Below are 144,179 nucleotides of genomic sequence, written 5' to 3'. Positions count from 1 at the left end.
GTTGTCACATAAAGTGGTTTTCTTTCATTTCACATATCTATCTATCTATCTATATACATATATATATATGAAATTTGTTCTGCAAATGTGAAATGACATGATGTTTGATAATTTTTCAAAAAAAATTTCAGTACACAAAAAAATGTACAATCTGGTAACTTCCTATTTATGCAATATATAGCAAACATCTTAACATGTCTTTAACTCTTCTTTCAGAGCATGATGTTTCATAAGTCTGTAGTATTCTACTTTGTAAGTGTAACACCTCTCTAAGATTCTTGAATTGCCTATGGTCAAACAATTTTCTGATGTGAATTTCAATTCATAAGTAGGCCCCTTATTTTAAAGTCATACACATTCTTCCACACCAATATATCAAACCTTGTAAGCCACAGGACTAAGGCTCTTAATATAACTTGCAGATTCTTGGATTTCCACCTCAGTCTTACTGAATATAAATATCAGGGTCTGGGGTCCAGAAATCTTCATTTTAAATAAGCCCCTATGGAAAATTCCTATGAGAATTAAAGTTTGAGAATCACCAGACTTTTATCACTTTAATGTACACATTCCTCTTTAGGGTGTCATTATCTGAAATGATGGAGGTGGTAACTCTGCTTGCTTTCTTGTTCCTTAGTGACACCTAGATTGTACTGTCTCTGTCTAATGGGAGGGTGTGGAGAGAGATACCAAGCTGGATCATCCACTCATGAGTACCCTTGGGCAAGCCACTCTCAGACTGAAAAGCCTTAATTTTCTCATTGCAAAACCATGATAATTAAAATAATTGTTTCAAAAGGTTGCTAGAAAGACTGCCCAAGATAATGTCTATGAAAATCTCTGCAAACCAAAGTCCACTCTAAAATATTATTATATCCACAGTCAGCTCTTTTCCCTCTCAATCACAAGGTCCATTACTTCTAGGCTAATGATGTCCAGTATGTTAGTCACTAGCCAAACATATGATATTTGAACACTTAAAATGTAACTAGTCTGGATTTTATGGCAAATATGCTATATGTTAAAATATATAACAGATTTTGAAAACTTGGTACAAAAATCAGAGAGTAAAACATCTCATTAATAAATTTTGTAATATTGATTACACATTGAAATAATAATTTGGGCTAAATAAAATATATTAATAAAATTATTTTCACCTTTTTAAAAGAGGCTGACTGGAAATTTTTAAATTGCATATGTGATATGCATTATATTTCTGCTGGATAGTGCTATTCTAAAAATCTTTCTGATAAAAGACTTGCATCAACATTTACAAGTTAAAAAGATGAATATATTCAGTTTCTGGGGAAATTGATCCAAGCATGAGACAATGTTGTAATTATATGGGAAGTTTATCTAAATTTATGACACCCATGACTATTGGACATCCATAGAATTATGGACAACACTCTTCCTAAGAACAAGTAGGAGATGCCAGAGGACATCAGGCTCCATTAAGCCATTTGTCAGGTGTCTGTCAAAAGCTCATGTGTGAGACAATGTGAGATTCAGAAGTGAAATGATTGGGTTATGAGAACCTTAACCCAATCAGCAAATTAATCCCCTGATGGGATTAATTGAGTGCTAACTGAAGGCAGGTAAAGTGTGGCTGGAGGAGGGGGTCATTGGGGGTGTGCTTTAGAGGTATGTATTTCGTATCTGGCGAACAGAGTCTAGAGAAATATTTATGGCAGAAATGGATTCCCATTGGTGAAATTAAAGATATTCAAGTATGGACTGGTGAAAACAATCAGACATTTTCCCCACTTGCAAGAGCAAGGTGAGGAATTCAGAAGCCTGCTGCCTATACTCTAGGTTCTGGCTTGAGGTTTGAGGGCTATTTATCCAGGTGCCAGTCTTTGCTGAAATGTTGTGTTTGCCACAAGAAGATTATGTATGGGTACAGCAACTAAAAACAAAATATTCTGAGACAGGTCCACATGCTTCCTCAGAGAGCTGGAACTTCTTTGAGTCCTCAGAATAGGTTGAATCAACTATGCTTGCTTTGCTAATAAATGTCCGTCTAAGGGGTAGAGATGTACCGTAGTGGTAGAAAGAATGCTTAGCATGTGCTAAGGTCATGGGTTCAATCACCAGCACCATAAAAACAAAAACTCTAATAGATCTCTCTGTGTGTCTGAATTTGGTTGAAGATTCACTTTCATTATAAACTGGTAATGAGATATGGGAAAGTAGCCAACCCTAGTCACTTAAAAAAATTGGGGGAGCTAACTTTACTTACCAAAAGGAACCCAGCAGTTGTGTGTGATCAAGCTGGTGGAAGTCAGTTATAATGTCAGGAAGACAGATTATTTCACATCCACACATTTTTGGAAAATTAGTGTGGTTATTGTACCAGAAATTCATTGTTCATTGTTACTACTTAAAAATTCCTTCTCAAGCATTCATTGAAAAATGCACAGCATTTGGACTTTCTTTGATTTCTAGTTAAAATTCATTATAGCCTACTAAGGATATAATGAAAAAGTTAGCTAGATGATTCTTTTCCCCTCAATTTTTGAAAAATATTTACTGATTAATCCAGACAGATCATTTCATGTGGAAGGAAATCTAGTGATTTGACATAGTCACTCTTAACATTTAATTCTACATTAAGTCTTTTATCAGGCTGCCTCTTCAGGTACGTGATACTGGTCTAGGGATTCTCAACCTTAAGTGGGTAGCATTCAAGTAAGTTTGTGAACTTAGATGGCAAAAAAAAAATATATGTTTTTATGCTTTCTAGCTTCTAACTGAAATCGAGCATTTCCTATCCTTTCATTATGAATGCAGGCAGCACATCCCAGTGATATTGCAGTATCTGTGACTTTATCTCCCATAGAAATCAGATATTCTCATTCTGCGTCACAATTGCTGCAGTTATTCCCCAAAGACTACCGTGGTCATCTCTAATGCAACACTAAGGAAGTGTTACCATCTTTTTTTTTTAATATTTTCAGTTGTAGATGGACACAATACCTTTACCATTATTTATTTGTATGTGGTGCTGAGGATCAAAACCAGTGCTTCACACATGCTAGGCAAGTGCTCTACCAATGAGCTACAACCCCAGTCCTGCCATCCAATCTTAATACATGAATTAAAAAAAAAATACATGTTACTATATAACCAGATTTTTAGAATATTTGATTATGATATTTCAGCAGAATTGGTTTCCTTTTTAATTCCATGTGTTTCATATCATGAATTAGAAAATATTCTGAGACAGGTCTACATGCTTCTTCAGACTGTCAGCAGGGTTCATGGCTCAGAAAAGATTTCAAATCCCTCCTTGGCCAGTCTGAGAGATGCTCCATTGAGATTTATTTCAGGAGCACAGAGGATTGGAAATACCTCTTGGGCCTTGCCAGCCAGACTTTGGTGATTATTCTAAATTCAAAGGAGCTAGAGGGAGGAAGTTGGCAAAGTGCAGGATGATGGAAAACCACACTTGCTCAAGAAGTCAGACCAGAAGAGGAGGCATCTGCCACTGTCCTTTTCTGTCACTTCCTTTGATGTTCCACTGAGCCTCCCATCTGGGCCTGGTGACTTACTAATATTTCATTGTTATGGTGATACCCTTTGCTATTAAAATAATAATCTCCAAATTCCTTGCTTTTGGTGTTAGTCTCAGTATTTTCCATGGCATCCAAAGAAAAGCAGATTTATTGCAAATATATTGCATAGTTTTCAGTGAAGCTCAACCTTGGCCCATTGTACAGAAATTCATGATAAATTGCTCTTGGTTTACCGGCTGTAAAACCCAACTGGGGCTGTTCTAAGTTCAAGATAAACACAGTCTGTTTAATTTAAAAATAATATTAAAAGTAAAAAAGAAAGAGAAAGAAAGGGAGGGAGGGAGGGAGGGAGGGAGGAAGGAAGGAAGGAAGGAAGGAAGGAAGGAAGGAAGGAAGGAAGGAAGGAAGAAAAAGATAAAAATCCATTAACTTTGTTAAAGGCATTTTAAAGGTGTTTGCTGACTGCTACCTCTGGTTAATTTTTTTTTTCTTTTTAAATTGTGGTAAGAATGTTTAACATGAGCTAGTATCTTCTTAACAAATTTTTATTTTTTGATGCTGGGGATTGAACCTAAGTACTGCAAATGTTAGGCAAGGGAATGCTTTACCACTGAGCTAGACCCCCAGCCCTTAACAAAATTTTAAGTATATGGTACAGTATTGTTAACTACAGGCACAATGTTGCATAACAGATTTCTAGAATTGATTCATATTGTCAAACTAAAACTTTACACTTTTTGAACAGCAATCCCTCCCTTCATTTTCCCTTTCCCCTCAGCTCGTGGTGACCACCACTCTACACTGCTTCTTTTCATTTGACTGTCCTAGATACTCATATAAGTGGAATTATACATAATTGTCCTTTTGTGACTGGCTTGACTCACTTGGTATAAGGTTCTCCAGTTTTATTTGTAAATAACAGGATTTCCTTCTTTTTTTGGGGGGGTGGGGTGGGGTGTGGATTGAACTCAGGAATGCTTTGCTACTGAGCTACATCCCCAGCTCTTTTTATTTTTATTTTTTTAAAATTATTTATTCTAATTAGTTATACATTTTTTTTTGAGTCAAGGTCAATTGAGGCTGGCCTCAAACTTTATAATCTTCCTGCCTCAGCTCCCAAGTCACTGAGATTAGGGGTGTGCAACACCACACCTGGCAGGATTTTTTTTTTTAAAAGACTGATTATTGCATTGTATGAATAATCCACACTTTTCCCATTGGTTCTTCGAGGGACATTTAAGTTGTTTCCCCATATTGCCCATTGTAATAGTGCAGTGATGAAATGAGAGTCCAAATATTTTTTCAGCATCCTGATTTTAATTCTTTAGGATAAATACCCAGAGTGGGGTTGCTGGATCACATAGTATTTCCATTTTTAATCTTTTGAGCTACCTCCATACTGTTTTCCCATAGTCACTACTTCATTTTATATTCCCATCAACAGTGTAGAAGCGTTTTAATTTCTCAACATACTTGTCAATACTTACTTTTTTTTTGTTTTCCCACAGTCACTACTTCATTTTATATTCCCATCAACAGTGTAGAAGCGTTTTAATTTCTCAACATAGTTGTCAATACTTACTTTTTTTTTTTTAATATCCGTACTAACAGATGTGAGGTGATCTTATTGTGGTTTTGATTTGAATTTCTCTGATGACTTGTGGTGCAGAGCATCTTTTCATATATCTTTTGGCCATTTGTATTTCATCTTTGGAGAAATGTCTATTCAAAATATTTGCTCACTTAAAAATTGGATTTTTTATATTGAGTTATATATTTTTCTTAAATATTTTAGGTATATCAGACATATAGTTTGCAAAAATTTTCTCCTTTTCTCTGTTAACTCTTCATTCTGTTTATTATCTCCTTTGCTGCCAGAAATTTCATTTTGATATAGATTCTCTTGGTTATTTTTGCTCTTATTGCCTGTGCTTTTGGTATTATATTCAAGAAATCGATGTCAAGATCAATGTCATGAAGATTTCTCCCCTATGTTTTCTTCCAGACGTTTTATAGTTTTGGGTATTACATTTAAGTATTGAATCCATTTTGAGTTGAATTTTTGTGTATGGTATAAGGGTCCAATTTCATTGTCCTGCAAGTTTTCCCAGAACCATTTCTTAAAAAGATGAATCTTTTTCCATTGTGCATTCTTGGTACCCTTCCCAAAGTGCAACTGATCATACATGGGTACATGTGTTGATAGACTTTGTATTCTGTTCTATTGGTCTATGTCTCTCATTATGGAAGCACCATATGGTCATATGCTTTTCATTATAGTAGCTTTGATATATTTTGAAATTGGGTACTGTGACGCCTCAAGATTTATTCTTTCCTAAGATTGTTTTACCTATTTAGAATCCTTTGTGATAACAAACAAATCTTAGGATTGCTTTTTTTTCAAAATTTTTTGAAAAATGTTATTGGGATTTTGATAGGGATTGCTTTGAATCTGTAGATTGTTTGGGTAACATGAACATTTTAAAGGTACAGACACTTTAACAGTATTAAATCTACTAAGTCTGGAACATGAGATGTCTTTCCATCCATTTGTGTCTTATTTAATTTCCTTCATTAATGTTTCACAGTTTCCAATGAACAAGTCTTTCACCTCCTTAGTTTATTCCTAAGTATTTTATTCTTTAATGCTATTGTAAATGGAATTGTTTTCTTAATTTCTCATTATTAGTGAATAGAAACCCAACTGGATTTTGTATGTCAATTTTGTATTTTGCAACTTTACAGAATTTATTTGTTCTAACTGATTTTTTAGGTGGGTGTGGAGAGTCTGGAGGTTTGGACATCATGTCATGTGCAAACAGAGATAATTTTATTTCTTCTCTTCCAATGTGGATGCCTTTTATTCCTTCTTGTCTGATTGCTCTGGCTAGAACTTCCAGTACTATATGGGATAGAAGTGTCAAGAGTGAGCGTCTTGTCTTGTTTCTGAACTTGACAGCAAAGATTGCAGTTTTCACCATTGAGTATGATGTTCACTGTGTGTTTTTCATATATGACATTTATTATGTTGAATTAATTGACTTTCTTCCCAGTTGGTGACATTTTTTGTAGTGAAAGGATATAAATTTTGTCAAATGCTTTTTCTTCGTCTGTGGAAATGATATATGATTTTTACTCTTTATTCTCTTATTATGGCATATCACATTGATTTTTTTTTGTGTAGTGCTAGTGATTAATTATTTTTATGTGCTAAAACACCCTTGTATCCCTGAGATAAATCCTACCTGATCACAGTGAATGATCCTTTTAATGTGCTGATGAGTTCAGTTTGCTTGTATTTTGTTGATAATTTTTGCATATGTATTTATTGAAGATATTGGCCTCTAGTTTTCTTTGTTCCTTTTTTTTTTTTTTTTTGCAGTGTTGTTGTCTGACTTTGTAGCAGGGTAGAGGAAGACATGAATTTCATGAAGTCTTCCTCTTCAATTTTTTTGGAAAAGTTTGAGTATTGTTCTTAGTTCTCCTTTAAATGTTTGATAGAATTCACCAGTGAGGCCATCTGGTCCTGAACTTTCTTTTTTTTTAAATATCTTTATTATATTTACTTATTTTATGTGCTGAGGATCGAACCCAGTACCTCACGTGTGTGAGGCAAGTGCTCTGCCACTGAGCCACAACCCCAGCCCCCTGAACTTTCTTTTTTAGGGGATTTTGGTTACTGATTTGACCTCCTTACTAGTTGCAGGTCTATTTGGATATTTTATTTCTTTCTCATTTTATCTCAGTAGATTGTATGTTTTTAGGAGTTTCTGTTTTTGCTTTTAAGTTATCCAATTTGTTGCATAAAATGTCTACAATTAGTCACTTATTAATCTTTTAAATTTCACTGGTATCAGTTGTAACACCTCTTTTTCCATTATTGATTTTATTTGAGTCTTTTTTAGTCTAGCTAAAGATTTGTTAATTTTGTTTCAAAAAGCCAACTCTTAGCCCTGTTGATTTTTTTCTATTGTTTCTGTATTTTTCTATTTCCTTTATTTCTGCTCTAATCTTTATTTCCTTCTAATTTTGCATTTAGTTTGTTCTCTTTCTACAGTTCTTCTTTTTTAATGTAGGCATTTATCACTATAAACTTTCTTTTTAATATTGCTGTTGGTATAACCCATAAGTTTTGTTTTGCTTTTTGGAGGGACTGGTTCTTTCTTTCTTTCTTTTTTTAAGCATATAAAGCAGGTTTATTTTAAAAGGCTTCTCCAAGGAGGGAGAAGGGGGCCATAGCTGGTATCCCAAGGAGTGAGGGCGTTTTGGCTTTTTATTTGTCCTAGGCTTCCTTTGTTCTCAGCTCTCTTCCCCTAATCTCTCTCCTTCCTGGGTACTGACTAGAACCAGGAGATGCTCGGTGGGATGGCAAAAAAAGTGAGAAGCAGATGGATGGGGGAGGGGCTGGATGGAGCAGCCCAGGACACTTTAATTAACACCTTTTACAACTCCCTGTAGGGAGGAACAATTCCTGGGACAGGTTACCTTAGCAACTGGTTGGAGCAGGGACTGGTTCTCCACCAGACACTTGTCAATATCAGTATCAAAACAGTTGCCCTATTGAAAAATAGTTGCACTCTTTCTCCCATCTGGCCCCAAAGAGACCTCAACAAAGGAGAGTACATTTTAAGCCAATAAGCTGTAGGATGTATACCTAACAGACGTCACCTAGAATTTCTCTGTTTGGGATTGGATTGGGAAAGAAACTTTGAAAGATCTGCACACTGCCAGTCCAGACTGGAGGACTCTCAAAGCCAGATGAGGTACTCCAACCTCAAAGATGCAAAGTTTCAATAATATGAAATTTTAAAAGTTTTGTACATAAGCTGTTCAAGATTCTCCAGCACTGACTGATACAAAGCAAAATGAGATGGCTCAGAAAAGGGTGATGAGTTTCATTTAGCTAAATCAGTGGCAAAAACATAATTTTCTTTCTTTCTTTTTTTTTCTTCAAGGAGGCAAGAGAGCAATTAAGACATCATCTCAAGATTAAGGGGTCCCGGGGGGGTTGGGTAGAGTGCTCACCTAGCATTGGGTTTGATGCTCGGTATCACATAAAAATAAAATAAAGGTATTATGTCCCACTACAACTAAAAACCAAAATTAAAAAAAAAAAAAAACAAAGATTAAGTGGCCTGTGATCCATTCTGTGAACACTTGGGAAGCAGATAGAGATGGGAGAAAAATTTGGCCTCAGGGCTAAGGATATGGCTCAATGGTAGGCCATTTGCTGAACTTGCTGGAGGCCCTGGGTTCAATGCCCAGTACCATAAAAACAAAAAGTTTCAGAAGTCTCACCATGTTAATTTGGTCATTTCTGATGGAAAAAAAAAAAAGGATAAAGTTGTCTAAAAATACCTTAAAGTTAAAAACAAAACAAAACCTGAATAGCAAGGTTTTTGTTTTTTCGGTAACTCCTCTTGGAATTACCTTCCTGGTTTGGCTGGTACTTTGCACAGAGCTGTGAGGTTTGCCATAGTAGAGTCTTTTCCTGCGCCTTTGGCTCTCATTAAGCCAGGCCCATTTCTCTTTTCCTCCTCTACTTAGAGGGCAAAGGATTAGGCTGGAAGTTAGAAGGGAATTAGATTTCTGCTTCAGAACTGTGAAATTATTTGGAGTGTTTTACAAATGGTTACTGTAACAACAACAACAAAAAAAAAGTAATTACAAACCTGTACATCACAACATGCTTTTAGACACTTTGCCTTGTGCTCACATTCCCTTAAATGCTGTTCCCAAAGGTGCTCAGCCTCTAGCTCAGCTGGAATCTCTGGCAAGAAGCACAGACAAGGGAGTGGGGTAGAGAGGTTTTGAAAGGAGAAAGCAGCCTTCCAGTTAAAGATCAGCCCTCTGTTTCAAGTTCAGCTTCTTGCTGGCTGGCCTCATGGGGAGTCAGGGCAGAGGGAGGAGCAGCAGCTGCGCTGGACTGGGGAGCTCTACATCTCTTTCAGGTCAAGTAGACTCTGGTCCAGCATCCTTTGGGTACAGAGGTGCTCCTCTTTGGTGCATTTCAGCTTATAGAAGTCATGTGATGCTGCAGTCTGGCTGGGCACAAATCTCGAGCCACTTGAAGATTCAAGCAGGAACGAACTTTATTTTTAGAACCCACGCCGCAGGTTGCCCATGCGAACTCTCCAGGAACTCCACCAGAGTTCAAAAATAGCGGACACTGGAGGCAGCAGGAACTGCTCCTTCTGGCAAAATGCCAGGCACCATCTTGACCTGGCCATGGCTCTCAATATCTTCTCCCCTTTTGTTTAATTAAATAACAAGTATGTGGCTTAGGGACCCTGCCTGTCTTAGGTTGTCCAATACTACATATGGTCCTTACCAGTCATCGGATGAGCTGACCTCAAGGTGTCAGCCTCCTGTCTTAAGTTGGTACCATTGCAATTGGATCTTACCCATCACTGACTACCGGCCCAGCATTTAGCCACACTTGTGGATAGTGGTTTTTACACAAACACCATGAACAACCTGCTACAAGCAGAAAGGGGAGGATACAACACGCCACGACACCAAGCCAATTGACGACCCCTTTTGGAAAAACTGTACCACCGATGACATCATCAGCAAAGGTACCCTGGCACTACTACAATTCACTGCACCAACAGATAGTTCACAATGCATACAAGTGACACATAGTCCAGGCAAGTTCTGCAAGCAGTTCAAAGCAGAGGAATCCATTAATATGTCCTTTTCCTCCCAAAGTAAATTGACTCCTTGATTGAGCATCACTTGTTGAGTTACATTATTCATTGATGCATCAGTTTATACAGTTTGTTGTGATAGCTATCGCAGAAGCTGTAGTTTGGTTTTATCTTTGTCTTCACCGGCACTGGGATAGGAATTCTGGCAGTGATGGCTAAAAAAAAATTATGTAACATTCCAGAAGGCATTAAAAAAAAGCAATTTTCTAAACAATTTAGTATCCTGAATAGAATTAGATATAATGAAAAGGAAAGGTGAAAGTAAACAAACAGATCTGTTAACCTCCTTTTTTGTTCACATATTAAAACAATCCTCAACAGCTGTTTACCCAATTTAAGTGAAACCATTTAAATCATGTGAATAATAAAAAAAAATTTTTGGATCCATTTTTTCATGAGCACTCCTCATATATGATATATGGACATACGCACATAGAGACATAGAACACAAAACACAAGTGTGCACATATAACAAAATACATGCAACACATAACATAATAGTAAAGGCCTTGTAGCTTTTTACAGGTGAAATCTCCATTCCAATGCTCAAGAACTCCATAGTCAAAAAATAAAACTGATCAGAAAAACATTAACTTAGGTCTCTATGAGCTCAAAAAACAAAATAAAACTTCATGATGTGGGAAAGGGCAATAGTAAAATAGATATTGAAAAAAGCATCCTGGTTACCACCCGGGTTTGACTCTTCTTTTGATATCCCATCCTTTTTTCTGTAACTTGCATATGGGTTTGAAGGTATTCCCACAAGCAAGCCTCAAGGTTTCTTACATTTGAAATAGGCCTTAATGGTGTTCATTATTCATTAGCCCCCAGGTGTAGGAGAACCACTGTCCCAGATGTAAGGATAGCGAAACTGGAATTCTGGATATCAGCTGTTACGGATTTGAGCCAAATCATCTTCTTTTTGGTCTGTAGAAATCGCTTTAGTTAGTCTCTCTGGAATCCAAATCGGCTGCTGTTCTCCCTGTGGAAACACACAAACAGACCCCCGACTCCAGACAATCACTGGGTCAGGAATTTTCCATTGTCCTGTTAGAATATCCTTCCAAAGTACCTTGGGCTTTTGTATATTTTTTGGACACATGTGCCTTTCCACAGCACTAAGCCCTGATGAATCCAAATTTTAAAAGTTTAGAGTAAAAAGGGTTATTTTAAGTTTATCTTTGGGGGATATATACCCCTTCCCAATTCCCTCTTTTTGCTTTAATAAGTACATTTTAATAGTTTGATGTGCTGTTTCAACTATGCCTTGTCCCTGTGGATTGTATGGGATTCCTGTTATATGAGTAATGCCAAATGATGAGCAAAATTGTTTAAAAGAGGTAGAAGTATAACCAGGACCATTATCTGTTTTTAACTGTTTTGGAACGCCCACAGTGGCAAAATTTTGTAAGCAATGAGCTATAACATCTTTAGTTTTTTCTCCGGCATGAAGGGAGCCCATCAAAAATCCAGAAGAAGTATCAACTGTAACATGCAAATATTTCAATTTTCCAAATTCTGGCAAGTGTGTGAAGTCCATCTGCCAAATATGGTTAGGTATCAGTCCTCTAGGATTGACTCCAAGATTAACTTGTCGTAAAAAGGTCACACAATTTTGACATTGTTTTATTATTTGTCTAGCTTGTTCCTTAGTTATTTTAAAATGCTTTTTTAAAGTATTTGTTGATATGGAAGGATTTATGAAAATTTGTAGCTTCTTCTAGCGTAGAAAAAAATATGTATGTCATGTGTAGTTTTATCTGCTAAATCATTGCCCAAACTAAGGGCTCCAGGCAATCCTGTATGTGCCCTGATATGTCCTATAAAGAATGAATCTTTTCTGTCCCAGATTAGAGTTTGTATAGTGGAAAACAAAGAGAAAACAGTAGAGGAAGGGGAAATCCTGCCAGCATCTTCAAGGGATACTGTAGCATTAACTATATACTGACTATTGGAAAATAAATTAAATACAGAATCTTTAAACATCACAAAAGCTTGTAATACTGCATTAAGCTCTATCTTTTGAGCTGATTGTTTGGGAACTAAAAATGTAAAAGTTTGATCAGGGGTAACTACTGCTGCTGTACCATTATTTGACCCATCAGTGAATATATTTGGAGCATTCATGATAGGTGTTTTTCTTGTCATTTTTGGAAAAATTACAGGATGCGAGGACCAAAAAGACAACAAAGGATTAGATGGTAAGTGGTTATCAAATGAAACATTAGATTTGCACATGATTATTGCCCAAGTATTTAACTCATTAGCTAACTCATCAATTTGATCCATAGTATATGGAGTAATAATTTTATTGGGAGAAATTCCAAACACTCCCTTTGCTGCTTTTATTCCTTTGAGTATTAATTGTCCTATACCCTCAGGATACCTAGTAAGAATAGTGTTAGGAGAATAAGATAAATGTATCCATAATAATGGATCTTCTTGCCAAAATACTCCTGTAGGAATATTTTTTGTTGGTAGTACAATAAATAATAAAGGCAAACTTATATCAATTCTATCCAAATGTATATTTTCCATATATGTTTCAATGAGTTTTAATGTCTTTCTTGCTTCAGGCATTAACATGTGGGGTGAATTTGGATCTGATGGACCTTTTAGGATATCAAATAAAGGTCCCAACTCTCCTGTTGGTATGCTTAGATAAGGCCTTATCCAATTTATGTCTCCTAACAACTTTTGAAAGCCGTAAGTGATTTAAATTTATCTACTCATATTTGAATTTTTGGTGGATGGACCATGGTCGAGGATAATAGAACTCCTAAATAATTAATTGGAAAATTTAATTGTACTTTATCTATTGCTATCTCTAGATTATAATTTTTTAATAAATTTGTAAGTGTGGCATGACATTCTAGCAATGTGTTTTTATCTTTGTGTGCCAATAATACATCGTCCATATAGTGAAATATTTGTAGTTCAGGATTTTTATTTCTAAGGGTTGGATTGCTTTGTTAACATAAATTTGACACATAGTTGGAGCTGTTAGCCATCCCTTGAGGGAGTACTTTCCATTCATATCTCTGATCAGAACCTTCATGATTCAGCGCAGATATAGTAAATACAAAATGTGGACTATCCTCAGGAATTGGAATTGAAAAAAAACAATCTTTAATATCTATAACTAAAACATGCCAGGTTTTTGGCAAAGCAGACAATTGGGGAATCCCCGATTGAGCAGGTCTCATAATAACCATCTCATTATTAATGGCTCTTAAATCTTACAATAATCTCCATTTACCAGATTTCTTTTTGATGACAAAAATGGGAGTATTATGGGGAGTTATGGAAGGTTGTATATGTCCCTCTGCTAATTGTTGTTTGACCAGGTCATGGGCTGCTTGTATCTTTTCTTTAGTCAGGGGCCACTGAGGAACCCATACTGGCCTTTCTGATTTCCAAGTAATTTTTATTGTCTCAGTGACCCCTCCTGAAAACCCAATACATGTCTATCTGTTTTTTGATCTATTTGTATTGGTGCCACTATACCTTGTCCTTGTTCTCCTAATCCTTTTTCTTTCTTAAAACCTTGTCTAGCCATAATAGTGGGCACATTTGAATTGATGTTATTTGTTAATGTTAATCCTAATTGATCTAGAACATCTCGTCCCCATAAATTTATAGGAAGATGATCCAATACATATGGCTGTATAGTTCCTTCACATCCTTCAGGATCCTTCCAATCGAATACCATGGCACTTCTATGGGGATTAGTTGCCACTCCTAGGCCTTGAAGAGTTTGAGTGGCTTGTTGTAACAGCCAATGTTTTGGCCATTCTTGATGAGAGATAATGCTAAGGTCTGCACCTGTATCCAGTAGCCCATTAAATTCATGTCCTTGAATATTTAGTTTTAGCATGGGGCGAGAATCTAAATTTAAAGAAAGCATAGCCCAATCTACACCTGTGGAGCCTAATCCCCTGGAACCTCTTTCTATAATATGACTGGAAAATTTATCATGTAGGCTTGGTATTATTAATAACTGTGCTATTCTATCTCCTGGTGAAATTACTGATATACCCCTTGGAGAACTGGCTATAATTTTTATTTCACCTTCATAATCAGGATCAATTACCCCAGGATTTATCATAAGTCCTTTTAGAGTAGAAGAACTGCATCCCAATAATAAGCCTACTGTTCCTTGGGGAAGAGGTCCTTTTACCCCTGTGGGAATGATTTGAACTCCCATCTCTGGAGTTAGTACTGCTCTGGCGGATGCGCAGATGTCCAAGCCTGTGCTCCCTCTGGTTTGTCTAGTGAGGGATCTAATGGATAATGTGTCCTGGGCACTACCCTGATGGTGTTGCTGGGTTCCTCTAGTGCCCCGTATATTTGTGGTCGTGGGCCCCAGAGCATGGGGCCCCCCTGTCCGTTTTTTGGCAATGGAGCCCGATGCCTTTCTCCACAATATCATGGATAAACACCTGGTCCTTATCCATTTTTTGATAACGGAGTACCCTCTATAGTGGTTTGAGAATGGCATTCATTAGCCCAATGTCTCCCTCTATGGCATCGTGGGCAAATACCCCTTTGATACCTAGTTTTGTTAAACCCTCCTCCTATGGGGCAACTCTTTTTAAAATGTCCTGTTTGTTCACAATTGTAGCATGTTTTTGGCCTGGCACCTAAAGCCTGTTGTACTGCAGCTGCCAAGACTTGCCCCTGTTCATTAATGTCTCTACATAATTTAATATATGTGTTTAAATCTCCATGTTTCCATGGTCTAATGGCCTCCCTGCACCATCTATTTGCTTGTTCGTAGGCTAGTTGCTTTATTAATGGCATCGTTTGTTTTATATCCCCAAAGATTCTGGTAGCTGTTTGTATAAGCCTGTCTACAAATTCAGCATAAGGTTCATTAGCTCCTTGTATTACCTTAGATAATTGACCTTGTAAATCTCCAGCCCTAACCGCATCTGCAGCAATTTGTGAGTATATGGCAGGATCATATCCAATTTGTGGCTGCTGACCCTCATAAGGTCCCTTTCCTAACAACATATCTAGATTTCTCTGAGGATAACCAGCCGCTGCATTTTGCCTAGCCGTCTCCATGCAAAATTCCTCATTGGCAACCTTCCATAACAAATATTGCCCTCCATTTAGCACATCTTTGCACATACTAGCCCAATCTGCTGGCGTCATATTCAAGTTGGTAATGGATTCGACCATGCTTACAGTGAAGGGTGCTTGAGGACCATAGGTTGTTACAGCCTCTTTCAGCTGCTTCACTGTTTTGAAATCTAAAGCATGGTGAATTCACTGCCCTCCTGCCGCCTCAAATACAGGGCATGGTAATCTTTGAGGTCCTGTCTCAGGATCCCATCTATCAACCATAAGGGTTGAGGGCCACTCAGCATATGTTGTCTCCATAGGCGGAGCTGTTGGTTGGACACCCACGCCCCCCGGTGATAGAAAGGGGTTAGTAGCAACCTCCCGTTGTAATTTCTCCCCTGATAGCCCTTCCTACTCTAAACTTTTTTCCTTTGTCTAACTCGAGAGACTTCCTCTTTTACTTGATGTAAGATGTCCTCTCCCTGACTAATCAAACAAGATTGTACCAATGTCCATAATGGTAATGTGCCAACTGGCAGAATTCCTGGGTTTCCTTTTCTATCTTTTTAAAATCATCACCATGATGGCTCCATTGTGATATATTTAACAACCCCTCTTTAATGAACCATGGGCTAAACCTTTGCATCGTCTTAACGTATGCCCTAACTGTTCTTGATTTTACTGAGATGCCTCCTTCCTCTAGCAATTTACTTAACGCCCTTTCAGTTTGGTTCTTATTAATTTTTAATTCCATATTTCTGTGACAAAAGATACCCCTCACTAAGATAATGCAAAAGAAAACCGAGACAAAATGGAACAAAAATTTCATTATATCAGCCTTTCTATCCTCCTGAAATGTCCAACCGTCCTCTCTCCCTATCTGTTCCCCAGACAGCTGAGGCTGTTCTTCTCTCCCTATCTGTTCTCCCTATCTGTTCCTCAGATGTGAGCGGTTTTTCTTCCATCCCACCCATCTCCAGGGACAGGCTTTTTAAAACAAAAGCGAAACAAAACGAAAGAAGAATCTTTATTTTTTTTTTTAAGAGAGAGAGAGAGAAAGAGAGAGAGAGAGAGAGAGAATTTTTTTTAATATTTATTTTTAGTTTTTGGTGGACACAACATCTTTGTTTGTATGTGGTGCTGAGGATCGAACCCGGGCCGCACGCATGCCAGGCGAGCACGCTACCGCTTGAGCCACATCCCCAGCCCTCAATTATTGCATTCTTGAGCTCTGAGATTTTTTGTTTATTGTGTTTTATTAGTATCTGTGATTAAATTCTCACTTTGTCCATACACTGTTTCCACGACCTCATTCAAACTGCTTTATGATGACTATTTTGAATTTTATGTCAGGTAAATGATATAATTCCATTTCATTAGGACTGGCTTCTGGAATTTTATCTTGTTCTTTTGTTTGGGACATATTCTCTGTTTCTTCATTTTACTTGACTTTTTCTGTTGCTCTGTGTATCCCAGCCACTTCTCCCAGTCTTTGGAAAGTAGCCCAATACAGGAGAAGACCCTCATCAATCAGAGCAGTCAAATATTCTGAGGGCCTCTCAAACTTTTTTGCTAAATCCAAACTACAAACTACCTCCTCCTCCTCCTCCTCCTTCTTCTTCTTTTTGATGGGGGGTGGTGTGCTGGGAATTGAACCCAGGGCCTTATGCACGTGGGGCAAACACCCTACCAACTGAGCTATATCCTCAGCCCCACCATCTTCTTCATGTAGAGTATCCTGGGTCCCATTAATGTTTTTAGACAGGTGAAACAGAAAAGCCAGTGCCTCAGCCTACACAAATGTTAGGAAGTTGAACATGCAGTTCAATTCCTTCCTTTCCCTGGGAGAATCCTTGAGCTGGGCTTTCCTTCAGATTCCATGAGACTGTGCTGAGACTAGGGCTTATAACAAGAGAGTATGTTGAATTTTCCCACCAAATTGGTTGGCTGATTTGGGCCTTGCCTTGGGTGTAGAAGCCTCTAGTGATTTCTGGATTTCCAAAGAAGGCAATCTGTCTATTTATTACTCTTGAATTGCTGTGTCCATTGGGGTGGGGAGTGTTCAGTCTGCCTATTCCATTATCTTGCTGATATCACCTGATTAATTTTAATGTAGTGTTTTTAAAAAATAGAGTTAGATTTGGACTTGAAACCTGGTTTTACCACTCCCCCCGCCCCCCAGACCCACTGGAACCTTCTGGGCTCCTGGGAGGAGGCCCTAGCACTGGCATTTTTAAAAATTCAAAATCAGAGGTAATAGCCACTGGTAATAAAGAAGTAATAGCCATTTTCTATTAACTATTAGATATGAAAGATCCCTCTCAAGTGGCTTTCCATTCATTAACTTTTTTTTTTTTGGAGGGGTGGGTATTGGGGATTGAATTCAGGGTTACTCAGCCACTGAGCCACATCCCCAGCCCTATTTTGTATTTTATTTAGAGACAGGGTCTCACTGAGTTGCTTAGAGCCTGTTTTTGCTGAGGCTGGCTTTGAACCAATGGGATCACAGGAGTGTGCCACCGCGTGTGGCTCATTAACCATTTCTGCCACCTCATTTCCCTGAATGAACCAAAGGAGAAGATGAGGAGAATTGTGTCATAGGTGTGTTAGCTTTTCATCTATCTAATAAAATATCTGATATAATTAACTTATAAAGAGAAAAGGTATATTGTGGATCACAGTGCTGGAGTTTCCTGTCCAGAGCTGGGTGAACCCATTTCTTTGGGCCGCTGGTGGGCGTGCTGGCTGGCAGTGATGGGGAGCATATGACAGAGCAAAACCTCTCACCTCATGAGTCAGGAAGAAGAAAGAGGAAGAAGTGGGATCCCACAGTCCCCTTCAGGGGCATCCTCCCAATGACCTAAGGACCTCCCACTAGACCCCACCTCCCAAAGGTTCAGTTACCCTTCAAGGATGCTACCTGGAGGACTAAGCCTTCAGCTTATGAACCTTTGGGGGACATTCAACCTCAACCTATAGCACCAGGCTTCAGGACACAGAGACAGCTGCAGGTGTTTCCAGGATCCCCCAGCTCCTGCAGCCTAAACTCCCAGGGCCCACCTCCATCCCATTTCCCTTCTTATGCCCTTTTCCAATTTTTCAAAATGAGAATTTATTGTTTTTTTCCCTGATCACAAAGGTGAAATTTGCTGATGAAAGTTATAAAGATAAGCCAAAAAATGCAGTTACCATTTTTAAAACATTCCTTTTGTATTTAAGAACTCAAGCCCTCTGAGCTCTTTCTGTTGTCTGACTGCCATCTGCCTATATGTCTAGACTGGATGGTTCTAGTTCAGACCACCCTGTGTAACCTTTAGCCTTATGTTCACCGATATTTATAGAGGTGGGAAGTTTTGTTTTGGTTTGGTTTGGGCCAAATTCATTTCTCACACTGCACCTTGCTTTGGTCTTATTCATATTTCATTTTGGTAGGAACCAAATTTACTTCAGCAACATGAATGAAGGGCCTCTATACATACAAGGTGAATGGCACTGTTGACTCGAATACCTTCAGCTGTTGTCAGGAAAGAATCCAATTGGCTAAGATGCTTTTTATAATGTGCTTCCTTACAAAAGGAAAAGTAAAAATTGGCAATGATCATGAATACTAGAGGAATTTTAAAACACTGTCCATGAGCTGGGGACGTAGCTCAGTGCTAGAGAGCTTGCCTAGCACATGTGAGTCACTGGGTTCAATCCTCCGCACCACATAAAAATCAATAAGTAAAACAAAGGAATTGTGTTCATCTACAACTAAAAAAATTAAAACAAACAAACAAACTGTCCAGATACCCCTACTCAGGAGTGATCTGACTTCCCTTCTTGTGATATGGGCTGTGCTTGGGCTCCAAAATTTCAAGTCCCCACATTCTCCATAAGTAAAAGTTATTTGAACCAATAAAATTTAGCCTTAAAATATTTGACCAGTCTAGATATTTGATATTTGCTTAAATGACCCCAAAGGGATCCTCACTTCAAACTCTTTTGATATTGAGCATCTTCTTCCTTACACCTATGTCAGCCAAACTATGAAAATTGGAGTTCTCATGGCAAATGGAGCAAGTTACTCTGGGTGCTAAGGGCACTAAGGGGTGCTTTTCCTAATAAAACATTTTTTCCCTCTGTTGTCCCCACCCCTCTCCCACTCTTGACCTCGAAGAGGATGAAAGATGCTTGGAGACGGTCCCTGCTCAGTCTCAGTTTCCTCCTCTTCAGAAGGAACATTGTCAGAGGGCCGACATGCCTATTAAAAGGAAATGTTCCTAAAGTCTTTAACACGACAATGGGAACAAAGCAGACAGAATAATAGGTAATTGTTATCATCATTATTTATTCCTCCTCCCCCTCCTGCTCATCATCAGCACCATCATCCTCACCTCACCCCTGCCGACTACTTCTTCATAGGTGTGGTGGTTTGCTAATGCCCATTTTAGATTTATTTCTCCCTAGAGAAAGAGAGATAAGTGTGAGACCTTTCATCCCTATAATTTTACTGTGTTCTCTGGTATCACCAAGTAACATCAACTACTAATATGATCTCCTTTAATCAACCCAGACATGTCATTAGTGAAAACCTAAATGAGCTTGTGAAGGACAGGCACCATGGGCTGAAGCTGAATAAGCTCCTTCGTCTTTAAACTGGGGTCTTTAGATGTCTCTTAAGAGAGCCACCAGAAGACTTGTTTAAAATGAACTGTCTTTAAGGAGGAACGTAGAACCTGCAACATCTTCTCATTTCCAAAGGAAAAAAGGTTAAAAGGATTTGGGAGCCAACACAAAGATGCATGCACTCATCAAAAGAGGCAATAGGAGGGGAGAAATGACACTGGATTGAAGCACACCATGATATGTTTAAATCCATGTTCTTAAGTGATACCAAATCAAACAAACAAAAAAAATTATGGGTTACTTTTATAAAATTTATATAGAGAATAGTTATTATTTTGAAAACTAGTAAAATAAAGGGAATTAATAGATTATTTTCCCTCTCTTATTAGAATGGAACCTCAAGGTGACCTGATAGTTGTCACCAGGAGGGTTCTTTGTGTAAGAATTCTAGCTGATAAGTGAAGATGGAGTGCTAGAGTATAACCACCTTCCACCTATAACAAGGTAAAGAGTTAGGTATGGAGCATCAACATTTTCTAACATATCCCAAGGAGTGTGTTAATCAGCTTTCTGTCAATCTAACAAATAACTGAGATAATCAATTTAGAGAGGAAAAAGGGCTTGTTTTAGTGCACAGTTTTAGAGGTTCCAGTCCACAATCAGTTGGCCCTGATGTTTTTAGATCTGCGGAGAGTCAGAACATCATAGTGGAGATTGCATGATGGCCCCAAAACACTTACCTTATGGCTGGGAAGTGGACAGGAGAGGGGAAGAAATGGGATGCCATAATCCCCTTGGAGGGCATGCCACCAATGACCAACACACTTCCCACTAGACCCCACCTCTGAAAGGCTCCACCACCTCTCAAGAACCAAGCTGGGGTCCAAGCCTTTACCACATGTGCCGTTGGGGAACATTCCAGATTCAGGCTATTGCAAGGAGAATGCCAGGTGCCTCCCAATGGAAGTACACCTCTTCCATCTGGCCAACGAATCTAGGGGCTGGGGATGTAGCTCAGTGACAGAGGACATGCTCAGCATGCATGAGGCCCTGGGTTTGATCCCCAGAACCACACACAGACACACAAATGAAATCTGAATCTGATAAACAGGTCAGCCCAACCACCAATATACAGAATATAAAGGAGATATGGAAAATGTTAAACAGCACTTTAGGAATGCAAGCCACAAAATCTAGACTGGAAAGCTCTAGAGGACATACAGTCTGGCTTCTTAGTAAATTGTAAGGAGAGAAAAAAGGAAAGCAGAAGGCAAAACTATAGCTTACAAGGGACTGAGGCATATTTATGAATTGTAATGTAGGGACTTCATTATGACCCTTACAGCCTGTGTGCAAAAACAATTCAAAGAGCCTTCAAAACAATATTTTTAAAAAGGCAATTTTGAACCATGATGTTATTTGGTGATATTAATGAATTACCATTAATTTCTTTAGGTGTGATAATCATGATGAGTTACCCTTTTCACTTAATTGACATAATTCACATATAATGGAATTTTTAAATGTATAGTTTGGGGTATATTCAAAAGTGTGCAACAATCACCAAAGTATTTTAAACACCTTAAAACACCCCCTATGCCCATCAATTATCATTGCCCAAACTCTCATTCCCTTCATCCTCTGACAACCGCCAATCTATTTTAAGTCTCTATGGATTGCCTATTCTGGAAATTTCATAGGAATAGAATCATATAATATGTGGTCTTTAGTGTCTCAATTCTTTTACTTCGCATCTTTCAAGGTTCATCCACACTATAGCTTATATCAGTACTTCACTCCTTGTTTCTAGCTGAATAATATTCCATTAAATGGATATACCACATTTGGTTTATCCACTCATCACTTGATGGGCATTTGAGTTGTTTCTATTTTTTAGCTAATATGAATATTTGTATACAAATTTTGGTATAAACATCTTCACTTTTCTTGGGTTTAATTGCTGGGAGTATAATTGCTGGGTCAGGGTGACTTTATGTTTTACTTTTTGAGGAACTGTTTAATTATTTCCACAATGACTGTACAATTTTACATTCTCGACAACAACATATGAGGGTTCCAGTTTCTCCACACCTAAGTCAACAATTGTTGTTATGCTTTTTGTTTTATTTATATATTTTTATAGTCATCTCAGTGAGTGGAAGGGGCATCTTATTTTGGTTTTAATTTGCATTTCTCTAAGGACCATGATGCTGAAACTTTTCTCATGTGCTTGTTGGCTATCAATATATACATGTTTTTGGAGACACATTTATTCAAATCCTGTAATTGTTGAGTTGTAAGATTTCTCATGTATTCTGGATATTAGCCGTTATTAGATATATAATTTACATGTATTCCATTGTGTGAATTGTCTTTTCACTTTCTTGATACTGTCCTTTGAGGTATAAAAGTTTTAAATTTTATGAAGACCAATATTTTTATTGTCCCTTGTGCTTTTTTCAACATATCAAAAAAACATTACCTAGTCTAAAGTGGCAAAGATTTGTCCCTTTTTTTCTCCTAAAAGTTTTACATTTTTAGCTCTTACATTTAGGTCTTTGATCTATTTTGAGTTAATTTTCAAATATGGTATGAGATAGGAATCTAAACGTCATTCTTTTTCTTATGACTATATAGTTGTGCCAGTACCATTTGTTCAAAGGACTAGTTTTTCTCCATCAAATGATCTGGGCACCCTCATAGAAAATCAATTGACTATAGATGTATGAGTTTATTTATTGACTCTTAATTAATTATATTTATTATATTCTTGTGCCTATATCTTACGCCAGTAATTTTGATAACTGTAGTTTTATAGTAGGTTTTGAAATTGAGAATTCAATTTTTTTCCTTCAAGATTGTTTTAACTATTCTATCCATATAAATTTTATGGTCAGTTCATTCATCTCTTAAAAAAAAAGATATTTGGAATTTCAATTCAATTGTATTGAATCTGTAAGTCAACTTTAAGTTTATTTTCATTGTAACACTATTAAATTGTCCAATTCATGAACACAGATATATTCCCAGTAATTTAGGTCTACTTTAGTTTTTTTTGTAGTTTTCAGTGTACAAGTCTTGTACTGTTTGCTTAAATTTATTCCTAAGTATTTTTTCCATTTAAATATTATTATAAGTAGATTTTTATTAATTTGAAAGATCAGGTCTAATATTTTTGTATGTGTCAGTTTGTGTGTGTATGTTTTAGATGCAAGATCATGTCACTGCAAATAAATATAATTTTACTTCTTCCATTCTCATCTGAATGACTTCTATTGTTTCTTTAAGTGTCCTTATTTCTCAGAGAGAAATGCTGAAATATTTACAGAAAAAAAAATGATGTCTAGGATTTGGGGTGAGGGAGTCAGGAAAGAGGCGTAGGTGACACAAGATATGCCATGAGTTAATTGTTAAGGCTGGAGATGAGTATGTGGGGGCTCATTATACCCATCTATTTTTATGAACGTTTACATTTTTTTCATTAAAGGATGGAACTGGAGGAACATAACTTTTAGCAAAATAAGTCACATTCAAAAACATATCGTGGTTTCTCTATGTGGAAGCAAGAGCGGGGAAACGGGGTTGGGGAATAAGGAGTCAATGAAACAGAAAGGAGACCATTAGAGAAGAGAGAGGGGAGGGACTGGGGAAGGGTGGAGGAGGTATTGAGGAGAGAAATTGATCCAATAATTTTTGGGGGGTTTTGTTTTGGGTGTTTTGTTTGGTACTGGAGATTTTAACCCAGGGGTGCTTTACCACTGGACTACATCTCCAGTACTTTTTATTTTTTATTTTGAGAAAGGGTCTCACTAAGTTGCTTAGGGTCTTGCTAAATACCTCGGGCTGTCCTTCAATTTGTGATCCTCCTATCTCAGCCTCTTGAGCCGCTGGAATTATAGGCATGTGCCACCGTACCCAGTGATCAAATTATGTTTTGGGTTTTTTTTTTTTTTTTTGGTACCAAGGATTGAGCTCAGAAGCACTCGACCACTGAGCCACTTCCCCAGCCCTATTTTGCATTTTTATGGTCTCATTGAGTTGTTTTGAGCCACGATTTTGCAGAGGCTGGCTTTGAACATTCGACCTTGCTGCTCCGGAGCCTTGGGATTACAGGTATGTGCCACTGAGCCTGGCCCAAATTACGCTTTTATGAATGTATGAATTAGTCATAATGAAATTCATCATTCTGTATGATTAATATGAACCAATTAAGAAAAGAAGAAGTAAAAAAAAATCATTAAAAATAAAATGAGGGGCTGGGATTGTGGCTCAGTGGTGGAGCGCTCGCCTAGCACAGGCGGGACCCAGTTCCATCCTCAGCACCACATAAAAATAAAGGCATTGTGTTGTGTCCATCTACACTAAAAAAAAAAAAAAAAAAAACTTAAAAAATAAAATGAACATGTCTGAAGCCATCACAGATTTTGGACTCAGAATCTCTGGGACAAATGATTAAGGTGTCTTTTTTTTGACTGTGAGTTAATTGTTTGCCATGAGTTAATTGTTAAGGCTGGAGATTATTCCTGCAGATATTAATGTTGGAGGACTTCTTTCCCCACCTGTGGATTAAAAAAGAACAGAGCTTTCCTGAGCTTCTCTGATCCCAGCCGGGATCCATTCCAGGTTTTTTCTTGGTGCTTTGGCAAACCCAGGCCTGTATTCAGGATGCAGTGATGAAGGATGCCCCTTCACCTTCACAAAAACCTGTGATTTAGCAGGGTGTTATTGTATATTTTGGTTGCTTGGAAATGTTAAATTTCTTGAATTTACCACTCAAATAGTAAAAAAAAAAAGGCAGTGAAGCCAAGCAAAAATGGTTGAATCCAAGTTGAAGGGTTCGTTGTCTTCAAATTAAATATCAGTTAACTATGCAGAGACACACTAACCAATTATTTTGTTTCTGCCAAATAGCAGTTCAACAGAAGCAGGTAGTAGTTTTTATTTTTTTTCTTTTCTTTTTTTTATAAAGAGAGAGGGAGAGAGATACAGATAGAGAGAGAATTTTAATATTTATTTTTTAGTTTTCGGCGGACACAACATCTTTGTTTGTATGTGGTGCTGAGGATCGAACCCGGGCCACACGCATGCCAGGCGAGCGCGCCACCACTTGAGCCACATCCCCAGCCCCAAGTAGTTTTTAGAATATAAGAAAAAAAAATGTCTTTTGTTTTTTGTTTTTACTTTCTAGATTTTGGGGTTGAAATTGTAGGTCTGTGAGCGTAATCCGGGGATGCCATTTTAAAATCACGTTTCCGGCAGTGAACCTGTGTTTAAACCAAGCGGGATCCACCACCCCGCATCCTCCACCCCACCCCCAGTGCTGCCCCTGGCGGGAAGCCCGTGTTCCTGGTTTGTGTTTTCTCGGCAGCAGCCCCCATTTGAACCTCAGGTTCCAACTGAGCCCTGAATTTCTGTGTGATACCCTCTGAGCACTTAAGCCTTTGTTGGTGTGCTACTTTGAGCTTCTTGTTGTTAGGTTGCTCTATAAAAAGCATCTGTCATTATTTCTCTTTTATGTGGGGCTCCCCCATCAATCCATTCTGTTCATTCTCTTCACAATCCCTCAACACAGAAGAATTCAATAGATGCTATTGGCTGGCATCCAGTCCTATCCAATCTTATTAAATAGTACACTTACAGAAACAAAGTATTATACTATTATGGGATTCTGGGTACTGCAAAGAAGATAGTAACTTCGCTTCCAACAGGCGAATAGAACTTCCACCCAAATGGCTGTTTTGGGCAATCCATGCATTGCCCAAATTTATGTTTAGCACTTATCAGTGGAGCGATGAACACAAATTTAAGTATGAAATTCATTTTCAACTGAGCAGACAAATGCTTGTTTTTTAGACAAATAAAAGCCTGCACATCCGTCTTTTTTCAGTTTTGCCTTTCTGTAGAACTCGCATACTACATGACTTCATTGCAAATTAACGTCCAGTGCTGCCAGGGAATTTTCAGGGCTGAGCCCCCCATACTGGCATTTGTCCTCACTCAGCCCACTTGGCATTCGGCATAATGCCTGTAAGATAGGAGAAGTGTTTCCTGGAAGTGAAAGAACAAATTTCTCTGAGCATTCCTCCTGCTGTGAGGAATCACTTCTCTCAAGGAAGGAACTGAAATCATGTGACTATCCTGCTTCACCCCCACTCTCACTTTCTGACATTCTGAGAGTTTTTCATTGACACTTTCTGTTTGGGTGTCACCTCACATGGCATGCTGAGGGGAGCCACCTGCCTGAAGGACTCTCACCTCTCCTTTCCAACTGAGTGAGGGGTGTGTGTGTGTGTGTGTGTTTTCTTAACAAAGCATAGGACTTAGATCAGTTCACCTAATTATATGATGACTGTAAAACAAAGCTACTGGAGGAAAAAGTGAAGTAGTGACATAATACTACAGGCTCTCAATAAGTTCAGTGTCATCTTCTGTGTATTTACAGTCTAACTTATAAATCCAGTGTTTCTTCTCTTTGCATAATAGCATTAAAGAAAGACTAGAATTATCCTTGAACCAGAACCCCGAATTTCAGAGATCCTCCATAACACATTGCTTTACTCTTGCCAAACAAAATACTTGTCAGGACTTAAAATGGCTTAGAATTAATTCCACAGCTGGCAGTTATGATGTTTGACTTGTGGTGTTCCTTCCTAAGGTTAGGGAAATTCCATTCAAAGTCCCCAAATTCTTTTAGCCTTTTTTTTTTTTGTGGTATGTACAACATGTAGAATTTAATGTAGCTTATTAAAAAAAAGAACTATTCAATAGCTACAGGATGTTTGTTACAACTGTGCCTTACTTAAAAATCATCAAAACCATCTTTTTTAGTTGTTCTGTTCATGATTCCTAAGAATGCACAGCTATGATCCACAATTGGCAGCATGTGGTGCCATTACCCTCTGTAGAAATTCATTTCCCTCTTCAAATTTGACTTTAATGATTTGATTCATGAGACTGAAAATTCAGGAAAAGACTATTAACTTTATTCTCCCTTCTAGAATGTTCTTTCTACTGTGTTGATATTTGCTAAGCTCCAGCTCTTCTGAATTCTTCCTTGGATAAAAGGTTTATTTACTCAACAATCACATACTCTATGCCAGGGCTTTACATACATTATCTGACTTGATCCTCATGACACTGTGAGACAGGAATTCCTGTTCTACAAATGAGAAAAGCAAAATACTAACAGGTTTTAAGAAACTTGGTCAAACCAGGCATTGTGGCACACACCTGTAAACCCAGTGGATCGGGAGCCTGGATAGGAGGATTAAAAGTTCAAAGCCAGCCTTATGAAAAGCAAGGTGCTAAGCAATTCAGTGAGACCCTGTCTCTAAATAAAACACAAAATAGGGCTGGGATGTGGCTCAGTGGTTGAGTGCCCCTGAGTTCAATTCCCACCACCATCCCCCCACAAAAAGAAAAAGAAACTTAGTCAAGATCTCACAACTGACCAGATATGTCAGCTCCAATGCTGGGGGTCCTTTTCAGACATGCAGCTGCCTCCCGACTGCAGGGCATATGCTTGTGACCAAAGATCAGGAAAGACTTCTTGGAGGAGGTGGCAGGATGGGGCAGGATGGGGATGTATCTTAAGAGCAGATAAATGGAAGCTTTCAGAGAAATGAGTGGCAAAACTATTACGGATCAACACCACAAAGAAATTAAATAGAAACGCTACGCATACACAGCAATCTTGGGCACCTGGAGTTAGATTGGTCCTTTAGTAAGTAATTCATTTTAATTGTTCTATCACATTTATTGAGCACCTCCTACTTGCCAGGTCTTGCTCTGGGTGCTAAGGATGAACCAAGATAAATAATCTCTGCCACAGAGCAGTCGATAGTAGTGAGATAAGCCCTCTCCTTCCTTCCCGCCTTCATTTATTATTTCATATGTATCCCCATTCTCCAGGAACCCTAGAAGAAAAAAACCTGGAGAAAAGCCTCAGAGCAGATTCTAGCCAAGCAGAAGATCCCCCAGAGTAGCAGAGGTGGGTATTGGCATCAGCTCCCACCCAGAAGTCCATCTGTCTCACACCTGATACAAGATGGGTAGCTTCCTAGTTTCCGAAGTACCATGGGTGTCTCCATTTGTCGGTTCCCTTTGTTCAGATTCTGGTTGGCTTGGTCCTTGGGCCCGAGGACTTCCTCACATTCCTAGACAGAGAACACTTCTTGTGCATGGCTTACTACTGTGCTCATCTCATGCAGAACATGTCTGTTCTCATTTTTGTCTCCCTTCCTAGACAGAGAACACCTCCAAGTAGAGGTTGGCTTACTCTTCTCTCCATGCAGCTTCACTTAGGCCAGGGTGCAGGAGGGCGGAATCAGGGTTGAGGACAGGGCGAGAGGTACATCTGAGAACAAAAGAACTCAGAGAAGACAGTGAAAGAAAACTCCAGGCAACATCCTGAAGGTCTTCAGAAAGGAAGCTGGGGTGGACCTGGTGTTGGTTAGCACTGACAGGTGGACAAATGTCTTAATCTATTTTGGGCTGCTACAACAGAATACCTGAGACTTGGTATTTATAAATAAAAACAATTATTTCTTATAGTTCTGGAGACTAGGAAGTCCAAGGTCAAGGTGCTGGCATCTGGTAAGGACCTTTTTCCTGTGTAATAACATGGTAGAGACTATTGTACAGTGAGAGAGCAGGAGCGTACAAACTCAAGTCTCTCTCTCTCTTATAAACACTAATCCTGTGGTAGGAGCCCTCTTCAAACAAAGATAAGACTGCACAGCATGCTAGTTTGTGTGCAGGCAAGCATGACTTTGTCAAACAACATGATACAGGCCAGTATCTGTGCGCACATGCTTGACTCTTTCAGACAACTTGGTGCCCTTCAGTAACCATGTATGATGCGTTTCCCAGACAAAAGAAAAACCACATGGCACGTTCAGCGAGAATACCTTACTCCATCAACACTCTGGGCATATGCGTGAACCTGCTGGGAACCCCACCAGTGTGCCTATGCAGCTCTGCCATAACACACTTATGATATTATAGCATAGAATACCCATGCAAAATATATTTTTCTATATATGCGAGACAAAGGGGCTAATATGTAATGGGGGTTGGGGGAGAAGGGGACTAGCAGGGGCTACATAAGGCGAAGCCCTGGGGCTCAGCCTTTGGATAAGAATCTTCCTGGTCTGTGCTGGCACAAAATAAACACTGCTTCCCGTGGAAAGCCCCAGTGCCCTGTCTCTCTGTGCACAAATCCTGCAACGGATTGTTGGGGGCCAGACCCTCATGATCTAATCTAATCATAATCACCTCCAAATACCATCAGCAGATAAATTTTGGAGTTAAGGATTCAGCACATAAACTTTTGGAGAATACATCTAAACCATAGCAATGGGTGACTCTGGGGTTAACTGATGTGAAACTCCATCTTTTACCCTTGAAGTCCAACTGGCCTCAGGTATCAGCCTCATTAGTCATATTGGAATGGTGACCCACTAATTGGGGTTCCCAGATGTGTCAGATAAGAGTTTATTGGAGGGCTGGGGTTGTGGCTCAGCGGTGGAGCGCTCGCCTCACATGTGTGAGACCCTAGGTTCCATCCTCAGCACCACATAAAAATAAATAAACAAAATAAAGATATTGTAAAAAACAAAAAAAGAGTTTATTGGAGGAAGATTGACAGACAAAGGCACCTACCTGCTGACACAGAGTCTGTGATTATATGTGTTTTGTTCACCTTTGGTGAGTTTTTCTTTTTCATGTTTTTTATTGGTGCATAATGGTTGACATAATTGTGGGGTTTGTTTTTATGTATTTATACATGCAAACAATGTAATAGTATAATTTGGCCAATATCATTCCCCAGAATTTCCCCTTTTTCGCCCCGCTTCTCTCCCCAGGTCCCTCTCCTCTACGGATCTCCCTTTGATTTTCATGAGATCCTCTCCCATCCTCCAGACACACAGCCTTTCTTTTCCTTTTTCCTCTCTTGCTTCCACATATGAGTGAAAGCATACAACCTTTGACTTTCTGAGTTTGGCTTATTTTACTTAACATAATGGTCTCTAGTTTCATCCTTTTTCCTGAAAATGACATTATTTAATTTTTCTTTATGGCTGAAAAAAAAAACTCCATTGTGTATATATAGCACATTTTCTTTTTTTTTTAAAGAGAGAGAGAGAATTTTAATATTTATTTTTTTAGTTTTTGGCGGACACAACCTCTTTGTATGTGGTGCTGAGGATCAGAACCCGGGCCGCACGCATGCCAGGCGAGTCCGCTACCGCTTGAGCCACATCCCCAACCCAGCACATTTTCTTTATATGTTCATCTGTTGATAGATACTTTGGCTGGTTCCATAGTTTGGCTATTGTATAGCATAGTATTTTCATTAAAAAATGAATTTGCTGGGCTGGGAATGTAGTTCAGTGATACTTAGTGGACAAGATTTAGCCCTTGGGTCACAGTTGGTTGATCTGTGTTCTTCAAAAATTCCTGTGCTGTAGTTTCAACCCTCAGTACCTCAAAAAATGACCTCATTTAAAGATAGGGTCTTTGCAGAGGTAATTATGTTGAAATGAGGTCATTAGGGTGGCCCCTAATCCAATATGACTGGTGTCCTAATAAAATACAGAAATTTGGATACAGACACATGCAGAGGGAGATGATATAAAGAAACCTAGGAAGAGAATGGTCACCGGCACAGCAAGAATCACCAAGATTATTACAGAAGGACATAGGAAAGAGGCCTGGAACAAATACTTCCAAACTTCAGTAGGAACCAACCCTCTCCATACCTCACTGTTGGACCAGCCTGGACAATTGTGAGGAAGTTAATTTCTGTTGTTTCAGCCACTCAGTTTGTGGTACAGATGTTAATCAAGTTGTGATGGGTCATATCCCCATATTTTGTAAGTTGAAAATATCATAAATCAAAAAATGCATTTAATAACCTAAACTACTGATAGTCTCACCTTAGCAATACAGTGTCTCATGGAGTGTTAGTTGTTTTTCCTCATGACCATGGAGCTGAGAGGAAGCTGCTGTCCCTGCTACAGCCCAATGATGTAAAAATATCATATAACATAACACTAGCCCAAGAAATATCAAAATTGGGATTATGGATGCAAATGAATGCATATTGCCTGTTGTAAAATTGAACCACTGTAAACCATCTGCCCCTTGTCAGGTAGCCCTTGCTGAATGATGCCACTGTGCTCTGATGAAGCTCTATCACCTCTTACCTCATGCGGCATCACAGCATGAGCTTTTTCCACTTCTTCTTCTGCCCCTTTCCAACCAGCCCCGCCATCCACTCCCCACACAATAACCAGAGTGGTCTTTGAAGCACCAGGTCACCCCTGTCCCAGTTTAAACTTTTCCGGTGACTTCCATTGCATTTAGGAGATGAAGTCTCACATCCTTAATCTTTCCTTCCTCTCCCCTTCTCTCCTCTCTCACATTCCTCAGCCGCAATAGCCTCTTCCTGCAGTACCACCTACAGTACTCAGGCCTATATTCTAACTATTGCCTAGGGGTGTCTTCCTTCATAAAAATGAAAATGGTATTTAAAACTATGAATACAGGCAAATGTAATGCAGACTGGGTTTGGATTTCTTATATACAGGAGTCCCTCCTTTTCCTTGGGTAACATATTCCAAAATGGAAATGAGGTTTCCAGATATGCCTTATTTCACCAGCGTAGTGTGATGGATGCCTGAAATTATGGGTAGTACAGAAGTCCATATATACTGTTTTCCCTATACATACACACCTATGATAAAATTCAATGTATAAATTAGGCACAGCAAAAGGTTAACAACAATAACTAATGATAAAAAAGAAACATTATACAGTATTCTGTAATAAAATTTATATGAATATGGTCTCTCACAAAATATCTTACTGTGTTGTACTCACCCTTCCTATGATAAATTGAGATGTCTCAATAGTTATATGATGAGATGAAGAGAGGTGAATGATGTAGGCATTGTGACATAGCTTTAGGCGATGGCATGACAGTTACTTGGACACAAACACCACGATACCATGCTAGTTGACCTGATAAGGAAGTTGGCTACTAAGAAATCGACAGGCCAGTAGCATATACAGTGTGGATATACTGGAAAAAGGAATGATTCATGGTCCCAGGCAGAAGAAAGTAGGTCAGCAAAAGATTTCATCATGATACTCAATTGAAAACTTATGACTTGTTTATTTCTAGAATTTTCCATTTTAATACATGGATCATGGTTCACTATGGATAACTGAATCCATAGGTAAGCCATATATATTCTTTGTTGTTACATTCACTTTTTTGTTCTGACTTTAAAATAAATTAAAAGTAAAATATTTTCATGGATCCCTAAAAGCATTTTGTGCTCTGGGGACTGGGCCTAATGGGAAAGCCAACCTTGGCAGTTCCTCTGCCCAATGGTGAGTCTGACAGGAGAAATCTGTCTTATCAGGAACAAGGTCCTCTGTGACCAAACCTGAGAAAATGAGGGGGATGTGGGTCATGAATATGTTCTGCAGCTGCTCCAGGTAAACACAGAACCCGGGTGGAAACAGTGCTGCTGGCTCCACAAGAGTAGATAAGTCCCCACACCTCAATCAACGAGATTGAGACCTTTAATCTCCTGTCAGTGCCACCAAGAGGGAACTGGTTTGGTGAAAAACTCTTGGGGCCATTGGGAATGAGTATACTTGTGCAAATGTTGACAAGGTGCTTGTGCAAATTGGCACAGGCTTCCACCCACACTCCCTACCTCTCTAGAAATTCTGCAATCACTCCTTTCTGAAGTGCTGCTCCCTCCTGCTGGGCCCTACCACTCTTGGATGTGGCCCTGACATTCCCTTGAGAGGGCCAGCCCTCACAGTCTCTCGATAACCACTAGGTAGGTCAGTCTCTTTGTTGAGGAAATAGACTATGTGACACTTAATGCCGTTTCTCACCACATATTGTTTTTTATGATTATTTGATTAAGTCCATCTCCTCTCTAAACTGTAAGTTCTATGTCTGCATCTGCCCACCATGATGTCTCAATGCTTAGCACTGTGCCTGTGTTGGGAGCCACCCTGAACAGGAGCTATGTACACACCTTTAAGTTCTGAGTAAAGAGATACTGGACTGATATTGCTCCAATTGCAATACAGCAGCTTAAGGAATAGGCATTACCCCATGGGGTTGAATTACACCCACCTGTTTGTTGTAATCCTACCCTTTTGCTCTTTTTTGGATAGAATGTTCCATGAATCAACTCCCCCCATTAATAAAACCCAGGTTTGAGGCGTGCTCCTCCTCTTTGCCCCCTTTGTGGGAGCTGTGGCTGAGGAGAGGTCACTGAACCGAAAGAAAAAGGTACTTTCTGTGTTTGTGTCTTTATTTAGTCAGCCCAAATTCACCTGGAGTGATCCTGATTGATATAGTCACCTGTGGGCAGTGCCTAGAATTCAGTACACAGTGAATGAATGAATGAATGAATGAATGAATGAATGAATGAAATACTTATAATTCCTGAAATTCCACCTAAACAGATTCATTCCTTTGGATCTCAAAGGCTTTATATCTCCTGGGGTTTTCTTTAAGATTCAGGGCTGAGGATGTAGCTCAGTGGTAGAGCACTTGCCTAGTGAAGCCCTGGGTTCCATCTCCAGCACTGGAAAAAAAAAAGAAAGAAAGAAAGAAAGAAAAGAAAAAATCAAACTGCAGAAGGAAATTGAGAAATTAACTTCCAAAACCAGTTCTACAGTAATATGGTAGGTGCTGCAACCCAACAGGATCCCCAGTGTTCTTTGGATTTTGTCGCTGCTGGGAATTCATTCTATTCTAACCCTGGACTCTCTGAGCTTCTGCTCCAAGTGTATATCCTGACTTCGCCCTGTGTTCCTGCTACTTCTTCCCTTCCTAGCCAGAATTTTATCTAAAAATTTTCAAGATTTCTGTAACTAATATGCATTCAACATTTGAATAGTTGCACCCTCATTACAGAGAACTTCAACTCACGTCTGTTTTGAAAAATAAAGGGTACATTTTTTTGCTGAAATGCAAAGTAGGAAGAGGTAACATGGAAGCTTAGAAACCAGCCAGAGCTTGGTATTAGGTCTGATCTGTCCATATAAAATGAATCTATAGTTTAACCTCGAGTTGTGATTTTTTAATGTGATTTCAATTTTTAAAAATATTTTCCTTTTGGGGCTGGGGTTGTGGCTCAGCAGTAGAGCTCTCGCCTAGTACATGCGGGGAGCTGGGTTCAATCCTCAGCACCACATCAAAATAAAATAAAGGTACTGTGTCCAACTACAACTAAAACAAAATGTTTTTTAAAAATATATTTTCCTTTTGTCTTCTTGGAGTTCTGGGATCTGTGAGATTCATACATCCATCTTATTAATTTTTTACTTGTAAAAAAAAAATTTTTTTACTTGTTATTTTTAGTTATCATGACAGTAACTATATTTTGACATACATATATGGAGTAAAATTTCCCATTCTTGTGGGTGTACATGATGTGGAGTTTCATATATGAACAGAGGAAAGTTATGTCTGATTCATTCTACTGTGTTTCTTATTTCCATCCCCTCTCCCTTCCCTTCATTCCCCTTTGTCTAATTCAGTGAATTTCTATTCTTCCCACCCCCTCCCCAGCCCCTGCTTATTGTGAGTTAGCATCCAAATATAAGAGAGTACATTTAGCCTTTGGTTTTGGGGGGATTGGCTTATTTCACTTAGCATGATAGTCTCCAGTTCCACGGTTTATTGACAAATGCCATAATTTTAATTCTTCTTTATGGCTGAATAATATTCCATTGTATATATGTACCACATTTTCTTTATCATTCATCTGTTGAAGGGCAGCTAGGTTGGTTCCATAGCTTAGCTACAATGAAGTAAGCTACTATAAACATTGATGTGAGTGTATCACTATAGTAACATGCTTCCATTTCCAAAGAAGAAATTATAATTGTTGTTTGAAGCTTGCTTTATATTTTCACATTTTTTGAACAATGTAGCTTCAAATCTGCAGATTTTAAATAGCATATAACTATACTGTCCATTTTATTATCATCATGGCATCTTTTCAGTATAGATGGATATGAACATGCTCCGGGATCTAGAGGAAGTCTTTTTTATAAACCTAGTTTTCTCTAAATTTAAATGCAACTTACATTCACCTTATATTCACCATTATATGCTTCACTTGCTCATATTCTGACCTGGAAAAAAAACATTAAAATGCAGATTTAGGCCTTCATAAGTAAATCAAATCCTATTTGGTGATGATTTAATTTGTATTATCATCAGTATTAATAAAAATAATACTTTGTTGTCAGTAGCCATTTACAGGTAAAAGTATCTCTTTATCCATTCTTATTAATTGTTATTTTCTTAAAGTTCTAAGGCCCTGTTCTTTGGAAAGTTATGAAATGTAGTTAATTAAAATCAATTATGTGTCAAAAATAATATTTCCTGCTAACAGTAAGTATCAAAATCCTTGATGGGTTTAGTGCTACAGATTATAGACAGTAAATATATGACCTCTAATTTCAGAATTAAGGTAATAATAGCTAACTTCAAGGAAAAGAGGAAAGAAAGGGTGCACTTACTACTGTTATTTTGTTTCTGCCTTAAAGATTTATGGAATTTCCATTTGTTCCACTGATTATGTAAAAGAGAATTCCGGGGGTGGCGGGGTGGGGGGGTGTTGAGTGGCTACAATGTACAAGGCAAAGTTAGATATTGTGGCAGCTACCATGTCCACCTAAATCCTAACCCTAACCTAAAGGAACTAATTAGAACAAGGATACCCAAACCATGACATAAGACCATTTCTCAGGGGGAGGAAAGTCCCCAGGGCCTCAGAGTTCAGATAAAAGCAAACTGTTAATTTCTGGCTGAGACCTTCATGAACAGCTTCTTGGAAACACTGAAGAACAGGTGGTGAAGGATGTTGCTGAAAAACATGCCACAAACTGCTGGTTGTGGTGGCTCATGCCTGCAGTTCCAGCAGCTTGGGAGGCTGAAGCAGGAGGATTGCAAGTTCAAAGCCAGCCTCAGCAACTTAGAGGGAGACCCTGTCTCAAAAATAAAAAAAATTAAAAGGTCTGGGGATGTGGCTCAGTGGTTAAGTACCCTTGACTTCAATCCCAGGTATTAATTTTTTTTTTTAAAGGCCACAAACTAAATGGCTTAAAGCAACATAAATTTATGATCTTATAGCCCAGGAGGCCAGAAGTCCAACCTGGATCTCACAGGTTCAAACCAAGGTAGCAGCACAGCTGTAGTCCTTTCTGGAGGTTTGAGGGGACAGTTTCCTGCTCTTTCAGGTTGTGGCAAGATTCAGGTTTGTTGTTTTTTTTTTTTTTTTTTGTGTGTGTGTGTGTGGTTGTAGGACTGATATCCTGTTTTCTTGCTGGTTGTAAACTGACAGCTGTTCCAGTTTTGGGAGGCCATGGCATTCCTTGGCTTGTGGCCCCTTCCTCCATCTTCAAAGTTAGTAATGAGCAAGTCCTTCTCATGCTGTTACATCTCTCTGCCTTACCTTTCTGCCTTCTGCTTTCAAGGAATCATTTGATTACTATGTGAATAATCCAAGATGGTCTCCTCATCAGGGTCTGTACCCTTAACCACATCAGCAAGGGCTCTTTTGCCACTTCAGGTAACACATTCACAGATTCCATGCATTAAGGTATAGACATCTTTAGGGGGCTCTTATTCTGCCTACTATAAATGGGAAGGATTTCAAGCAGGAAAAAAATCGAGGAGAGGACACCCGGCCTCGAAGGGCGTGACCTGGGTGTGGAGATAGATCCTATGCCAGAAACAGCTGTTTTTCTGGACTGGGTGCCTCAAGCATATCCCTGCACCTGGACACAAAGTGCACACACAGGAAAGAGGGCAGAGGATGCCAAAAAAATAGTTTTCATTGTATCATGGTGAACATCAGTAGGCAGTGAGGAGCTCCTGAGGGTTTCTGAGCAGGATGTGCATTAGGAAAACTATTTTGGCTTAGAATGTGTGGGATAAAGGAAAAACTAAAACGAGGGAAGCCCACTTAGGCCACTGCATTAATCTAAAAATGAAAGGGATACAAGTTCAGTGGTGAAGTGCTTATCTAGCATGCGCAAGGTCTTGGGTTCGATCCCTGGCACCACAAAAACCTTTTTTAATTAAAAAATTAAGAGAGAGGGTATGGTAATGTTGTGGTCTCCTAATCAACTCCAGTTTTTCACCTGTGCTGTAGGTAGTCTCTGCAGATCTACAGGATGCTAAGTGATTGATTTTATGAAACTGTTTTATGGCAGCAACAGAATAGTATTGATATTAATATATATGATTCTCCCATTAAAAAGAAAAATCATCCCTTGATCCCTCATTCTTCTTGTTATCACTTTCCTGACCTTTGCACCTTAAATTACTAATAAGAGTTTGTGTGTGTGTGTGCTGTTTTGTGTGCATGTGTGTGGTACTAGGTCCTGATTCCAAGGCCTCAGGTGTGCTAGGCAAGCCCTGTACACTGAGCATCATCCCCAGTCCTTTTTTTTTTTTTTAATGTGGTGCTGGGGATTGAACCCAGGGCTTTGTGCATGTAAGGCAAGCACTCTACCAACTGAGATATATGCCCGGCCCATTCCCAGTAGTCCTTTTCAGTTTTGGTTTGAGACGGGTCTTGCTAAGTTGCTGAGGCTGACCTGGAACTTGTAATCCTCCTGCCTCAGCCTCCTGAGTTGCTGGGATACAGGCGTGCATCACCACACCAGGCTCCCAGTGGAATTTTGTTTACTCTTTGCTCCTTAACTCATGATAGCTCTCTCCCATCCATTCAGCTTCTACTCTTGTCAATCTACCATCAGAGAACTTATTCCATCTTTAAATTCAGTGGATATTATATATATATTTAGTTGTCAATGGACCTTTATTTTATTTATTTATATTCCATCTTCACAATTTCATAAAGATGTGTTCTTACTGTGGTGCTGAGAATTGAACCCAGGGCCTCACCCATGCTAGTCAAGCACTCTACCACTGAGCCACAACCCCAGCCCATGTTTTTTGCTTCCTCCCTCCTTCAAACATCCTTCCCTTTGTTTCTGTGAAGCCATAGCTTTCTCCAGCTGCCTGACAGCTCATCTGTTTCCTGTGCAGGTTCACTTTCCCTCTACATTGCCATTAAATGTTGCATTTCCTCAAAATTTAGGTTCTCTCTCCATCTCCCTCTCTACTGTTCACAGAGGCAAAGTCAGCCACAGCTTTAGCTCAGTGACCACCTATGGGATATACAGAAGACTCAGTGCTTATTACTGCCTTTATTGCATTTCCCTTCACTCCAGACCATTTTAAAGATAACTCCAAAAACACTATCACCCACCACTCCTACAAATTAGAAACCCAGAAATGATTACCTGCTTCCTTGACCACCGAGCCAATCCCACCCCTGGGATCTGGAAGTTTCACCACTGTTGCTTCTCCAGTTCATCCCCTTCCCTCCATGTGTACAGTCACTCTCAACTATTGCAGTTTTCTGGTCAGTTTTTCTCCTTCTTCTTGGTTTCCACCCATTCTCTGGCACAGCAGCCAGAGTGATTTTGTGAAATGCATAAGATCATGTCACTTTTCTGTTTAAGACTCTTTTATGACTTCTTTATTGCTCTGCATATGAAGACTGAAATCCCTAAAGTAACCCATGAGGCCCTGAGTATTGTGGTCCCTGAATATCTCCCCACCTTTGCCTCTTGGCTATCACCCCTCCTTCTGCTTATCACAGTGGTCCCTTGAGTGTTTGAAATGCTATATCATGTTCCTTCCCTGAAAGGACCTTTCCCCATGGACTACAGTGGTCCCTCCTTATCCATGGGTGATACATCATAAGAGCCTTTAGCTGATGCTGTTCAATGCTAACCACAGATAGTACTGTACTCTATAATTTAATGCCTTTTCTGCCTCAGCTAAGTACTTATCATGCACTGTGGCCATAACTTTTGCGTTTTTAGATGCAATGGCAAAATTTACACTAGTTTGTTTTCCATCTTCACAATTTCATAAAGATGTGTTCTTACTGCAGATCTTAGCAAACTCAGCATACAAGTTTTTTCTTTCTTTTGTAAGTGAAGAACTTTCACCTTTTCATTTAAAGGGAGCATTGAACAGCTTCCCTTTGTCATATATGAATTGCCAGTATCACTATTCTTGTGCTTTCAGGCCAATATTGAGTAAAATAAGGGCTATATGAATACAAGCACTGTGATACCACAATAGTCTATCTGATAACCCAGTGGTTACTAAATGGCTAATGATTGGGTAATATATATCATGCAGATACACTAGACATCCAGGTGGGAATGTCTAGACAAAGGTGAATCACATTTGGGTAGGACAGAGTGAGATTCCATTATACTTCTCAGAAAGGTGCACAGTTGAAAACTTATGAATTGTTTATCTCTGGAGTTTTCCATTTAATAGTTTCAGACCTCAGTTGACCTCAGGTAACTGAAACTGCTGAAAGCAAAATCTCAGTAGGAGAGGACAATTGTACTTTCTCTGTTCTTTATGTTGCTCTTTTTTTCTCATATTTCACAGCTGAAGTGTTCCCTGATTTCTTAGACCAGGTTATAGCCCTGTTATTGTAAGTTCTCACAGGAAAATGTGTCTTTCCTCTGTAGTATTAATCACAATCCCAAATTTCCATTCATTTGTAGCACTATCTGATTATTATTTACCTTTCCCAGTAGACTTGTAAGCCCTATGATAATGTCTATGTTTATTATTTTATCGTTGGTGCCTGATAAACCTGTGTTGAACAAATGAGGTCCCAGTAGAGAGGTCAACAAACCTGGCATATTATAAGTGCTCAATAAATATTTATCGAGTGAATATGTGTGTTCCATTTTAGACCATTTTGAGTTTAAAAAGTTGTCAAGACTTCCAGGTGGAAATGTCTAGCAAGTGGTTGAAAGTGTGGAAATAAAAATATGGGACTTAGTAATACAGATTATAACTCTTATTGTCCATGAAGATACAGAAAAATCTTGTTGATGCAAAATATCATGGAAAAGTGGTCGGTTGATCAAAGCAAATTTAAGATCTTGTATGTCTTTGGAGTCACCTTTCCATGCAGGTGTGTCCTGGACTCTGAACATTTATGAACACTGGTCACTATTGCTGTCCACTGTAGTGCAGTCCTTGAGTCTCATCTCTCTACTTGTTTATTTGAGCTCCAGTTAATATTCTTTCTCCTCCGAGAGTGTCTCCCAAGTATTTATTTCAACTCTTCCTTTCCTAAAGTGTTAGGGGTGTTATTGGTTTTGGTTTTTTTTTTTTTTTTGTGGAGATGGGCATCGAACCCAGGGCCTCACACTTACTAGGCAAGTGCTCCACCACTGAGTTATACCCTACCCCTGTTTTGTTTGTTTTCTTAAGACAGGGTCTTTCTATGTTGCTCAGGCTGACCTTGAACTCCTGGGCTCAAGTGCTCCTTCTGCCTCAGCCACTCAAGTATCAGGGACTACAGGTGCACACCACTGCACCAGGTTTTTCATTTGCCAATACATAATCACAGAGCTATTCCACTTCTCTGTTTACTTTATGTCCCTGTTTCTCTAACATCCTCCCTACTCTCTTGCAAGTCCATTCTCTACATGCCTCAAATACCAGGCTTTCTCCTGACTTCATTTCTATCATTCCCCTCTTCTAACTATCTTTACCTGATGTATTGGTTCTTCCTCCCACCTGTCTTTCTGAAGGGTATTAGCTCTAGGCCATTTTTCAAGTTCCAACTCTAAACCTAGAAACTCTTCTTAGCCTAGGGTTATCCATTATGAAATACCAGCTGCAATGACTGCTGCCTGGTTTGTACAGATTTCCATTTGCTCTCTGAAATTTGGCAATCTCTTTGTTACTGGTTTGCTTCTGCTTTTGCATGTGAAATCCCCTTATCATAATCTCATCAAAATGTTCATTTTGTTATAGAAATTGATTTTGTTGAGATAAGAGATTGGGCCTTAGACTTTTTTTCCCCCCCTAAAGCAAGTTGTACCAATATCGACTTCAAAAGGTTAGATTAAAAAAATGAACAAGCCAGGAGTGGTGGTGCACACCTGTAGTCCTGGCTACTCAGGAGTTCTCAGCAGAAGGATCACTTCAGCCCACAGGTACAGGGCCAGCCTGGGCAACAGAGTGAGACCCCAGCTCAACAGCAACAATAATGAACATCTGAATGGAAGGTTTTGGAGCATATAGAAGTAGAACTCCACCTTTTGGAGGGATTTTTATTTCAGTTATAGACACAACAGCATTCTGCTCATATTTATTTGCATATGAAATAGAAGTTGCTGCCAACTATAAATGTGATGAGGAATACGTGAATAGCTGGTGTTGCTGTCATAGCTCACTCAGCATAAGGAGTAAGTTAACAAGGGATGTGGTAAGGAGGAAAATCTGTTGCAGCAATTCACTTACTAATATAAAGTGTCAACATAAGAATTCTCTAAATGCAGAATGTGATTTGTATCTTCACAGTGTTGCTTTGAGCTCTTCTGGGAATGGATCTTCTCAAATTATTGAGCAATACTAACTTATGCAACCACATACTTTATTACTCATCTGAGAAGCAGAGTGGCTATTTAGAAAATGAAGTTACCTTGGCATTCTCAGAGATGGCCAGATGGGCAGGTCTACAGGGACTGGTCAGGGGGCTGCCCCAGACTGTCTCTGAACCCTGGCCTCCCTCTTAACTATACACTGGATACTTCTCTGGAGTTCATGAATTTCATACTGGAAAATACATGCAAGAATTAATATTTAATATTGGACATTCCCTACCCCCAATTATCCAAATTGTTTTCATTATTTAAAAAATAACACTTAAAAAGTGGTTAAGGGCTGAAGATGTTGATCAGTGGTAGAATGCTTGCCTGGTGTGTACAAGGTCCTTGATTCAATCCCAGCACTAAAAACAAAGAAAATAAAGAAAAAAAAAAAGGTCAGGATGGTTAAAATTGGTTATGTGTATTCTACCACAGTTTAGAAAATTAAATTAAATTAAAACTTAAAAACAAAATTAGTGAAACTTTTTTTTAAATACTTTTTTTAAGAGAGAGAGAGAGAGAGAGAGAGAGAGAGAGAGAGAATTTTAATATTTATTTTTTAGTTTTCGGCGGACACAACATCTTTGTTTGTATGTGGTGCTGAGGATCGAATGAGGATCGAACCCGGGCGGCACACATGCCAGGCTAGCACACTACCGCTTGAGCCACATCCCCAGCCCAGTGACACGTTTTTAAAAACACAAGATGTAAAACATTTCTGGTCATTCATTTACTATTTATCTGTAATTCTATTAAAAATAATAATACTTACTTTTCTGTAAATCTGACTTCCAATTATGTAAATCTTAGGGGAAATGTCCAGGAACTGAGGTGGAGTGAAAGTCTTAATAGTTGAATAGCCATTAAAAAGTCCTAGTTCTTGGGCTGGGGTTGTGGCTCAGTGGTAGAGTGCTTGCTTAGCATGTGCAAGGCACTGGGTTCGATTCTCAGCACCACATATAAATAAAGGAACAAAATAAAGATCCATCAACATTAAAAAAAAAGTTATATTTCTTTGAATAGGGAAAGCTTTTAGGGATAAGGAATTCTGTTAGCTCTTACTTTACATACAAATTTGATAAGCTCAATAATGTTTCTTAGCTAAAAGCAGTTTAGCTAAAAATGAGTAAAGTATAATGTATCACTAAAAGCTGGACTTTTGGTAGCAGAGAAAATAAGTAGCTGATTACCTAATAGAGGCAAAAGGTGGGAAAATTTCCCTTCTATATTTATTCTCAACACTCAACACACTTAAAAAAACCATATATATATATATATATATATATATATATATATATATATATATATATATATATATTACACTTTTACACACTTTAATCATAACATCTTGAGTTTACCTGGAGAAAGCCTAATATATATATATATATATATATATATAGTTGCAGATGGACAATAGTACCTTTTATTTATTTTTTATGTGGTGCTGAAGATCAAACCCAATGTCTCACATGTGCTAGGCAAGTGCTTTTTCACTGAGCCACAACCCTAGCCCCTCAACACACTTTTGGTTGTTAAGATATATGGAGGATTTTTCCCCATACACCAAGCAATTCTCTAGCAGACATGAACTGGGAATCCTATAAAAATTCAGTTCAGTTCTGACACTACCTAACTCAAGTTAGAACAGATCCCGCACCTTGAATGCTCAGTCCTACAAAAGTGCCCCCACTTTGCATGCCAACCTCAAGAAGTTAGTTGTCACTTATACTCCTGACCACCTGACCACAAATTGGGGTTCTCACTACCCCTCCTCAGGTTTGATGAATTTGCTAAGTCACCTTAGAGAACTAAGGGAAACACTATATTTATCAATTTATTGCATCAATAAAGGACATTATAAAGGACCCAGATGAAAAGCTAGGTGTGGACCTGAATGCATTACTTTCCCAGCACGTAGATGTGTTTTAGTCCACAAGCTCCCCAAATTCTGTAGCTCAGGAATTTTTATGGAGCCTTCATCATGTTGGCATGATTGATTATTATCTCAGTTTCCAGCCCCTCTATTCCTCTCAGTGGATGTTTGGAGGCAGGAGGGCTGAAATTTCCAGCCTCTAATCATGGATTAATCTTTCTCTGACCAGCCCCCATCCAGGAACCCACCAAATTACCTCATTAGAAAAAAAGATACTTCTATTACCTAGGAAATTCAAAGGGATTTAGGAGCTCTGAGTCAGGAACTAGAGACAAAAAACAAGTATTGTTTATGTATGTGTGTGCGTGTGCATGCGTGTGATACTTGGGATTGAACTCAGGATGCTCTACCACTGAGCTATACCCTCAGCCTTTTTATTAAAAAAAAAAAAATTAAGACAGAATCTCGGGCTTGGGATCAAGCGGTAGCACGCTCGCCTGGCATGCGTGCGGCCCGGGTTCCATCCTCAGCACCACATACAAACAAAGACGTTGTGTCCGCCGAAAACTAAAAAAAAAATAAATATTAAAAAAAAAAAAAGACAGAATCTCACTAAGTTGTTGAGGCTGGTCTCCAATTTGGGATCCTTCTGAGTCACTGAGATTATAGGCATGTGCTACTGCACTCGGACTAAGACTAAAGATTAAACAAAATATTTTTTCAAGTCTCCAAAGGCATTAGGAGTTCTCTCTGGGAGCAAGTGTGTGTACATTCTTTCAAAAAACAGACAATAATGGCAGGATATGAAGAGTTATTACTTAATTAGTGGAAAATTTTTCTTGAAATGGATAGGGTGATGGTCATACAACATTGTGAATGTACTTAATACTACTGAACTGTGTGTTTAAAATGGTTAAATGGTAAATTTTGCAATACACATATTTTATCATAATAAAAAAGTTTAATAAAAGGGTTCAAGTTTATCATTGAAACAGAGTTCTTGACTAGTAACTCTCAGCTGAAGTTCTGGAAGTTTGAAAAACCAAAATCTTCAAATAACAATAGATTAGGAGATCACCCTGGCTGACCCACAGAAATGGGTAACATATTTTAAAAAAAATTTTTTTAGTTTTCAATGGAACTTTATTTTATTTATTTATATGTGGTGCTGAGAATCAAAACCCAGTGCTTCACACATGCTAGGCAAGTGCTCTACCACTGAGACACAACCCCAGCCCCAGAAATGGGTAATATTTTAAACTTTTACACACTTTAATCATAACATCTTGAGTTTACCTGGAGAAAGCCTAATAATTCAGTGGTTCTAAGCTCTGCAGTTAGATCTATCAAGATTCAAATCCCAGTACTTTGATCTTGGGTAATTTACTTGGGTTCTCTATGCTTTGGGGTGCTATTACATAAAAAGGGATTGATAATATGGTCATTTTGTGGATTAAATGAGAGAATGCACAACCTTAGAGCAATACCAGGTATAGAGAAGCATACATGCAGTATATACATATGATTAACATATATATATACAGGTATATATGTTAATCAATTTTTACACTGTGGTTTTACTACTATAGTAAGCTTTGTGCTCAATTGGCATTTTGTTATCTTAGCTGCATACATTATGTGCCTGATGATTTAATTTGTTAAAATTTTTGTCATTAACTATCCTACTATAGATATATATCAGAAAGTATAAGATAAAAATTACCTAGAATCACCATATCCATAGACTACCACTTTTAATATTGGGCTGTATACTATGTTTTGAACTTTAAAAACTATGAGTAAACAAATTATGAAATGAGAACTATACAAATTCTATCAGAATGCAAACTCCATTAGGGATAAATCTAACAATCTGCATACCATGATAACCCTAGGGCCTGGTTTAGTACATGGCTCATAGTAAATACTTAAAAGACAAGCAATAACAACTAAAAAGACAGTAGGAATGAATGACTTTTGTCAATAAATATGTATCCACAAAATCACTAATCATAACATTCTCCCATATGAGTATGTCATAGTTTTCTCCAACCAAGCCCAATCTTGGAAACTTGTTTGTTTTCAATTTGCCCTATTTACTCTTTTTAAAAAATTTATCTCTTCTATGAATTTTTAAAAAAGTTTTTTAGTTATCAATGAATCTTTATTTTATTTGTTTATATGTGGTGCTGAGAATCGAACCCACTGCCTCAAGGCAAGCACTCTACCACTGAGCTACAACCCCAGCCCCTCTATTCTTAAAGATGAAAACATTTTTAAATGTTTTTGAAATAGGCACAAAGAATAAGTAGCATACATTATGGAACTCTATCACCCAGAATCAACAACTTTTAAAATTTTGACAGTTTGATTCTGTTTTTCAAAAAAAAAAAAAAACAAGCATTGTAGATATAGTAGAAGTCCTAATTTTTTTCTCTTGTCCAATTTCCTCCTTCCTTCTATACAGGCAACAGCTGTCATGTTTGGTGTGTACTTAGTAGTCTGTGTCTATACTTATATACAAAGTATGTGATTGGTACAGGTTCTGTGGATTTTGCTTATTTATAAATATGGTATAATATATATATATATAGTTCTACAACTTGCTTTTTTGGGGGAGGGACCGGGGATTGAACTCAGGGGCACTCGACCACTGAGCCACATCTCCAGCCCTATTTTGTATTTTATTTAGAGACAGGGTCTCACTGAATTGCTTAGGGCCTAAGTTGCTGAGGCTGGTTTTGAACTCACTATCCTCCTGCCTCAGCCTCCCAAACCACTGGGATTACAAGCATTGCCCAGCAACTTTCTTTTCCTTAAAAAAAAAAAAAAAAGACTCACATTGGTTTTAATTTCTGTCTACAATCATTTATCCTCTGGCAAATATAGTTAGTCCCTTTTATTTCATAATATTCTTCCTTTGACTAAAGTCCCCCCCCCCCCCCCCCCCCACGCTGCAAGTAAGTTTATGCCTTTGAAGACAGCACAGGGAAGGACCTAAAAACACACATGTAAATCTTCTGGCAGTCAGGCATGTAAGGTGAGTGTAAGAGTGAAAAGATACACAGGTTAATGCAAGTGGGGCCCAGATTTTATAGAATATTGGAGACTTATTCTGCTCCCAATACTGTCCAAAATATCTGGATAACAAACAGGATAAGATTGAAAAACGAAACTGCATTCAAAGCTGCTTAACAATGTTTAATTATTGCAAAAAACAAAACACAACAAAACAAAACAACACACACACACACAAAACAACAACAACAACAACAAAAAAAAACACCAAAAAACAAAAAACAGAAATCAGGAGAGACATCTGAGAAGGTTCCTTGGAAGAGCTAAGAATTTAAAGGATGAAGGAGGGGAAGCAAGTGGAACAGGGACTGAAGGCTGGTGAGGTGATTAAAATAGTCCTGAGATGGCAAGGGGTGCAGCTCAGTGCTTAAAAAGTCTATGATTACACATGTGCAGCCCTGGATTCAATCCCAGCATCAAAAAGCAAAAAAAAAAAAAAAAAAAAAAAAAAAAAAGCTGAGACTAAATGATCTTCAGTATTGTTTCTTCTGAAATTAAAACTTAAAATGTCACAAGTTAATTAATTAAAGAGGAAATTAGATTGAGGAAAAACTGCATTAGTCCTCACTGTCAATGTCACAGGCTATAGGTGGTAGGAAGTATGATGTTAAAAGGAGAGCTAAAAGTAGATTTAAAAATTTGGCATCCCTTCTATTATTTCTACTCTGCATCTTTGCACAATGCCTGCTTATGTCCTTGAGCCAAATCCTCAAATACAAATATAATGGAGTGGCTGAAATACAAAAACCACCGTCTCACTTGTTGATACATACATTACTGTTTTGTTCTTTACAAGCAAAACATGTTTCATAAAATGTATATGGGGGAGATAGTTGATTAAATCATACCTGGTTAACTTTTATATATGTTAGATAGCTTTTTTTATTACTTGAGTCATGTTCCCAATAGCTGTCCCTACTTTCAGTGACTGGCACCTCGTTGGCAACTTGCAGCTTCCTCGGGCCCGCTAACTTACTTTTTCACCAAGAATGGTATGAGATGTTTAGGAAAACGTGGCTTTAACGACAGTTACCAACTTTGAATACAAGTAGTGGAGGGGTCAATACAAGTACAGTGGAAGGAGAATGACAAGAGCGCATCAGGGTCCGCGGGGCCCGCCCGGCTCCCGCAGGCCAGCTGAGAGGCCGCGGGCAGGTGGCGTCGGTGGCTGAGGCCCGCAGCGGCTGCTGGGCCGGGCTGGACGGGGCGGAGCGGCCGGCTGCTGAGGAGCAAGGGCCGCAGGCGCCCCGCCCGGGCTGGTATGCGGCCGAGAGTGACGCGGGAGGCGGGGTCACGTGACGCCCGTGGAATGCCAACAATGTAGCGAATGTCCCACTTGGGTCTGCGCGTTGGAACCGCGGCGTGAGTGCCCCGGGAAGATGGAGCAGCCGCCGCCCGCGCCACCGCCGCCGCCTGGGGCTCCCCCGTCCCTGCGGAGCCAACAGCAGCTCCAGCCACCGGCGCCTGGTCTCCCGGCGCTCGAGGCCCAGGAGCCGCGGGCCAGGACGCCCCCGAGGGTGTAGACCGCGCCCCAAGAGGTGAGGGGGCCGGGACCGGGAGGCGTGGGGCAGCGGGCGGCGGCCGGGCGGACGAAACTTTCCGGGGACCGGCAGGCTCTAGGCGCCCACCCTCGTGCCGCTGCAGACCACGGCTCAGGGAAGGACGTCCCTGCTCGGCGGGGCGGCTGGGTGCAGGAGCAGGGAGCGGGCGGCCAAGGAAGTTTGTCCAGACGGGAGCTGCGCCCTGCCCCCACGGCCCCGGCTCGGCCCGGCCCAGGGGCCGCCTCCGCCCTGCCGCGGGTTGTCGCGGGCAGTGGGGATCCTGCCGGGCTAGTTCCTAGGAGCCGGAGAAGTTGGGACAGAACGCCGGGCCTGCGGAGAGCGCGTCGGGCGGGGGCCGGCGGGGTTGCACCGCTTTGTTGTGCAGCGGCTGGGCTCCAGGCTCCTGGCTGGGCAGGGGCGGCCGCGGGCCGGGGGCGGCGTCTGTGACGCTTTGGACTACCCGAGAGGCAGGCAGCGCAGGGCACGTCTCCACCTCCACCGTCCGGTGGGATGGCGGCTCGGCTTTTACCCAAATGCCCGGTCCGGCGCCCATGGCAGCACCAAGACCGCGCGTCTTGCTGCGCCTCGGTCCCACAGAGCTGAGGCGGTCCCCTCTGGCCGTGCCGCCGTATCGGGGGCCAACCAGTTCCGCACCCGTCCACCGCGGGCGCGCGCCTTCTCCCCTGGGTGCTCTCTCCCCGCCCAGTCCACTCCCCACTCGCCCACGGGCACGCTGTCGTCGGGATCCCTGCAAGCTGCGCCCGCTCCTGCCCTCTTCAGCTTCTCTGTGCCTCCATCGGGTGCCCTACTGGCCGCGCCGTCCACCTCGCGGGCCCATACGTCCCGCCGAGGCTGCGCCGCTGTTACCCGGACAAGGTGTGCTTCCGCTCCCCGGACCCGCACAGACCACGGGGCGAGCCGGAGGGGAGCCAGGCCCTGCCCGGCGTCCGCTCGCGCGACCCTAGCGAGTTTCCCGGGTCTTGGCGGGACTCTGCCAGAGCTTCAGGAGCGCTTGCTTTCGTGGCTGTGAGAGCGGGGCCGTTGCATAACACTCCTTTCCTGCGTCCTAGTTCAGCTGACTTTTCTGGGACTTGTCTTTCACTTCTGATGCAACCTCACCTGCAGATAGTTTCTTTTGCCGGCCTCCGGACATGCGGGTCTTGACAGAATCCGCCTCTTGCCGGTCGCTTTTCCTGCAGCCTACCTAACTCAGGCACCCAGGAGGATCTTCTTGGAGATGAAGTCCGCCTGCCTAGAGCAAATCTTTCGTTTGTGGAGCCCAAGGCTCCACTGCCAGGGATGGTAGTAGCACTCCAAAAAGGCCAGGGTCCTGGGTGACCTGGGCTGCGGGCAGCGTGTTCTGAGGTCCTCGGATGAAAGTACAAGCATCACTGTGATTTCTAGATTTTTTATTGGTGAGAAGTTTTCACATTTTCATCTTTCTCTATCATGGACTTTAGTGTCCTTAAGATAATAATGTAGGCTTTAAAATTCTAGCCTTACTATTAGCTTGAGAGTATTACATTGGCAGGTAAAAAATTCAAATTCATAGCCCAACAGCTCTCTTCACAAACAATTCAGCAAATATGTACATTTTTAAAGGAAAGTTTGCCCGTATTTATTTAAAAAAAAAAAACTTAAATTTACTGAAATTTAGGTGGAAGACGGCAAAAAAATGTGTGTGATCCTACACAGGTGTTCTGCTTAAAATTTTACCCTAGCAGATTAGGGGCCTTTTGGTAATCATGGAAAAAGCAACGAGTGGCTGTTTATTATTAGGAAATTTGTATGAAAAGATCTTGTTCCATATTTTAGTTTAATACCAGCTTAAATTTGAATGATGCCCACAATTTTTGAGTGCTAAATCAAGAGACAGCTGCTTTTTGTTTTTTTCTTTAGCAACTGTTGTAATAAGGTAGTAACAAAAATATTCCAACATAAGAATGCAGAGACTGTTCAGAAAGTCTGTTTAACTGTAATAAACAAGGCATTCTGTTATTCAGCCTCTCAAAAATTTTGTCTCATTAAGTAAGTGTAGAAAACACTGCCGAATGAATCTACCAGCATTCCTTTGAGCTTAATAAATTTCAAAATATCAAGCAATTTAAAATGGTATCTGAACAGAGGCCATCATGCAAAAAATATTAAGACAAATTACTAGAATCATTTGTAGAACTGGAAGTGATTTTTCTAGCTTCTCGATCTAGTTTGAAATAGTTTGATAAATGTAAATTGGAACTGTACATATTTTTTTCCTTAGCAAATCATCTAGTTGTTGGGAGGGATTTTCCTTTGGTGGGAGGGGAATGCTTTTACAATATGATGCCTTGTTATTTTAAATGCTATGTTGTAAATAGCCAGCCCTGGGCTCCTAAAACCCATAGGAGGATGGAATGGGGGCTGAAGCTGATCAATTCATTCTAAACACATAGGAAGGATTTGGAGTGGGGGGTGGTGTTCTGCTTTGTATTGAAAAAACCAGATCAATACAACTTTTGAAAAGCTGCTTTTGTATTCATTTCATGGTTTTAATAACCTGAAACTTGTAAGCAATATTCCTTACTGGCCTTTTAAAAATAGGGAACTTGAAGAAATGCAAAAAATAATCAATGCATTTTTGTCTTGACTGAAAATTTGTTCTAAAAGGGGTAAAAAATCCTGACCCACAGAAAGAAAGAATTGGGCCTGAGACCCTGTCTTCTAAATAAAATATTATAAAGGATTGGGGATGTGGCTGAGTGGTTAAGCACCCCTTGGTTCAATCCCCAGTACAAAAAAAAAAAAAAGCCTATTGCCTAGTAATTTCTCTGGACAGACTACGCCTTCAAATTGCACAAGTCCTGGGCATTGATCCCATTGTATGCTAGGTCGATGCCCCCCTCTATGAAGGGCTCCTGGAGTTTGAAGGCAGCCCCCCCTTTTTCCTGTACTTTTAAGGCCAATGTTATTTGATTTATTGTTTCAATTAGAAACTAATAATGTTTTAAATAAAAATAATTGATAGTGATGCTAAAATTAGGGTAGAAGTTTGGCATTGCTTAATGTTTGCCCTTCACTGCAAAGACTTTATGTTGGTTATGGTCTAGACCGTGTCAACTTAATTGTGACAAGTGGTTTCTTTTAAGTTAAATAGTTTTTGTTGTTGTGCCAGTATTTGACATTAATAGGATTTTTTCTTCTGGTGGATGAATGGAAAATCTTGTATTTCAAAGCGTTGATTTGTGTTTGTTGTTCACACTGATTGTTACGATATTGTGGCAGATCCTATAGGACCTAAATCAGGATGGTAAGGTCTTAAAAGAGTTGAGTGTAAGTTGGATTTTGAATGGAGCAGGTCTCAGTTTGGAATAGCAAGCTTTGTTGCCCCCAGGCGTTATCTTGAGTGGGAATGCTAAGGGCCAGCACTTTCCATTACTAATTAACTCCATCTTACCTCCTAAGTCTCACTCCTGTTTTTTTCATTAAATATCCCTAGACAGCACTTGCCCCCACCCCAACAATTGTCTGCCTGTTCATTTTTCTTTTGTATGTTTGAGCCTTTTTACAGGAAGTTCCAGACTCCAAGAATAGCTTCACACTTCCTCCATCAAATCATAGCCCTTCAGCCTTTCCAATTTTGGTGCAACATCCTTTCTCTAGAAGGCTTTCTCCAAATAATCTCAACACCTTCCTGAACAGGGCTCCTCCAGAGAAGGAACAGTGCTCTTCCATAACCATGTGTGAAGGGGTTCTTGGGCAGTCACAGTATTTATATCTATGTCCATGGCAGCAATTTTCAAACTAGGGAGTTGGAGCATTTCTGAAACTTGGAGGGGTGGAGCAGAGAGGGCAGGGCTTTCTCAAAGATAGAGAACCTGCTGGGATGGCCTTGACTCTAAGGAGACCCATCCTGTTCACTTACTTGCTTGCTGTTAAGAATGCTGCAAAGAACTAATAATAAATTTATCTTCAACCTGGTCACTCACTTGAGATATCTTGAGTACAAAGGTCTCCAGCTCCATTTATTTAAAATGCCATTGATTCTTGCATAATTTGTATCATACAAATACCATTTACAAAGGTGTCTAACAGAGAATATGGTGATCCCCCTCCCCCCCAAGACTGTAAGCTTATTTAGAGGCAATTCCCTGTTTTCCCTCTGAAAGCTCATAATGTCCTCCAACACTGCTAACCTCCCCCTTCCCCCAGGCTTTGTGATGACACTATTTATGGGAGAGTGGGAATTCTAGAGGGTTCTCCTAAATCCCCAGAGGAATGCAGTCACTGCTTTCCTCAAAGACCCTCATTATTCGGGGGTAGCCCTTAGCCCGTGGCTTCCTGGCCTGGACCAAGCTAGAGTGGGACATCCGCATGGTGGTTTATGATTCTGACATTTAGCATCTGGCTTGAGGCCTGGCCCATCTGCCTGATTTAGTTTCAGCTTTGCTAGTTAATTATAGTAGGGATATGATTTAAATAATAACTTGAATTTTAGGTCCAAGAAATACTTTTAAAAAAAAATGCTGATGTGTCTCATTAGCATGGGTCCCCCAGGACATGGGTTAGATTGGTTCCCTGGTTGGTGCTTGATGTGTGTTTGGCTCATGAGGATTTGAAGCACTAAGAGAATTAGAATAAAAATTCTTGAACATCTGATAGCATTTTTCAGGTTTGGATTGAGGATTGGAAATGGGTTTGGTAGGACCAAATTAAAGGGATGCTTAAAATATTGCTCTCACATTGGTTACATAAGCCACCTATGCTCAGCTAGTCAGCTCCAGATTTGACAATGAGGTGTTTTTGTTTTATAAGTTTTTACAGCTTTAAAATTCCAAAGTCTTTTAGTTTCTTTTAAATCATTTTTAAATCAATTGATGATGCTAAAGAAATTTCAAAAATTAGACTTACTTTGGTTAATATCCCCATTTTTGAAAGTCCACATTCCTGAGAGTCATATTTATAAAATTCTTGATGAAAGAAAATTTCCAGTAGGTCAAATCTTAGTAAAATGGTAAAGGAGTATGTTACAGGCCTCATCTCCAGCCAGCAGTCTTAATTTGACTGATGAGTATTTTCATGAAAAGTTCTTTTAGAAGTTCATAATTTGGCTAGGAAATCAGATGCCTTCAAGCTAAAGTTTAAAACACAAGTTCTCAAGCTGAGAAAGTACTTTCACCATTTATGAAACTGAAAGGAAGCTTTATCCTTTCTAGATTATTTTGGTAAGAACAGTTTATCATAGCCTTTTCAAATACTCTCTTAAGAAAACAGGAACAAATCCTGGGGTGTTCCTAGAACTGGTCTTGGGGTTCCCAGAAGGCCGTGGTAGGAGTTGGAAAGAAAATCAGAACAGGGAATGGTGTCCTCCTCCTCCCAGCACAGTGAAGAAAACCAGGTGGTAGGTTTATGGGGTGTCATTGACTAATCCTCTCAACCTTTCTGTATGTTTGAAATTTTTCATAAGAATGTTGGGGGAAGGGAGGAAAGAAAGAAAAACCACGAGTCCTGACCCCACTGCTGTATAAGGGCATAGCACCTGGTATTTCTTAGCTCATGCATAAATACAGACACCAACACAGGGCTCTCCTGCCTTGGGTTTTATGATCAGAATGTTTGCAGGCACGTGGGTACTCCAGGAGCATGGCTCTGGTAGAGGGTAACAGTAGAGTTGGGGTGCAATGTATATAGCACCCCAGAGTTTAGATGTCACTTTGGGTAGGGACTTTGCCAGTCTTTTTATTTGTGAAGCTGTGTAGAAAGGGAACCATTACTCAAACATGAGTTAGCTAAACATGAATAGTTAGGTAACTTCTTTTTTCCATTTTTACTTAAATGGAGCTGTACATTCTTTAATCATTTATTAATCATTCATAGGTATGCAATTTAGTCTAGTGGCATTAAACATTCATGTCATTGCTGTAGATATTACCTCTGTCTATCCCTAAAACTTTTTCATCAACCCGTTAATCCTTATTCCCCTCTCTCCTGGTAACTGCTATTCTCCTGTCTCTGAATCAGCTTACTCTTGGTAATGCACATTAAGTAGTCTCATACAATACTTGTCATTGTGGCTGTTTCTCCACTTAGCACCAGGCCCTTGAAGTCCATCCATGTTGTAACGGATGAAAGAGCTTCTTTTTGATGGCTAGATAATATGCCAGGGTCATGTGACTTTTTATAACAGTTCTGTATGTCCTTTTCTCCTGCTCATTTCATTTAGACCAGATAAACCTCAGAGAAAGAGCTCCTCTATTGAAGCATGGCACTGTGTTTCACACTCTCCTGTAGCACCTCCTTGGACTGCAGGGTGGCAGGCTGCAGCCCCAGTATGGTCATGTGTCTGCCATTCAGCAGATGCATCGCAGGCCTGTGCCTCTACGCCAGGCAGCAGATGGGATAACCAAACAGAATGCTCCTGCTCTCTCCATCTTACAGCTCAAGTCAGTCAAGAGGAATTGTGACCATCAGCCTTATTTGCAGTGACTGTGCTGTTTTAGAAAGGACTGAGTGAACAGCAGATCTCTTAGGACAGGTGTTCAAGAGTGTTCTACGGCAAGAGTTTTAAGCTGAGAATCTAGGAGTAGGAGTGAATCAGGCTAATAATGGTGGTGGGGTTATTTATGCCTAGCAGAGAGAAGGGTCCTGCTGAGTTCCTGGTCCTTTGAACTGGCACAGCACAGTTACAGAATCACACCAGACCTGGTGATGTGCTACTGTCAGTTCCTTAGGTTCAGATACTGCTCAGACCTGAGCAACTTGGCACCTGATTGCACATATATGTTTTAGTCAGCCTAACAACTGGAGCCCAATCCTCTTCTCTGTGCTTTTCTCTCTTTAAAGTACAAAGGTATCAACTTTAACTTTCTCAGCACTATTCTCAAATACTGATTTAAAGAGGAGTCACTTGGGGTGAGCATGAAATTCCTGTTTCTGCATTCAGTTTGGTACCTTTTCCATTAAGCCCATCTTAATTTTGCCCTGGCCTTATCTCCTGACCTTCTCTCTAGCCTTTTTGCCTAACCCAATCTGAATTTTTAATTTAATTAGCATGTTAACTTTGCATTACTGTAACCAAATATTTGAGGATAATTGGCTTAAAGGAGAACAGTTTTATTTCAGCTCACTGTTTTGGAGGTCTTACTTGATGATTGGTTAGCTCCATTGCTTTTGGGCTTATGGCAAGGTAGCATATCATGGCAAGAGTGCTTTGCAGAAGGAGCTGTTCATCTTATGGTATCCAGGAAGCAAAGAGAAAGAGGAAGAGTCTGAGATCCTACTGTCCCCTTCAATGATACACCCCCAGTGACCTAAGACCTCCCACTGGAACCCACCTCTTCAATGATCCTCCATCTCCCAGTAGCACCAAGCTCAGTACCAAACCTTTAACACACGGCCTTCATAGGACATTCTAGATCCAAACTGTAGCAATTAGTAATGCTTATAATTGGCCATCTATCATGCATTACAGATCAAGAGTGAGTTCATAGGCAGCACCATGGGTGATCCTCAGGTCAGACAAAGCGAGGTTTTAGACCAAGCAGGAAGCTAAAACTTAGGAGAACAGGCGGCACATCTAGGCCATCTAGAGCCCAGTGCATGAGCTGGGGACCGGCCCAGGCCTCCCACCTTTAACTGCTGCTATTTGGTACTAAACACCCATCCTCTTAACAAGCCTCCCCAACCCTGTCCTCATCTTTGGAGATGGCCCCTTCTCCACAGCAGAAACTACTCTCCTGGTGTTCCCCACTGTCCACATGGCTCAGAGAAGGGCACCACCATTGACTGTTTTCCAAACCTGAAACCCCTTCTCCACCTTTCAAATCAGTCCTGTCCGTGATCATCACCAACTCCGATGGGTTCTGCCCCTTGCTCTTAAATGCAATCACTACTCTCTATCTTCCAGTCAGTCTGTTACAGGTATCTATAATTTCTTTAGGCAAACTGGTTGTCACACATATTTTACTGTATTTTAGTAACTGATTTTCTTATCTGCCTCCCCATCTTCAAACACCTTGAAATCAGAGGTTGGTCATTCTTTTCCCCATGCCCAGGACCTTCTAAGAGGGCCATCTTGTATGAGTACAGTTTGTGCATTGCTCAAGGGCCCTATTTGCATCTATTTGTCGGAATATTCGGTTTATGTGGAGAGCTTCCCGGGCAAGAGTTGTTTGTGTTGTACAGTAATAGAGTAACATGCAGGTTTATGTGAGAAAGGGGTGCCTTCTTCTCATCTCACAAATGTGCCAAACCAGCCACCATGCGCTCTGCCAGTAACTATACAGAAAATTTTTGACACGGTGGGGAAGCAAAGTCTTGGAAGAGACAGTCAATTCTCAATACCTCACAGCTCAGGGCCTCACACCATGGCAGCCTTAAAGGTGTCAGGCACCATGTGTAACAACCCCAGAATGGAAACAGCCTCCATGTCCATCAGGAGCAGAATGTACCAATAGGTGATGGTAGATTCCTACCTGGAATAGTACTCAGCGATGAAGTTTGACAGCTGCTGCTATACTTTATGGATACGAGTAAGCAAACAAAATGTATGAAATGAAATTTAATTCAGTGGATATAAAGTACAAAACTAGTCAAAGGAATCCTTGGTGTTAGAAGTCACTAAGGTGTTTTCCCTTAAGGTGTGGGTCTGGGAGGGGCTGTGAGCTTTTGCAGTTACAACAATGAATGATAAACCTCTTGCTGCAGTTGCTGTTTTATTTCATAAGAGTGTGCTCTCTTAGTGGATCTATGTCCTTATGATTTATGTATTTTAAAACATATGTGTTAAACTTAAGTAAAATATTGTCCCCACTTTTACCTCTCCCTGCCCAAACCTCTCTGCTCCTCTCAGCTTTCAACAGCTTCCCTTTTTTAGAGCAAATTCCAGAGAGAGCTTAGGAACCTCAGAATCCACAAGGCCTCCTTCAGCTGCTCCTGAGTCCCCTCCCTCTGCTGATATGACTGAGCAGAGGACATTCCTCCTCCTGGCTTTTAATGTGGAACTTTCTCATTGCTCTTTTTCTTCATTGTGAACTGTCTCCTGTGGCTCTTGCTGTTTCGTAGCTGAATGACAAGCAGCTTGCTCTTCTCTGCAATCTGCTGGTATCACTTGGGAGTAAAATGTCACTCCCATAAGGAACACCTGCTGATGGCTCCATCTTATCAGCGAGCAGACAGGCCACTGACTACGTAAATGTCCTGGATGCTCATGGCTCCCCCACCTATGCCTCTCTGGCCATGGTGTGATGAGATCCTGGAGCCCCCACTCCCTCCCTGGGGTTGCTGCTCCACATCCTAGCATCTGTCCTCTGCCTGGAGTCCACCATCCAGTCAGGTTCTAGACTCAACTCTTTGAAGGACAGTTCTGGCCAGGTCCCTCCAAAGCTTAACCACAGACAGTGGCTCCCTAGCTTCTGCTCTGAGTCCCCATCTTGACATGCCATGAAGACCTTCCAGACCGAGCCCCTGCATCTCCCTGTGGTTTCAGCCTAGGAGAGCCCCTTCCTCACGGAGCTGAGTGTGGGCAGGAGCCTGTAGGCATCACAGTCCTCTCTTCTTTGTGTCTGCCTTACCCTCCAGCTGGAGTTCCATTCTTCTCAGTGCTTAGATTCAATTATCTCTATTTTACAGCTTCTTCTGACTTTCTCCTTCACTCTTCCTTCCTTTATATGCTTTCCCCCTTCATTTTGGGCATCTTTTTTAAAACTTCATTTATTTACCTGCCTCACCTTCACCTCTCAACTGTAAAATTTGCAGAAAATGAGATTGTTTACTTATTTTGTTGGTGCCTGGCACTTAGTAGGCATTTAATACACATTTGCAAGGTGGGTGGGGATGGGGGTGGGATAGAGGAGTGGGTGGTGGGGGAATTAAGACATTTTGACAAGGAGGACACCCTTCCTGCGTATGTCAGGCTCCTCCTTTGCACTAGTGTTGTCATGAAGGGAGCTCGGCTTCCTGACGAAAGATTGGAAACCAAGTGATTAGTGTGAATTCCTGCTGGAAAAGAAAGAACTCTTCTGTGTATTCCCAGGCATCCGAGTCACTGCTAGGATCCTCCCTATGTGCTTGGCAGGCTCTTGAGAATCCCTCCGTTTTTGTTGGAATGTGAGCTTATGGTTTTGGAAAGTTAGGTCTTTCTAAACAGATGCTCAGACCACGAAGTCACTGGAAATGAACGTGGTTGCAATATGCCCCATTTTACACCAATTAAGCAGAGCTCTGGGCTTCTGGGCCACAGCCAACCCCAGGCCCAGGGGAACCTCAGCTATCCCTGAGTCTAATAGCTCACTATCTGCATAGCTTTACACAGTCATCTCAATGACTTCAAAATACTTAGAAGTTGTGTGTTAAAAAAAGGACTTTAGGGTCTAGGGTTGTGGCTTAGTGGTAGAGTGCTTGTTTGTGGTATTGTGGCTAGGTTCGATTCTCAGCATCGCATATAAATAAATAAATAAAGGTTCATTGACAACTAAAAAAAATTAGAATTTCATGTTGTGAAAGAGTCTGGTTCTTACCTAAATAGAGTCTTCTCTCAGTTACATTGAAAGTGAACAGTAAAACTTTTAAGACCACTGTCCCCATCAAAAAAGCAATAGTAATTTTAATGTCATTTCTTAGTGTTTTGTATTGTAGATGGTTATGTAATAGATCCATGTAAATCATTTCATATGAAATCCCTTAGACAGTGCCTGGCATATGGTAAGTACTGGATAAACATTAGCTACACATATTAACTTTTTCCCACATGAAATTGTCTGTGAAGCAGAGTCCCATTTTACAGTTATAAAGTTCCTAACTGAAACTAAAAGTTCAGAGCCCCTTCCCTCTCCTCTCTTAAAAGACACTCTTTTTTGGATCAGTTTTTCTTTGTTCATTAAAACTCAAAAGTGATTTTCCCCAAAGTTTGCTCACTTAGTTCTGTGAAGTAAGGGGATTGATGAGGTGAGAGCAAGACGAAGATGAAGAAGGGGAATAGGCCGCTAGGCTTCTGCATTATCTTAGGGGCATATGCCATACCATAGCCATTCCTGCTAGTTAGGACAGCTGGTTATGAAGTAATTGCACAGTTAAGTATTTGTTTCAGGGCTAGAGACTCCTAGGGTTATGTTCCAGTAAGCCCATCATAAGTTGGAAGTACTCTAAGTAGAAAATGCATTTGATCCACCTCATCTCCTGCACATCCTAGCCAGCACACCATAGAACATCAATGGTTTCCCCTCAAGACAGCAGGCTGACTGGGAATAATAGGATCACTGCCATTGCCTAGAATCAAGAGAGGACCATACTGCATATTGCTAGCTTGGGGAAAGATCCAAATTCAAAATCCCAAGTATGGTTTCTACTAAATACATATCGCTTTTGCATTATCATAAAGTAAAAAATTTTTAAGCCCAACCACCCTGAGACTTGACAGTACTGCAGATTGGATCACATGTATCATCTTACTCAGTACCATACTGCTCCAAGTCTGGTCTCGATTCATATCCCAGAGTGCTGAGTAAGGTAGGTTGACCAGCTCATCCAATTTGGCATGGCTGATAAATGACCAGAGTTGGCTGCTAAGGGTACTGTCAGGGAATTAGGCTGTATTTTGTTTTCTGAATGAAAGAACAGCAGAGTAGTAGATGAATTAGGCCTGGGGTAAATACACTTCACCATGGAAAAGTGTCTTTGTAATGTGTAGCTCTGTATAAAGAGACCATTTCTCTGCTGGAGTGGTAAGTAGTCTACACCAATAACTTATATGATGCAGCCACTTGTTGTTAATGTGGGCATGGTGTACTCTGAGAATGAAATCGCCCAGTTCCTTTCCATGTAGGTATCAATTTATGCAAGAAAGATATTTTAATTTTGCTATTTGTGTCAAAATATTAAGTGCACACCTTGTAAAATTCAAGGAGGTCATTACCTTCAGTCCCATAATGCGTCGTATGGAAACTTCTTTCTACTGCAATACAGGACATCTGTAATGTGACAAGATTTGTGTTGTCACAGGAAAGTTGGAAAGTTTCATGAGTAAAAGTTTCCAAAGATATGGAAGGACAATAGCCCCAGGTAGGTAGAGAGGTGGGTAAAGCCACAGGGTGAGGGATGTGGACCAGGACTTGAATGATTGTTAAGGGCAAACCAGAAATCCATGGAGAAAATTTAGCCCTAAATACTCAAGTCATGGATTTTAAAATGAAATTACATCATAATGAAATACTTAAAATGTGTTATCAATTGTTGAGTCTACTGTTCTTGCTCTGAGTTAGATATTTATGGAGATTTACTTGGTTGCAGACTACATGTTATAGGAAACACCTTGGGACATCCCCAGACGTCATGTGTTTTGATCAGAGCTAAAGAGTATTTTGGTCATATATGAAAGGCAATGCTGTTCTTTCTTATCTTCTCAGGTGGAATATTTCAAAGATCATTATCCATTTCTACAAAGTAGCATTAACATTATATGAAAAACCATAAGTAAACATTTTTTTCCCCCATTTATTTTCTTTTTCAGAGAATGATGGTCTTCAAAATGAAGACTGGAGAATTTTAAGTTCTCTATAGGAATTACAAAAATTGAAGGAAAGAAAATTTTCAAAAGGAAATTGTTTTGAAAAGTATGTTTACAACTAACTGATTCTATTGACTATTTTTTTAAATAATAAAATACTTTGAGAAGATTATATTTATGGTAAAAGGAAACTGGACTAACAATGAGGCCAAAGACTTTTCCTGCCACAACTTATTCTGGGAATAGCCGACAGAGACTACAAGAGATCCGTGAAGGGTTAAAGCAGCCATCCAAGTCTTCGGCTCAGGGGCTGCCCGTGGGACCAAACAGTGACACTTCCCTGGATTCCAAAGTCCTGGGGAGCAAGGATGCCACCAGGCAGCAGCAGATGAGAACCACCCCGAAGTTTGGACCTTATCAGAAAGCACTCAGGGAAATCAGATATTCCCTGTTGCCTTTTGCCAATGAATCAGGCACTTCCGCGGCTGCAGAAGTAAACCGGCAAATGCTGCAGGAATTGGTGAATGCAGGATGTGACCAGGTAGGCACAGACCTCCTCTGGCTTCCCCTGGGGGTGGTTACAGTGAGGAGCCACTTCGAGGATGTTGGGGGCAGCTAGAATCCTTCGGCAGCTACTCGAAGGCTATGAATTGGTTACCTCTCACTGAAGTGTCTTGAGGTTAAAAATCAAGGGCTCTTTTGTGTATCATTGAACAGTTCTCTACTTTGTCTCCAAAACAGTCCTTAGGTGCTTTTCTTCTTAGGCAAGATCCAGAAGTTTCTGAACTCTCCCTAAATTGTCCCGCTTGGGATTGAACACAGAGCCTAAGCATGCTAAGCATGTGCTTCACTACTGAGCTATATCTCCAGCCCAGTTCTGTTGTTAAGATGATGAGAAGGGCTTTCCTACCTCACCTTTTTTTCTGGGGTTTATTGAGGGTTATTCTGAGCTATCGTGGGGAAGGGATTAGCTTTCCTTTTTTTTTGTTTTTGGTTCATGTATTTTTAAACTCTGTTTAGGAGTATTGGTTAACATACATTGGCTCTTCTCTGTTTGCTCCTATTTTAAAAAACAGTTGTTTACACTGTTATGGGAGATGTAAGTATATGCAGAAAATAAGAAAAATCAGAAAAGGCTTAAAAAATCATCAAAATGTGGTGAATGGTATGCTTTACCTTCTCAGTTGCACCTTCATTAACGAAGATGGCATCAATTAGACATAAATACACAACTTATAGCCGTATTCTTATGCTTTCTTAACAGTGTACATACCTGAATAAAATACAAGTTGAGAATCAGGACAATATAAAATGAAACTAGTATCAAACCAAGTATAAATGTAATTAGTTAGAATGTAACTAGCAAAACTATGATTGTATTATAAAATGACTTATGAAAGCCAGCGCTTTATAATTCATCTGTCATTTTAAAAATCACAATTTTACAAAATAGAAATAAACTCTGTAGTTATGCTGCCTTGCAAAATTAGCTCAGAGCCAGGATGGCGTGAGCACTTTTAGTTTCCTAGAAATAACCTAATTATCTACCCCTGGCATCACAGTTGTAGGAAAAGGCTAAAAGTGTCATCTTTGTTTTCAAAGACAATCTCAAACCTCTTGTGTAGAACTTAACGGAGAAAACTGACACTTCTCAGATGATGTTTGTGAAACAAATCCTGCTATTTTGTAGGGGGCTTCCCTGACACTTGGGGATATACTGGGATTAACTTGTGTCTAGCTAGCATTGTTAGGTTGAGTTGCGTTTGTAAAGCACAGGATCATGAGTAATGTGGTGTGGAGTGTTTTAGCAGTGGAAGCTGACAGCAAAGGCATGACCTTGCTCATGGTAAAAGTATGAAGTTAAATATGCTGCCAAGTGTATTCCCAACAAACAAAAAGCAGTGGTTTGAAAATAGGAAAGGAGCAGTCCTAGGGAAACATTGCAATAACATTGCAGAGGGGCTTTCAGGCCAACAGTAAAGCCTAAAATCTTCTCCTGTAAATCAATTGCAAACAAAAGAGGCAACCAGAGCCCCGGTGTTCTTTTCAGTTGTATTTCAGCAATGAGAAAAAGAAACAAGTCAAGCAAATAATCCAAAGTACAGGTGGGATCTTATTAGGGTAAAATCCATTAATGATAATTACAGTGCAAGAAATAATGAAGTAATACTGTTTTTTAATGTGGTAAAATACAAGTACAGGAAAATTAAGGATCATGATACCAATGAAGTGTTCCCATCAACATTTAATTTATGTTAATTGTTAGTAGAAGGGGCTCCATTGCCATCTTTAATGCTCCTGAAATTATTCAGTCAGTTTGGTGTCTAGATGCACCTCCACCCATACCTTCCAACTCAGACAAGGGTGTATTTGCTTTCAAAAATTTTTAGTAGGAATTTCATTATGTGAGCCCGAATAATGTGAGGAAAAGATCAGTGGTGCCTCTGAAGCTGTGTGCATCTGTCGGATAAATCAGATTATTTGAATTCCAGTACAATAGGTATTCCTACCTTTGTACCTTTCCCCCTTTGTCTCCTATTGTATTAGATGCAGTTTTAATTCAGAGGCAGTTTTGTTCTCCTGTATTTTAATTTTAAGTGCTAACTTTAAATCTCTATTCATCAGAGGGCAGTAAGTGCCTTGTTTTCCCAAGGTCTTGCAGGTGCTAGTGGTGACACCTGCTTTCACATGCAGTATCTTATTTACTTATGTGCATCTAGACATCTTTCCATTTTATCTGGACTAAGGCTTATTGAAAACATTCCCTTGACTGGTTGTGAATGAATGCTTTCTTTTTAACTTTTTATTAAAGTAAAATTTACATTTAAAAAATGTATAATTTGGGCTGGGGTTGTGCCTCAGATGTAGACTGCTTGCCTAGCATGTGTGAGGCACTGTGTTTGACCCTAAGCACCACTAAATAAATAAATAAATAAATAAATAAATAAATAAATAAATAAATAAATGTATAAAATGTGTAATTTGTAAGCTTACAGCTAGGTGAATTTTCATATTAAGCGTATCCATGTAACTAGCATGTATGGGTTTATTTTAAATGAAAATGTCTAAAAGTGAAAATTTCTGGAAAACGCAAAAGACTTAATTTTCTATGTGATGATATAATATATATATCAAATAATATGATATTCATAATCTTTTGCACATAAATTATTAAAGACTTGTAGAAATTCCTATAGGTAAAAGGAAACTAGGCTAGTAGATTAATGTTCCTTAAGGGAAAGAGCTGCTCTTTAAATATAGCTTTGAGGAATTGGAATGTTAAGTTTTTGATTACAAATTTCATATTTTGTATCATTGAATACTTGCTATTGGCATAAGTAATCACTTAAATTTAGCTTTTACTTTACTGCCTTATAACATTCAGTTCTCTTTCTTCTTTTAATCTTCATGGTTTCAAATAATCGTATTTCCAGGTTTTCCTCTTCAGGGTTTTTAAAAGCACTGAATTGATTTGCAGTGATGTTAATGTATGTAATGTTTCTCTGTTACACAGAAGCAGTGGCTTGTGTTTTCCAAGTGGGTTAACAGGTGGAGCACCTCCATGCCACGCTGCAGAGGTGTTGCTGAGCTTACTGTACTTAGGAGTGTAGGAGTATAGGTCTTGGGAGAATGAGGACCCAAAGCAATAGCTTCCAGGTCAGGCCCATGGCTCTGGAATCCCTTGGAATAGCAATGCAGTTTGTCAGGTTGTGTCCCCTAAAGGAGGAATTGGATGAGAAATCTCTTCCAGATGTAAATACTTCCCACATGTTCTTGCTTCCCTTGAGAAATCAGCATGCTTTTTCTTCTCTTGACAACCTGTTTTCTGACCTTAGTGGAGTCTCCCTCTTGTCTGCTGAGAGGTGCCCAATTTGTGGCTCAGCATCCATATATTCCTGAATTTTTGTGTCAGCTGTGATTTTCCTAATCCTGATTTAGTCCACTTCTCTTCCACTTTATTGTATGTGTTTAAATTAAATCTTTAATGGAATGAGGATAGGGAACATATAAACAAAGTGGGGTTTTTTGTTTGTTTTTTTAAGAAAGAGAGAGAGAATTTTAATATTTATTTTTTAGTTATCAGCAGACACAACATCTTTGTTTGTATTTGGTGCTGAGGATCAAACCCGGGCCGCACGCATGCCAGGCGAGCGCACTACCGCTTGAGCCACATCCCCAGCCCCACAAAGTGTTTTTTTAAAACCAAATTTGGCAAAAGGAAAATAGCCAGTAATTGAGATGTACATTCAGAGGCAGCCTTCCTGAAAACAATGACCACTGCACCCAGGGAATCTGGGATGGATCTGGTTAATAAGCAAAGGAAGTCAAAAATGCATTTTTAAGCCAAAAGGGCAGAGAGGAAAAAAAAAAAAAAACAAGTTTCTCCACACACTATACAAGTTCTTCTTCTGACAGCACTGCAAGGGGTTGTGGCCTGAGCCTCAGGGGCAGGAGGGTCTCGCATGGGAACTGCCCTGGGGTTTGCAGGTGCCTGTGTGCCAGGCACCATCCTAAGCACTTGCCAGATATTATTTCTTCAGAACTGCACAGCAGTCATTTGAGATGGTGCAGCATCCTGTCCCACCTGAGTGCTTGTGAACTGACCTGTGTGCAGAGTGCTTGTTACACTTGCTTATTACTCGTACAAAACAAGTGACAGTGTCACTGAGAGGAAGGAGTCAGTGTACTACTCTCTGAGGGTGGTCTTTCAGAGATCTGGCTGTGATGTATCCTGTGTTCACCATTGCCCTTGTTGCTGGATGGATGCTTCTTTTTCAGGTTCTGTGTTTCCATTTGCTATGACTTCTCCCCCTTTCACTCATGTTCATTGGGGCATCCTGTTGTCATTTATCTCCTCTCTGGACCCATGCACAGAACTTGCTGGCTCTCGATGCCCTGTCTTGCTCCAGCTGCAGATTCTAGTCCACAGCACATACTCACTAATTTCCCAATACCAATGAGCTCTCTCTGATAAGGATGTGCAATGGGCCTTCTCCCAGCTACCCCTTTCTACTTATTGATTCCCAAATGACTGTTTTAGTCAGCTTTTTCGCTGCTATGACTGAAGGACGTAACCAGAACAATCTTAGAGGAGGAAAAGTTTATTTGGGGGCTCACAGTTTCAGAGGTCTCAATCCATACACCACAGGCTTCATTCCTCTGGGCTCATGTTCAGCACACTCCACTTGCCAGATACCATATACCCCAAAGCCATGCCCCTGATGCCACCCCCAGCCACATCCCACCTGCCTTCAGTCACCAATTAATCCCATCAGGTGATTAATTCACTGATTCGGTTAAGGCATTATCTTACACGTGAGGTTTTTGGGGACACCTCATATTGATACTGCCCATTATAGGTGACGAGTTCTGCTTCCTCACATGTTGAAGTTTGAACATTAGAGAAGCACGCCGAGGCAAGCTTATAGAGCAGGGTTTATTCTCCCAGGAGAGAGAAGGGGGCCACAGCTGGTATCCTGGTATCCCCAGAAGCAAGGTGTTCTGCCCTTTTTATATGTCCTAGGCTTCCTTTGTTCTCTTGCCTTCTTCCCTTGTCTTTCTCCCTCCTGCTACTGACTAGGCCCAGGATTGCTCAGTGGGATGGCCAAAAAGGTGGGAAACAGGTGGGCTGAAGGGAGAAGGGCAGTATGGAGCAGCCCAGGACACATTCATTAACTTTATAGCTCCCTGTAGGGAGGGGCAATTCTTGAGACAGGTTACCTGCTAGCAATAGGTTGGAGCAGGGGTAGGTTCTTGATAAGGGTGGAGGAAGGGCTCTGAAGGAATTAACATTTCAATCCCTCAGGGGACAGTCTTCCAACTTGCAGGACTCACTCAAAATTGGCCTCCTTGATCCGACCTGACTCAATTTACGTATCTATACTGACTGCCTGTCTAATTCTGGCTTCAATATTCAAACCATAACAGTGATTTTTTTTCCACGTATCAGTTTTGTTGGCTAGTTAGGTCCCCTCCCATCTTCCTCCTATTTGGGTTCTAGTATCTTAAGGCTCCATTTATTATTATTATTTTTTTAACCACTGGATCTTCCTTATGCTTCACTGGGAGATGAGCTGTTCCTATTTAGACTTCATAGCAACCTCACTCATAGGCAGTGGATGCACAGGCCTTGTGTTGGCAAGTTGTTGTGCTCTTTCTTGTCTCACTTTCCCTCTGCTTGAGGACTGGATCCTGGAGGTTTATTCCTGTGTATCCTGAAGGCCTTCCAGCTGCTTCTCCGGGGCATGTGTTCAGTTAATATTTACTGAAGCAGGGCTGGGAATGTGACTCAGTGGTAGAGTGCTTGCCTAGCATACAGAAAGCCCTGGATTGAATCCCAGCAGAAAAATAAATTACTGAAGCAGAGATGATCCTTAACTAATCCAGGTGAAAGCCCTCCCCTCTAATGTCAGACTTGGAATAGATGTTTTAGTGAAAGGCAATTCTTATATTTATTCTGTTTAGTTCTAACAATATGCATTATTGAGGGCTGGGGTTTTGTCTCAGTGATAGAGTGTTTGCCTAGTATGTGTGAGGCACTGGGTTCAAGCCTCAGCACCACATAATTGTGTCCATCTACAACTAAACATTAAAAAACAAACAAAAACAATATGCATTATTGAGAAAGACCTAGAGAAACATTAGCACTAAACTGTTGTTTTCTTTGTCTTGGCTGACAGGCAGAATCCCACCCCAGGATTGTTTCACTGAAATAAAGGTTTTTGCTAATGAAAAAAGATTTAGATAACATATACATTTCCTCTTCCTCCTTCCTCTGGAAAGGGAACCACTTTTTTTGGTGTGAATAATCACACTGCCCTGAAATACTAATAGAAGGAAGAAAGAAACACTTAGGTTTAGGAATGTCAGTAATTTAACAGGAAGTCATATCACAATGGCTTTTGGGTGTAGCAGTTCCTTGCCTTTTCCCCACTCTTTTTTTTTTTTTTTTAATGCCTTTCAAATCAAATTTGACCCTACAAAAGGTAAACTGTATCTTTTAAAGTAGGATTTAAAATTACCTTAGGGCTGGGGGGGTACAGCTCTGTGGTGCAGTGCTTGTCTAGCCTGTCTAAGGCCCCTGGGTTCCATCCCTAGCACTGCAAAAAAAAAAAAAAAAAAATGTAAATAAATACATACTTTTTTAAAAAATTAAATTACTTTGACAATATACAAGCAGATTATACCTTTCTGTGTCCTACTCCCACTCTACAGTCTTTACTAGCTACTAAAATGTGTTCCTCATGTAGGTTTGGAAAATATGGAACAGGATAAGAAGAAAAGACTGCCTGCCTGTAATTCTTCACCCCAGATATGATCACTCTTAATGTTTTGGGTATAAAAGTGGCCACCTTTTTTCTAGTAAAAACGTGTACAGTGTTATATATTATAAAACAAGGTCTATATGTAATGTACACATCTATTTTTCGTAACAGAATGCGGTTACATTGAGCATGTTGTTTGTGACCTGCTTTCTCCCCTGTCACCCTTGAGCACTCTTCTCTGTCAGTTCCCTCCCAAAGCCCCTCTGCAGCTGTCCTCTGCTCTTTGGGGTCCAGGTCTCTGCCTTCACTCCTGAGATTGCAGTGTCTTCTGCCATCTCTCCTGCCCTTCAATCAGGCCTTTCCTGCTCAGCACCCTCCTCCAAGGAGAGTGCATTCTGGAAAGGGAAGATTCTGTCACTTCCCTTTTGGAAACTTCTCACTGCCCTTGGGATGGTGCTCTGGAGCCTGTGGCCTCAAGCCACACCCATCCCTGCCGTTCTGCCCTGTGACTTTGTCTGGTTCCCAGCACTGCCCACCCCCACCCCTACCCCAATGCCCATTTCCTCTTGATGGCTGTCTTCATGTCAGTGATTCAGAAAAGCCTTTTGATCTTCCAGTATAAATTAGACCCCTGTGCTCTCTCATTATACCTTAATTTCCCCATAATACTTTTTATCAGAACTTGTTGCTAAGTAATGGTGCATTTGTTGAATATCCACCTCCCTATAGTCTTTAAGTCTATGTGGTGGCAGCTTTGTTCTGGTCAGTATGCTCTAGGACCCAGATTCACAAGCTCTCAAAAACATGATAGCCGGGTGTGGTGGTGCATACCTGTAATCCTCATCAATTTGCCTATAATCCCAGGGTTTAGGAGGCTGAGACTGGAGGATTACAAGTTCAAAGCCAGCCTCAGCAATTTAGCAAGACCCTAAGCAACTTAGCATGAGCCTGTCTCACAATAAAAAAGAAAAAGAGCTGGGGATGGCTCAGTAGTTAAGTGCCTCCTGTACCAAAAAAAAAAAAAAAAAGCAGAAATGATTCTCCGATTTTGTGTAGTAGGCAAATGGCATATTATGAGAGGGATTCTTACTAAGTGTCCCGGCTAGACCCACTTTCTTTGTTACAATGGATTTTTGAGGATTGTGTCTTTTCTCTCCTCCCTGAGTTATTAGCATTTGTAAGTGGTGCAAGTCCTAGGTTAACAATGGAATCTGCAGTTTGGGTGGATTTGCAAGAAAGAGCTGGGCATTCAGGCAAATGGACAAAACCTACTCCCTGGGGAGATGGACAAGCTGTGCAGGTACCTGGGAGCAGTGCTTTCTGGCGCCCCCAGCTCAATTTGCTGCAGTTTCTTGGCTGGTTTGGGAACAACTGGCTACCAGTCTTCTGAGGTGTTGTTTTCTGCTGCCCTTAGAGAGATGAATTCCTGGACTCTACAAGCTTCTCCCATTATCCATGCATGCAGTATAGATATTAGCATTCTCTGTGTGTCCCATTATGTGAAAAATGTTGAAAATCACAGATATGGTTTGTTTAACACCTGTTAGGTCACACCCAACAGTTTCCTGTTAAGAATATTATTTGCTGTCATGTGGTTGTAAGGTCCAAGTTGTACAGACAAGGTTAAAAATCACCATGACCTGGAACCTCAGCTTGATGCAAGGGGTAGGGTGTTAGATGAGGGGTTCTGGGTTTTAAGTCTTGGGTTTGCATGCAGTCTATTTGGGGACTTCTTTTTAAACTGTTTCTTTCAGAGCCAAACCATTTGTGGATTTACAGAGCAGAGGAAGAAACTAACAAGGAAGGCTAGGATTGTGGTTCAGTGGTAGAGCGCTTGCCTAGCATGTGAGGCACTGGGTTCGATTCTCAGCACCACATATAAATAAAGTGAATAAACAAAGGTCTATCGACAATTTCAATAAATAAATAAATAATCAAAAAAAGAAACCAACAAGGAAATTGAATTTTTAAATGTTGTCTAACAGTAATCTCTTTTAGAACAATTTTAAAAGAGTCATTATGAGTTTCAGACTTCAAAAAAAAAGCCACATCAGTTAATCACAGTCACTAGCCAGCTTCTCTTTATATGGATATTAAAATCAAGTGACTGGAAGCATAATGCATCCACTATGAAATTTTTATATATTAGGTTTTACCAATCTTTGATTTCTTTATTTTGTTAGTGGCATATTTGAAAGAGAGGAGTTTTTTTTTAATAATTATATTTTTCTAATCTTAAATTTTCTATAATTGACTTATTTTATTAGTGGAACAATTTGAATTTTGATGTGTTCTTGATGTCTTACTGTAGTGTGGGAAATGATGGGAAATTTCTCTTCCCACTTTACCATTCCCCTGTCCTTCAGGCTACCACAGCTTTTAAAATCTGGCCCTGTATGAGCAGTGGGTAATCTGGCCCTGGTACTCAGAGGTGCTCCAGGTGTTAGAGGCAAGCTGACCCTATGTTGAAATCCTGACTGAACTTGCTTGCCATGTCTCTGTCTGTCTCTTTCTCTCTCTCTCTCTTTTTTTTTTTTTTGGTGGTACTGGGGATTGAACCCAGGGCCTTGTGCATACTAGGAAAGCCCTCTACCAGCTGAGCTATATCCCCCCCCAGCTTGCCATGTCTCTTGAGAACTGAACTGAGCTGCCAACAGGCATACTACCCATAGGTAAAACAGGGAGGATAGCTGGAGGTGAGCAGGCAGGTGGCTTCCGTGTTCATGTGCACCGGGTGGCATCTCTTCAGTCAACATTCCAGACAAGAGGCAGGGGAAGGGCAGCAAACCACCACTGGAGCCCTCGCTTTTTGTCAGGGAGCTTCTGCCACACCTAACTGGCCAGGATCTGGGAGTCTAAAACAACCTTGTAAATGGATACTTTGATTGGGCACATGGCCATTCCTAACAAAACTGGGTAAGGAGGAAGAAAGGGAAGATGGCTCTTGTTAGAAACCATGGAAGAACTGTGTGTCATCAACCATGTGGCACCAGGGCAAATGACCTTCTTTCTGATTCTTGAGATTATTGGGGTAATGATTATTCCTGCCTCATGAGTTGTCCTGCAAACCCAAAAAAATATTTCTATGGTGGCTTATGTATATAGTTGGTACACAGAGATGGCAGCCAAACCCCAGCCCTGTGTCATCAGTGAAGCAGTCTAAGAGCTGGGTTTGGGGCACTATGGCATATTTTAATAAATAATAAGATTATTGTTCTCTTACCAGCCTCGCAGCTACTGGTTCCCTTTCCTACAGAAGTCACATGAAGAAAATATGCTTAAATTCGGGGAATGTGTGTGTCCTTGTGGCTTTGATATGTATTTGGGGTTATGACATTAGAAGAATTATTAATCATGTGATAGAAATAAAGGTTGTTTTGTACAAAAGTAAATGATTAACAGTGAAAATTTTCCCTAGCCAACAAGTAAACAGTCAATGTAAACTTGAAGCAACTTCATTTGATTTATAAAAGCTTTTATTCGGTAAAAGAGCCATAGTAAAACTGGTGGCATTGGCATCTAGGAGGCCCAAGAATGTGGCTGAGCAGAGTGGAACAAATTGGACTCTGTGCCAGCTGTCAGCCTCAGAGTAAATTAGAGGAGACCTCAGGGACACTGCATGTGGCTCTGTCACCTTTCCTTTCTGTCTCCATGCCAAATGGCTTCATTGAACTCTGCTGTTTTGGTGTGTCCATTTTTTTCAGGTGTTTTAGGCTAGAAATATTTGAGCAAGAGGCCTCACCTTGTATCCTAGAATCTTGCTGTGATTGCTTCCAATCTGACATATTTGCATCTGTACCTGTTTGAGATTCCCTACTAGGGCAGCAGATAGCTTTCAGAATTTCCTTGGTAGTTTCATAATTCTTTCTAGACAGGAAGATGTGCCTTTTCTCTCTCTCTCTGTCTGGGCTTCTCTCTCACCCCACCTCTTACTCTCTCCCTCACCCTTTCTCTGGCACAAGAAATTCCTAACAGAGAGGCTGAGGCCTTTATCTTGGACTTGCCTTTGGTTCCAGTCTTCACTTCAGTCATTGTATTGATGGTACTTTCTCTAATACCTACTGTTTTTTTCCAAGTGATTTTCAAATCTGTCTTCTTGCTGCAAGAACCCTTCTCTATGCCTGGATTCTTCTAAATAGTCCACAATCCAATAATTCTTCAATAACCTTTTTCCAAATGCAGCTATCAACCACTCCTTGGTAACCACCACACTCTTCCTTCTGTGATCTGATCTCTACTTAGTAATCAAGCTTCATTATTTCTCCTGTTACTGGCCCAGACCTCCTGCTTCATTTGGGTCTGCCTTTTACCTGCCACCAAGCTGTGTGACTTTCTCCTGCATTGTCTTTATTCATGCTGTCACCCCACATGAGCATATCCCCCCACCCCCCAGCCAGCCATAGCTCCCCTTCCTATGAAGTCCTGCTTCCACCATCCTCTCCAGCCATTCAGTCCAGCTCAGGCTGAGGTCTCACTTTTCCAAATTTCTGTTTGTGTCTGTACCATTCTGGAAATCCTGGTGTGTCTACATGGGATCTTAAGAGATTTACTACTCCAACCCAGTCTTTCTACTATTAAAAAGATAATGTGGTCAGAATTACTGCAGAGCAAATGAGCATCTGAGTTTCAGCTAGAAGCTTCCTGGTTGCATTCACAGGACTTGAAAGAGAGACAGTTCTCCTGATATATTAAAATATGACATTCTCATGGGGCTGGGGTTGTGGCTCCATGGTAGCACGCTTGCCTAGCATGCCCGGGGCACTGGGTTTGATTCTCAGCACCACATACAAATAAATAAAATAAAAGCCCATCAACAGCTAAAATCTATTTTAAAAATGTAGCATTCTCACATAGGAAATTTCATCCATTAATCCATTGCCCAGAAGGCAGTTACTGTTATTTAGTTATGTACATACTTCTTTTTTGGATTTGGTTAGTTTTTTGTTCTGGAGAATTTTAGAAAGTAAAACAGCATAGTGAAATGCCATGCATCACCTTACTTTAAACAGTTATCAGTACACTTTCTTGTTTCTTATGTCTGTCGGATGTTGTTGTTGTTGTTGGTTTAAGGATTGAACTTAGTAGGGTGCTTAACCACTCAGCCACATCCTCAGTCTTTTTATTTTTTTAATTTGAGACAGGGTCTCACTAAATTGCAGAGGTTGTCCTCAAACTTGCTATCCTTCTGTCTCAGCCTCCCAAATTGCTGGGATTACAGGCATGTGATCAACTCAGTGAGACCCTGTCTCCAAATAAAAGACAAAGACTACCAAAACTGACACAAAAAGAAATAGAAAAGCCTAAATGGCTTAATTTCTATTAAACGAAATTCAAGAGACATAAATTATGTCATTTGCAGGAAAACAGGTGGAACTTGAGACCTTAGGTTAAGCAAAATAAGCCGAGTTCAGAAGGTCAAGCAAGGGTCCTATGTTTTCTCTCATTTGCGGAAGTTAGAGCCAGAAAAGGAATAGAAGGGGGCAGGGTGGCTCTCATGAAAATTAACAGGGAGCTCAATAGAGGAAAGGGACAAAGGGAGGGGAGGAGGGCAAGGAGGTGGAGGAGAGTTGGGGAGTGATATGGCACAATTATGTTGTTACATTATGTGCATATACAAATATGTAACAACAAATTTCATCATTATGTACAACTATAATGCACCAATAAAACAAGACAAAAAACTAGTAAGTATGTTTAGCTACATAATTCTGTAAGACTTCAAAGCAACTGGTGTCCTGTACTTCATACCCACATCCAAAGCACAAAATAAATTCTATTCTAAACACACACACAAATAAATAAATAAAATTCATGATTCAAGTCCTCCTACAAAGAAAACTATGGACTCACATGACTTCACTGGTGAATTCTATCAAACAATTAAGGAAGAAATCATAGTAATCCTAGCTAGGCTCTCAGAAAATTAAAAAAAAAGGAATAGTCCCAACTTATTTTATGAGATCAGTATTATTCTTTTTTTTTTTTAAGAGAGAGAGAGAGAATTTTTTAACATTTATTTTTTACTTTTCGGCGGACACAACATCTTTATTTATTTTTTATTTGTATGTGGTGCTGAGGATCGAACCCAGCGCCGCAGGCGCATGCCAGGTGAGCACGCTACTGCTTGAGCCACATCCCCAGCCCAGTATTATTCTTTTTTTTTTTTTAAATATTTTATTTTATTTTATTAGTTTTCGGCGGACACAACATCTTTGTTTGTATGTGGTGCTGAGGATCGAACCCGGGCCGCACACATGCCATGCGAGCGCGCTACCTCTTGAGCCACATCCCCAGCCCCAAGCCCAGTATTATTCTGATAACAAGACTTGACAAAAGACACTAAGAAAAACTACAGGCCAGTGTTCCAGTTATCTAATATAAATGCAAATATTCTTGCCAAAATATTGCCAGTGACATTTAGTAAAAAGATAATTTGTCGAGACCAAGTAAGATATTATAAACATACGTGTTTAGTTTAACATTAGAGAATCAGTGCGATCTACCAGATCAACAAAATAAAAAGTAAAACTATTTTATCATCTCAATGGATAAAGGGTAGACATTTCAAAAAAATCTCTAACAGCCATTTGTAACCAAAAAAAAAAAAAAAGGAAAAAGAAATCACCAAACTAGGAATAAAAAGAAACTTTCTGAATTTGCTAAAGAGCCTCTGTGTACAGTAACGTCAACATTTAACGTAAACAACAACACCTACCTTGCCTCTAAATAAGGCATGTATGTCCATTTTCATTTTCATTTTGGTTTTGAGGATTGAACTCAGGGGCACTTGACCACTGAGCCACATCCCTAGCCCTATTTTGTATTTTATTTAGAGACAGGGTCTCACTGAGTTGCTCAGCACCTTGCTTTTGATGAAACTTGCTTTGAACTTGTGATTCTCCTGCCTCAGCCTCCCAGGCCACTGGGATTACAGGCATGAACCACCACACCTGGCTCCAATTTCTACTGAAGGTCCTAGCTAATGTGATAACCAGAGAGAAAATAAAAGTATACAGATTGGGGGAAAAAACTGTCTTTATTTGCATTGGACATGACCCCTTTTATAGAAAATTCTAATGAATCTGTAACAAAGTTTTACCAGAATTAATAGTGTCCTATAATAATTTAGCAAAGACACAGGATGTAATGTCAGAATACAAAAACAAACAAACAAAAAATCAACTTTTTTCCTGCATGCTAACAACGAACACTTGGAAATTGAAATTTTAAATGTGATTTCATTTACAGTAGCATTCAGTAGTATAAAATACTTAAGGATTGGGACTGTGGATATAAAGCTTAGTAGTAGAGCACCTTGCTTGGCATGCATGAGGCCCTGGGTTTCATCCTCAGCACTACAAAAAAGTAAAAAAACAAATAAAATAAAAGAACAACTTGATAAATTTAACAAAATATGTGTACTTAAAACTAAAAAACATTGTTGAGCAAATTAAAGATCTAATCCAAACATAATGGTGCCTGCCTGTAATCCCAGCAATTGGAAGGTTGAGGCAGGAGGATGGCAAGTTTGAGGCCAGCCTGAACAATTTAGCAAGATCCTGTCTCAAAGTAAAAGGCAGGCCAGGGATATAGATCAGAGGTATACTACCCCTGAGTTTAGTCCCCAGTACTGCAAAAATTAAATACACAAGTAAATAAATAAATAAAATGTAAACAAATGGGGAGATATACCATGTTCATGGATCAGAAGACTCAGTATTTTTATGTAGCATTGCAAAGAACCTAGAATATAAAAGTTGCCTAACCTCAAGACTTACACTAGTCACACGAGTTTGAACTAGACTTTAGTGGAGAAGATTAAAGTTTCAGTAGTCAAGATAGCATGGGATTGGCAGAAGCAGAAGACATATAGATAGATCAATGGAATAGAATCCAGAAATAGGCACATGTCTACTATTTTAATTGATTTTCAACGAAACCAAGAAATTTTAATGAGGAAAAAAGGGATTTTTATTTTGTTTTATTTTTTGCTTTTTCAATAAATGATGCTGAGACAATTAGATACCCTAATGGATAAAAATTAACTACTCTTACACCATTCACAAGATTTAAGTCAAAATGGATAATAGCCTTAAGTGTAAAATGTATAACTATAAAACTTTCAGGAAAAAAGTGTAAGAAAAAAATCTTTGCAATGCTGAGAAAGGCAAAGTTTTTCTTAAAACCTTTTATTGTGGGTATGTGTGTGGTGCTGGGGATTGAACCCAGTACCTCGTGCATTCAAGGCAAGCACTCTTCCAACTGAGCTGTATCCCCAGCCCTCTTATAACTTTTAAAATTGAACTAGACTTTTTCCAAAGTTAAAAATCATTGCTCTTTAAAAGACATCATTAAGACAAAAAGTCAGTCTATAGAGTGAGAAAAATATTTCCAACACAGTAGATTTGCATCTGGAATATATAAAAAGCTTCTTACAATTCAATAGTAAAAAGACAAAACCTTTAAAAATGGGCAAAAGATTTGAGCACACACTTCAGAAAGGAATATATAGGAATGGCCAGTAAGCACATGAAATGATAATCAACATCAGTTTTCATCAGGGAAAATGCAAATTAAAACCACAATGAAACTTCACTCCATACTCATTACAAAGGCTAAAATTTGAAAGTCTGATAATACCAAGTGTTGATGATCATGTGCAGTGACTGGAATTTTATTATAACTCAAGTTAAACATATAACTGCCATATGTCTCAGTCATTCTTCTCCCAGGTATTTATCCAAAAGAAATGTAAATGTATATAAAAAGACTTGTGCATAAACGTTAAATTGTAAATGTTTATCAATAGTTGAATGGATAAATAAATTTTGTGTTACATCTATACCATGAAATATTATCTACCAAACTATGGAACTACCTACACACACATAACAGCATGTATGGATTTCAAAATCATGCTGCATGAAAATGCTAAACACATCTGAGTATATATAGTAAGGTTTCGTTTATATAATGCTTTAGAAATTGTAAGTTAACTCATAGTGACTGAGAGTGGATCATTGATTGCATAGGGAAGGGGTATCCAACTATAATGGATGCAGATAGTTTATTTCCATCTCCCACTTACTACACACTAAAGAAGGGTGGGGCATCAAGTGAAAGTTCCAGAGATTAGTATTGGTCTCATGGGTAATCCTCTTTATGGCTAGTATTTTCAAAGTGGCTTAAGAAGGATTGTGCCAATTCTTGGGCAAGGGGAGTAAGGTGGAGAGTCTCTTCAAAAACATCGGGCAAAATCATGGTCAAAAACAAGCTATACTCTAAAAACCCTTGTGACTGGAACCTCTATTTCAGTCCAGTTCATACAGCAGAGGCTGATAAATAAACCAGTCCAGACCTACAGGGCTGCTTGGCCAACAGTAGCTTATCTGCACAGCTCTGCCTCCCCCTAGCCTGGACCATTAAATGAAGGGTTGCAGTAATAATCTCACTTTTTCCTCTGTACTGATTGTGAGAGACCCCACCCTCTGTATGAGCTGACCCATAGATTCATTACCATTCTAGATGATATGAACACTGTTAACTAATAGTGTCTTGTTAAAGTCAAGACCTGAGTCTATCTGGGTTAATAATTTTGAGTCCAGACCTAATGAAATCAAGTCAGGGGGCTGGGGATGTGGCTCAAGTGGTAGCACGCTCGCCTGACATGTGTGCGGCCTGGGTTCGATCCTCAGCACCACATACAAACAAAGATGGTGTGTCCGCCGAAAACTAAAAAATAAATTTTGAAATTCTCTCTCTCTCTTCCTCTCTCTCTAAAAAGAAAGAGAAAATGTTCTTTAAAAAAAAAAAAAAAGAAAAGAAATCAAGTCAGAGTTTCATGATATTCTACCTCAGGTATCATGAATAGAGATGAACACCGAAATAATCCTACATGGAAGAAGACACCAAAAGGCAGAATTATTGAATAAGCTCATTCTATGAAACTTTATGCATTTCTTTTAAGACATTCTCTTCGGGTGTCTTCCTGCAGATGGCCCCTTCCCCATGCCTGACCCCTAGAAACTCCTCTCCAATGACCATAAAAATACCTCATCCACAAGGTATTTTTCAAAGACATTTAACTCATTGAGAATAATAAATAGTAGGTTAGACACAAAGGAATATTGATTATAGTTAATAATTATTAAATAAAAAGCAGTGAATCAAAAAACAGTACAATAAATTAGATGGGAGCCTTGTCTCCTGGATTCTGTGTCAGTGTGGAGGACTCTTGGACCTGGCTGAGCTTGAGGCCTATGCTGCTGGGACAACCCTAAGCCACATGTGGCTGTGGAGCTGTCACTTCTCCTTATTGAGGATGTGGTAAGCATTCAGTTTGGAAGATGAAATGCTTAAAAGTGAATGTAAAATATCTCTGGCTAGGGAGCAAATCAGTGGTGTAGCACTGGCTTAATAAGTATGAGGCCATTTCAGCTGAATTGAACCACACTAATTGTAGGTGATGGTCTAGGTAAACTCCCAGCAGGTTGTCCTAATAAGCCATTAGACATGCCCTGCCCAGAACCTCCCTCACTAAAAGTTCAGTCAACTTAAGGGTAACTTTTATCATATCTACCTATCCATCTAATATATTTTTTAAATATTTATATAGGTATATACTTTTTTTTTTTTTTGGCTACTGGAGATCGAACCCAGAGAGATCTGGCTAATTGCCCAGGCAGGCCTTGAAATTGCCATCTTCCTGCCTCAGCTGCTGTGTTGCTGGAATTACATACAGGTGTGCAGGTGTGCACCACCATGCCTAGTTCCTGACGAGTCCCTCCCATGTAGGAGGTTCCTGGGCCCTGGGGGACTCTACAGCCGTCTGTTACAACTTTGGTTCAGGGTTGATGCTGGGAAAGTGTTCTCTGATGGGATTTAGACACCAGCCCTGCATTAGCTTTGCTACCTGTGAGACTTAGTGAGCAGACATTGGGAGGAGGGTTACAGCTCAGGATTGTAGCTGGCTGGAGGGGCTCAGAAACACCCCTACCTCCCTGAACTATCGTGGTACAAACCTACACCTCATGACCTTCCCTAGCTAATGAAAGTCCAAAGTGCCATTGCCAAGCATCCAGCTGAAGTAAAAAGCGGAAATTTTATTACTTTATATCATCAAGATCATCAATAGGTTCCAAAGAAGTGTTTGTCTTTTAAAGCAGGATATCGTGACTTTTTCCCCAAAGAGTATCTTAGAAACCACTTAGTAAACATCATAAGAATCTTTTATTTGCCAGGCATGGTGACACACACCTGTAATCCCAGCAGCTCAGGAGGCAGAAGTAAGAGGATCGAAAGTTCAAAGCCAGCCTCAGCAATGGAGAGGCGCTAAGAGACTCAATAAGACCCTGTCTCTAAATAAAATACAAAAGAGGGCTGGGGATGTGGCTCAGTGGTTGAGTGCCCCTGACTACAATCCTCGGTCTGGAAATAGTGTTTTATATGCTGAGCTCTGAGATGATCTCTTCCCTATATGACCTGATTGAGGATCTTACCCCTTTGTTTCTATTTTTTATGGTACCTGATTAGAATATTGTCCAATCCCCCCCCCCGTTGGTTACTTTATAAAGCCTAATTAAAATACTGTCCACCTTACCCCCATTGGTTGTTTTGGAATACCAAACTTATGGCAGGAGTTATCGTGGGTGATAAGTCCTCAGTGGTGGGATGACTCATCTCCCTGTCTTGTCCTCCAGTGGCATTTTTCTTGTACTCTGCCTCTGTCTTGATGTCTGTGTGTGCTTCTATAGGATCCCTTGTCTCCATTCCCCTGCCTGCTTGAGTGTTCAGTTTCTCTCAGTTGTTAAGCATAGGATTCCTAAAAGCACCTTGACAACGAATGAGAATCCTTCTTCTGACTTTGGCACAGCCTATTTCATCTCTTTAAATGTTTGGGAAGACTAACAAGATGCATTTTGTACAGTTTTAACAAGGGCCAGTGGGAGCAAGATCTATCATGGTAGGAATTTTAGGATTCTAGGGCCAGTGGGAGAGAAAAGGGGTTGTGTTTGTAGAGTTCTAGGACATCTTAGGTGTATGGCCTCAAGCAACAATTCTAAACTGTAGCTGCCCATTAGACTCAGGGTGAAAACACATGCATATGTGTGTACAGCTACATGGATGCACACACTTATATGTACACACACATTTACATACTCATTCACTCACATACTTGCAAGTGTGCATACCCCTCACATGCACATATACCTCAAGATACCAGCTCCTCGGTTCTGATTTTATTGGCCTTGAGTGTGTTCTGGGCATTGGTATTTTTCTAAAGCTCTTCATCAGATATGAGGAACCACCATTGAATCAGAGGTGGCTGACCTATGATTCAATATTCTGTCTTTCCACCAATTTCATCGTCGTACATCACCTTTCACTTTAGTGTTATAAGACTAGCTCCTCCCAGGAAGAAAGCATAGAAACAAATAGTCCAAGCTCTGTTCTGGTTTCCTCTCTTGGAATGCTGTGTGGAACTGAGCAGATTGAGGAGCTCTTGGCTTCTGCTGCTCTGTGACAGAGCCGGTTTCTGTGGCCCTGTGTAAGGCATCTGGAGCTCTGTCAGGCCAACCACGTGTCACGAGATCAGTGCTGACTCCAGAGTAGAGTTTTCAGCAGTTTCTACTAATGATGCAGAGAAACCTAAGCATCTGAACACATTAATAAGAGCTTAAAAAAGGATTGGAATAAGGACTTAAAAAAGGGTTTTGTTTCTTCTGGAAACTTAAATGTGCATATCAGAAGTGCCCTTTCAAAAAGTTGAATTAGCAGACAGAATGAAATAATGAACTCTTTTATACCCACTGCCCAGCTTCAACAGTGACCCATGCATGGCCTGCCTTGTTCTGTGCTCCTCCCTCCCCTGTCCTCCCAAACTCTCTTAAAATAAATCTTAAAAGAAATGCCTTTTAATTTTGAAGAATCAAGGTCACCTTCTCTACCACTGTTGTGTGCTTTAAAGATAGTACGATGAGTTCAGAACAGAAGGTGAAGTGACAGTGCTGAAAAATGCTTCCTTGGTCCATGTATCGTGGCCACGCTGTGGTGTGACACAGTGGCTTTATGTTAATCTGGATTGCCTGAAAACAGTGTGCCATATCTTGGAAGATTTTGTTCTAATGATAGAACTCTGCTCCACATGGAGCAGAGTTGACTTCTGTCCCAATAGCATGGTAGAAACACTGTGTTCTGTGGAAACAGTATTCCCATGACGGGGAACCATCCTCATTCTTTCTCCACCTCTCAAGGCAGTCAGAGTTCCCCAGCTGCAGAGAAGCTCAACTTAGATGGCCCTGAGGCCATGCTGACCACTGGTGACTGATTGACAACACACAGCCTTAAAGCCTGTGCTTTAAGCAACTCATTTGTAGCCACCTGGATGCGTTTGAGAGAAATAAATGATGGGGTTTTTGCCCTTTAAAATTCCTTAGTAAGTAAAAACAAGGTCTTGTAAGAATGCTGTTTTGTTTCTGGAGATTGGCTTTATGTCATACCTTTTCTTTGGTACTTCCTGGGTGAATCGTCCTGTGCACAGAGACATGAAGAGAGAGCATTTTGGTTTTCTTTCTGCTCATAGACCTGTCATTGGTGGCTCTGCAACGAGGCAGCTGCTTTCAAGTCCTTCTTTGACTGCCATGTTGGAGAACTAGACTTGCCTATACCAGAAGCTCCTGGCTGCTTTTCATTCCAGTGTTTCCCAGTGGAATTTGTATTGTGCATGGAGGTATATTTTATGTAGACTGGTTGGCTTTAGAGATTGTCTAGGAAGGAAAAGATGTACGCCCACCTCCAACCACTTTTGTAGAGTAGAAAGCTATTAACATATTAGCCCATGTTCCCTGTTCTCTAGAAAAATGTGCCGGTGAGGCTGGGTGCAGAGGCTGAAGTGGGAGGACCCCCTGAGCTCAGGAGTTCAAGGCCAGCCTGGACAACATAGTAAGATCCCATCTCAAAAAAGAAAATGTGCTAATGAAAAAAACAAATTGTTCGGTTTTTTTTTTTTTTCCTTTTTGAGAGATAGATAGATAGATAGATATGAAATAATTTCATGGGCACAGGTTCGTGTAGAAGCTTTCAGTTGTCTGTTGTAACTCAGATTGTGTTTACTGAAACCCACTCTACACCAGACACTGTCTTCAGCGCCTGAGATGTGTGAAGGAGTCGGTATGGCTATTAAATCTACTTCACAGAGGAGGAAACAGACACAAGGATGAAGAAACTTCCCTTTCATCACCCAGGGAGAGGTGGCTGACCCATGATTCAGACTCAGCTTGTATGGCTCCCCAGGCTTTACCCAGGGCCACTTACAGGACAGGTGCATGAAGAAGGGGCCAAGGAAGACTCAGAAGGAAAATTGGCCGAATAGAGGGGACTCAGAAGGGTCAAAGAGTACCGGGCAGAGTGGCATGCACTTCATTCCTCTGGATGAAGGATGTCAGAATAAGTGACCCCTGCCTTCTTGGCCCCACTGCCAAAGCAGGGTGATAGGAGGTGCCTGGGGAACTCCTGCTCTCTCCATCAAGTCCAGATGGCCCTGGCTGGAACCATCCCTCCCTATTCTGAACTCTTGTTCCTCATACATTACTTTCATCAGCGCTGTGGCATAGTTTTGCTTTTCATTGTTGTGGGTTGTGGCTCAGAGGAAGAGCGCTTGCCTAGCATGCGTGAGGCACTGGGTTCCATCCTCAGCACTACATGAAAATAAAATAAAGGTATTGTGTCCACCTAATACTAAAAAATAAATGTTTTTAAAAAAACCTTGTCTCCTTATCTGGCCCACCGGATAGTACTAAATGCCTTCAGTTTTGTTACAAACCTAGCCTAGTACCCACACTAGACAGATGCTGTGGATAGGATCCTCTGTCCCAAATCAGAAAGCAACTTGCTTTTATTTATTTCCATAAAGAGTGTTTTTTAAAGTAAATGTTTACTTTCTAATTGAATTCTAAGTATTTTTCACATGCCTAAGAAAATGTCTTAAGTTACAGAGAGCTTTTTGGTCTGTTGATTTTTTTTTTTTTTCTTCCCCCTACCAGGGATTGAACCTCAAGGTGCTTAACCATTGAGCTACATCCCCAGCCCTTTTTATTTTGAGACAAGATCTCCGTAAGTTGTTTCAGGCCTCGCTAAATTGCTGAAGCTAGTTTCAAACTTGAGATGCTCTTGTCTCAGCCCCCCAGATTGCTAGGATTACAGGTGTGCACCACCATGCCCAGCTCTAAAAAATCTCTTCAGAATTAAGACCCGCTGACCACTGTCATCTTTGTAATAGAAGGTGTCAGTTGCTGATTGTCTCCAAGCATCCTTTAGTGTTCCCTACTTTTCAGACTGCAGAGTAACATCTTTGAGCTGGTCAAGCATTAAGTATAGTCATCCCTAGATTTTCCTAGAAATTGATTTCAGGACCCCTGTGTATACCAGGATCCAAATAGTACATCCTCCCATACAAGTCATAGACGGCTTACAATACCAAATCAATGTAATTGGTACGTGAATAATTGTTATACAGTATTAGTTAGGAAATAATTCCAAGAAAAAGAGTCTGCCATTTAAAAAAAATTTTTTTTAAATACTTTCAACCTGGTTGACCAGAATAGATTGAGTCTTGAGTAACAGTGTGAAAAATAGCACCACCTGTAAAAGAGTAAAAAAGTGTGTTTTTGGTTTTTATTTCATGAAAACATAACCAACCATCCAAACATCAGCTCCTGATAGAATGCTAGTTTCCTCTACCTGGGAGGATGATGTGACTGTTCTCCATGTCTTCCTTCATCATGCCAGCTGCTGTCGAAGTGCCAGGCACTTTGCATGGGGCTTGGCTAATGATTTATCACCTCCTATAACTGCTTTGATGCTTCAAATTCTTAGAAATCTGAAAGGGAAGCATTTATAATAAAGACAAATTTATTACCAGTTTTGCAATAGTCTCCTCTGTAGGAATTGGTGTGCATGTTTTTTTCTCGTAAGTAATTTGGTGCCATAATTACTCTAATGTCTTAGTCCAAATGCATGGCCATACATCCTTCAAGGCATTCTTTGTCTTGGTTGTCTTGATTTTCAGAAGACTGGATTAATGATGGGAAGCGGGAAGCAGGGTATTCTGTGAACGTTGTCAATGAGAGTTTTTCCTGCAGATTTCTCACTGTGATGTAAACAAACCAGGGTTAACTTAGAGTAGCAGCTGGCTTTTACTGTAGGCCACAAGAGAGGCTGCTCTGGGCACCTCAGCATCTGCAGCAGGGCTCTGCTATTTCCTGAGTGTTGGATAGGGGTGAAATGCAAAGAAATTTCATTTCAGGTACCTCAGAAAACTTTCTGGCCATTTTTAAGAACTGATACAAAGGGGAAATGGAGCTTTTTGCAAACTGCAAGTTATAGAAACCGACTTAAGTTTTAAAAGTCCCCTGAATATTAATTGTAACATCTACCGAGGAAAAATTTTAAAAGTTGAATATTAGTAAAGCCAAATTTACTTTGCTTGTCGTTATGATAGATGTTTATGAGTGATTTGGGGTTTTTGTTGAATTCACATGTGTGCTGTGGCTTACTCTACCTTTGGCTGTGGTTTTTTTGTTTTGTTTTGTTTTTTTAATAGTAGATGGACACAATACCTGTATTTTATTTTTATGTGATGCTGAGGATTGAACCTGGTGCCTCACATGTGGTGCTAGGCAAGTGCTCTACCAACTGAACTATAACTCCAGCCCTGTGTTAGCTGTTTTTAACATGGGTATTTCCTTCATCCCATCTCAGAAACTGTGCAACAGTAAGCCAGGTGTCTGCCACCTACCAGAGTCCTGGTCCAGCCGTTATTTGAAACATGTGGCATCATCTTGAGCAGGCTCCTGAGGATAACAAAAAAGCAGCACAGACTCTACCTGGCACAGAAGGTAGCTCAGCCTGCCCTAGCCATACTCCAGCTGGCTCCATTTCCATCTCTACAGCTGATTTGAACTCTGACTGCCAGCAGGTGATGTCAGAACCCTTCAGACAAGGGATTTGATGGTGGAAGAAGAGTCAAGAAATGTATTTCTACTCCTTCTTGGCAAAATGCCATCTGGTTCACATCAGTGGCACAGTTGTACCTCCGTAACTCAGGAGGTTGGTTCTAGGACACCCCATCCCCACCCAATACCAAAATCTGCAGATGCTCAAGTCTCTTACAAAATGACATAGTCTTTGCATGAAACCTATATATGTGTCCTCCCATATGCTTAAATTATGTCTAGATGACCTATACCAAATATAATGTAAATTCTTTGTAAACAGTCATTGTACCATATTGTTTAGGGAATAATTACCAAAAAAAAAAAAGTCTTTGTATGTTCAGTACAGACATAATTGTTCTTTTGAATATTTTCCAACCAGGGTCTATTGAATCCATGGGTGCAGAACCTGCAAATACAGAAGGCCAACTCTATGTACAAAGATCCCAGAGAGTTATGTGGTTTTTACCTAGAACATCATTCATACATTTGAAATTCAACAGGATTTATTGTTGTTGGTGGTGGTGGTATTAGAGATGGAACCCAGGCCTTTACACATGCTAGGCAAGCGCCCTACCACTGAGCTATACTTCAAGCCTCAAAAGGAATTGTTTGTCAGCATTAATCACTGATTCTGCACGTCTTGCAGGTGTCCTCTGTGTGCCAGGTACTGTGTTAGGTCCTAGGGATACAGTGGTGATTGTGGTCTGCATTCTTAGAGTTACAATCAAGGCTTTCATCCAGGCAACAATTACGTTGTCAATACCTCTTTCCAAAACTAAATGAATTGTCCTAAAACAGACAAGCTGTTAGAATAGTTTAGATCATCCTAGCTAGGAAAAAAAAAAATGTTATATGTTATTTGTGAACTCCTAAGAAAGGAATTTTCATTTAATTAATTGTGTAAACTTAAGCCACTCAACAAACTTTTTTTTTCTTTTTTTTAAGCATCCTGTTCCTCCTTTCCTTGGCCCTGTGATATTTGTTTTCATTATTCAAATTGGACTTTGAGGCCAATGGCAGCAGTGCTGGCTACAGAATCAGATTTCTTCCCAGTTCAGTGAAGTCAGCTGAGTGTGTTTAGGGGCTGGGCTGACAGTTTGGACCATTGTGACATAGTGGCTAGGCAGGACTGCTGCTTGCACACATAGTGTTAGCATTTCATATACTACCTCACTGTTATGGTAAAACCTTCCTAGCAAGTATATATATATATATATATTTCTTCAAAAACACTTCCTTCACAGCAGTTCTGTAGCAAAGCTTGTGCTTTATTCACACTGCAGTATTCAGCTCAGCCAAACCGTGATGGCAGCGAAGGGTGGCATTTGGCGTTTGTTTAATCTAGCTGAGTTACTGCTTTCTTTGGCTAGTGTGTTTCAGTATTGGAATTTGGTTGGAATGGATCATGTGGCCAGAGAGAATAGCCAACTGCCTTGCTAAATGCCCTCTTGTTCACTTTCATTTGTGAGAAAACAAGAAGGAAAGCCACTGGATTTGGAAGTGCCTCTCCTTCCCTTCCAGTGGGTGACCTGGGAGCAGCCTGGGCCCCTCTTCCCCTACCCTTGACCTAATGTTGCCCTGTTCCTGCTTTTTAGAATAATTTTCTTTTATCCGTTTTCCCTAAATTATTTGGAATTTTCATCCCACTTATTTTGTTTTTAAAGACATTTCAGAGAATAAAGAGATCTTTCCAACATAAACATGAAAGGGACATTAAGAAAGTGGAGATTTTATAAAAGGCCAGGACTTCATACCTGTACAGCTTTTTGGGGGTAGCCCTCCAGGTAACCCTGTTTTTACCCTTCCTGTCTGTTTTGGATCTTGTCTACAGAAAACTGGACTCTTTCCATGGACTTTACAATTAGCAAACACTAGTTTTTACTTTTATTAGATACGATAATTAGTATTCCCTTAAGCACATTAGTCATAATTAAAGAAATGGGAATGATTTTAGGCTTCTAGCCAGGACAACTGTTCAGATCAGTTGGGACCAACACAACACAATTCCATAATCCTGATCCTATTAATCACCCCAGAAAGCAGCCCTGCTCTTCTGTCCCTACAGATGACTGGTCATACACAACTGAGCAGGCAAACAAGAACCTTCAAATATAAGAACATACCCTTCCACTAGAATGGAACGCTGCCTGCATTGCTGCATCCCCAGCACCCAGAACAGAGAAAGCCTCACAGTTTGGTTCTTGAATAACTTTTTTTCCGGCACCAGGAATTGAACACAGTGATGCTTAAACCACCGATCCACATCCCCAGCCCCTTTTATTTTTTATTTTGAGACAGGGTCTCACTAAGTTGCTGAGGCTGGCTTTGGACTTGTGATCTTCCTGCCTCAGCCTCCCAAGTTGTTGCAGGGACAAACAAGGCAAGGCACCGAAGATAGCAGGAAACAGTTTTATTTGGCTGCTTTCCATTGGATCTTAGAGACCACTATGCTCCTAGCTAACATCAGCTTGGACTGTATATCTAGACAGGCTCTCAACCAAAGGGGCTATCTCTTGTACTATCTCTTGCCAGCAATCAATATAAAAGAATTGGTTCAAGGGTTCCAATAACAATCAAAAGGACCTCAGCAATGACTCTCTCATCTAAAGATCCTTCTGGTGGCCAGCCCACATCTTGGATGGGCCATTCTAATTCACAGAGTATGCAACCTTTGTGGAGTCTCACTCTACAGTCACCAGGAAAACCTTCCTAAAGGTTTCTAACACATTTCAGAAGGCTCAGTTTCCTTAGTGTGCCTCCCATGTTCCATCCTGCATTGGTGTCGCACACTTAGAACAAAACAGACTTTAGGACAAGACTCGCTTCGTCCATCTCCGGCCGCTCCCCTCGCAGGCACTTCGGACCCTCTTAGCCTTGTGAGTTGGTATCAACCCCCGACCTGGAGCTTTCCCCTAGACATTGATTTGGTGAAATTTCGCCATAGAATGTATGAGGTGCCACGGAACCGCACATCAGGACTCTGCACTCGCTTCGGCCCTGGGGTTGGGTCAGAACCCTTCCCTTTGTCTGTCTCATTCACACACTTTCACACAGACATGGCCAGGACAGGATTTCTATACCGCCCAAATTCCAACAATTCCAAACCAAACAAAAAGGGAGTCATGGTTCCCCTCTGCTCGCTGGCCCTGAACAGAGACTACTCGGGCGACTCCTTGGGTCCATTTCAGCTCCAACAACTTTGGAGGGTACTCGGGACCCAACAGAAGGTGATCAAGCCTCTCTTCCACCCACTTAGGCCTCGAAGGGGAAGTCAGGTGGGCTATAAAACCAAATGGACCGGGGTCCTACCTGTTCAGCTGGGCAGTGCTCCAAAACCCTAATTCTGGTTCCTGCTGCCTGTGGGTTCCATTGTGCTCTGGGGTGGCAGCCCCAGGACGCTGGGTGAGTCAATCATCCTTCAGGCCAAGAGTGGCCTGGGCGCCAAGGGGACTGCTGTCCCTCATCGCCCCAGGGAAGCCGGTCCCCAGAGACAAGAGAGGCAGAATAGCCTTCCTTACCTCCTCTGTCCCATCCGGGTCACCAAAAATATTGTAGGGACAAAGAAGGCAAGACACCGAAGATAGCAGAAAACAGTTTTATTTGGCTGCAGCCAGGTTCAGAGGGCACAGCTTTTGCTGTAATCAATCAATCCCCTGAATCCCAAGTTCAGGGAGTTTCAGAATTTTATACCTAGCATGTAAGGGGAGGGGCTCAGAAGTTCACATAAAAACAGCTTTTTATTTCACTGTTCTGGGCAAGTTAACTCTTCAAGGACAACACCTGAGAAGGGGAGCGCTCCATCTCCCCTTTCTTTCCTCTTCCTGCCAGCTGTTACCATGGAGCCCATTTGTAACTTATCTTGAAAATGTAGACATCTCTGTGAAGCCTCAGCTCAAGGCCAGAGGCCTTGTTTGCACATTTCTTCAAAGTACTATACTGGATACGTTTGTGAAAACTAGTAAGGGGGTGTCCAGCACCTGGAGTGCTGGTATCTTCTCGGCCAGTGGCCAAGTAAACAGGGTGACACGAAAATATGAAGTTTATCTACATTGAACTCTTTTGCAGAGACTCTTTTGCTGACAGTCCTAAAATCAGCCATGGTGAAGAGGGCTTTTCTGTGGAGAAAGGGGATGCCACTTCAAAGTCACTGGGATATGCCACCACACATAGCTAATAACAGTTTTGAATGAATTAAATATTATAGTCGAGACCATGAGGTCACTCATTTGTAAAAGGTGTCTCTTCTTTATTGTAAAGTTGCTTTACAATAGAAACAAGCACTTTGAACATCTCCTTTTCCACTGCCCCCCATCTATGTTATTTTTGTAACTTTGGTAAATTAGTAATGTACTTTAGTCTCAGTTTTCCCATCCTCAAGACACAGCTGGTGCTAGAGATATAGCCTAGTGCTAGCTAGAACTCTTGTCTAGTATGAACAAGGTCCTGGTTTCAGTCCCCATCATATCTAAATAAAAAGTTGAAAGAGTCATTTTAAAAATATGGCTGGTGATGCTTATTTCCTAGGATGCTGCTGGGGTTGACAGGTAAAGAGCCTGTCACAGCCCCTGGCTCTTCATTGGCACTGGTTGTTCCATCACCTTCTCATTCTGCCCATTTCCTTTCAAAATCTGCTGAGAGCTTAGACCCTCTGTCAACTATCCAACAAAGCCCTCTTGAGCATTTTCTAAGAAAATAATACTAAGGTAGAAACTACCACTACATAAAAAATTTAACCAGAAAATTTCCTAGTTGAAGGGTTGAAACATTTGGTGGCTAATAATAAATGCAGCGTTCTGGTTTTGTTGTTTTGTCTTGGTTTTTTGAGCCAGCCAATATTTTATTCCAGATTTTCCAGAGTCAGGAAAGAAGCACAGTAGAATTTTTAAAATTCCTAGGGCTAGGCAAAGTCTCTTAGCAGTAGATAGATTGAGAACCCCCTTGCAGTCACCCAGCACATGTCACTCAGCCATGCAGAAGAGCCATTTCCTCAAAGAAAATGCCACCAGATCCAAAGGAGTTGTTTGTATGCTTTCTGATCTTTAGTTCACTGGCTCTCTTGTGAGTACATGTGGCCAGTTTAAAAACACTAGTTTTCCGCCAGGAGAAGTGTACCTCCAGCCAGATTGCCTGTAGCAAAGTATCAGAGTACAGATTTCATGAATATCTAGGACCCCTGGAAAGAGGAAGAGGATCTGTAGACACATATTCACCTTCCTTAAAAGCCAATGTCAGTCTTTGATAAGGGCCAAGTAAAGAAGAGCAGATATTTCAAAATAATTGCCAAGAAAGAGGTGAGAGGAAAGGAAGTGTGCCACAAGTCCTGATCTGAGATGATTGGTGTTTAATTGACATGCATTTCTGTAGAAATCATCACACCACCATGAGGTGGCCACCATTACCATGTTGATGTGTCTTTTTTTTGGGGGGTGGGGGTACTGGGGACTGAACCCAGGGGAGCTTAATCACTGAGCTGAACCACACCCCCAGCCCTTTTTATTTTTTATTTTGAGACGGGGTCTCACTAAGTTGCTCAGGGCCTCACTAAGTTGCTGAGGCTGGATTGAATTTGGGATTCTCTTGCCTCAGCCTCCTGAGCTGCTGGGATTACAGGCATGGACCATTGCTTGCGCCTGGTTTCATGTGAGTCTTTGTCAGTATTTTTTAATGCTATAATTTTTTATTTTATAAAACTAAGATCATTTAGTGTGCATTGTTTGGTTTGTTTGGGCTTCGTGTTGGAAACTTTCTCAAATATACATTGGCTCTCAGCTGTTCATGTTTGGGAGTGATGCACTAAAGACCAATTGGAAGAACTGTGGGGTGGGCCTGTGCATTGAGGGGCTTTATGTCAGGTAATTGGATAGGCAGCCAGACTCTTCACTGGGGACCCACAAATGTTCATGTCTTATATGCTCTGCTGCCCTTGGGTTTTTCCAGAGGAGATCCTCAAATCTATGGGGCTTGAGGGACTTAGAAGGAGAAGAGAGTTGAAAGACCCATAGTTGATTTAATATGTTCACCCTCAATTATGTTTTATTCCAGTGCATATTGTCTACCCTCCCTATGCAACAATCTCTGGTTCAATGTCTATGAAAAGGAGGAGGGGAAGATCCAGGGACCCAGGCACTCTACATATAGTCCTCTAGGGAGCCTCCCTTTCCACCTTCACCCCAACCTCATTGCCCTGTGGCTTATAGCTTGTGCTTGTGTATCATCCTTTGCTAGGTGGAGAAAGTTGCCATTCCTACATCCAATGTCTCTCTTTTATCAGGTATCAGCATTTTTTGCATGTGTGTGATTGTTACATGAGAACTATGATGAGAATTTAAGCAGAATAATGAGGTAGTGATTTGGTGTGGTTACTGCGCCATGTGTTACCAGAAGTCCCATCTGTGTTTTGTACCCATTTTGTTGATGTTGTTTACTTAACGTCATATTGTAAACATATCACCCATGTTACTAAATGTTACTCTTTGAGACATTGAAAAATAACAGTATTATATTCCACTGAAAGAATAGGAGAACTTTGCTTCTTTGGGGACATAAGCAAATGTCAGAAATCTTCTCAATTAACAAGTTTACATCTAGGATAAGCATAAATTCTTAGACATGACCTCTAGAGCTGAAAGAAGTAGGTACCATTTGAGACTAGTTGTCCAACCATAATTGAAACCAATTTACAAGAGTGATTTCTGCATAGCTCTTGAGAGGAGACGGTGACAGGAGCAAGTTAAAGGGAGGTGGTGGAGCAAGTTAGAGGTTAGTTGAGCACTGAGCAAACTCCTCCAAGGTTCTGAACTGGATGGGAGTTGTGCTTGTACCTGCTTCCCAGGGGCTGAACAGGAGGTTGAGGAGCCAGGTATGGAAGAGTTAGGCTTGGGTACATCTCTTAGTTCATTCATTCCTTCTTTGCCACATGTGACTGAGTTCCTACTTGCCCAGTACAGTGGCCACAAATTCATTTTCTGGCTCAAATAACAGACAAGGCAGGGAAACAGCACTGTGAAGAAAGAGTGGGTCATGGGATAAACAACCCAGACCTTGATTTCATTGTTGGATATGTTTCCTGACCAATTGATGATGTATAATATTTCAAACATTTGTGAAAGCAGAGAGAATAGCACTTCTCCACATTTGTTTGAAGAACTTTTAAAAGAAATGCACTGTGGCACGTGCCATGGAGCCTCTGCTCTGCCACAGCCTGCACCTGCCCTTCCACTCTAGGTAACTGCTGTCATCCATTGAGTTTCCTAATCATGTTTTACCATTTTACTCCAGTGGCACATTGTAGCTGAGCAGTAGTATTGTTTTGCAAGTTTTTTTAAAAACTTAGTACACTATGATTTTGCAACTTGTTTTTTTCATTCATTATGTTTTTATAATTTATGCATGTTGATAGATGAGTCCCTAATTCATTTAAATTGGTGAACTGTGTTGTGTATTCTGCTTATATTGTACTTATATTGTACTGAGGATTGAACTCAGGGGCACTTAACCCTCTTTTGTATTTTATTTAGAGACAGGGTCTCACTGAGTTGCTTAGCACCTCGCTGTTGCTAGAGGCTGGCTATGAACTCAAGATCCTCCTGCCTTAGCCTCCCAAGCTGCTGGGATTATAGGCATGCATCACTGTGCCTGTCTTTGCTTATCTTCTCATTATCCTCTTGATGGACATTTAGGTTCCCAATATTTCGTTGCAAACAGAAGTGCAGAGACATTTCTTCTATATGTCTCTTCCTGCTTATGAGGGGAACTTCACCAGAGGATGGAAGAGGAATTTCAGAGTTGTAGGAGTGGAGCACTTTTAACTTTACTAGACCATCAAAGTATTACCTTATATGGCTGTACCAACTCCTACTTCTTTCTTTAGGTTATCAGTGCAGGTCTCTATCCTTGCTAACACTTGCTGGTATCAGACATTTTAAATATTTGTAAATCTAATTAGTGTGCAATGTCACATGTTTTTTTTTTTTTAATGAAGTTCTGTATTACTAACGATGTTAGACATCTTTTAACTATTTGAATTTTGAATTCAGAGTTTCCCACTGAGTGTTTAAAATTGTGTAAAATTGGAAAATGACTACTGATTCTGAGCCTCACTCTCCTGATTTTGATGAAACATGAATACCCATACAGTAGAGTTGCTATGAGAATTAGAGATCATACCCAGAGAACACAGTCCTGGCTCTGATTTTGTCTCAGTCATGAGTCTTTCTACCAGCACTACCATGAGGGGTGCTCCCTCTCCATGGAGGAAACCCCCAAAGACAATTGTCTGGAGCAGCAGAAGCCAGTCAAAGAGGTCCATTTGGAGCTGGTAGAGCTCTCCCAAGAATCCCAGTAGAAGTCCTGGAGAGCCATGTGGACATTGTGCCACAGGGGACAGCTTGGTGAGCCCACGGTGGCTAGGGATGCAGCAGCTAGTGTCACCACATACATGCCTGTGGCGTTGCACTAGCATGTTAATCCACATTGCCTGCCTCTTTCCACCTCATACCTTATTCTCCACAGAGCAGCCCAAGTGGTCCTTTTAAAATAGAAGCCAGGTCTTGAGTTCAAAACCCTCTCATGGCTCCCCTGTCTCATTTGGTGTAAACCAAAGTCCATATTGTGGCTTATATGGCAAGTTTTCAAACTAAGGTCTGTCCCCCATTAGTGAATCACAAAATCAATTTAAAGGGTTGTGGCCAGCATTTTGGAAACGTAAGGTAGAGTTGAGTAAAAATTTGCACCATGTTGCTAGTGCTGATTCAGTTATGTGCACATGTACTGAGTTTTCATGCAAAATAATTTTTTTCCTGAAGTCATACAGTAACTGTGGCACCTACTACTGTTTCATCCAGATTGAACTTTGTGCTTCTCCTTGAACACACTTGGGCCTTTGCAGTTGCTGTTCCTACTTCCAGAAACCTCCAGGTTTCTGCTCAAATGTTCCCATCTTAGAAATGCTTTCTTCAAAAACTACTCCATTTACAATAGCCTCAAAAAAAAATAATAATAAAATACCTGGAAATCAATCTAACCAAAGAGGTGAAAGACCTCTACAATGAAAACTACAGAACACTAAATAAAGAAATGGAAGAAAACCCCAGAAAATGGAAAGAGCTCCCATGCTCGGATAGGCAGAGTCAATATTGTCAAAATGACCATACTACCAAAAGCGTTATACAGATTTAAAGCAATTGCTATTAAAATCCCAATGAGGGCTGGGGATGTGGCTCAAGTGGTAGCACGCTTGCCTGGCATGCGTGCGGCCCGGGTTCGAGCCTCAGCACCACATACAAACAAAGATGTTGTGTCCGCCGAAAACTAAAAAATAAATATTAAAAAAATTCTCTCTCTCTCACTCACTCTCTCTTTAAAAATAAATAAATAAATAAATAAAATAAAATCCCAATGACATTCTTCATAGAATTAGGGGGGGAAAAAAAAGCAATCATGAAATTTATTTGGAAAAATAAGAGACCCAGAATAGCTAAAGCGATCCTTAGCAAGAAAAGTGAAACAGAAGGCATCATAATGCCAGACCTTAAACTATACTACAGAGCTATAGTAACAAAACAGCATGGTATTGGCACCAAAATAGACCTGTAGACTATTGGTACAAAACAGAGGACACAGAGACAAACCCACATAAAAATGTTTATGTCATACTAGACAAAGGTGCCAAAAACATTCACTGGAGAAAAGATAGCCTATTCAATAAATGGTGCTGGCAAACTGGAAATCCATATGTAGCAAAATGAAATTAAACTTCTAGTTCTCACCTGGCACAGAACAGAGACTCTGTGCCTAATAGAAGGAAAAATAGGCCCACATCTTCACCACGTCAGCCTGGGATCTGACTTCCTTAACAAGACTCCTAAAGCTCAAGAAGTAAAATCAAGAATTAATAAATGTGATGGTTTCAAATTATAAAGCTTTTTCTCAGCAAAGGAAACAATAAAGTGATGAGAGAGCCTATAGATTTGGAGAAAGTCTTTATCACATGCCCCTCCAATAAAGCATTAATCTGTAGGATATATAAAGAACTCAAAAAACTTAACAACAACAACAAATAATAATAATAATAATAACCCAGTCAATAAATTGGCTAAGGAACTGAACAGACACTTCACAGAAGAAGAAAAACATTTGATCAACAAATATATGAGAAAGTGTTCAACATCTCTAGCAATTAGAGAAATGCAAATCAAAACTACACAAAGATTTCATCTCATTCCTTTCAGAATGGCAATCATCAAGAATATAGGCAACAATAAATGTTGGCAAGGATGTGATGAAAAAGATATACTCATACATTGGTGGTGGGACTGCAAATTGGTGTACCACTATGGAAAGCAGTATGGAGATTCCTCAGAAAACTGGGAATGGAACCATCATTTAACCCAGCTATCCCACTCCTTGGTTCATCCAAAGGACTTAAAATCAGCATAATATAGTGACGCAGCCACATCGATGTTTATAAGCAGCTCAATTCATCGTAGCTGGACCATGGAACCAACCTAGGTGTCCCTCAATAGATGAATGGATAAAGAAAACGTGGTATATATACTCAATGTAATATTATTCAGCTTTAAAGAAGAGTAATGTTATGGCATTTGCCAGTAAATGGTTGGAGTTGGAGAATATCATGCTAAGCAAAATAAGCCAATCCCACAAACCAAAGGCTGAATGTTTTCTCTAATATGCAGATACTAATACACAGTAAGGCGCGGGGGTGGGGCACTAGGGAAGAATAGGGTTACCTTAGATTAGGTAGATGGAAGTAATGGGAGGGGAGGGGATGGGATGGGATGTGAGGATAGGAAAGATAGTAGAATGAAACAAACATTATTACGACTGCATGGCCAATATGATTCTACAAAACATGTACACTCAGAAAAATGAGAAATTATATCCCATCTATGTGTATGATATATCATAGCGCATAAATGCATTCTACTGTCTTTTATAACTAATTTAAATTTTTTAATTAAAAAAATAAATGCTTTCTTTAGACATCCTTTTATAAAATAGTAATCCGTGTCTGGGGTTGTGGCTTAGCGGTGAAGCGCTTGCCTAGCATGTGCGAGGCGCTGGGTTCCATCCTCAGCACCACATAAAAATAAACAAATAAATAAAATAAGGGTATTGTGTCCAGCTACAACAAACAAATAAATAAATAAATAAATAGAATAGTAATCCCCCTCCAAAACTCAGCACTTGTCACCATCTAACATCCTGTTTACTCTGTTTTCGTTATTAGCCCTACTAAGATACATGCTCCTCAGTTTTATTCACTGCTGTCTCCCCAGGGCTTAGGATAGTGCCTTGAACATCCACCCATAGGAGATGTATATCTTGAAGGAATGACAGAGTAGTGGGCTTTCAGTAAGCTGATGGAAGACTTTATTTCCTAAATACATACATAATCAAACTCATCTTAGAAGATGTAGGAAAACTGCAAAGAAGGACTTGAAATCAATACCTGATCCCACCAAACAAGGATGACAACAGCGTTAACATTCAGAGATGTTCCCACCACTGTTAAATTGTGTGTCCTCATTGCTAACAATCCTTTCTCTCCAGTTATGAAAAGTTTTGTGAGATGTTAAGGTCAGAAGTATGGGAGGCCCCTAAAGTTTGCTAGTGGCAGTTACTGGCATGGAGAATGCTGGAGATAGAGCTACATGTGTGTAATCCTTTCTGTAATTTCCTTTCTTTCTTTTTGGTACCAGGGACTGAACTCAGGGGCACTCAACCACAGAACCACATCCCCAGCCCTCTTTTGTATTTTATTTAGAGACAGGGTCTCACTGAGTTGCTTAGTGACTTGCCATTGCTGCTGGCATCTAGGTTGCTTCCAAGTTTTGAATAAAGCTGTTATACATATATTTCTGTAGGTTTTTATGTGGACATGTTTTCAACTCCTTTGGGTAAATACCAAGGAACATGATTGCTGGGTCATCTAGTAAAAGTGTTTAATTTATAAGAAAACACCAAACTGTCTTTCAAAGAGGCTGTACCATTTTGCATTTCCAACAATGAACAAGAGTTCCTGTTGCTACAGGTCCTCACCAGCAGTTGGTGTTATCAGTGTTTTGGATTTTGGCTATTCTAATGGAGGTACATTGATAGAGGTTTGTTTTTTGTTTTGTTTTGTTTTGTTTTGTTTTTGTACCAGGGATTGAACTCAGGGGCACTCAATCACTGAGCCACATCTCCAGCCCTATTTTGTATTTTATTTAGAGACAGGATCTCACTTGCTTTTAGCAGAGGTTGGCTTTGAACTCACAGTCCTCTTGTCTTAGCCTCTCAAGCCGCTGGGATTACAGGCATGCACCATGGCACCTGCGGTCCTTTTTGTAATTTTCAAAGGCACTTTTTAGCCTTGTCCCCAAATGTAGAATTATATCTATTTCAGGTCCATTGTTTCAAAAACTCACCTATCCATCTCTCTGTGTGTCTCTCTACCTCTCTCACACCATCATGCCAGTTCTCTCTCCCTGACTGGGTATAATCCTTTCTCGCCAGTTATGAAAAGTTTTGTGAGACGATTAGGTTGGAAGGACAGGAGGCTAAGGTGGCCTGGCTTGTGTTTGCCCCTGGTAGACATGCCATTGCAGAAGGCTCTGAAAGCTCTTCAGATGCCCAGAGTCACTAATTCAGTGATATGTGTCCTGAGATTCCAGCGGGCAAGTCACAGCTAGATCTTAAACAAAATGATGGAAAACCGAAGCTGTTGTATAGATTCTGGGCCTTTGGAAATGTGAATAAAAAATAAAACTCCCAGGGAGGTTGTGATGGGAGAATCACCTGAGCCCAGGGGTTCAAGATCAGCCTGGGCAATATAGCAAGGCCTCGCCCTAAGGGGGGAAAAATTCTTTAGAAAGTGAAGAAGTAGGTAGCAGGTTTCTAAAAATCCTTCAAGTCAGGGCCAAAGTTGTGTCTGGATGAGATAGGCCTCTGTGCTGTTTTCAGTAAGAGGATCTTGCTAATAGAGATGATGGTAGCATCTTGCAGGCAGTATGTCATTTGTATAGATGTGCAGACCAGCCAGTCTTCCCACATACTCAGCCGACTTAATTTCAAGAGCCAGCATTGGCCTGTAGCCCAAATAGGAGAAAATCTGTTCTTCCAGAGTCACGTTGAAACTGTTCGTGCTTTGGCTCTGATGACTCTGTGGCTTGTTTTTTTGGCTCTCTCAGTGCTTGGTTATGGCACAAGTTAGTCCTTTCTAAACTCAGTCTCATCACAACATGGAACTTAGGTGGCAAAACAGTCCACCTGTAGAGGTGAACATGCTATATCCTCTTCTCCTTTTCCAAGACATGGATGGTGGGTGCTGGATACCAGGCGCACCAGGGGCACAAGGGACAGATAATGGCTGCCTTTGAGAACTGTGTGCATGTCTCAGGCACAGTTTTCTTCCTTCACTCACCAATGACAGATTTCCCTGCCTTCTCATAGACCACTCCCCTATCACCTTTCTTGCTATGATTTTTCTCCCTGCAGCCTGATGGGTAGAAATGAAATCTTTTCCTTTATGTAGACCTTTTTCCTCTGAAGAGTGTGAATCAAAACCTTCATTAATTTCCTTGTTAAATTTATTTTCTTTTAGTTGTAGATAGACACAATACTTTTATCTTATTTTTTTTTATTTTTATGTGGTGCTGAGGATTAAACCTAGTGTTTGACACATGCTAGGCAAGCATTCTACCACTGAACTACACCTCCAGATGGTTAATTTCCTTCTTAATTCTGACCCTTACCACTGTGTATGAGCCCTGGCAGACAAGTGGTCAGGTGGCCTTTGTCTTACCTGATCTTTTTTTCTACCCATGTCAGGGACAACATTGTAAGTCCAGAACAAAGTTTACAGATGAATTCTCTCAGCTGGGCAAGCCCTTCTGACTCCCATCCTGAACCTACCTGGGAAGGGAGAGAAAGATCCCTTCAGCCTGGGGTCATGCAGCCCTGGCCAGCCTGAGTATGAGCCAGCAAAGGGGCCAGGAGGCTGGCTCTTAGTCTCAGCATCTCTCTGCTACAGACCCCACACACTATCCAGGTCAAGTGGTTTTCTATTTGCTCTCTACATGCAATCCTTTCCTCTCCCTCAGACATGTATGGAGTCACCTTCTGAAAGCCACCCAGCCCCACCCTCCATCTGATAGCTTCTTTTGCAATTGCTGCCTCCCTAGCTTAGTATTAGGTTTTCTCTTGTGTTGGGAAAACATGGAGCTCTTCCTACTTTGGAGATGGCTCCTAGAATTTTCCTTAGAACTCCATCCTCTGTGGAACCACAGTTCCTCCACCTAGAATGCATTGCTTCTGTGCTGTCTGCAGAAGGCTTCCTGGCTTTCCATAAGCACTCGGAATACCAGGCTGGTCTCTCTCCGTGGAATGATGATCCTGGCCTGCACTGATCTAAATTTCCTTCTTTGTTTTCTTGGAAAATAGAGGTTGTTTCCAGTGAAAATGAGGCACATGATCATCCCCCCTGTGGATTTTGCGTACTATTTTTTGGTGAATTCTACAAGCCAGATTGTAAAGTACCTGATGGATGCCCTCCTAATAAAAACAGGGATTTCTTGGTGGGGACCAGTTCTGGAAGGAGACAGAATCCTGCCTGGCGAAGCCCCTGTACAATCCCAGGTGGACCTGGTTCTCACTGGTGCTGTTAAAGCAGAGGGTTTCCTATCAAAGCAGAGGGGTCCTTCCAGGTTGGAGCCTAGGGCAGGAGCCAGTTTCCTAAGCCCTGAATGACAGGCTGGCTGTGTGCACAAGTTCAAGCTTACACTTATGTACCCACACATTCTTGCTGGTCTCTGTGCCCAGTTATGTTTTTATACAAAACACTGGAGCTGAATGGAACATATACTATTAAAGGTTGATTCTTATTCTTTCCTGAAACATTTTTTGCAGGGGTAGGGACCGGGGATTGAACTCAGGGGCACTTAACCACTGAGCCACATCCCCAGCTCTCTTTTGTATTTTATTTAGAGACAGGGTCTTATTGAGTCTCTTAGTGCCTCTCCATTGCTGAGGCTGACTTTGAACTCTGGATTCTCCTGCCTCAGCCTCCTGAGCCTCTGGGATTACAGGTATGTGCCTTTGCACCTGGCTCCTGAAACATTTTTGAAAAGTGCTTTTGTAGGTCATGTTCTGTTGGTTTTTATTATTTTTAAAAAATTTTTGGAGTATATTTTTCTCAAAAAGAGATTGGATGTAATAATAGCATCCATACCTAAGAGTTTAGCATATCTTTAAGAACAAAAGCATTTAAAGATACAGTAGTAATAATTTTGTAGTAACATATTAATTCAACCAAATGTTTATTTTAGAGACAAGACCATGTAAAAAGGCACTCCTTACTGCTGACTACACAGCCAAATTATAATAAATAAATTAAAGTAGTTGTTTTATTATTAGGGTCGTTACAGGAAAACTAGAATAACCTAATATACTGGAATAAAAAAAAAAAAACACATTTATTTAGGGTTTCAAAATTCACTGCTCACACCAGCCATTAGTATTGGGTAATTATCTTACTTTCTGGTGAAATATTATTTCTTAGCCTTTTGTTTAATCTCTGTGTTAATAATCATGTAAACTTAACTTTTTCAGAAAACTTTCTGATCTAGCAGTAAATTGAGTTTATTTGGGCAAAAGCTTAGGGGAGACCAAACCATTAAAAATTTAATGTAAGATAAATAGAGTTATTATCCAGATTATACACAGCAGAGAAAGAAGTAGGATCAATTATCAATTATTTGTTGTGTGACATTCTGTGTGTCTTAAAAACAATGCTAATTTATTATTTCTTATGACCCTGTGGTCGGCTGGACTCTGCTGGGCAGTTCTGCTCCGTGTGGTGTCTGCTAGGATTTGTATAGCTTATCCCCCTGAGGGCTCAGCTGGGGCTGGACACACAGGATTCTTCACTCATGGGTCAGAACCACAGCAGGGCTGGCTAGAACAGCTGGACCTTGCCAAGTCTTTCCAGTCACTGGTATTTAATGGGTAAAAGTGGAAGCAGCCAGGCTTCTTGAGGGCTGGGCTTAGAACTGACAGTGTCACTTCCTGTCATTCGACTGGTCAGGGCAAATCACAGAGCTGCCACCTGCATATATGGATATGGGAGGAATTGCTGGTGCTTCTTTCTAAATATTAACACAAAATAGAAACTGTGGGTATATCAAAACTAGTAGGGAATTGGGGCATATTAAGTTTCCATGGAATGTGCCCCATCACTCTATTCTCCTCTATCAATGGTGGAAAATGTTAAATCTTATTTTAAGAAGCATCTCTTGATTGTGGAGTTCTGGAGTTAAAGGAACTTTGCAATTAACATGTGAAATTTTATCTTATCCTCTCATTGGACTCAACTGTGACCTGGAAAATTTTTGTGATCTGCCTGTAATTATGTAGCTAACTACATAGTATAGGCAGTTTTTATTATAATGGAATTTGACATATGTGGAAGTATTCTTGTCTAACAAAAAGAAATCATTGCTATTTCAGCATAAGAAAGGTAAAGTCAAATTTTTATTTTCCTCATGTTCTAAATTGGCTCCTTCTTCATAGACACAGTGATATGTATTTTGTTAAGATACCGAGTGACGTTTTTTCATGTTATTTACACGGCTGGAAGTTTTGGGTTTTATTCAGTGCTGCGTGCTCCGTATCCAGAACAATAGTGGAGACTCAGCAAAAATTTGCCAAGTAAAATAATTGCAGTTATAAGAAGTATTTCTATAACTGTGTTAAATATATCCTAAGAAATATATTAATTACAGCTAAATTTTGCCATTACTGGGTAGTCAGGCTCTAACTCCCACCTCACAATTGTATTTGAGAGGCTAATATATTACACCTAACTCCGACAGATATCTTATTAAGGAAATTGATTTTTAAAATAGAATTCTTTTAAATTAGCCTGAAGATAAATTTTCAAAAGCAAAATTATATAATTTAGGATACCAAAAAATTTAAAAATTTTTTATAGTTAACAAATATTTACCCGAAAAAGGTTTTAGGGTTTACACTGCCACCAAAAGTATATAGCTGTAAAGCATTTCACCAGCCCATTTATTTTATAATCACCAATTTTATTTTGGTCCTAACAATAGTTATAAAATGCTATTTTATTTTATTGGTGTTTCTTTGATCTGATATTGGCAACGGAGACAATTTTTCATGTTGGTTTAGTTTTAGGCCATATTTCTTCATTCCCTGCCTGTAAGTTATTTTTAAAAATATTTTTTTTTTCCCTCAGAAGTGTTAAGCATTTATCCTCCTCTGTGCACTGCCTGAAGAATACATTAAGATGAAAGGGCTGTGGCTTCCCCAGCAGGCACTAAGAGGCCACTGTCAGAGGCTGAAATTTCTGTTTGTTGCACTGGTGTACATTTTCCTTTCATGTACATTCATTGAAAATTCAAAGATTACTTCCATTTTTCCTTCACTTTGTTTTTTCAGGCACAGCTTGAACACACACATACACACACACACACAGCTTGTGAGAGCCCATGTTGAACTCTCTCAGTTCTCTTCAGGAAGTACATAGAATGCAAAGAAGGGTGGGCGCCCCGTGATTCACACACTCTGCCTGAGGCTGTGTTTCTGATTAAGGCCTGACAACTGGCAGCAGGATGCTTGGAAACAAAGTGGAACACAGTGTTTCCAAAAGGGCTCCTGGAAGCACTTTGCTCAGGGAATGAAGCACAGCGGCCAGCTCTGGAAGGGCAGCTTGGGGCCTGAGCAGGAGGCCTTTGCCAAACAAACCTCACTTTGCTTCACCCTGCCCCAGCTGGGGAGCAGTACCTTTTAGAAACACTGGGCTTCTTCTTTCTTTTCCTCCTCAGTTCTCATCAAGAAATTGAGTCCTTTGGGTCTCATAACAGCAGGGCCTGGGGGCTGAACTCCTTTAGTCCACACCTCCCAGCTGAAATCACAAGCTACTTGAGAGAGGCAAGATAGGCAGACACAGACAACGAGAGCCCCTGGGAGACCCAGCAAGTCCAGAGTGCTCATTTCCAGTTTTTTAGCCAAACCTCATAGTTGGAATGTTAAAACATTGGGATATGACTTTGCTAATGTTTGAAAAATGCTTCTTCACCAGGAGGGGGTGAGGGAGGATCTCCATAGGAAATTCCTTCCTTCATACATAATAATTTGTCACTGAATTTAAATTACTCTCAGTCACGTAGTGATGCCGGTAAAAAATGTTTCTCTGCATAGAAACTGTGGTCCCAGCTCTTGCCTTCTTTGAGCGGAGTGAGATTGTAGAAGCAGATCTGGGTACCCCAGCCATTCCTGCAGGACTTGTGTGTTAGGGAAGCACACAGAGGAGAAAGGGTGATGTCAGGAGAACAGAGGTGGCCCGTGTGTTCTTCGTGACAGGATCTTCCCCACTGGTTGTCAGCTTCCTGTCATGTGGGCGGCAAGGCTGGCAGGGCAGGGCTTCCGAGGGAGCACCCCACCTTGTGGGCTGGGCAGAGAGGACATTGAATTGTGACACGCTGCTACAGAGGCTTGGACCATCTCATGGAAAGCTCTGGAGTTGGGTAAAGTCCCCTAAATGAAGACACCAGCCCTTGATTCTGGCAGGCCATGTACCCCATGCCTGGGCCATTCACTGGGCTGGGGATATAGCTCAGGGGAGGGCACTTGCCTACCATGTATGAAGCCCTGGGTTCAATCTCCAGGGACCACTCCCTTCCCAGAAGACAAAATTCACATACATAAGGTGGAGTTTATGAAAACTGTTGGTGTTATCAGAAAACCAATAAAGTTTGAAACCTCAGTTTATCTTACCCTCTTTAACCTACCCAGTCTCTCTTTTAGACCAAATAATGTTACTGAGTATACATAATTCTTATAGGCCAGTAATCAAGGAGTAGGTTTCTTTAGGAAACAATTCAAGTAGTTTTCTTTAGGAAAAAACAAACATGTGAATGGAAGTAATTTAAATATTCAAGACATTAAATGCGGATCTGTGACTCCAAATTGCCATTTAATATGCTTTGCATTATAGAATATAAAACTACCCCAGCCTACCTATAGATTGTCAAGCTGACAGCCAAGACTATTGAAGCTGTTCAATGGGCTATTCAATTATGGGAAGCTTCAATAGTCTTGGCTGTCAGCTTGACAATCTATAGGTAGGCTGGGGTAGTTTTATATTCTATAATGCAAAGCATATTAAATGGCAATTTGGAGTCACAGATCCGCATTTAATGTCTTGAATATTTAAATTACTTCCATTCACATGTTTGTTTTTTCCTAAAGAAAACTAATTGAATAGCTGTGCCAAAAAAATAAATAAATAAACAACCAGCAAATGATTTCACTTCTAAAATAATAATAAGAAGAAAAAGATCATTTGCTCTTAAAAAAATGGGATGAGGTGAGATTTTCTCCTTTCTAAAATTGTTTCTAGACTACTAAAACAATTGTGTTTGAAAATATCCTCTGGATTATACAAGAAGGGAGTCAGAGACCACTGATAAGACACAGTGTGTGTGTGTGTGTGTGTGTGTGTGTTTTCTGCTTCTTTCTGCTTCACTGGAGGCTGGGCTTTCCTGATTTTCAGTTTCTCTGTTTTCTGCAGGTAAATCTTCAGTTTCTCTATTAGCTGCTTCAGTCTGTTTTCCGTTTTCTCCCTGTTTCGCTTTGGTTTGCACTTTTTCATACAAACATTTATCCTTTCCTGCTACCTTTTGGGGTTTCATTTCCACTTTTGCAGGGACAGGTTTAGCTGACACCTCACCTGTCTCTTCTTGGGCTTTGAGAGAGAAAAGGCACTTGTCATTGAGGCAGAGGAGTTCATAGACCATCCACCCACCACCCTACCTCCCAGAGAGAAGCAGAGCTCACCTCCTCCTTCACATCTCCTTTGGCCCAGGTGACCTTCCTCTTGGGCATCCTAGCAGTGGGGGGAACTTACCCTCTTACAGTCACCCCAGCTCTTATTTTTTATCTTGAGTTAGGGTCTTACTAAATTGCTAAGGCTGGACTCGAACTTGCCATCTTCCTGCCTCAGCTTGCCAGGTTGCTGGAATTAGAGTGTCTTTGGGCCAGCTCTTCATTTTTTGCCAGAGGCACCTAAGATCCTTCTGTGAACTACAACAGCTAACCCTGAAATAGTGTTTAAATGTGCCTTTATCCCCTTTAATCCCTACAGCAACTCGGTTAACCTCATTTCACAGATGAGGAATAGAAGCTCAAAGTAAGTAAAGAGTTTGCTAAAGACTGAACAGCTGCTAGACAGCAGAGGGGATACATGAAATCGGGTGTCTGGTGTCTATCTAGGCTCAGCACTATTCTGCTATTTTCCGAATGGCTTCGTACAATTTTAGATCAGGACTCTCAACAGTGATCTCCAAACATTGTTGAGAAAGGAAGGTGAAAGGCCAGGCTCCTCAGCTGGACTTCAGGCTCACCTCTCTGTTATGCCGCCTCCTCAGGAGAGCCCTGCTGCTCCCTGCTGTGCCTCTGCCCATACTCTCTGTCAACCTAAGACTTGTGTTCCTGATGGATTTGAAATGTATTCTGGATTTCCTTCAGCTCTTAAAACATAGATGTTATAGAGGGAGGGAGCGTAGCTCATAGTAGATTGCTCCACTAGCATATGCAAGGCCCAGAATTCAATCACTGTCACCACAAAAAACAGAACACAATAGCTTTATAGATATGTGTAGTAGCATCTTCTGAGAGGTAATGTATAGAAACTACATATTTGGGGCTGGGATTGTGGCTCAGCGGTAGAGCGCTCGCCTAGCATGGGCGGGACCCGGGTTCGATCCTCAGCACCACATAAAAATAAAGGCATTGTGTTGTGTCCATCTACATTTTAAATGTTTTTTAAAAAAAGAAACTACATATTTGCTCCATGAAGGGTTATGCACAGATAACAAAAGCAAGCCTCGACTGACTTAGACTATTGAAGTTTTTATTTATAAACAAGCTGGCTCATGAATGTGGTTGTTTTACAACTTGAAACACCCCTATGAGCACAAGTCTTCACTTGTGGTCTCCTCCTGTTTTATCTTGGTTAAGTTCCTAGATTTGAAGCACAGATCTTAAAGTAGTGGGAGAGTTTTGAATTGTATGTAAGTGTCGTGGCCTTTCATGAAGTTGTCACCTCCTTGACTGTTATCAGGTGCTTAAGTAATGAGCATGGGCTGGCAGTTCCCTCTGAAGGAGACAGGTCAGTGGTCATGTTTCACAGGAAGCTGAACGGTCAGTGCTGATTGAAAGGTTTGCGGTTAGTGTTGACTCTGACTGGCATGTTTTTCAATGGGCACCAAACGCTCCAGGGCTATCCTGCTAAGATGTGGTCTTAAGCATGCTTTCTTCTAAGCCCTTGAGAGTCTTGCAGACATGATCTCATCAAATAGCACAGCTGTGAAGTAGGGAAGGTGAAGTGTCATCACCTGTCTCTGGGTGAAGAAGGAGTACTTCAGGCCAGAACTCTGGTGCTTTCTCCCCGTGGCTCTTCCAGATGGTATACAATGTGCCCTTCCTGTCAGCCCAAGTGCTGCCTTACAGAACAGCCCTATTCTTATTACCACTTCCCAATCTGCCTCTTAAGCTGTCACTTCTGTTTCTTCCCTCTGATGCCACCTGTATGTTGGTGGCACCTCCTCAGGCCTCCCATCTCACTCTTCCCTGATCCCCTCTCTTGCTCTGCCACCTTGCAGGACCCCACACCCACATTATTGACTCTGTAGCCAAGTCCATTCAATGTTTTTGTCCTACCACTCAGCTAGGATACTACCAGGAAGAGAAAACTTGGTTTAATGTTAGATGATCATTGGATATTAAACACTTAATTTGTTCTGGGTACTGTGTGAGGTAGGTGGATATAACCATGAGTAATATGGTATTTAAGAGCCTGGCAGTTTCTCCTGGTCCTAATGGAGCAGTCAGACAGCTGAGTGGGATAAAAGTCAGAAGTACCACAGGCCTATCCAGGGGCAGTGGGGACAGTGCTGTCTCTCCACAAAGTGGTTCTGTACTCCCACGGTGACTGGCTGCCACCAAGTGGCCCTGTGCAGCCTCCACTGAAATCATTGTCCTGTGTCCTCTTTATTCCCTCCTGAATGACAGGGTCTTTTCAGTCTCCTCCTCCTTGCCCTCACATTGCTCAGCATTTCCATCTATAGAAGCCTCTTTTGTAGCCTCTGCCTGCTTCATCCTAGTGCAGAAGTGACCCTCCATGGGTTCTTTCCCTCTCCTTGCCCTCCTTGTCACCCTGCAGCCATGTTTCTTAGTCCCCTCCTGCCCCTTTCACCTCCCTGCCTCAGATTGCCTCGAGCTCTGGGCACCCTGCAGCTGTCCTCAGATCATACTGCACATGTCTCTGTTTGAAATCTCCTATGATTTTGCAAACGGGGAAAAACCCAGGGTAGTCTGACCTTGGTCTGTGGCTCTGTGTCCCCTGTCTCATGTCTCTGAGTGCTGCTGCCATTCAGCCCACTCCTCCTGCCTCCTCTGCTCTGACCAGTCCCTCTGCTAAGAATACCTATCCTCTACCTGAACTTTTCACCTGCCCAAAGACCATGAGTCTTTGAAAAGGCAGCTGTCCGACCCCCTCTCTTGGGTGGAAAGGAGCCCTCTCCTCTGACCCTCTTTCACCCCACCTGTACCTCTCCTGCAGTGAGCACCAGTTTCTGTCTTCTGTTTATCCCACAAACAACTTTAAGAAACCTGTCCTGTACCTACTAGGCTCCAGGGCTCCTACTTCTTTTTTCTTTCTAGTCATATCACTAAGGGTAAATCTTTACTGCTATAGCCAACAATGGTCATTGTAAACAGTAGGCATTTAATAAGCATTTCATTCTCATGGAAATATAAGGGAGAACAGTGGAGTAAAGGAAGGGAATGGGAGGGGAAGATGGAAAAGACAGGCATGAGATGGACCAAATTATGCTATGTGCATGTATGAATATATTGTAGTGAATTCCACTTTTATATATAACTATAATGCACCAATTAAAAAAACAATAAATAAATAAATAGAAGGAAGACCAGTAGAGGAGAGGAAGGGATTCAGTAGGAGGGAGGAAGGAAAGGAAAGGAAAAGTACTAGGGATTGAAATGGAGCAAGTTATATGTATTTATGAAAATGTCAAAATGAATCCCATTAATATGTATAATTATAATGCTCTAATAAAAAACATTTTTTAAGATCAACATTTCATAGGGGGCTGGGGTTATAGCTCGGTGGTAGAGCACTAAAGAGAAGAACTTAAGTTTCTTTCAAATCCACATTTGTTCTTGATAATAGGTTACATCGTCTGGGGTGTGATATGAGCTTGACTTTTGGCATCTGTAGGACATGCACATTCTGAGTCATCTGTAGCACCTCGAAGGCTCTAGCAGTCACAGAGAGGCAAAGTATCACAGCACAGTCAGGCACAGAGTAAGGAGAGAAGTCACCTGTGGTTTTGTTTTATAATGATAATGACACACTCTTACATCTTCATGCTTCCCTCCCAGGAGATGGCAGGCAGAGCACTCAAGCAGACCGGCAGCAGGAGTATTGAAGCCGCCCTAGAGTACATCAGTAAAATGGGTTACCTGGACCCCAGGAATGAGCAGATCGTACGCGTCATTAAGCAGACCTCCCCAGGTGAGCCCAAACCAGTAGCGTGGTGTATGAAGAAGATTTGTGATTTGAAAACACAGAACAGTTAGCAGGAAAATGTCCAGCCTGCCCTTGGTCAATAGATAGTCTCTTAGCACATTGTCTTATGCATTTAACAGGTAAGCTGAGCCTGCTCTGCCCCAGCAGTAAGGACCTGGAGGGACCTACCACAAGTAGTAGATCATGGGACTTTCCTGGGTGCTCACCCCACCCCAATCTGAAATAACCTGTGGTGCTCCCAATCTGGAGAGTTTGCTTGTTTTGTTTTATGAAAGATTGAAAAATTAAAGTGAGTAAAAATGTTGTTTTTACTTGCTATTGGGCCTGGAGAAGTCTTTGAAAAGGGAGGCTTATCCAAAAAAAAAAAAAAAAAAAACCTTTTCTCACATCATAGCCTTTGAAAGCAGCTGTCCAGTGGAGGGCACCTCTCCGGGCCAGAGCTGTGAGCAGTATGCTGGGCTTCCCCCTAGTGTCCCCTGGGAACAGCTGAAGGCATCTGCTCTGTTTCAGTGACTATCAAGGGATGTTCCTCTCTGAGGATGGAATAGATGAACCCTATTTTTGGTATTTGAAGTCCCTGGGGTATAATAAAGGATTCATGATAATTTCCAAAAGGAATTTTCCCTATCTGTGGAAGACCTGGTGTGAAGCTCACTTTATGGAATGAATGAGAAAATCTTACAGGTTTTGTAAGTTCTGTCTCTGTTGTTAAGGAGAACATACATTTCTGTTTTCTTCTTGAGAGAAGGAATTTCCTTAGCCTCCAGCTGGCCATCTATGTCATGATTCTTGTTCTGTGACCTTAAGCATGATACCAAAGGGAAACACACACACACACACACACACACACACAACCGCCCCATTATGATTTCCTTCCTAATTGCCTTTGGTGTGGTGTGCTCACTGATGCATCTTTTTAGCCCTGGCAACACAGAGCCATCATCACTGGGCTCTGACTTCTACTCAATGCCCAGGCTACTGAGGCCTTCACCCTGCCAGGTAGTCCAGGGAGGGTGAAGGGGACACAGCCTTTGGACTATAGCACCCTCTGCCAAATCAAGCAGTCATTGTACGAAACTGAAAGGAGCCTTTGTCCTTCCTTCCAAGCGTCTGTTTTAAATGAGGAGAGATTTTCAGAATGGAAAAATCAGGAATAAGGAAGCAACAGCAGAAATCCATCTGGGTATTTGTAGGGGGATTCTGTGTGGTTTTTATTGTTGTTGCATATATGTTGTTTTGTTTGGTTTTAATAAAAACAAAAATCCCAGAAAATCTTTAATTTGAAAAATAGATGAAAATAAAGTAGACATTTGGACAATGGCTATGATTCTACTGTTAGAGAAAAGGAGACTGGGAATCATGTGGCAGTAAACTTGCTGTCCCAAACAACCTGGGCATATCATGGAGAAAACAGAGCTGGCTGTTCAGTTGGTTCCCTAGCATGGCAGGATGGTGATCTTGGGTGCTATGTCCTCCAAGGTGTGAGGGATACTCCCCAGCAGGACTGGGAAACTGTCCTTCCTATGGCCAGTAACCCTCTTCTGAACTCCTGAAGTTCCCCACACCCTCATGCTATATTAAGGGGAGTCCTCAGTTGAAGACCTTGTGCAGCCACTCAGCCTCTAGGACATTGCCAGTGTAGGGATCAATCTGAAAGTGCCAGAACTGGCTGACCACACTCCTCATGCTACCTTCCCATTCTTTCCACTGCAGGAAAGGGCATTGTGTCCACCCCGGTAACAAGGAGGCCCAGCTTCGAAGGCACAGGTGAAGCGTTCTCATCCTACCACCAGCTGGGAGGTGCAGCCTACGAGGGCCCAGGCTTTGGCACAGATGGCCCCGCGGGACTGGAGGAGGTGCCACGGCAGTATATGGACTTCCTCTTCCCAGGAGTTGGTCCCCACAGCCTGCCTGGCCACCAGCACCCCCCCAAAGCCTATGGTGCCAGCATGGAGGCAGCGGGAGCACATTTCCCGGCCACCTGCCCCACCGGTCCGTCCCTGCCACTTCCAGGTGCACACTATGGCCGCACGCACCTCCTAGTACCCGGGGAGCCTCTGGGCTACGGTGTGCAGCGCAGCCCCTCCTTCCAGAACAAGACGCCGCCCGAGTCGGGGGGCTATGCCGGCCTGACTGCCAAGGGCCAGGGGGCCCCACCAGGCGCGGGCATCGCCTTCCCCACGCCCACTGCCGGACTGTATGGCCCGCATGCGCACCATAAGCAGGCTGGCCCCGCAGCCCACCAGCTGCATGTGATGGGTTCCCGGGGCCAGGTGTTCACTGGCGACAGCCCACCACAAAGCTTGCTGGTCCCCTCAAGAAACAGCCTCAATGTGGATCTGTATGAGCTGGGCGGTCCCCCTGTGCAACAGTGGCCAGCAACTACACTGGCCCGCCGCGACTCGTTACAGAAGCCAGGCCTGGAGGCTCCACGCCAGCACGTGGCCTTCCGGCCTGACGGCCCAGGACCCAGCAGGACCAACTCCTTCAACAGTCAGCAGCCGCGAGCTGGTGCACCAGGCCAGGCCGAGCCTTCCCTGCCTGCCCCAAACACTGTCACAGCCGTGACTGCCGCGCACATCTTGCACCCAGTTAAGAGCGTGCGGGTACTGAGACCTGAACCACAGACAGCCGTGGGGCCCTCCCACCCTGCCTGGGTGCCCGCACCTGCCCCAGCCGCTGAAGGCCTGGACTCGAAGGATGAGCACGCCCTGGGCCTGGGAGCCACTGCTGTCTACCCACTGGATGTGGAGTACAGTGGCCCAGACCGCAGATGCCCACCTCCACCCTACCCCAAACACCTGCTGCTGCACAGCAAGTCCGAGCAATACGACCTGGACAGCCTATGTGCCGGTGTGGAGCAGAGCCTCCGTGCGGGCCCAACTGCAGAGCCTACGGAGAGGAGCGACAAGAGCCACAAAAGTGTCAAGGGGGACAAAGGTGGCAAGGATAAAAAGCAGATCCAGACTTCTCCAGTACCAGTCCGCAAAAATAGCAGAGATGAAGAGAAGAGGGAATCCCGCATCAAGAGCTACTCCCCCTATGCCTTTAAGTTCTTCATGGAACAACACGTGGAAAATGTCATAAAAACCTACCAGCAGAAGGTCAACAGGAGGTTGCAGCTTGAACAAGAAATGGCCAAAGTAATTTCTCATTTTATTCTCACTGTTTGCCCCTGGCTCCTCTCTACTGGTAATAGGAATCACAACAGAGAAGTACTATTCCTAATTTATATAGCTTTATCGTAAACCCTGTATCACAGGTCATAATCTGGTTATGGGACCAGCAGTTTAGAATACTCACAAATGTGAATACTTCCCTTTCTCTATTTCCTCTTCCCTCTGACTTCAGGAGACTGTGATAGCTGTCCATAATGTTGCTAAAAGGCAAATTAGCAAATTGATTTTTATGGTGTGTCTTTACACAAATTTCATCAAGGCTTATTTATTAATGTAACATTTTAGAAGAGTAGAAATAAAGTCTGAAGTTCTAAAAATTAAAATTAGGATTCATAAATAAAAATATATCTAGTAATAATCCAGTTGGCCATCCTTTAAGTTTTTAACTAATAAAGAATATTTTAAACATACTTTAATTGACACTCAAGTGCTAGAAAAGATGATTTTTAATAAAGTTATTCAAATTAAAGTGTAACACTAAATTTAAATCACACCAAATTCTAAAAATCAAATGTATTTGACTTGTTTTTGTTTTCCCATCTCTTCTGAGCTAAGTATTAGATTGTTCTTGGAGTTCCTGGAATGTTGTGGTCCCTTTTCCCACCAACTTTCATTAATAGAGGTTTTCCTTAGTTTTTAGAGCCTAAAGTCACCTAAAGAAAGAACTCTGTTCTGTCATACTCTGGATTCCAGGTTCGTATCTACATTTGAACATAAGGAACAAACTGATGATTATTTTGCTTGTAGTAGATTAGACCCATTCTTCTGTTTTTTCCTTTCTGTAGAGCCCACTCAATTCCAGGGCCTCCCTTGCTCCCATCACTTGCTACTATAGAATCCCTCTAAGGTGACTTCTTCTCATTTTCCTTGTGTGCAGGCTGGACTCTGTGAAGCTGAGCAGGAACAGATGAGGAAGATCCTTTACCAGAAGGAGTCAAATTATAACAGACTAAAGAGGGCCAAGATGGACAAATCCATGTTTGTGAAAATCAAAACCCTGGGGATCGGTGCCTTTGGAGAAGTATGCCTTGCTTGTAAGGTGGACACTCATGCCCTGTATGCCATGAAGACCCTGAGGAAGAAAGACGTCCTGAACCGGAATCAGGTGGCCCATGTCAAGGCCGAGAGGGACATCCTGGCTGAGGCAGACAATGAGTGGGTGGTCAAACTCTACTACTCCTTCCAAGACAAAGACAGCCTGTACTTTGTGATGGACTACATCCCTGGAGGGGACATGATGAGCCTGCTGATCCGTATGGAGGTCTTCCCTGAGCACCTGGCCCGGTTCTACATTGCAGAGTTGACTTTGGCCATCGAGAGTGTCCACAAGATGGGCTTCATCCACCGAGACATTAAGCCTGACAACATTTTGATAGATCTGGATGGTCACATCAAACTGACAGATTTTGGCCTCTGCACTGGATTCAGGTGGACTCACAATTCCAAATACTACCAGAAAGGTATTATCTTAGGCGTGCTCTGTCCAGTTTCTACATCTTGATGTATCTTCCCATCCCAGTGGCTCCTAATCACTTTGAAATTATCCATTATTGTATAACAAATTATTATTATTGTATAACTTGGTGTGATAGCCTTCCCTCCCTAAAGGAAGGATCTGATATGTGTGAGATTTTTTTCTTAACCCATTAAGTCCCACATTTCAACTATAAATACTTCAAAAAAATTGACACAAGTACATTAAAGTAAATTGGAAATCATACTCTAGAGCATATATTGTTATTATATTAATATTATATCAATTAAGTTTCTATATATTTTATATATTATATACTATATTTAAGTTTATATAGGTGTTCCATATCTGGGCTGATGGGACAAAATTTGTTGTTAGTGGATTTAAGTTTTACTACATTGTAGATATGTTGTCATGGGGCTTTTGTGAAGAACCATCCCTCTGCCTATTTAAACAAGCCTTAAAAAGTGAAAGTTTTAGAGCTGGATACAGTGGTACGTGTTTGTAGTCCCAGCTACTCAGGAGGCTAGGCCAGGACGATTGCTTGAACCCAAGAGTTGGCCGCCTGTCTAGGTAATATAACAACATCCCACCTCAAAATAAAAGTCTCACAGCCTCCCAAGGCTAGCTCTTTCATAGCTAACCTGGATCTAATATATAGTTCAACTCCATTTCTAGGTTTGCTATTTGGAAAAGTCAAAAACAGTTGGTCACTCTCTTTCTAATGGCTGGGATGCTTGAAATAGCTGTTTTCATCCCATAACTCAGACTTTAAAAACTCAAAATGAACCTGACTCGTTCACTTTTTCTGGAATTTGTTACTTTTGTTCATACTTTTTAAATTCTCTTTAATTTTTCCATGCTTATCACAAAATGTCTTGCTAGACAGGTGTTAGCTTTTGGCGTGGGGCGGGGGGGGGGGGCGACTAGGGATTGAACTCAAGGGCACTCAAAACTGAGCCGCATCCCCAGCTCTATTTTGTATTTTATTTAGAGACAGGGTCTCACTGACTTGCTTAGCTCCTTGCTTTTACTGAGGCTAGCTTTGAACTGGCAATCCTCCGCCTCGGCCGTCTCAGTGGCTGGGATTATAGGTGTGTGCCACTGCGCCCAGCAGGTGTTAGCCTTTTGATATTAACCTGAAATTGATGCCCCAAAGTTCTTCCAGCCTGTATTCTTATTCACATTGTCTCATTGCCAGCTCAGCACAGTGTAGTTGGCTGTTAGTGCTCCAGCCATCATTTCTGCCTTGGCATTGATGTTACCTTACAACTTGTTTCTCAGAGCCCTGGAACAACAGTTGTCCCTGTGGAGCAGTTGGAGAGGATCCTTTGTCCTAACATGTCAGCAGCTGATTGGAATTACTTTTCGGCTAAGCTATGGATTTCGTTTCATTGTTCAGTAGTGAACATTCATTTTATTTTTTGTTCTTTTCTCTTACTACCCATGATTCCTGGGCAAAGGGAACCACATCAGACAGGATAGCATGGAGCCCAGTGACCTCTGGGATGATGTGTCTAACTGTCGATGTGGGGACAGACTGAAGACCCTGGAGCAGAGAGCACGGAAGCAGCACCAGAGGTGCCTGGCACACTCCCTGGTTGGAACCCCAAATTACATCGCACCAGAGGTGCTCTTGCGCAAAGGTATGCCATTGGGCTACTTCCTCCCACCCCACAGCCAGCTTCTGGCTGAAGGCCATCCTTACCTGCATCTCTATGGAGCCAGGTGACCTCTAAGAATTCTCTCCAGCTCTAGCTTTCCAAGACTAAACTATCCCTAATAAACAAGCCTCCTGCTTCTCATCTCTGTTCTGAAAATACCCTTGCTCCACACACCATTAGGCCAATGTCTGCTTGCCTTTTCCTCCAGCTGGGATGTGTGGGGTGTAGGCTTTCTACCTAGGACCCAGGGAATGGCTTTAGAATTGGTTTCTACAGAGTCAAATGATGGAAACAACTCTGGGGCCACAGGACACTACTCAGTCTGCCTAAACCATCATTTGTAGGCTCTCTTTTAACTCTCCCTTGCCCAAGTTCTCAACCAAGTTATACCATATTCAACACACAAATATTGTTTTCCACCTAATCTCCCTGCCAGCCCAAAACCTCATAGGAGATAAGATTTGCAGACAATAGTGGGCATAAAATCACCAGTACTCATAAAATTTGTCTCCTAGATGGAGGTTTCATTCCTTCAAATACAATATCTGGTTCAGACCAGGAGGATCCTTCAGTGATCCTGCATAACCTGTAATGACATTATGCTGATGATCTGATTCCGTATAATAAATCTAGACTTAGGCTGCCTTTTCCTTCACACACATTTTGTTTGAAGTGTTTGCAGCCAGCAAAACCAGTTCAAGTCGAAGTTTCTTTGTTGGCTGTGGTAATCCAAGGCAGATTACTGTACCACTCAGCATTACGAATGTGGCAGTTAACTCCTCAAAAGCATGTGAATATTAATCCTGGTGCCCAGAAAAGGCCTCAGGTCTCCTGCCATGTGAACCATTCCAGAGGAGCCAGTGGTCAGGGTTATTCTGTAGCCTCCAGTGCCACCTGGGGCAGGACGAGATGAGATGGTGGGAATGCGCAGGGGTCCTGCTGACCTCACATGTGTTTCCCATTTAGGAAGGATTAGGTGACATGAAGCCTATCCTGGCTTGATTGGAACCTGCCGCAGTCTGGCTAGGCACAATCAGGAGCCACTTGTCAAAAGAAACTAACTTTATTTTTAGAACCACACACGCCAAACAAAACAGCCTCTCAGGAAAAACCCTCAGAGCCTCAACTGCCACCACCGGCTTTCCACAAGCCTCTCTCTCTCACACAAGCTTCTCTCCACCTCCCACAATCCTCCTGCTCTTGAGGCCGATTGGCTGGGTCACGTGGGCGGAGCCAAAAAAGTCCCCCAATGAGCAGCTCCGTGGTCTGAAAGGGCAGGGAAACAGTCCAATGAGCATCACCGTAGAGGAGCCAATCAGCTAGATGTTGCTGGGGCCGAGGAGCCAATCAGCTAGATGTTGCTGGGGCCGCTGTGAGCCAATCATCAGCTGGCAGCTGGAAGTTTGCTGGGGCCCCTTCGGCTGTGGCTCTCAACAGGAACCTGGGGCTCTGAAAGAAAAGTGGGAGAAAATCAAAGATAAATAAACTCACTTCACAGAATCCTTGAGGCTGTCCTTGATTACCCCAGATGGGGACTCTGCGAGAAATGCCTGGCTCCAACAGGGTCTCATAGTAAATTATATGGATTATAGTGAATACTTTCCAATTGTCCCCTTTGCCAAAATAGCCTACTCTCATCCTCCTCATCTTTACGTTGTTCACCTTGTTCCAAAACTGACTTGGAAGCCTCCCCAGGAAACCCTCTCCGTGTCCTTACCTGCCCATATCCCAGTCATGGCACTTTGTTTTGTGAGTGTTTATTTTATGTGATCTTTAAGAGCTTAAAATTCCTTTAAAAAAAAAAAAAAAAAACTGGGGATTGAACTCAGGGGTGCTTTGCCACTGAGCTACATCTCCAGCCCTTTTTATTTTGAGATAGGGTCTCATAAAGTTGCTGAGGCTGACCTAGAACTTTGGATCTTCCTGCCTCAGCTTTCTGAGTAGCCAGGATTATAGGTGTGTGCCACTGCACCTGGCAAGAATTTAAAATTCTGATTAACATCTTGTATTATTGCTAATAATACCAATAATCTTTTTAAGTAAAGTCTTTTCTTACTATAAAAGTATTCTGTATTTATTAAAGGCTAATAATTGAAAATAAGTGACTGTGGCCTCCCCCCATGATGACTATAGCACCCTGATCCCAACCCCTTCCAGCCCACCATTCTCAGTCCTCCTGTGCAAGACCAGGCATTTATGTAGGTGTGTCTCTTCTTCTTCTATTACAATACTACGTTAGCTTGTTTTCTCTCTTCACAGGAAATCTGTATGTGCAGGATCTTATAGAACTTACCTTTGAGAAGAATCTGCCAGTGCAGGAATTGAGTGAGTGACTTTTGTCTTTCAGGGTACACTCAGCTCTGTGACTGGTGGAGTGTTGGTGTGATTCTCTTTGAGATGCTGGTGGGACAGCCGCCATTTTTGGCTCCTACTCCCACAGAAACCCAGCTAAAGGTAAGCAGAAAGGAACTTACACCTGCTTTTCACAGAGCACCAGACTTTTCTGATTCATCCATGGATCCTTGGTTGGTGTTTGATCTCTTACTATTCTGAGTAGGATGGAAATTGCAGTTCTATATACTGAGGGTATTTTAAAGTAATATTGTCTTTTAAAATTATTATCTTGGGCTGGGGATGTGGCTCAATCGGTAGCGCGCTCACCTGGCATGCGTGCGGCCCAGGTTCGATCCTCAGCACCACATACAAACAAAGATGTTGTGTCCGCCAAAAACTAAAAAATAAATATTAAAATTCTCTCTCTCTCTCTCTCTCTCTCTCTCTCTCTCTCTCTCTCTCTTTAAAAAAAAAAAATTATTTTCTTTTTTCTTTTTCTTTTTTCCAGTACTGGGGATTGGACCCAAGGCCTTGTACATGCTAGGCAAGCACTCTACCACTGAGCTACCTCCCCAGTCCTTTTCATTTTTTATTTGAAGCAGGGTAAAGTAAAGCCACAAAATTAGACCTGAGTCCCACATTTTTGTGTATCTGAAATTTTTAATCCATTGTTGGTATGGCATCTTGTTATTCCCAGGCCAGAACTACACAGTGAGAAGCAGTAAGAGCCCAAGGCAAATCACGTCTCGCCACCATTTGTGCCTACTTTGCAAAGAACAAGCAGAACTTTGTAACTTAAAGCTAATGAAATCAGTGTGTTTATTTGGATGTTAACACTGCTATTTGCAAATTATCAGCTAGGTGGTTAGGCTAGTTGTGTGTATTCTTAATACTCATTTGAAATCATTAAATCTGCCAACTGATCATTTAATACTAAATAATTTTAGAAATGACAACCATTTGTTTCTGACAAAAATTATTAGTTAGGGGTTGAATTGAGCATCTGAAATCTTCAGTGGATTTAGCCACTGATGCACAATTTAGGAAGTTTTCATATGCCTTCCAGTCCATGATAGAGCCCAAGTGTAGTCTAGGAAAACCTTAAATTAAGGCTTAGTTTCACTCTAAGAATAATACACTTGCAGTTTGGCCTTTTCTTCATATTTATTGAATGCTGAAACTCACTAATTTGACTGCATAATAACCCAGATTCTTTTTGAATTGTGGTAAAATATATGTAACATAAAATTTACCATTTTAACCATTTTGAAGTATACAATTTAGTGCCATTAAGTATATTCACAATATTGTGTGTCCATCTCCACTCTCTATTTCCAAATATTTTCAACATTCCCCCAGACAGAAATTTCACCCATGAAATAACAACAACCTTTTCCCCCTTTGCCCCCTTCAGCCTCTTCTAACCTCTGTCCTTTCTGCTCTGAATTTGCCAAATATAGGTACTTCACATATGTGGCATTGTACGTTCCTTGTCTTTTTGTGACTACCTTATTTCACTTAGCATAACATCCTAAAGGTTCCATCCATGATGTAGCATGTGTCAGGATTTCCTTCCTCTTTAAAGCTGAATTTATAATCCTTGTGTGTATGTACCATACTTCATTTATCCATTCTTCAATTGATGGACATCTAGGTTGTTTTCCCCTCTTGGCTTTTGTGAAGGGACATAGGTGTACACATATCTTTTTTAGTCCCCACTTTCTATTATTTTGGATACATACCCACAAGTGGAATTTCTGGATCATATGATCATTCTACGTTTAACTTTTAGGGAACTGCCAAATTGTGAAGAATGCCAAATTTAGGTACCTCACATATGTGGAATCATATATTATTTGTCTTTTTGTGACTACCTTATTTCATTTAGCTTAACATCCTCAAGATTAATTTCCTTCCTCCTTAAAGTGCTATTTTACTTTCCCACCAGGGTTTATTGGTTTCAGTTTATTCACATCCTTGCCAGTGCTTATCACCCTCCCTATACCCAACATTTCCCTAAATAGTAGCCATCCTAGTGGATGTGAGGTGGTATTTCATTGTTGTTTTAAAATGCTCAGTGTACTTTATTTCCCTAATGATTGGTGATATTTAGCAGATTTTCATGTAGTTATTGGCCATTTGTATATTTTCAGACATATAGCTTTTTTAAGACCTCTGTCACCTTTTTGAAATTAGATGATTTGTTGTTATGTTATAGTTCTTTATATATTCTAGGCATTAACTCCTTTTCAAATACATACTTTGCAAATATATTCTTCTGTTCTATAGATTAGTTTTTCATTCTGTCAACAATGTCCTTTGATGCATAATAAAAGTTGTTGGTTTCCATGAAATCCAGGTTAGTTTTTCTTTTGTTGCCTGTGTTTTGGTATCATTTCCAAGAATCACTACCAAATCCAGTATCAGGAAGATTTACCCTGTGTTTTCTTCTAAGTTTCATAGTTTTACTAAAAAAAAGACTCCTAAGATTTAAAGCAGCCCTCTCAAAACAAATGCCCACCTCCTTCTATGCCTCACCCACTGTCCTGTCACCCCAGGTGGTAGCCAGTTATATTGGCCTTGTCTCACCTAGAGTAAAACACAATACAGAAATCCCTTATAGTCTCTGTTCACAGTAGACACACCTCTTTGACAAATGTATTTAATCAATTTCCTGATGGCTGTGTACCGTGGTTGAGTATGATGAACATGAGGCTAAGGCCAAGGATCCTTTCTCCCCTCCTCGCCGATACAAAATACTCATCAACCATTTCCTAGGGCTGGGGATGTAGCTCAGTGGACTTGCCTAAAGTGCTCAAGGCCCTGAGTTCTATCTCCAATACCAGAAAAATCAATCAACCAACCAACCATCTCTCAGTGATAGTGAGTTTTAGTGATTTCTGTGATAGCCCAGCAGAAATCCATTTGTGTAGCTGTAGAAGCAACTCATACATCAGTTGCTTCATCTTTATGGAAAGCACAAAATTCTTTGGCTACACAGTATTTCTGATAAAAGAAAACAAGTATCTTTCTGTCTATATTCACTTCATCCCAAGCCTTGGCCTGTGAGCCACCTCCCAAACCACACTGCCTTCCAGCTGCCCAGATGAACACTGCATCCTCTGTTGTCTGTTTTAACTGCCTCGCCTTATGAAACTGGAATGGTTTAACAGCCACATCATCGAGTACTGTCAGGGGAACTGCCCTAGCTGGGCCTTGAGTCAAAAGGGGAAACTAAAACTTTGGTGCTATTGTCTCTTTAGGTGATAAATTGGGAGAACACGCTGCACATTCCATCCCAGGTCAAGCTGAGCCCCGAGGCAAGGGACCTCATCACCAAACTCTGCTGCTCTGCTGACTGCCGCCTGGGGCGGGATGGGGCAGATGACCTGAAGGCCCACCCTTTCTTCAGCTCAATCGACTTCTCCAATGACATCCGGAAGCAGCCCGCCCCCTACGTTCCCACCATCAGCCACCCCATGGACACCTCAAATTTTGATCCCGTAGATGAAGAAAGCCCTTGGAATGAGAATAGTGAAGGCAGCACCAAGACCTGGGACACTCTCACCTCCCCCAATAACAAGCACCCTGAGCATGCATTTTACGAATTCACCTTCCGGAGGTTCTTTGATGACAATGGCTACCCTTTTAGATGCCCAAAGCCTTCAGGAACAGAAGCTTCGAAGTCTGAGAATGCAGATTTAGAAACTTCTGATCTGGTGGACCAGAGCGAAAGCTGCCAGCCAGTGTATGTGTAGGCTGTGACCAGGTGCCCACAGCTCGTGTCTTCAGAGCCCGGGAGCCATAGCAGGTTCCTGAACAGGCAGATGGGAAGTGCAGCGTGACTTTGCAATAAGTCTGTTGATTAATCACTTGAAATTCTGGTCTTCACCAAGAAAACCCCAAACCAACAAGAAACTGAAGAAAAAAAAAAAAAGAGAGAGAGAGACTAAGTCTAGCAGATCTTCTTTTCTAGATTCTGTTTGATGGGTGTCAGGAAGGTTCAACAGGTCTTGGGATTGGCTTTGAGGGCCTTCACTGCATTAAAATAAGATTTTTAACAGTTTAGTACAGTTTAGAAAGAGCACTTATTTTGTTGATATCCAATTTTTCTTACTAAATTATAGGGATTAACTTCGACAAATCATGCTGCTGTTATTTTCTACATTTGTATTTTATCCATAGCACTTATTCACATTTAGGAAAAGACATAAAAAACTGAAGAACATGTGATAAGAAATCTCTGTGCAATAATGTTTGAAAAAAAAAAAGATAAAGCTCTGCTCAGATGTCACGGAGACTGTTTTATCCACACAATGGTTTTTGTTTTGTATTTTTTCCCACATTTCAAAATTGTGATATAATGTTAAAAGCTGCTTTTATTATAATTTTTTTTTGCTTTTTGCATATTATAGTATAATAGAAAGTGTGAGCAAAGTGATATGGGTGTGATTTCAGGTGTCTGGCGTGTGGAAAGTACTGCATGAGCAGGGTTTTTCTATTATAAAATTACCGTATCTTGCCATTCACAGCAGGTCCTGTGAATATGTTTTTACTGAGTGTTTTTAAATGAGGTATTTTAGACAATGTGCTGATAATGTATTGTGTGGGTGAATTCTTCCTTATGATTGTATCCCTTATTGTTTTGTTAAAGAAATGCAGATGTGTAACTGAGAAGTGATTTTTGTTTGTGTGTTGTCTTGGGTATGATTGGATTCTTTGGGGAGTAAACATAAACATTTGTCATGTACTAAACTTATATACATCAAAAGGGATTAATTCAGCTATACCAAAACATTTTAAGTTAATCATAGATCTGTGTCTATTTCTTGCTCTTTTCATTCTTGGTATAGCTGGCATGTGGAATCCAGTAGCTACCCTACAACTTAACTTTTTCACCAACAGCCCACACTGAAAGCTTAAATGAACATTAGTCCTCCTGTTTTTAGACAGCTGAGATGAAATTGAACAATCTTATGGTTCTTTCCACATTTTTTTTAGTGTGCTTTGAAGTATCAAAGCTTGGTTTAAACAGTTTATTTACACAAATGTATTGTTTAAATCATTTAAACATTTTTCTAAATGTATTCTTTTGTAAAAAAACAAAAATTCTTCAAAGTAACATTGGAATAAAAAAACAATTAAGCCATACATATTTTCTTAGATGTATAGGTGTATATATAACTATATAGATAAACACAAAATATTCCTTATTTCAAATTAGTATGGTTCCTATTTAAAGTGATTTATATTTGAGTAAAAAGTTCAATTCTTTTTTGCTTTTTAAAAGAACTGATGCATCATATTTTTCATTATATTATTCCACATATTTTTTCCTTGAAGTTCTTAGTGTAATGTATCCATTATTTAGTATATATCTAGCAACAACACTTATATAAGTTTATCAATGTCTAAAAAAAAATGATTCCTGTGTACTGGTTTACATTTGTATGAATGGCATATTCTGAAGTCTGCTGTGCTTGTATCATGACTTACAGTATTTTCTCTATTTTATAGTAATGCCATGTTGTTATTTACAGCGCTCTGACATACTTTCATGTGGTAGGTTCTTTCTCAGGAACTCAATTTAACTATTATTTATTGATATATCATTTGCCTTTGAAAAGCTTCTACTGGCACAATTTATTATTAAAATTTTGAGTCCAAATGCCTTAGTTGGTGTCAAATTTTATTGGAATTTGTAAGATCTTGTCTTTATCAGCGTTTTATAACTCCCCACAAAACATACACACACACTTGTGATTCCCATACAGCCAGGTTTAAAAACTACTGATAGAGTCACTGTCATGAGAGAATAAGGCTCTGTCTCAGAAAGGGCCTGGAATATGGAAAAAAATGGATTTTCAGTCAGACACAAAGACCAAACCAGGATCTATGATCCTGGATCTGTGACCACGTTCTGTTCTATAAAATGGGGGTAAAATGTACCTCTTTTTAGGGTTTTGAGTGGCATAAGTGGAATATCAAATATATATTTTTGTAGATGATAAAATAAATCATGAATAGGAGCTAATTCCTCTGCATCATGATACAATTAAACTAAGGATGAGTGTAGCACCTACCTTTTCATTTAAAATTATCTATAGTATGAAAAAATTTGGAAAAGATTGATTTGTTTGTGCTAGCCTTTCAAATGGGTATAGTCATGGTTTAAAAATCAAGATATACGCCCTCACTTGTAATCCCAGCAACTCGGAGGCTGAATAAGGAGGATTGCAAATTTGAAGCCAGCCACAGCAACTTAGCAAGACCCTGCCTCAAAAAAAATAAAAGGGACTGGGAATAGCTAAATGGTAAAGCACCCCTGCATTCAATCCCCAGTATCAAAAATATCTAAATGAATGTACAGAAAAATTTGCTGTCATTCATCTTCTTACAGACAACAAATGATAGTAGTTTGTTGTGCATTCTGAGAGAAATGAAATCTTATATAGTACACAGTATAAGAAAAAGTGTATGTGTTCTTTATTGCTACCTACAGAAATATGAAACTGTTATACTTTTTTTTTTTTTTTTGCAACCTTTTTCACTTGACAATGTACAATGTGTCTTGGCAACTATTTCAGCATGGAAACTTTTTTTGCAGTGTTACTGATCAGACTCAGGGCAAACAGTCCCACGGAGCTACATCCCAGCCCTCTTCATTTTTTATTATTCCTGCATAGTATTCCATTGAGATGCTGTTATAATCAAAGCAGTCTCATATTGGTAAGCATTCAGTCACTTCTGATCTATTGCAGTGTTAGAATAAATAACCTCTTATTGTCATTTTATTTTTTTTAATATTTTTAGTTGTAGATGGACACAATACCTTTATTTTGTTTGTTGAGTTTTTATTTTACGTGATCAAACCCTATGTACCTCATGCATGCTAGGCAAGCACTCTACCAATGAGCCACAATCACAGCCCTTATTGTCATTTTATATATGGGAAAGTAAATATATAGGACAGACTCCTAGATGTGGAATTGTAAGGGCTGGGGTTGTGGCTCAGAGGAAGAGTACTCACCTAACATGCGTGAGGTACTGGGTTCGATCCTTAGCACCACATAAAAATAAAATAAACTTATGTGTCCACCTAGAAGTGGAAGTGTTAGGTCAAAAATTAGGTTTATTTGCAATTTTTATTGCCAAACTGTCCCACACTGATATTGGGAGAAAGAAAATACTCTATAGCCTTCTGCACACCTAATTGCATAAGCCAAGAAAGCAGGACCTGGTCTTCTACCTGGGCCATTTATCATGGTTTAGTTTGCAGTGAGCAGCTTAAAAGAAGAAGGTGTTCGTCAGGACAAAGAAGTTTGGATCCATCTGGGTCTAACACAGTGGGTCTTGTCCATTTGAGGACAAGAGGAACTGACAAACATGTGAATGTTCATGCTACCTGCTGTGCTATGAGAAAGTGCTTTGTCTCTGATCCAGGAGTCTCTTATCTTATCCCAGCATCTATGGAAGAATTAAGAGTAAAAATAAAATCTCAGACCTGACAATAGGTATTGTGCCAATGTATACTCCCAATAGAATTAAATACTTGGGATCATTTGCCTACAGTTTACCAACCACACAATGTAGTATCAACCTTTTTGATCTTTACCCATTGACTTTTAAAAAAAAAAATTATCTTGGTGTAATTTTACTTGATGTTTCTCTTATTTGGAAAAAAACATGAGCGTCTTTCTATATGCTTAACATCCATCTAAATATCCCTAAAAGTAATAATCCTAATTTTATGATTTGAGTGTTGATGTTCAATGCTTACTTTGGAGAATCCCAAAAGATTTCTATTCCCTGCCATGCTTGGTGGCACGCTGCCTGCAATCCCAGGGACTCAGGGGGTGCAACAGGAGGATCACAAGCTCAAGGCCAGCCTCAACAACTTAATGAGGCCCTAAGCAACTTAATAAGACCCTGTCTCAAAAAAAAAAAAAAAAAAAAAGTGCAGGGATGGGGAACATAGAATATGATCAGTGGTTAAGTGCCCCTGGATTCGATCCCCAGTATAAAAAAAAAAAAAAGATTTTCATCCTCTTTATCTTCTCTTTCGATTAAAGTGAACTACTTGGGCTCATAGCCAGATAATAAATTACAGAGACAGACCTGCAGCATTTCTGCCAGATTCCATAGGAAAGGAAGCTTCTGCTCATGGCAGCACAGAGGCATAGCCAGGTTTGGCTTCTGCATATTTGTGGTCATGCTTGGGTGTGACTGGAGTCCATGGAGAGAAGAAATAGCTTATTGCATTCCTTTCAGTTTCCTTCACACTTTCATGCTATGTGTTTCTTGTCAAATCTAAATGCAAGTCGTAAAGTCAAAAACATTAGCCAGTATGGTAAGCTTCCTCCAAATCTTCTGTGATCTAAATCATTTTGCTTCTCCTGCTCTGCAGGTGCTGGGGATGGAACCCAGGGGACCTTGTGCATGCTAGGCAAGTGCTGTACCACTCAGCTACACCCCCAACTCAAGTTGCATATTTTTAAATAGTTTGTCTAGTTCATCCTACTTTTTCCAGCTATGATTTGTAAACCCAATTTAAAGCCTCAGTACTTTTTTTTTACATTCACACAAAGAATTGTATATATTTACCAGTTGCTATATAATATTTTGAAGTACATATACATTGAGGAATGACTAGCTGTTAACACGTGCATTATATAATATAGTCTCATCAACTAACAATTATTTCTACTAGCAAAATTCAGCATAATAAAAACGATTAGCCAGGCACAGTGGTGCATGTCTACTAGGGAGACAAAAGATAGGATCACCAGTTGGAAGTCAGCCTGGGCAACACTACATAGTGAAACCTGTCCCAAAAGTGGGTTTTTTTTTCCTATTAAGTGCATATTTATAAGTAGTACTGTGCTAGTATTAACTACTGTATGTTGTTTCATCAGTAAAGAAGCTTTTGTCATGGGTCATAGTAGTGTATGACTATAATCCCAGTTACTAGGGAGGCTAAGACTAAAGGGTTGCAAGTTCAGGGCCAGCATCAACAACTTAGGGAAAACTTGTCTTGAAAAGAAACAATAAATAATGGACTAGGGATGTAGTTCAATGGTAGTGTACTCCTTGGTTCTGTCCCCATTAGAAGGAAGGAAAGAAGGAAGGAAAAAAAAGAATATTTTCCTTAGTAAAATTTTCCATTTCCAAAACTAGAAGCCAAAGATACTGGGGGAAATAAATCTATTCACCTTAGAAATAAAAGTCTATTGCAATTGGGGTGAAATACTCATGACCTATTACTTAAGATAGAAAACTACCCTGAATGGCAACATGGTTCTGTTTCCAATTCACATCAAATGGCATTATATGTTTGTTTCAACCATTCGACATACTTTAGGAACAAGAAAAGTCTATTGCTTTTATTAATATTTTTGCTTACTGTATTCTCTCTTCCTGATGTTCTAGGGGTCTTTGTTGTGGTGATGGTTTTTCTTTTCTCCTTTTCTTTCATTTTTATAGAATGTCCTTTAATCATTGTTTTAAGTTAGGTCTACTGTTGACAAATTTTGTTTTCCTTCATCCAAGAATGGGTTCGTTTTCTCTCCCTTCCTGAAAAGTATTTCCACTGGCTATAGGATTCTAGGTTAAGGTTTCTTTCTTCTTTTTTCTTTTTTTTCTTTCTTTCCTCTCTGTTTCAGCACTTGAAAAATATCAAGCCACTTCATTTTGTCTTTGGAAGAGAATCTATTGTTCTAATTATTTTTCCTCTAAAGATAGATAAAGTATTGCTTTTCTCTGGCAGTTTTCATGATTTTTTTTTCTTGGATTACTTTTCAGAAATTTGATTGTGTACTTTGGACTTCTTTGTATTTATCCCATGTGTGGTTCACTCAGCTCAGCTTCTTGAATCTGTAGGTTCATTCTCTTGCCCAATTTGAAAAGTTTTCAACTATTATTTTATTCATAGCATTTTTATCCCCATGACCCCTGCCTTTCCACTTTCATCTTAGAACTCCAATAGCACAATATAGAGCTTCTGTTATAATACTTGAGATTCAGTTCTTTTTCCTTTCTTTCTCTTTTCCAATTTGAGAAATTTCTGGGTTTTTTGTTTTGTTTTGCTTTGTTTTGTTTTTTTTGGTGGTGCTGGGGATTGAACCCAGGGTCTTGTGTGTGCATGCGAAGCAAGTACTCTACTGTCTGAGCTATATCCCCAGCCCCAAATTTCTATTGTTCTATTTTACAATTCACTGATTCTTTTTTTTTTTTTTTTTTAGTTGTGGTTGGACACAACACCTTTATTTCACTTTTTTATTTTTTTTTTTTTAATGTGGTGCTGAGGTTTGAACCTAGGGCCTCACACATGCGAGGCAAGCACTGTACCGCTGAGCCACAACCCCAGCCCCTAGTTCACTGATTCTTTGCTCTCACTTTCTTGAGCCTATCCATTGAGCTTTTCATTTTAGTTACTATGGTTTTTAGTTCTAAAATTTCCATTTAGAAATTTTATTTTTTTTCTTTACAGTGTCTGTTTCTTTGCTGAGGTTTTCTGTTTCCCTTTGTTCCTAGAGTATTTGTATTGTGCTCTGAAGCCTTGTTATGATGACCACTGTTAAAATCTATGTAATTCTAACATCTCTGTCATCTTAGTGTGGTCATCCACTGATATTTTCCACTCAGTTTTGAGCTCTTCCTGGTATGATGACTGATTATTGATGGAAATTAATACATTTTTGTATTTTGAGACTTTCGATCTTCTGTTTTTGTTTTGTCTTTTGCGGTACTAGGGTTTGAACCCAGGGTCTTGCACATGCTAGGCAAGTGCTCTGCCACTGAGCTACATCAGCTCTTTTTACATTTTATTTTGAGACAGACTCTTACTAAGTTGTCCAGACTGGCCTTAAACTTGCAATCCTCCGGCTTCATCCCCCTGCTCCAGTAGCTAGGATTATGGGTATGAGCCACCACACCTGGCAAGGATCTTCTGTTTTAGCTGGCTTGCAGTGACATTGCTTTGTAAGGAAAAGGTAGGCAGGTGACCTCAATATTGCCTGAGAAGGTGGAAGATTCCACTCAGAAAAAGAAGAAGAAGAAGAAGGAGGAGGAGGAGGAGGAGGAGGAGGAGGAGGAGGAGGAGGAGAAGGAGATGACTCATTCTCTTTGACAGTTAGGGTCCTCAGAAAGGCCTCTTGTTACTACTGAACAGGGATGGGAGTGCCTGGAATCCATGTTGTGTCCACCACAGGGGCATGTCCTAATCACCACTTGACAATGGTAAGCAAAGTCTGGACTCTCCACTTGGCCTCCTCTGACACTGGCCTAGCAGGAAATGAGAGCAACACCCCATTACTGCTGGACAGATATCAAAATCCAGGCTCCTCACATTATTTTCTACTTAGACCTTCCAGAGGTAAGGCATTAATAGTCAATGAGGTTGTAAATCCCAGCTTCCTACTTTGGAATGCTCTGACATCACTCTGGCAGGAATGTCGGGGCCTTCAAGGAATTGAAGGCTTCCCATTCAGTCTTTGCAAGCATGGGTTGACTGGAATAGTGTAGCTATTGTCTCTCTCCCTTTCCTTGTCCTTTGACTAGAGGGAGAAGACTTTTGTTGGGACTCTTTGTCTATGCTGTTGGCATTTCTGGGTTGCTAACTTCTTCACATCCAAGCCTGGTATAAAAAGGCAAACAGAAAACTCATCCCCGTGTCATTCCTCAGGTACAGAAGTTCCTAGCTGGTTTGCCTTCTTCTCCCCACTTCTTAGTGTCTTGTGTTTATATGAATTTTAGTTGTTCTTAGTGGAAGGAATAAGGAAAATTACATCTACCCCATCTTCCTGGAAGTAAAATTGGGTTTTGACTTCAATTTTAACTTTAATTAAAATTCTTAGTCATCCCAGCCACATTTCATAGTGCAGAAGCTACATACAGTTGATGGCTACCATTTTGAGAGGATCGATCTTTGCATTGACAAACATCTTGCTGAATCTGGAGACTAGTGCAAGCAAGGATTGTGACACCTGGGCAATAGTACACACTATTCCCCAGGGAGCAGGGTGGTCTGAAGATGTAGGGTGCATTCAACACTGTCAGGCTCAGTTGCATCTGTGCTTTATTCCTTTTCTGTTTTGTTGCTCAAACTACTTGGTACCTCCAACAATCACCAATTTTCTGATGACTCTTTGAGCTGGCAACTAATGTATCAAAGTGTTTTCTGGTTTGTGTTGCTATAACAAAATACCATATGCTGGGTAATTTTAAACGAAATTTATTTTCTCACAGTTCTGGAGTCTGGGACAGCCAAGATCAAGGTGCCAGCATATAATGAGGACCTTCTTGCTGCATTATCATGTTGTAGAAGGTAGAAAACAGGAAAAAGCGGCCAGACTCACCTTTTAATAAGTACATTAATCCCACCAACATGGGCAGGGCTCTCATAGACTAATCACCTCTCAAAGGCCCACTTCTTAATATTGTTACAATGTCAATTAACCTTCAGAACTGGGCATGGTAGCGTAAGCCTTTAGGCCTAGCATTCAGAAGGCTGAGGTGGGAGGACTTGAACCTGGAAATTCAAGACCAGACTAGGCAGCCTATCAAAAAAAGAGGGAACAAACATCCAAACTTTAGCATAAATCATGATAGCTTAACCATATATAATAAAAATAACATACATATGGTATGCCCACCCTCTCCTAAAGACAGCACCCATCAATCAAGGCACACTTGGCCAAACCCAGAGTTAGCCTCAAAATCCAGCTCAGCTCTCAGAGCAGGTCTTATTAATTGATCAAACTAAGCACCTGAGATAAAAACCTACTTGCCACTCTTGGAGTAACCTCTTTTTTTTTTTAATATTTATTTTTTTTTTTTTAAGTTATCATTGGACACAACATCTTTGTTGGTATGTGGTGCTGAGGATCGAACCCGGGCCGCACGCATGCCAGGCGAGCACGCTACCGCTTGAGCCACATCCCCAGCCCCTTGGAGTAACCTCTTAATGTCCCCTCTTCCTCCCTTGCTCCTGATCTCTCTGAGTTCCTATCAAAGTCTCAACTCATTTTCACTTTCCCCTGACCCCAGCACCAATGAGATCAACTTTGTCTTGTTCTTTGTTTTACATTTATGCCTCTGTACTCTTTAAATTCTGAGTCCTGGGCCTTGATTCTAAGTCTAACTTCTGTAACTTTGGTTAAGTTAGAATTTATGCCAGGTATATTAGTTCTAATGGGGCAGAGGGAGTCTGAATTGGTGGTTTTACACTAGTCTCTGAGTATAGAGCTGTTTTCCAAGAAGTGTCTCAGCAGTGGGTGAGGTGAGACTCACCTGTAGTATCAGAGCACCTGTTCTTATTTTTTCTACTTTTTGTTAGGTTAAAAAAAAAAGACATTCTGCTAGCATAACAAGTTTAAAGATCACTGCTTAAGTGATTGGTACTATCTTTTTTTTTTTTTTTTTTTTTTTGATGGTGGTGCTGGGGATACTATCTTTTGTGTTTAAAATTCTTCATTTTATAAATATAGTAAGTGTACACCATTTTTTATTAAATTGTTTATTTATTCTAATTGGTTATACACAATGGCAGAATGCAATTCATTTCATATTACACATATAGAGCACAATTTTTCAAGTCACTGATTGTACACAAAGTATTTTTATACCATTCTTGTCTTCATACATGTATTTAGGGTAATGATGTCCATCTCATTCCACCATCATTTCTACCCCCTTGACCTCTCCCTTCCCCTCCCTATCTAAAGTTCCTCCATTCCTCCCATGCTCCCCCTGCCCCATCACCATTTTGAGTCAGCATCCTTATATCAAAGAAAACATGGCCTTTGGTTTTTTGGAATTGGCTTACTTCACTTAGCATTATCTTCTCTAACTCCATCCATTTACCTGCAAATGTCATGATTTTATTCTCTTTTAATGCTGAGTAATGTCCCATTGTGTATACATACCAAAGTTTCCCTATGCATTCATATATTGAAGGACGTCTAAGTTGGTTCAACAATTTAGCTATTGTGAATTGTGCTGCTATAAATATTAATATGGCTGTGTCCCTGTAGTATGTTGTTTTTAAGTCCTTTGGGTATAAACCGAGAAGTGAGATAGCTGGGTCAAATGGTGGTTCCATTCCAAGTTTTCCAAGGATCTCCATACTGCTTTCCATATTGAGGGCAATGTATGAGTGTGCCTTTTTTCCCCACATCCTCTCCAACACTTACGTTGTTTGTATTCTTAATAGCTGCCATTCTGACTGGAGTGAGATGAAATCTTAGAGTAGTTTTGATTTGCATTTCTCTAATTGCTAGAGATGTTGAACATTTTTTCATGTTTGCATACATCATTTTTTTAAAGTTACAGCCCAGCACTATTTCCTTTCCTGGGAAGTAACCTCACTTTTTTTTTTTTTTTGGTACAGGGTTTGAACCCAGGGGTGGTTACCCACTGAGCCACATTCCAAGCCTCTTTTATTTATTTTTTAAACATTTAAAAAAATTTTTAAATACATTATTTTTTAGTTGTAGATGTACACAATACCTTCATTTTATTTATTTATGTAGTGTAAGGTTCAAACCCAGTGCCTCACACATGCTAGGCAAGCGCTCTACCACTGAACCACAGCCCCAACACTGCCCCTTTTATTTTTTATTTTGAGACAGGGTCTCTCCAAGTTGCTTATAGCCTCACTAAGTTGCTGAGGCTGGCTTTGAACTTGCAATCCTTCTGTCTCAGTCTCCTGAGCCATTGGGATTACAAGTGTATACCACTACACCCAGTGACCTCACTACTATTCTAAACCTAAAAAGACTTGTTAATTTTTTCATTTTGTCCAGTTTTTTACTTGTTATTAGAATGGAGTGGTGACTGTTTAGCTCCTATATACTGAACCAAAAACAGGGATTTCTGAAAAGAGATTTAAAAAAAAATGATATAAACACAGAATTGGAGAAAAGACAATAGCAACACAATTTTTCTTTTAATATTTTATTTTTTAGTTATAGTTGGACACAATACCTTTATTTTTTTTTAATTTATTTTTATAGGTGCTGAGAATCAAACCCAGGGCCTCGCATGTGCTAGGTGTGCGCTCTATCAGTGAGCCACAACCCTAGCCAGCAACACCATTTTTTCTTAAAGAGAAACTTTTTTTTTTAGTTGGTGATAGATATTATTTATTTATTTATTTATATGTGGTGCTGAGAAACACCCAGTGCCTCACACATGCCAGGCAAGTGCACTACCACTGAGCCCCAGCCCCAGCCCCAAAAGCAACACAATTATAGGAGTTTGAACATAGATGATTGAACTCAAGAATTATGAGTCCTAAGCAGACATCAAAAAAAGTTAAGAACCATCCCAGTTTATTCCATAAAATCCTTGAAAGGCTCAGAAAATGGCAGTACCTAGTACCTGGCATAAGTGAAAAGATTGCTACAATGAGGAGGATTGGCTAACAGTCTAGTTATGGTTTAGATGTGAGGTGTCCCCAAAACACGATGCAAGAAGTTTTAGAAAAGAAATGATTGGGTTACAAGAGCCTTAACCCAATCAGGGAATTAATCACCTGATGGGATGGAGCAGTAACTGAAGGCAGGTGGATTGTGGCTGGAGGAGGTGGGGCACTGGGAGCGTGGCCTTGGGTATATTTGTATCTGGCAAGTGGAGATCTCTATACTACCTGACCATCATGTGAGCTGCTTCCCTTACCAGACTTTTAGGCCACTGATGTCCTGCCTCACCTTGAACCCCAAGAAATGGAGCCTGCCGAAACATCTGAAATTGTGAACCCCCAAATAAACTTTTTCTCCCCTAAAATTGTAAGGTCTTTTAGTTACAACAGAGAAACAGCTGAAAAAGCTGACTAAAACAAGTCTGATACCCAGGTCATCTCCCAGCTTTTGTCAAACAAGTAACTGCCTCCAGTGGGAAAAATGACGGGAAAGGTATTGTCTGACGATGATGAACTGGAGGGTTACTACACACAGCTGCAGTTACTACCCAGAGGTTTAGGCAGAACTACGGGACTGTCCAGAATGGAATCAAGTGGATATATGCATATTCAATTCATACCCCTCTCCCCCAACCTAGCTCCTAGCAACAAGACCTTCATCCTCTGGGCAGAAGATCAATGGTCTTCTCTGTGGCCTATGATTCCAGATGTTCCTATAAGGAAAGACTTGAAAATATTGATATCAAGATCCTTCAACCATAGGGCCCTGCAAGATTGCCTTACGCTGAAGCTTCAGCCACACATTGGAACATCCAGGTGGCATTGAGTATCCAGCTCTCAGAAGAAAAATGCTATGGTTTGAATGTCCTCACCCAAACAAACTCATGAAAATTCAATCTCTAGGATTCCATCTCTTGGGTCCCCTTCTTCCTCCGGGAGAAGTCTTTTCTGCTTTCCTTTAATAAACTTCTACTTTCCACTCTGAAAAAGAAAAAAAGAAAAAAAGAAAGAAAATTCAATCTCTATTGTGAGATATTAAGAGGGTAAGAACTTAATTGACTATGGTATTTGGGGGGAAAACTTTGGTAAGTAATGAAGATTAAATGAAGTCATAAGGGTAGGACTCTAATCTCATGGCATTGTATCTTTAGAATCTAATGGCTTTTGATATGGTTATGATAGCAGGTATTCCCCAAAAGCTCTGAATTAATGCAGGAATATTCAGAGGTGAAATGGTCAGATTATGAGAGCTATATCCGAATCAGTCCATACTAGTTTGAATGGATTAACTAGGTGGTAACTGTAGGCAGGTAGACCATAAATGGAGGAGGTGGGTTACTGAGGATGGGCCCTGAAAGGACACATCTTCCCTGCAGCCTCTTCCTTTGCTCTCTCTGCTTGCTGGCTGCCATGAGCAGGGCAGTGCTACTTTGCTTTGCCCTGGTACCATGATGTTCTACCTTACCTCAGGACCAGAGCGATGGAGTCAGCTGACCATGGACTCAATCTCTGAAACTATGAGCCAAAATAAACTTTTCTTCCTCTAAGTTGGTCTTATTGGATACTTTGATGATAGAAATTAGCTCAGCTTTATAATCTAATGACACTGTGGCTTTCTAAGATTAGGAGACACCTAAGCTAAGATACTCTTTCTATATGATGTTACATGTCACCTCAGGACTCCAGAGGACCTCATCAGATGCTGCGTGATCTTGAACTTCCCAGCCTTCAAAATCACACATCAAATAAACATCTTTTTCCTTAAAAATTATCCAGTTTGTGGTATTCAGTTACAACAACAGAAATGAACTAAGATATAAATCTCTGAGAACTAATATGAACCTAAAGGAAGCTTCTAATATGAATTATGCTGACAAAAAAAGCCACAGAGAGACAAACAAATAAAAAATACACCCCAGGGGTTGAGGTTGTGGCTCAGCGGTAGAGCACTCGCCTAGCATGTGCGAGGCCCTGGGTTCAATCCTCAGCACCACATAAAAATAAATAAATAAAATAAAGGTATTGTGTCCAACTACAACTAAAAACAATATTTTTTTAAAAATGCACCCTGAATGAAGGAGACTATAGAAGGAGAAGAAAGCTTCAACAAATTATCAATGATATTTTCAAAATGACAAGAGTAGTTGTTACACAGTAAATCTGCACATTTACAATATCAGTTATTTCACATAAAAAAAATTATCTTATTCAGAAGTCTGAGGCAGGAGGATCACAAGTTTGAGGTCAGCCTGGGCAACTTAGCAAGACTCTGTCTCAACAAAAGGAGAGGGGAGATATAGCTCAGTGGTAAAGCACTTATGGACTCAGTTCCCAGTAGCTCAAAAATAAGAATCTCATAATTCATCATTGCTTCTTATCATATCACACCTGTTAAATTCCCTTCTCAAGGTAATGGGCTCATAATTTTTCTTGTGATAAAATATTTAATAGTATTCCTGAAGTATACTGAAAATATGACTTCAAGATAATTACCTAAGAATGACATTTGCCCTGACTTAACTGTAGTATTGAAAAGGGCCCAACTGGGCTGGGGTTGTGGCTCAGCAGTAGAGTGCTCGCCCCGCATGCACGGGACCCTGGTTTCGATCCTCAGCACCACATAAAAAATAAGTGAGTAAAAAAAAAAAAAAAAAAGGTGCAACTGCTTAACATTTGGCAAATGATCTTGTTTTATTTCATTATCTTTCTCATTCATAATGATTTTTTTAAAAATTTACTTGGGTTGGAAACTAAACAACGAGGAAACATTTTAGGTTTCACTGTAATTTTTTTTCCTTTTTGCCTAATAAATAGTGCTTAAGTGTTATAATGCATTGTAGAGTATCTACAGCTAGTCTAAATAGTAATGTTGAGGTATGAATTATCACTCTTCTATAATGTTTAAAATCTCATTTTAGTTATTATCAAGAGACAAGTGATCTCTTTTTGTTTGTTATAGTTGCACAGAGTCAACTGTTGAAAAATTGAGATTATAAAATACTGTCCAAAGCTATACTATACCCAGATTTATATACATTAAAATTATTTTATAAAAATGTATATAAAAAACAGTAGATGTTACAACCTCAAAACAAAAGCAGGATATTATTTTTAAAAATAATATTCAAAGAGCTGGTGTTGTGGCTCAGAGGTAGAACACTCATCTGGCATGCATGAGGCACTGGGTTCCATCCTCAGCACCACATAAAAATTAAAAAATAAAGATATTGTTATATCTTTAATATAATAATAATATTTTTTAAATAATATTATATTAATAACAATGATAATATAATAATAATATTCAGAGAACAAGAGAACCTTTTGAAATTAAATAAATAATGATAACATAAAAATGAAAAAATTAATAGAAATTTAGAAAATAAAATTAAGGAACTCTTACACACACACACACACACACACATACACACACATATACACACAAATGTACCAAAAATGAAGAAAGGGAAAATCAGAAGATAAGTCCATGTCTACTGTCTGCACTGGAGAAGTTTCATAAAAAGCAAAAAAAATTCAAGTGGAATTAAGAAAATCGTAAATTCAATAATTCAGGAAAATATCCCAAAGTTAACAGGCATGTTTCTAAACTAAAAGGGGCCTAAAATGCCTCAGTATACTGGCTAAAAAGAAACACATACAAATGCACATCATCACAAAATTTCAGAATATCTTAAATTAAAAAAAAGAAAATCCTACATGTTTCCAGAAAGACAAAACAGTTGACATACAAAGAATCAAGGATCAGAATGACTTTTTTCTAAATACCAGGGATTGAACCAAAGTCCCCTTAACTACTGAACCACATCCCCAGTCTTTTTTTTTTTTTAATTTTTAATTTTGAGACAGGGTTTTGCTAAGTTGCTTAGGAACTCACCAAGTCACTGAGGCTGGCTTTGAACTTGAGATCTTCCTGCCTCAGCCTCCAAATGGCTGGGATTACAAGCGTGGGTCACTGCACCCAGCTTCAGAACGGCTTTGTACTTAAACATAGTTCTAGACACTAGAAAACAATGGAACAAAACCTGCAAATTGTGTAAGGATAATTGTTTCTGAATATACACAGAAAAGTTCTTAATTAAGTATGAAGGACATTTTCAGACATCCAACAATTAAAAACATTTTCTTCTATACGTTCTTTTTCAGAATGCTATTGGAAGATGTGCTCCACAAAGCCAGACCTTAAACCAACCTAGAAGAAGAAATGGGGTCTGAGAAATTATAGTCAACAAAAGAAAGGATGTTAAAGCCATCTGGGATGACAGCCATACACTTCTTGTAGAGAGCAAGCCATTTGCATGGGATGTATCAGAAGCGCTAGGAGAGATGATCAAAGAAGATGTTGGAGTGGATTTGGGATAAGTACATTGAAAATTAGGCAAATGGAAAACACAAGACAATTATGAATTCTAGAGAACACTAAAGGCTGCTTTTTAGTCAGCTTTTTCACTTATGTGCCCAAAGGACCTGACAAGAACAATTTTAGGAGAAAAGGTTTATTTGGGAGCTTATAGTTATAGAGGTCTCAGTCCATAGATAGTGGACTCTATTCCTCAGGGCTCAAGGTGAGGCAGAACATCATAGCTGAAGTATGTAGCAGAGGAAAACAACTCAGGATACGATGATCAGAAAGCAGGAGAGAGACAAAGACTCCACTCACCAGGGATAAAATATAAACCCCAAAGGCATGGCTCCAACCACCCACTTCCTCCAGCCATACCCTACTTCTCTATGGTTACCACTCAGTTAATACCTGTCAGGCGATTAATTCACTGATTGAGTTTTGGCTTTCATAACACCTCTAAACTTTCATTTCACCTCTAAACTTTCTTGCATTGTCTCACATATGACCTTTTGGGGATACCTGATATTGAAACCATCACCACTGTGTAGAAAAGTAAAAGGAATTATCATTTACTACGATTTGGTTCATTTGGGAATGACATCTACATAGTCATAATAATGAAATATTGGAATATTGATTTCATTAAAATTATGACAATACTGTATTAGGATGCAGGATCAAGCAGGAGTAGTGAGAGTAGAGGGTTTAAAAAGAGTTACACTCTCGCCTTCTATAATGGGAATTAATGAGTTCATGTCTAAGATAAAGAACTTGCGGTGCTACATTTATAAACATGTGATTGTGTTCATCCAATTCATTCATTCATTCCTTTCTTCCTTCCTTCCTTCCTTCCTTACTTCCTTTTGTGATACTGGAGCTCACACATCCTAGACAAGTACACTAGGACTGAGCCACAGTCCCTGCCCCAATTTTCTTAATGATGTCTTTTTTAAAGAGCAGAGGTTTTAATTTTAATGAAATCCAATTTATTTTATCTTTTGTGGTTAGTTCTTTTTGTATTCTATTTAAGGAATCCTTTCCCACTCCAAGATCTTGAAGAAATTCTCATGTTTTCTTCTAGAAGCTTTTTAGCTATATTAGATCCAAGATCCGTGTCAAACTAAATTTTCTGTTTAGTAACTTTTGTTAAAGTGAATGTGTCTCACTCCCCATAGATGCCCCAGTACCTAGCACAGAATGGGCTCTTGTAGTAATTTTAAATAAATAAATAAATAAATAAATGTATTCTTCCATAAGCTCCATTGGATGTGGGCCTGTGTGTTACAGATTTCTTTGTTTCTTTGTGCTTTTCCTACCATCCAATGCCTAACACAATGCTATACATAATAATAACCCTTAATGAAGAGGTGCCCAAAGAATCTCAGTACAAAGGTCATAATTGTGTTTCTTCCTTGTACCTAGGAACAAAGGCCAGGCTCTCTTTGTCCCAGGACTCAAGACCTTCCAGGCACTTCCTACAGATGGAGAGAAGAGCCTCTGAACTCACTACAGCAACTGAGAGCCACGGGAAATGGACCCAAATAGGCCTCCTGGCCAGCCTCTGGTCCTGTCTTCCTGGGGTTTCACACACTAGAGAAGCTCATTGCTGGCCTTTGGTTTGCAGGTCTGTCTGAATTTTAAAGATAGTTTTGTTTATAAGCTAAGACCATTCCTTTGTTTTCCTTGGGAAAAAACCTTCTTTTTAAACTTTACCTCATACTAGCATGGAGGTAAAGTGAAAATAAGCCAGTCCCCACCCCCCACCCCCCAAAAAAGACAAATACTGTTAGCTGTTAGGCAGGAACTTTTAGGGTCAAGCACATGTGCTTGCTGGGAAAGAAGCTGCCGCCTCCCCTGACAACTGTTAATATCCATTCAAGCTGCTTTGTTGCTGTTGTTGTTTTAGACAAGGCTCTCCAAAAAAGGCCACAAGGAACAGGTTTAAATCAGCTAAAGCCATCCAGTTCCTCTTCTGGGTTTCACAGAGTTAACTTTGTTCATTATAATTTCATTATAATGCTAAATCCTCCACTTCAGGAGTGGTTCTGTCCACCATTATAAAACATGATAGCCTGGTGTAGTGGTACATGCCTGTAATCCCTGTGGCTGGGGAGGCTGAGGCAGGAGGATTAGGAGTTCAAAGCCAGGCTCAGCAACTTAGTGAGGCCCTAAGCAACTCAGCGGGGTCCTGTCTCTAAATAAAATATAAAAAAGGGCTGGGGATGTGGGTCAGTGGTTACATACCCCTGGGTTCAATCCCCAGTAACAAAAAACAAAAAAGCATGTGATCTGTGATATATGAAGAAACCTGATCTCAACATGCACATGCTTAGGCATATAGCTGCCTCTATATGCAATGACAGGTCTCTACAGTGTGAATATGCTTCAATCTCCCTACTAGAACTCCCTTGCTTCCTGTGTTCAGGAAGAGAATACTTTGGACATTATCCCCAATAGTCTCTTTTCTTCACTGTTTTATTTCCTGGTGTGGTTGTTGGTTTGCACTTACCAAGAGGAGAGCCCACTGTGCTCAGGTGCAAATACCATTTATATGAGGTATTTAGAGTAGTCAGAATCAAAGACAGAATTAGAGACAGAAAGTAGTAGATAGCCTTCTTTCAAAACAAAGAAACATATTGGTTTCAGACTGTCTACTGGGAGCTGGGACTAGGGGAGAAAGGGGAATTGTTTAATGGATACAGAGTTTCAGTTTTGTAAAATGAAAAGCCTTCTAACAATTGGTTGTGAGATAGGAATTTGGGGATATAAAAAAAGAAAGATACACTGAATCTCAAAAACAGGAGCCCAAGAGCTGGAACCTTTGAAATGCAAAACAAGCAATTCCAGAGCAACCCAGCCCATGTTTTTAGCCCATGTCCTTGACCTGAGCCCTTGGCCCACATCCTTGCCTGCAAAAAGTAACATGATGCAAGACAATGTGCAATACTAGAAGAAGTGTCACAAAATTGTGTAACTCCTCTCTGACTCCACCTCTGGTTCAGCCCCTATCCTTCTGTAAAGATTAACGTGCCATACCAAGGGGTCTGTTTTTCCCTCTGGAGATGGCTCATATTCTCCCTTAAATGTATATTCCTTGCTCTACCCCAAAAGCTGATCACTCTCAAGAGAGCCAGCATTCTCCCTTGAATGTGTATCTGCTTTCCTAAATGTGTATCTGGTGTGTGCTAAGATCTTTTGTGATACATATGCCAAGGACCTCATTTGTTCTGAATCTGATAGGTAGCAGATAGATATGAGAGGTAGGAACCTGAGTTAAGGGGATGATCCTATAGCCTGCGCCTAGGAGCTGCTCTACCATGTGCTTTCTTTTAAAAATCAACTTACCTCAGGCCACTCTGGCCCTACTCTGCCTTCAGTCAATAGAATATGTAACATTCCTAGGCAAACAACTTGTTATCTGTAGAATTTTCTTGCTTGAGGCTCTTGATAGTAAGACTCCTCCCTGCTGATAAGAACACAAAGTTGCCCCTTAAGGGGGAACATTCATGACCTTTATCAAAGCCCAGGATCATAAATCTATAAAAAAAAAAAACCAAACAAAATAAAGTTTTAATTTAAGCTGGTCATTAGGGGCCAAGAGTTGTCTTTATATCTTTATATATCACTTTAATATTATATTAATAAAGTTTTTCCCTCCCACTTGGGAACAGGTGGGTAAAATCATGCATGATAGGGACTTTAAAAATCTGATGCAGTTTACTGTCAGTCAAAAGTTGAGAAGTGGGGTTGGAGTTGTGGCTCAGTGGTATGTATGAGGCTGATTGTATGAGGCCCTGGGCTCGATCCTCAGCACTGCATATAAATAAATAAAATAAAAGATCTATTGAATAAATAACTTTCTAGAAATTTTCCTAAGACCCCCAATAAAACTGGAACAAGAGGATGCTAGCTCTCTCTCCTCTTAGAGGCCCGATCTACTCTCTCCCTCTTGCGAGTGCTTTCTTTGCTATACTTTTACAACCTTTTATGTCTTGTCTGGATTTTCTCCTGCAAGAACACAGAGCTATCTGGGCACAGAGGTGCATGCCTGTAATCCAAGCAGCTGGGGAGGTTGAGGCAGGAGGATAACAAGTTCAAGGTCAGCTTCAGCAACTTAGCAAGACCCTGTCTCAAAATAGTAAACTAAGAAGGGCTGGGGATGTGGTTCAGTGGTTAAGAGGTCCTGGGTTCAATCCCTGGCACTAACAAAACAAAACACAGAGCTGAGAAATAAAACACAACCCCCACACCTCTGCTCATAACAAGTCAAGGTCCCCCTCTCTGGGAACCCCTCTGGTGGACTGTCACACAACAGTGTGAATATAATTAACATGACTGAATTGTTCACTTAATAATGGTTAAGATGGAAACTTTTACATGCTTTCTACCATAAGAAAACAAAAAGATTCCATAACTCCATTTTAAACTGATGTTTAACACATGCATACAATTTAGGAAGGGCATATATGAGAGCTACAATTCAAGACATGAGAACATGAGATAAGGTCTAAAGCAGTTTCATTGGAATATATCTGAGAAGTAATTTTTATTTTATTTTATTTTTCTATTTTATTTAGAGAGAGTATTTCATTGAGTTGCTTAGTGCCCACTAAATTGCTGAGGCTGGCTTTGAACTTGCTATCCTCCTGCCTCAGCCTCCTGAGCCTCTGGGATTACATGCATCACTGCGCCTGGCCTAGAGAAGTGATTTTTTTTTAAATTATTTAATAAAGTGTTAGCAAAAGCTTGGTCATTGTCCCCATTGCCAATCCAATAACAAGGACATACTCTTGAGAAAAAGGAAAAAGAAGTTTTATTGCTTTGCTACCAAAAGAGAAACACAGGGGACTCCTAAAAGGCTATGATTCTGCTTTTTAGGAACAGAGGTTTGTTTGTTTGTTTGTTGCTAGGGATTGAACCCAAGGCCTTGTGGGTACAAGGCAAGCACTCTACCAACTGAGCTGTATCCCCAACCTCTGAAACACAGGTTTTTTAAAGAGGTAGTTCAAAGTCTACATTCCACATATTCTCCGTTGGAGTAGTAATTCACTTGTTAATCTGGAGATCACTTATTCCTGAGATCTTCTGGTGCCATCCCCAAAGTCAGAATGACTTCATTCCTATGGTGGGTGAGTGCTTGAGGACAGATAACTCTGACTAGAATGGAGAAGAAAGGTAATCCTGTTTCCCCTGAGATTAAAGAGGGGGAGAGGTGAGAGAGGCACAGGGAGAGAGGAAGAGAAAGAAACGTGTTCTTTAAAAAATAAATTGCAGTGACAGAACAGCAAGGGCTATAAATATAAAATAGGGCATAAAATAACCACTATTACAAAATTACCTTACATGTCTACAGAAAACAGAAAAACTGAGAAAAAGAAAGAAAGCATAAAAACTACTTTCAATAGCAGCACAATTCACAATAGCAAGACTGTGGAACCAACCTAGATGCCCTTCAATAGATGAATGGATAAAAAAAATGTGGCATTTATACACAATGGAGTATTACTCTGCATTAAAAAATGACAAAATCATAGAATTTGCAGGGAAATGGATGGCATTAGAGCAGATTATGCTAAGTGAAGCTAGCCAATCCCTAAAAAACAAATGCCAAATGTCTTCTTTGATATAAGGAGAGTGACTAAGAACAGAGTAGGGACAAAGAGCATGAGAAGAAGATTAACATTAAACAGGGATGAGAGGTGGGAGGAAAAGGGAGAGAGAAGGGAAATTGCATGGAAATGGAAGGAGACCCTCAGGGTTATACAAAATTACATACAAGAGGAAATGAGGGGAAAGGGGAAAAAAATACAAGGGGGAGAAATGAATTACAGTAGAGGGGGTAGAGAGAGAAGAGAGGAGGGAAGGGGAGGGGGGATAGTAGAGGATAGGAAAGGCAGCAGAATACAACAGACACTAATATGACAATATGTAAATCAATGGATGTGTAACTGATGTGATTCTGCAATCTGTATACAGCGTAAAAATGGGAGTTCATAACCCACTTGAATCAAAGTATGAAATATGATATATCAAGAACTACGTAATGTTTTGAACAACCAACAATAAAAATTTTTAAAAAAAAGAAAATATTTAAAATAGATCTCAACTACGTTAAAAAAAACTACTTTCAGCTATTAATCTGATAATAACTGTTGATCAGTTTTTGTTGCACAAAACATCTCTACATCTGCCTTTACCATGAATGACCATCACAGATCACACTTTCCATTGATCACAATGGCTGGTCACAAAATCCATAACCATGTGGACTGGATGAGGCTTTTCAGCTTAAAATACTTTTATATCCATGATATTATGTAATATTTACTAAAGATTTAAAAGCTAGTAAATATCAGCATTTCATTTTACAGTTGAGGAAACTAAAGACTGGGAGACTTGCCTCCCCAAACTAAAACATGTCACCTTGTGCTCTGAACTCAAATCTTCAGAGTCCTGTGTGCCAGTCAAAATTTTTGTTCTGAAAAGAGAATACATTCTTCTTCACAATAAATAACCTTTTGTTCACAGAAGCTTTGTTCAGAATAGCCAAAAGGTGGAAATAACCCAAAGTGTCCATCAGCAGATGAATGGATAAAGAATATGTGCTCTATCCATACAATCACATATTATTCAGCCTTAAAAATAAGGAATTGTTAAGTGCTGTGGCCCCATCTCTCAGCCACAACCATTAATTCAGAAAAACTGGTGAGGGGGGTGATGGGGGATTGAGAAAAGATAAACAGAGAGAGAGAGAGAGAGAGAGAGAGAGAGAGAGAGAGAGAGAGGAGAAAGCTGGGGCTAGATGGGACATTACCCTCTGATGGAGGAATAATGATGACTCATATTTGGTACAGTGCATTTATTACCTAGGTTTCGTTATCAAAACATTATTTGTGGGAAAGTTTCAGCAAAGCAAGCAATCTGAAGGACGCAGGACTGGCAAGATATTAGGGTTATCTTGTTATGCTCAGAATTCTCTATCCTGGGAGTTGGTGCCTGAGCTCAAGATGCAGAGTGATACAGCTCTGCATCTTTGCATAGAGCCTCCTCAGGCTGGGTGTCACCATAGCAACTGGGTCATCTTGACCTGCATCCTTGCACAGGAAATTCCCAGTGCAACACAGCCATCAGGCAGTCAAAGAACCATGATTGAAGTCACTGCTCTCCACAGTTAAGATGGTGAAGTTTATGTTATGCAGAGAAGAAAGAAATCAAGAAAGGAAGTGAGGGAAGGAAGAAGGAAGGAAGGAAGGAAGGAAGGAAAGAAGGAAGGAAGGAAGGAAGGAAGGAAGGAAGGAAGGAAGGAAGGAAGGAAGGAAGGAAGGAAGGAGGGTTCCTGAGCCTGAGAATGAGGGCCTGGGCAGCCTGGCACTGTGTAGGAGTGTGGTCCAGGTCACTGGCTTCTGGGAAGTTGTCATC

General features: G+C 40.4%; 1 protein-coding gene and 1 long non-coding RNA gene across 4 annotated transcripts; one reads left to right on the top strand and one right to left on the bottom strand.

Moving 5' to 3' along the window:
- Positions 1-47,810: 47,810 nt before the first annotated feature.
- Lats2 (large tumor suppressor kinase 2) lies at positions 47,811-122,651 on the top strand. Its single transcript, XM_046447747.2, has 8 exons — positions 47,811-47,947; positions 60,432-60,969; positions 108,178-108,310; positions 110,039-111,468; positions 112,382-112,964; positions 114,442-114,624; positions 116,990-117,096; positions 120,240-122,651. Exons 2-8 carry the CDS (start codon positions 60,631-60,633, stop codon positions 120,732-120,734), a joined length of 3,270 nt encoding a protein of 1,089 aa, XP_046303703.1. The 5' UTR covers positions 47,811-47,947; positions 60,432-60,630; the 3' UTR covers positions 120,735-122,651.
- On the bottom strand, positions 83,160-88,338 carry LOC124094789 (uncharacterized). 3 transcript variants are annotated; one of them, XR_006852328.2, is made up of 5 exons: positions 87,997-88,338; positions 84,489-84,543; positions 83,686-83,840; positions 83,432-83,570; positions 83,160-83,332 (listed from the first exon to the last, which is right to left on the bottom strand). It is a non-coding gene; the product is annotated as an uncharacterized LOC124094789 (long non-coding RNA). The 3 variants fall into 3 exon arrangements; XR_006852329.2 differs by lacking the exon at positions 84,489-84,543 and having other exon boundaries at positions 87,997-88,336; XR_006852330.2 differs by lacking the exons at positions 83,686-83,840; positions 84,489-84,543 and having other exon boundaries at positions 83,242-83,332; positions 87,997-88,328.
- Positions 122,652-144,179: the final 21,528 nt, after the last annotated feature.

This window comes from Marmota monax, unplaced genomic scaffold (genome assembly GCF_021218885.2).
Source record: "Marmota monax isolate L192 unplaced genomic scaffold, Marmota_monax_Labrador192_F-V1.1 WCK01_AAM20220418_F8-fsc00043, whole genome shotgun sequence".
Lineage (NCBI taxonomy): Eukaryota > Metazoa > Chordata > Mammalia > Rodentia > Sciuridae > Marmota > Marmota monax.
The sequence above is the reverse complement of the archived record's forward strand: the minus strand, read 5'-3'. Positions and strand labels throughout refer to the sequence as shown.

Excerpts from the sequence above, each read along its gene's own strand:
- Lats2 (XM_046447747.2), top strand. The coding sequence starts at position 60,631 with ATGAGGCCAAAGACTTTTCCTGCCACAACTTATTCTGGGAATAGCCGA. Across the intron at positions 111,469-112,381 it reads TTGAACAAGAAATGGCCAAA|GCTGGACTCTGTGAAGCTGA; the intron begins GTAATTTCTCAT and ends CCTTGTGTGCAG. Across the intron at positions 112,965-114,441 it reads TTCCAAATACTACCAGAAAG|GGAACCACATCAGACAGGAT; the intron begins GTATTATCTTAG and ends TCCTGGGCAAAG.